The 143,661-nt window shown below is 39.1% G+C and overlaps 7 protein-coding genes across 9 annotated transcripts; all 7 read left to right on the top strand.

The window, feature by feature from the left end:
• The first annotated feature begins 4,477 nt into the window (after positions 1-4,477).
• On the top strand, positions 4,478-11,799 carry chia.1 (chitinase, acidic.1). The gene is made up of 11 exons (XM_040115451.1): positions 4,478-4,538; positions 5,460-5,489; positions 5,599-5,803; positions 8,267-8,323; positions 8,472-8,637; positions 8,960-9,084; positions 9,465-9,588; positions 10,092-10,274; positions 10,795-10,911; positions 11,135-11,261; positions 11,574-11,799. Exons 1-11 carry the CDS (start codon positions 4,520-4,522, stop codon positions 11,780-11,782), a joined length of 1,362 nt encoding a protein of 453 aa, XP_039971385.1. The 5' UTR covers positions 4,478-4,519; the 3' UTR covers positions 11,783-11,799.
• Positions 11,800-20,316: 8,517 nt separating this feature from the next.
• LOC120807097 (acidic mammalian chitinase-like) lies at positions 20,317-25,069 on the top strand. Its single transcript, XM_040158782.1, has 12 exons — positions 20,317-20,440; positions 20,567-20,627; positions 20,768-20,794; positions 20,960-21,164; positions 21,321-21,377; positions 22,194-22,359; positions 22,597-22,721; positions 22,831-22,954; positions 23,817-23,999; positions 24,094-24,210; positions 24,327-24,459; positions 24,619-25,069. Exons 2-12 carry the CDS (start codon positions 20,603-20,605, stop codon positions 24,948-24,950), a joined length of 1,494 nt encoding a protein of 497 aa, XP_040014716.1. The 5' UTR covers positions 20,317-20,440; positions 20,567-20,602; the 3' UTR covers positions 24,951-25,069.
• Positions 25,070-34,497: 9,428 nt separating this feature from the next.
• On the top strand, positions 34,498-39,757 carry LOC120807098 (chitinase-3-like protein 1). The gene is made up of 9 exons (XM_040158783.1): positions 34,498-34,754; positions 34,934-34,990; positions 35,448-35,613; positions 35,708-35,832; positions 35,925-36,048; positions 36,138-36,320; positions 36,437-36,553; positions 36,643-36,775; positions 39,335-39,757. Exons 1-9 carry the CDS (start codon positions 34,498-34,500, stop codon positions 39,583-39,585), a joined length of 1,413 nt encoding a protein of 470 aa, XP_040014717.1. The 3' UTR covers positions 39,586-39,757.
• A 2,498-nt stretch (positions 39,758-42,255) lies between these two features.
• Positions 42,256-48,649, top strand: arfrp1 (ADP-ribosylation factor related protein 1). Of its 3 annotated transcripts, none has more exons than XM_040158787.1 (8): positions 42,256-42,330; positions 42,928-42,975; positions 44,409-44,496; positions 44,867-44,949; positions 45,146-45,227; positions 45,610-45,680; positions 46,403-46,503; positions 47,260-48,649. In XM_040158787.1, the coding sequence occupies exons 3-8, from the start codon at positions 44,457-44,459 to the stop codon at positions 47,345-47,347; spliced, it is 465 nt and encodes a 154-aa protein (XP_040014721.1). In that variant the 5' UTR covers positions 42,256-42,330; positions 42,928-42,975; positions 44,409-44,456; the 3' UTR covers positions 47,348-48,649. The 3 variants fall into 3 exon arrangements, with proteins under 3 accessions (XP_040014721.1, XP_040014720.1, XP_040014718.1); XM_040158786.1 differs by lacking the exon at positions 42,256-42,330 and adding an exon at positions 42,605-42,673; XM_040158784.1 differs by lacking the exon at positions 42,256-42,330 and having other exon boundaries at positions 42,723-42,975.
• A 5,525-nt stretch (positions 48,650-54,174) lies between these two features.
• Positions 54,175-87,625, top strand: stmn3 (stathmin-like 3). The gene is made up of 5 exons (XM_040115659.1): positions 54,175-54,250; positions 80,379-80,474; positions 83,072-83,244; positions 85,596-85,787; positions 87,566-87,625. The coding sequence occupies exons 1-5, from the start codon at positions 54,232-54,234 to the stop codon at positions 87,623-87,625; spliced, it is 540 nt and encodes a 179-aa protein (XP_039971593.1). The 5' UTR covers positions 54,175-54,231.
• A 2,908-nt stretch (positions 87,626-90,533) lies between these two features.
• LOC120783167 (helicase with zinc finger domain 2-like) lies at positions 90,534-107,139 on the top strand (the record flags this gene model as incomplete). Its single annotated transcript, XM_040115939.1, has 19 exons — positions 90,534-91,702; positions 92,441-92,621; positions 93,457-93,564; positions 94,622-95,136; positions 95,233-95,871; positions 96,058-96,856; positions 97,023-97,098; positions 97,263-100,659; positions 102,010-102,095; positions 102,289-102,414; positions 102,496-102,651; positions 102,740-102,884; positions 102,985-103,116; positions 104,728-104,920; positions 105,399-105,545; positions 105,658-105,867; positions 106,035-106,191; positions 106,695-106,862; positions 106,963-107,139. Coding segments are annotated over 19 exons (8,517 nt in total), but the record flags the coding sequence as incomplete, so codon positions are not given.
• Positions 107,140-117,430: 10,291 nt separating this feature from the next.
• LOC120807433 (serine/threonine-protein kinase 35-like) lies at positions 117,431-128,646 on the top strand. Its single transcript, XM_040159475.1, has 3 exons — positions 117,431-118,119; positions 119,596-120,337; positions 128,423-128,646. Exons 1-2 carry the CDS (start codon positions 117,627-117,629, stop codon positions 120,312-120,314), a joined length of 1,212 nt encoding a protein of 403 aa, XP_040015409.1. The 5' UTR covers positions 117,431-117,626; the 3' UTR covers positions 120,315-120,337; positions 128,423-128,646.
• Positions 128,647-143,661: the final 15,015 nt, after the last annotated feature.

Genomic DNA, 143,661 nt, shown 5'->3' with positions numbered 1-143,661 from the left:
AACAAAATCCACCAGCACAAGTAAACTCACTAATTTACATCTTATATCTTCTTTTGTTTTTTAATCAATACAGAAAAAAGTTTGGAATTACAAGGGTTGTGTAACCTTCGTACAGAGCCAACAAAGCCAAAACCAATAAGTATATTTCCCAAAAAGTTATGTATGTCTTTTAACCCATTAGAAAAGCAGTATTCACACATCACATTCACTCCCTGGGTCGGCATCTCCCAGTTACTGCATCCTGACTACTGCTTCTACTCCTTACAAAGACATCTTTGGTAAAACCACTTCACTTTCTGTTCTGCATTACCAGTCTTGGTAATCCAAATATTACTGACAGAGCGATGTTTCTTGCTTTCTTTTCTGTGCGAACACACATCTTGAGCTCCTACCAAACTGAACTTCTGATGGCACTTGCCGGTCTTGCTGCTCGTAGTGTGAACAAAGAATTACAGACATTCACTGAAGCACTGAAGAGATTTTGTTTTTGATTTTAAACTCCTGATAATGTCTGTATGCTTGTTTGTGTTTTTGCCTCAGCTGTAATTATAGCAAACTATGGACTGTGTCACTGGTCCAAATGAATGTTTACTATTTCTATTCATATCTCATTTTGGGGGAAGTGAAATTGGAAGGATGAAAGAGTATTTCATCTCTTATTTGCCAGCATCGTTTTATGTAAAATGTAAAATGCTTATGTTCTGCGTTTATTGGGTTAATTGCAGCTGCTTTTATGCTGATAGCTTGATATGAAATGACCGGGGCAGGGGGATGCATCACTGGAAATGATGAAAGAGCGGGTCACCAAAGTTATCAGTGAGTACAGTTAATAGTGTCATATATTGTCCTCATTGTAAACTTGTCAGCATCTATTAGCCCTTGTGTGACATGTTAGATCATTACAGTTTACAGGAAAGATGTGACCTCTAGTAGACAGATTTAGTCCACAGTTATAGCTATCTTGTCCAGATACCACCACTTTGATAAAGTTGCGTAAGGCTGATTTTACCTTAGTCTGAGATAGGATTCCTTACTTACAGTCCCCAGTGTCTGCAAATGAGCAGCCAGCTGACAGCCACATTTTTTTTTTAATCTCGCCCAATCCAAAGGATCAAGAGGCGTTGAGTTACATAAGAGACTCACAAAAAAAATGAGAGCTGACTAAAACTAAAAACATGTTTTAAAAATGCCAAAATCAGAGCAGGTTTCCACATTAACAACATAAGTTAAATTGAAAGGTTCATCTGTAACCCATTAATCCTGGACATGAATCCAAAGTAGCTTTTCTTCTTTTATTATAATTATTATTATTATTATTATTTAAGTTTTCATTTTGTATGGTATTTAAATATTTGAATGGTCTAGACAACCAAAACTTTTTTGTGTAAAAGTGGTTGAATGATAGACCACTTGATTGTACAACGTTGTGCTTTATTTTGTCAGAAAAATGTAAAATTTCATCACATGCTTCAGAATTTACACCAAAATGTTGCTCTTAGTTAATGATTTAACTTACATTAGTCTGGGTGTAGCAAAAACAATGTATTAGGCAAACTTCAGGAAGTATCATTTTCTGTTTACACTGGAAAGCAAAATATTCAAAATGCCAAAACATGTACACTGTGAATTTCACTATGTAGGCTGAGAGCTGTAGAAAGTGATTATTATTATTGCCCACATGTTCTTTGATTAGTCACAACTTCTGTGCTCAAGTGTACTGATATTTGGATTTGATGAATCTCTGGTCTCGGTCACCATGGTCCACCTCTGGGCCTACAAGCACTTCAGTACTCTGGCTTTTGTCGTAATGTCCCATAGTGCTCGAAGTACTGATTCTTGGTTTGCTGTCAGCCTAAGTGCTGAATTACTGGTCTCAGTCTTCAAAGAACTAAATTGGTCTGAACCTGAATTTAATCACTGTCTGTCAGACATGTCGAGCATCATGCAGCTGCTCCATCTTTGCACTAGTCCATGAGTTGAAAATGCTTTCGGAACTGTTGAATCTGTTGTCCTGGTTTTGTGTGGTTGTGCTTTACTCTGTACAAAGTGTTTTCTCAATGCCTTTAGTATTCATTGAAGAGCCATAAAGTCATTTCACCATGACTGAGTGCTCAGTCACTGAATGTTCTGGCTGAATGTTCAGGTTTACTGTTGGGCTCACTGGTTTCATCACTGACTTATGATGGTAACAACAAGTGTGTTTCATATGGCTGGGCTGAAATGCACTGTCTACTGTTACTTTATGGGAGGGGTGCTACTTGTAAATATGATTTAAAATAAACACATTGGAATTGTATTTTAGTAACGTGTGCATTTACTACATTCAACGATCATGTCACAGCATATCTATCTATCTATCTACCTATCTATACATATCTATATCTATCTATCTATCTATCTATCTATCTCTCTCTCTCTCTCTCTCTCTCTCTATATATATATATATATATATATATATATATATATATATATATATATATATATATATATATATAAACGTGGAAAACGTTTATAGCTTATATGGATCGAAAAGCTTGGGACAGAATCATTCTGCTGATAGTAATGAAGAAGTCCACTTACAGGGTTCATTTTGGATCTTTACATACATGACAACATATTGAAAGAAAATGTAAACCTTTTGTAGCCTCCTATGCCGAGGCTCTCCTCTGACTTATTTGTAAGAAGGTTTTGGACTGCCAAAGTGTGTAACGCCCATTCCTGCCTCCTCTCCCAACATAAGTTCACTGTGTGTGTGTATGTGCTCTTGCTGTGCTCACTCATGTGCCATGTGATTTCTTCCTCTACCCACACTGCTCAGTGAGTTATTCTGCTATGTGCAGATGATGTGATTCTGTTGGCTTCATCAGACTCTGACCTTCATGCACTGGACAGGTTTGCAGCCGAGTGTGAAGTGGCTGGGATGAGAGTCAGCACCTCGAAGTCTAAGGCCATGGTTCTCTGCCGGAAAACGGTGGATTGCTCCCTTCGGTTGGGGACAGATTTTCTGCTCCAAGTGAAAGGGTTTAAGTATCTTGGGGACTAACCCTAACCACCCACTCTCTGTACCGACTTATTTACCTCAACAGTCCAGTTCTGATGAATCTAGATTGTCCATCTGATCACAAGTCAGTGAAACCAATTTATTTACCATTTATGATCTGCATTAGTGGAGTCAGACTTTTCTTTATTTGAGTGTGTAGATCATCATGAATAACTTATCATTGTATTTCTTGTTTTACTGACTTACATTAATTACTATGCAACTTCAGTTGATGACACACCTGCAAGTATGACAGATAAGTATCAGAAACCTGGATAAGCTGTTTACATGTGACAGTGTTCTGTGCTCCAGCAAGCATATCCAGGTTTCTCAAAACGTGAATAAGGGCTTATCCAGGTTTCTGAAACCCGGGTATGGATTTTACATGTAGAAAATAGTGATACTCCAAAAACCTTGCCTCTGTCGAAACAATGAACAAAACCCAGATAACTCTTGAATGGACTGGTGACTAGTTTGATAGCTAAAAAGATGCAACATGTACAGCTTAAGAAAGATTTGGAGTTGGCAGATGATGTGCTTTTTCACTTTTGTAAGAGCTAGGCTAACAGTTTCCCCCTGCTTCCAGGCTTTGTGCTAAGCTAGGCTAGACATGGACCTACTGGACGCACAAGATGAAACTGATATCAATCAACTCATTCGACCCTGTGTAAGATAGCAGCCAAGCACAAAATACTGGAGGGTTCCGCCAATTACCTAGGGCACATGCACATCCTCATCCAACCATGGGGTCTGCACCCCAAGGTGACAGGATACAAAACCAGATTCCTAGCAGGAAACTATCACCCCTTTACCAACTTAACTATTTCATTATTACTAATCATTATTCTTTATTATTAATTCATGCAGAAGTGCACTGATTACAGTTATCACTGCAGTTATCTGTGGTGTAGAAACTGAGTTCATTTCCCAGCAGGTATAATTCTTAGCTGGATGAGAGGTTATTAGCTCTTATCTGCTGCACCTTGCCACCAGCTATTCGTCATTAATGAGTAAAATATAAATCTGACCCAGCTCCACAGGGCTCTGGATTCTGCTTCTGTTCCTCTTGGTGAAAGGTAATGAGATCACCACCATGTCTGGATTTGTGTCATATTATGCATTTAGCTGCAAGTGCTTTATTTATTTTTTTAAAAGGGGAAGAAAGTGATTAGCCTCAATTGTAATTTGTTATAATCAGTGAATTGTCTGGTATACGACAGTGCCAAAATGTCCATCAGAATAGACCAGACCAAATCAGTGTCTTAAAATTGTTTATTTTGTCAGAGAAAAAGTATTAAATTTAATAAGACAAATCAGTTAATTTTCTGCTGAGTAATTCATAATCTAATTGTTTCAGCAGAGGGTGCATGATATCTGTTGTTCCTCCTCTTGCATTTTCTATCATCTCATGAATGTTTTTATGATACTTCAGACGTGCATTACTACAGCAGAACATTGGTTGGATCTCCAGAGAGCACAATGGCGAGACTCTTCACAGGTAAATACCATTCATTCACTCACTCATTCAGTTCAGTTCAAGCAAAGGCTTTATTGTTATATGCAGAAATGAACAAGTTATCAATTTAATGGAATTCTTTGTTTGCTGTCTCTCTATACTGATGCCATCAGCTATTGTATCTAACTAAAGTACACTAGAAACTAAGTAGTTCAATAGAATTTTTAGAAAATTAAATTAAATTACAAAAGAAGACAGATGTTATCTGAAGCAAATACAGACAGATTGAAACAAATATTTAGTGAGACAAATACATACAAAGACATATTCAGCCCTGGCTAAACCCAAATGCAGACACTGGACAGGCAGTGCCAAGGCAATGATGAAGAGATGGCGGCAATCTGGGGGCTTGGGGCTGAGATGAGGGGGGAGGTATCCAGGTGGAAGCTTGGCAGCCAGGATTCCGAGGCAGTGAGCTGGCTGTCATGCTGAAGACCAGGAGAACAGGTGTAAGACAAGGCTGGAAGACGGGCAAAGAAACGAACAGACCACTGATTCTCAAACCGTGGATGGACTGACTGTCGGAGCGCGGTTCTTCTAGTGGAGCGGAAGTAAACCCACTTTTCGTTGGCACAGCCGTAAAAACCACAGATGCCAAGTTTTTAACATATGTCATGACATGTACGACACGCTCCATTCTCCACCTCCTCTATCTTCATACCTAGATTTGAATAAGGAATAAAAAATCCATTTTGCATGGGAAGTAAACTGTACCTATATTGTCTAAAATGACCAGGTTACTTTATTGTCTTACTAGCCACAATTTTGTAGTTAGCTGTGCACACTAGGTGATTGTTGATTCCATATTGTCTTTTCTTGGACATGAAATGTATTTTATGTATACATCACCTGTATTACTGTACCAGTGTTTGTTCTTTCTTCATGTTTTCCCTCTATTTTCAGCACTGGGTGTTCTGTTCACTCTGCACGTGGGTAAGCATTTGCTTTGTATGACAAGTGTTTACTGCTCTTAGTCGAACTTTCAGACTCAAAGCAGGTAGAGTCAAAGTCTCACTGCTGCTATGCCTCCACCCTCCTTCAGCTTCATCCAATAAACTGGTGTGCCAAATGACCAACTGGGCCCAGTACAGGCCCGGCATTGCCAAATTCACCCCAGACAACATCGACCCCTTCCTGTGCACCCATGTCATCTACGCTCTGGCCACCATCAACAGCGCCAACCAGATCAGCCCTATCGAGTGGAATGATGAGCAGCAGTACGGGAAACTCAACAGCCTCAAGAATGTGTGAGTTTACAGTCTGCGCAGTCAGCTAGTCTAGACACCAACATTCGGCTGACATGGGTTCTTCGAGATTGAAGGCACCCTATATGTACACACAAATTAGAAAAGTGTCAAGTCGTCGAATTAAATTTGACCTATATTTATGTCCTATATTTGAAAGCATGGGGAAAGTTTCCAATTGATTATACATAAATGATTACACATTTTCAACGCCATTAATGCATTTTTATGCTTCAGCATAATTTTCAGTTCTGAAGCTGAGGTGGGAGGAACCATCACCTTGTCAGCTATGTCTTATAATGAATAGCAGGCTAGTAACAATTCCATAAAATATTCACATTCGCACCATCCACTTTCATTACCAAAGAGTTGTGTATTGTTGTTTTCCCACACTTAAGGCACTTGACATTGTGAGCATGAAACTTTCCCCTTGGCAGCCAAACAACTAAAAACACCATTTTAAAACTGTTCTGACTCTAACCTTACAGCAGCAACTGAGGATTTCTTCTGCTGCCAGCAAGCAGGGTTTGCAACACTTGCCCCAGATGACCCATCACCTCTATACGTTACTTCAATTCAAATTCAATTTTAAGTTAAAATTCATGGTCCAAATTATTTACTATCCACATTTCCAGCAGATGTTCATAACTATTCATTATTTAAATGTTCTGTAGGTACTGTGAAATAAATATAATACAAAGGCACTTCTCAGCTTAGGGGGCAGACTCTTCCCTGTCTGCAAGAACAAACACTTAAAGCTGATGGTGTTTCCAACAGGAGTGAGATTATTACTGAGCCCAGCACTTACTGACCTGGCTGGTGTAATAGGCTCACAGCTAGCAAGCATATCAGATATGAACCCTGGAGCAAGGTCATTTAAACCTTGTATACTGTGATGGAAGGACAGCAAAGACTCTTTAAGACTGCAGTTAAATAGTCATATCTCCTAATGGTTGTTTGGTAAATCCACAAAAGAGAATTAGAGTAATATGATCAGATGGTAATAAAGGTGAATACTTAAAAGAACTGGTTCTTCAGAATCTAAAATAACCTTTAGACATGTTTCCAGGAAAAGAACTTCTGTCCAGCATTTAACCAACAATGGTAACAGTAGCAAAGTTCATGTAGATATAATGTTCATGTACTGTATGTATGATAAAAGACTGTTCTCGCTTGTGGTTCCCCGATGGTGAAACAAGTTACCAAATGTTATCAGAGCAGCGGTGTCCTTCTCTAGCTTCAAGAAACTCTTGAAGACTGATCTCCTCTGAAAGCGCCTCCTCTCCTAACACCTCTAATTTGTCTTATTGAAGAGATTTAGTACTAAGTACTTCCTTCAAGGTCTCCTACTGTACTGAAGCTTTATTGTTGTCCCTCACTTGTAAGTGGCTTTGGATAAAACCTGACAAATGAGTCAATGTAAGTGTAAATGTAAGTATAAAGATGAATGAACTAAATAGTAATAGAGTAAGAATGGATGTAACTATGATATGTACAGAAAACCAATACTCAAAATATAGGCTGCTGGTGAATGCAGCTTTAACTTTTCAGTAATGTAACAATGATGTGCACAGTAGGGGCAGAATCAATAAATAGTAAGTACAGTAGCATGAGTCTAGCTATGTTATATACGGTACAAAAAACAAGCAAGTATGTAATATGTACAGTGTGAAAAGAAGTTAAATAATATGTGGAGGTAAGGTATGTCCGAATCAGAAACACACCCAAGTTTTCTTTATTTTGTTCACAGTTACCTCAAGGAATGTCTACATCAGAGAAGAGCCTTAACTATTGGCTTTGAGGTCATAGAACTATAGGAGGAGACTGTCTGTATTGTTAGGTGACCTCTGGCTGCCATAGTAATTATGATGGGAGCAAAGGAGGAAGTCAGGTGATGTAGTATAAAGAGGGACAAAGCCCATGTTAGGAGCAGGTTGGGGTGGATGGATATATTGACAAAACACAGGACTGTGACACGAGACCGCTGTTCATTTCCAGTGTTGTTTCTTTGATCCATGACTGTGCCACAACTTTAACCATGTGTTTACCATTGTAACCATGACCTTAAACCTAAACTCAAGGAAGTACTTATTCTCAACCCACACCTAACCATTTAGGTTTTGTGCCTAAGCCTAACCAAACTGTGACAGTTCCACAATATCAAGCCATGATGATTCTTACCATGATGACAAAGGTCCAGTACGTCTGCCACCGGTACACTCCTATGGGTCATATCTGAGGGTAGGGACAAGCAACCTATATGGTCGTTTAGGTTGGAGGACTTGTTGATAGGAAGACCTCATTACTATCACTATTTAACAGGGATAGATCAGCCAACAATAATTATATATTTCCTAGGCCAATAAGTTGACTACAACAGAAAGTGAGACATACCGTAATTATGTCATCAGCATTAGTTTGACCAGAAACTTTGTGATGTTAAATGATCTCACTCTCTGCTTCTAGCAATCCTGCACTGAAGACTCTGCTTTCAGTCGGTGGCGCAGTCAATGGAATGAGCCCGTAAGTTTAAATACTAAGCTAGTCTCCCACACATATCGTGAATGTACTTGAACACTTATTTAGCTCAGAGGTCTGAAACCTTCCTCCTTCCTTCCTTGCTGCGTTACCAGAATGGTTTCCACAGCTTTTGTTTTCTCCATCCCACCAGATTCATCACCATGGTCACCAGGCCTGAGAGTCGTGCAGCCTTCATCAGGTCGGCCATCAGCTTCCTGCGCACCCATAACTTTGATGGGCTAAACTTAGCCTGGGAATATCCAGGACACAATGGCAGCCCAAAGGAGGACAAGGAGAGGTTCACCCTGCTGGTCATGGTTAGAATGGCCCCCATTTTACAATAATAGTTTTTGAAAATTAGACCTTCATTTAAATTCAGGAGTGTTTCAATAGGTATCATGCATGTCAATTTGCCAAAAGCTAGTGATTATATGATTTTGAATTGCTATATGATATGAAATGCTGTAAAAATCGGTGCAGGTTACGTGTAGCCCATTTATCTCTGTGTTTCTATCTTCTATTATATTTCTATCCACAAAAGGGGGGGCCTGCAAAAAAGCTTTGGGTTCCACTGTAGTAGGAGAAAGACAAAAAATCAGTTGTGGAGTATCTGAGGTGTTTTGTTCATTGTGCCTACAGGAGCTGTCCAAGGCCTTTGAGGATGATGCCAGAGACAACAGGAGGACTCAGCTGATGCTGTCGGCCAACGTTGCTGCATTCCGTTCCAACATCGACACAGCCTACGAAGTCAGCAAGATTTCCCCGTAAGTTTGATTTCAATGGACTCATCCAAAAGTAAAGTATCAAAAAAGGTATAGTTTTGGTATCAGTAGTAAATCACAGGCATTGTTTTGCTACTGATAATTCAAAATAAACTAGCTCTACTTACTGTGTGTGACAGATATCTGTATCAGTATCTTGCTCAAAGACATCTGGATAGGAAATATGACCAGAATTGAACATGAGACCAGTATTCACTGAAAGGGTAGACTTTTGAGATATCGCTGGACTCAACCAATATGCCTATTATTGTTTAGCATTATAAGAATTGTACCTTTACTGTTAAACCAAATTGTTTGCTTGTACTATATACCATGTCCTTCAACACTGTTGACCTAAAAAGAAAACCTTTCAAAATTGACAGTCACTTTGACTTCATCAATGTCATGACCTATGACTTCCATGGATACTGGGAGGCAGCTACTGGACACAACAGCCCACTGTACCGCAGCTCTTTGGACTCCGGCTCACACATTCACCATAATATTGTAAGACGCACACAAACTACATACACTCTTTGGCATTAGTCTATGTGTTAGTTTGACGGTGTATTTATTGTCAAATTGTCCAAAATGCAGTCTAAAAACCTATATTTCACAACTTAGGGTTGATTAGTTTTCAGAAACCTTTTTACATCTAAGGCTGCTTACATTAACTGATTTTTGACCACTGAGGAGGAAGAGGTCTCACAAAACTAATGACAATGAGTGTTGATATAATATGGAAAGTCATGCTTCTATTCAGCATTTGAATGTATGTCAAATATTCACTCCCCTCTGAGCTCTGGTTTAGTCACCACCAACCTCTGGGAAAAACACCTGCTGCTATAAATAATGAGCTAAATGCTACAGAAGTGGCTGTTGATTCACACTTGAATGGATAGCACTAGCAAACCTTTTACATTACAGTGAATCATCCAATTCAAAGCTAATATAAAAATATTGAATCGTTTTATACTGTACTATTTATATCCTTTGTCTTTTTATGTTAGAACTCTTCAGTATCCCACTGGCTGGCTCTTGGAGCACCAGCTGAGAAGCTGCTGTTGGGTTTCCCCACCTACGGACGAACCTTCCGTCTTAGCAGCGTTGCTACTGGCCTGGGAGCACCAGCTAACGGCCCTGCAGATGCCGGGCCATACACTCGCACTGCTGGCTTCTGGGCCTTCTATGAGGTACTGTACATTCATATTTACTCAGCGGAGTTTTTGCCAAAAATTCAACAATTCCTGAGTAATTGCTTCTACATCTGTGTTCACTGATGTTAAAAATTAGGGTGTAAATCTCACCCATTACTGGGCCAGTAAAGCCACATTGGTGCATGCCTGCAATCAAGGAAACACCCTCAATTCAAAACCCTAAAAGTATTGTAGTTACTGCTTCTGGCATCTCTGCTTCTTCTCTGTCCCTAAAATACTGAAGTACTGTCACCCCTGCCTGTCCTTTATATTTAAACATTTCTGCAGTTAAATTACACTATCTCAGCATGACTTTCGGTCATCTGCATTTGATCAGTTATCCATGAGAATAAGAAAAATAAACCCCTGAACGACTAAATGATCCAAAATTATAAATTACAAATAAGGGTGAACTTTTCCTTTAAATGATTATGTCAGTAAAGTTGCTATACTTAGAGTAACTCCATCCCAAGTCCTGTGTAGTCTGATCTAACTCTTTATGTTTCTGTGCACCCAGATCTGTGTCTTCACCTCCAGTGCTACTGTTGAATGGATCGTTGAACAGGAGGTTCCATATGCCACCTATGGCAGTTCTTGGGTTGGTTATGATGACCTTCGTAGCTATGTTTCCAAGGTAACTAAGAACTCCATTACTACGTGCAGTTATAGTAATGTCATTAGGCAACAATTCTCACTCTTGTAACCTGTGATCAAATGTTCTTGCCTTTAAGATCTTAGGTGATTTCGGAGAATAAATAAAAACAGGCACTCTAACAAGAGTAGTTTTAGGTCTATTTCATCGGTCTGTAACTGCTGCTATTCTGCTCATCTTTGGTACTGATGTGGTCATCCTTCAGGTCCAGTGGATGACTGCCAACAACCTGGGAGGTGCTCATGTGTGGACTCTGGACATGGATGACTTTGGTGGATCCTTCTGCTCAGCTGGGGCATATCCTCTCATCAACCACCTCAGAATGTCCATGGGTAAATACTGTACCTCAGCTAACTCTGAAAGCTACTCTCTCACTGTGATGCCTTTTGCTTTTGGTTTCTTGATTTGCTTTCCGTATCAATTGATCAGAAGCAATCTCAGACACCTTAAAACGATCTTTCATAAATTGCTCATTTAAAAAAGGTGTTGTGTTTCATCATTTCAAGCTGCAAAAAAAAGGCTTAAAGATTCTCGTAATTTTTGGGGACCTTTTTCTGAATTTCGGTGCAATGTATAATCAAGTGCTGGTTTAGCCTCTGTTTCTTCTGTTGATGAAATTTATTTGCCCACACCTGACTCTGCAGGCTTCCCCCCAAAGCCCACCACCACCCAGGCCCCCACCACTACAAGGGACCCCATTGTCAACTTCTGCCATGGCCGCCCTGACGGCCTGTATGAGAACTCAGCTGATAAGACCACCTACTTCCAGTGCTTCCAGGAAATCACCTACCTGAACCATTGCCAGCCCGGCCTCATCTATTGGGATAACTGCAAGTGCTGCAATTGGCCGTGAGCCACAGCAACATGAACTACAACACAAGCACCAGAGTCTATGAATGTATAAGACCGTGAATTATGTTTCAATAAAATCTTTTCACTGTGTCAGCTTTCACTTATTAAGATCATGGTGCTGGATTACAACAGGAACAAAACATAAACCAATGATAGAATTGCTGTCTCTTTTCAACATTCTTCTTTGCTGTTGACTCATCTGCTTTGCAAAACAAAATAAACAGAACCTTATCATTACATGACCTGATGAAAAATGTGCCTAAATAATAATAAAGGGGATATTTTCTCTACATTTTATATATATTTTGAACTTTTAATTGCCTGATTAAATACAAGTTATACTTCCCTAAATTCATTCCTAATTCAAGTAAAGGTTACTGGTGCCTTTCCATTGTTTGTGTCAACTCCACAATAAAACCCTGACCTGTATTATCATCCTGAAGGGAGCATAGTGTTAGTCCAGGCAGAGCACTGAAGCTCTGCACTTCCATCAGCTGATTGGCACCAGTTCATGGGGGGCAGTCACTGGCTAATTCACCAGCTGTGTGGCTGACTGGTAATGTCCATTCATATTCATGCGGTTGTGTGGCACAGACATTATAATCTGAGACTTCTCATTATGGCTCCATTTAACTTTGTAATTTCAAGTGACTCCTACCTGCATAATATCCAGATGCAATTTAATTTATTTTCATCGACACTTCTTTTACTCTTACATATCTGTATCTCCATTAGCCAGATCAACTATAACCCATTTATGAACTGCGAGAAAGACCAAAGGTTATTGTCTTTTTATGGGCAGTCACTCACACTGCTCCTTCACCCATACATATCAATCATTGGTTGAATTGATTAGGGATCTAATAAATGCTACAACAGTGCACCTTCTGTATGATCTTTATTTACGTGTGGAAATTGCTGGAGTTGCTTTTGTCCCCCATTTTTAATTTCAGTGTCATTTTAGCTGACATTATTACAGAGAACAGACAGGACAGACTCTGAAGCTACTTCCACAGAGTTCATGTTCATGTTTTTGTTTATTAGGGAGGAAAGTAAAATAATGTTTTGACATGTGAAAGACACATATTCTTGTGAGATTATCGACTTATGTTTTACATATAACACCTTACCTTCAAGTGGAATTGCAATAAATTTCATATCATCTGATTAAGTAGTTTTGTTTTTGTTTGATTGCTGCCAATAGTTATCTTCGCTCTTTATTCTTTCTTTCTTAAAGGTGGAGTAACTGATTCTAATCCAATACACTTTTTGTCAGATTCAGTGAATATCTCCTTAAAGTGTGTTTGCAATCAATTCTTTGTGTGTGCTGAAAAAAAAATCTGTTCTTCCTACACTGCCCTGGCAGCCGTTGGGAGACAAAGTGGCTCAGGACAAGCCACTATTTGAGCCAATAAGCAACAGGGGGTGCTCATGATCATGCACAGGACAGGGGAAAGAATAAGGGGGGAGATGGGGGAAAGGAGGGTTTTGGGAGTGAGAGACGATAAATCTGGAACATGCTAACGGACACTGAGGGAAGGGATTACCAAGGGAAGGAGGAGCAGTCTACCCTTCTGTCACAGCCAGACCTTGTAGAGTTTTGAATGGGATTGATTGGGACTGCAGATGAGAGACCTGCGGCGACATAAAGTCGAAGGCATGAAAGGAACATCTACCGGCGGTGGTGGTATACATGATGATATACTCCACAACATAATTGCATTGTCAGGACTGAGATGACCAAGGAACAGACAAAGTGGAGAAGGTCAGAAGAAAACAGGGCCATGTAAAAACCTAGTCTATGGCTGGACCGCCCTTTATCTGTCTGCTTCTCTCCTACTCTCTGTGTTCACATATACAGTAATTTAATGCAGCTGAATTCCCAATAAAGCTGTTCTCATCTGCATGTTTTCTGTTTCTGTTGTCAGACAACAGATGAAGTCTGAATTAGTAACTGACACGCAGCCCTTTAAGACGACTAATTAACCCAGCACTCACTTCCAAGACATTTCCAGGCTGCTGCTCTGCTCTGCTGCTAAAATCCTGATTTTATAACCGCGTCATCGTCATAAGTTAAAGACAACAGATGTGGTGTGATTTCGGCCTATATTTACCTGTAAAATGGTCACTAAGAGAGAAAGTTAGAAGCTCATTCATACTGTGTCAGCTGCTGTGCACACCTCTTTATGCGTGTCATTCAATTGAATGAGAAGAAGTCGTGTCTGTGGAGCGACAGCCCAACCTCGTGTTCATGGGGCAAATATTGGCAACTCTTCTACGGAAAGTAGCTATTGTTTGTCCAGAAAGTCTCTAGATTTGTATCCTGGTGCTTTTGTAAAGAAAAGTCGCTAAAAGGGTATGAAAAGTTGGTAAATATAGTCACAAGGCGCTAATTCGGCAACATTGCCTGTAATCGTCTCCTGCTGATGCAATAGAAACCGCCTTTGCCAATTCCTTTTGACTCAACAACAGCCAATGGGGAAACAACACTTCGCCAGCCTACCAATGTTATAAAGCAGCACTCAGTCATGCGGCATTCGGCTGACCACTGGTCTAACTTTCTCGTGGACTCAGTCACTCTGTCAGTCAGTCATGGACATTGGCGTTTATAGGGCTGGCCCGAATGTTGTGGTCTGGCCAAAAATTGAAAAGAAGGGCTATGATCGGGCAAGGATGAAGAGCCGTATAAACACTGGTGAGGCTTTCCAACGCTGGCAGCTAATTTGTCAGGCAGCAATCACACACATTTTCTTCAAGAAACATGGATGTTCTAGTTTGACCTGTGGTCCCTACAACTGTGACAGCACATAGGCAGCAGAACATCTTTAAAGGCAAAGTTTGAAGAATCAAGACTTGTAACTCCAGAGCCTGGCTTGCCAAGAAAGTTAAACATAGAATTAATATCAAGGTGACCTCTTCTATGAGAAGCCTACTGGAATCATGCAATGATGTGGTACTCACAACTTTGTCAGTGGAAACTTGCAGAAATTGACACAATGCATAGACAAGAACGTTTTGAAAAAATCTTATGTGGTTTTTAGTCAGACACAGCACAGTCTTTATTCTCCACTCACTTCTTTCTAGTGGTATCCCTGGCTTTTATATGTTTAAGCAAGCACAAATGGCTGCATTCCACTACACAGTGTCAGAGCACCTATATAATTGAGCTTTGAATTGGGGTAACACATATCACTGAGGTATGTGGGTGATAGACTAAATTCTGTAACTAGATGGCATAACTGTCACTGTGTGACACTTTATGCAACTGTTTAGCTAAATGTCCACATTTTACACTGTGCCCTTCTCCCCTCTCTCCCCTCTCTTCATTCAGTTTGAATTTGAGCTGATATAAGATCATTCTAAGCATAAGGCCAGAAACTAGGAAATATTAGACAATGGATGAGATTTTTGTTTTAAAGCCTTTTGCTTAAATGTTTTAATAGATTCTTTTTTTTATTTTTTACTTTTGGCAGAGCCGTTTAATGTAAAGTACAAGTACTGATATTCTCTCCTGAGGTGAGGATCTTCTCGTTCTTCAGCTCTTTAGCTAAGTTTTTATAGTTTTTGATAAATATGTCTGGCTTTGTATGGCTGTATGGCTGGTTTTCTTTTCTTTTCTTTTGCAAGAATGTAATTTAACTAGCAGAGACATTTAGCAGGTGTGGGTATTTTTAACAGAAGTATTAATCAGGATATTTCAGCAACTGACATGAATAATTTTCCCTTGTTGGTGATAACATCAAACCAAATTACAGTGATAAAAATCTACATCTTTGTATGTAATTAATTTCTAGAAAACAGCTCTCTATTTGATACGTATGGATCCACAATTTCACAGTTGTTTAACAATTATTCTAATTTAAGATGCGACTTCAGTCTAGCTGTATGGACAACACAACTGAGAGGAATTCTATCTCTGTAACTCAATGACTGTTAGGCAAATTTAGCTTTATTTATATTTGTTGGAAAAACATCAGAATGAGGTTTGAAAACCACAGATTTAATTAATGAGAATAAATTAGATTACAAAACAAATGATAAGACATCAAAAGAAGGTCCTCTTGAGATCCACAAGCAAGCTGGATGATACGGGATAAAAACACTCAATCTTGAGTAATGACAAATTAAGATATTGAGGATACTACCAAAATAATAGACTATTTTGGTAGGTCTTACAATATAGAAAAAATTGACACATAGCAATTACTTATTTGGATGTGCTGGGTTACAGCTGTCTTATTGATGGTTATAGTTTCAACATGTATATTGACTTTTATTGGTCTTGTACTTTTCAGCAACAAGGAAGTGCTCTGCTGCTTATGATCAGCTAGTGCATACATTTTATCAAATTTCTGACCAGTTCTGTAATATAATGTATAGTGTGAAGGACTGATAGTGGTGGAAGAAAATTAGAGGGAGACTCCCGTACCGTGCCGGGATCAGCTGTTCATAGTACTGGTAAAATAGTCACGATCACTGGTCAGAATGTGCTGGTATTTGTGTTTTATTATTTGTCTAGGACAAATAAATTGTCTGATTGTGGGGGTTCAAAACACGTGCTAATACAATATTTCTTCATCTGACTCATCTGTGTAGTTACACTCTTACACCCATGGCATTGGGTTATTATTAAGATAATTATTCCAATTTATATTATCAACAAAATTAAATGACATATCAGATATTTTGGTGAAAAGTATTTCAAATCATATTTCAAATCAACGAAGCAAAAATCAGCAGGTTTACTGATCATTTATGGCAACTGCAAGTGAAGTTAATAACTAACGTTATTAACAATAATCTGGATTTTTGCACTGATGAGTTAAAGCTTCACTGCTCTTGCAGTTTTTCACTATAAAAACATCAAGACAATGTACTGATCCAAACTTTGTGCAGACGATCATCTTTTTAATCTGATATCTATGGTGCTGTCACATCACATGACCTTCTCATAAATGTATGTGTGCGCTGTATGAACCGATCAGGATGACTTTGTACCTGTATTCACTATAGCCAGCAATAGTAACTGGAAGTCAAGAAACAAATGGAATGGAACAAATCCAAAAATGGCCGGAAGGTCAATTTGACAAGCATGCCCAATTTTCTGCTTTTTGATTGTGTCACAGCTTTTAAGATTCTTACATCTGCAATAGTAATACTGTGTGTGCTGGGCAGCATTTTTTAAAATGTTTTTATTAATTAGCAGATGATACTATACTATTTTTGAAAGATGCCTCTCGAATATTATTGTAACATTTTTCTGATTCCTCTTTATTATTTTTAAACATTTTCATATGAAAACCCCAACAGGCCGGTTTTATGATAATGAAGAGTGCAGTGGATGATTATGTGGATTTTCATTAAGTTAACCTGACATAAACATGTTAATCACATTGTAGCTTAATCTTTGGTATATTCAAATCCCTTCTTATGTTACTTGAAGAAAACTTGAATCATTTATTGTGACTTATGAATTGATGGAAATGTCTTTTCCATGAACTGTGTATTTTAATTTTTCTTTTGTATTTAAATGTGTAGATTTTAACCTCTTTCAATTTATAATGGATTTAGATGATGATGGTACAAGCACTGTAAATAATGAATGAATAAAAGTAATCCATGTAATTTTTTACTTTGACCTTAAAAATCATTGCCAGTGGAGATAGATGAGATTATCATATCAACCAACCACCAACACTGTATATATATGTATGTATATAGATAGACAGATAGATAGATAGATAACAACACAACAACAACAACAACAATAATAATAATAATGAACATCATAATCATTTATATGGCACTCTACAAATCTGTGTTACACAATGCTTAGTCAGCAGTCTACGTTGGTCCCCAAGGACAATCACATACAAGAGAGAAAGCATAGACATTAAGGGAGCACAGTAGTAGTCAGTAGTGATGTGATCAAACCATCAACTTTCACACATCAAAAAGGAAAAGATGAGCAGGGAGCAGCTGTGCCGTTTTACACAGCTGCAGTTTAGATGAAGTGTTTATGAGGCAGGAACTGCTTCTGCAGGAGTCGGTGATCTTTCTTCTCTCTTGTTCTGTATGAAACAGTTCTGAAAACTACAAAACCATGTCAAATAGACCGCATGTCACACCCAACACACGCAAATTTGAGTTATATAACCGTATTATCAATAGAAAGATTAATCATTTATTTGTGTTCCAATGTGTTATCAGTCATGTAGCAGTTTTTAACTAATAAAGCTTCTTAATGGTAATGTTCATCAACTTTTGATTACAAAAGGAAGATAAAGTAATCTAGATGTTACCTCCAAACCTTCCACGTAAGCAATTTTATGGACAGTGTACTGATATACATAGAGCACTTAAGGAGAGCCAGTGATCATTACTCAAATTACACTCATGTTTTTGGACAGTTCAGTTTCCTTTAATTTCCTGGTGAGAAGGAGGAGAGTTGCCAGAGGAAAGCTGCATTAAAGGAATATGCCACATTTTAGGAAATGTGTGACCGTTCCACAGCCTTATTTTTGTTACCATGACAACAAAGGTCAAGTACACCTGCCGCTGGAACACTCGTATAGGTTGTATCCCAGGGTAGGGACAAACGACCTTTATGATCAGTTATGTTGGAGGACTCATTGCTGAAGCTGTTGCACAGAAGTAGTAGGCAGATTGAGACATTGATATTCGTCAACAGTTCCAACTTGTAAATCCCCCTATTATCAGATCTTTTTATCTTTTTTGTATGCAGCGATTAAACAAACAAGATACATACATATATCTTACAATACAGCTTTAGAGGTGTATTTGTGAACTTGTGGACAGAGCCAAGCTAGCTGTTTCCCCCTGTTTCCAGTCTTTACACTGAGCTAGGCTAACCATGTCTTGACTCCAGCTCTGTACTTGAGATTCATATTGATTTTCTCATTTCACAAAATCAAATAGTGTATATCCCCAAATGTTGAATTATCCCCATAAGAATCATTACAGAAATCTCACCCAGTGTTGCTACTCTCCTGCTATGCGTTTGCTTATTTCCCTCTCACTGTTAACTGGGCCCTCCAGATCTGTACTCATCTTCCCCAGTATGTTTGTAACATGGCATGATGTCTTCTAAGTAATATCTATTATACTGACTCCAATATGATATAAAAACGAATTTAGTAGCATGCACCAGCCCATGTCTCTCTCGTGATAAACAGACCCTTTAGTTTGTTTCTACTTAGCTCTAATTGATATACCGATGGCTGAATGGTGTATATGACAGATGAAGTACAGTTGTAGTCTCAAATGCAGTCTCCTAAACAACTGCATCAGCTCTTTGTGATCATCTCTGATGGATCAACTTATACTGGGTGACAAGTAATCCAGCAGCTTCACTGAAATAGCTTGCCATCAGGCCATTTCATTGCATGCTAACAACTCTTTGATCATTGCAAACAAGTCAGTGTGAGGCAACTATGTCCTTGGTAAGGTCAATGACATTGCTGAGCTGTGTTTCCGTGGTATAATCAACCGACGCCTGTTAGCAAGTGACTAAAACATGAAAACAAAGCTGGATTTGTCTTTTAACAATGTCATAACGTGGAAGTCAAAGTAATCATCAGAAATACATACCCAGCGAAATCTCCCTTTCAAATGTTTTTTGAAATTGCTGGCACGAACAGCACTGAGCAGCTTGAGTCTGAGCCATATCATGACCTAAACTGAGTCCCATATCTTGTACTGAAATAAGCTAGTTTGTTACACTGTCACTACACCATATACTACCTTATCACCATCTGCCAGGTGAGGTCTGCTGTTACTTATCTTATCCCTTTTTGTACCTACAATATACTTTGTGTCATTACAGCCCACCTCCTGTTGAAGACATTTGAAAACTTATATCCCCCCTCCTCCGCAGTTGGTGATGTATATAAGAAGCCGGAAAACCCATACACATTGGTTCCATCTGAGATCCCAAGGTAGGCTGCATTTGGAATTCAGCAGTAACAATTGCTTTCCTTGCTTGCGTTTCCAAGAGCTACTTGATTGTGGATTATAGAGATTTAGCATTAAAGTGAGTGATTTGGTTTCCTTTGAGTGTGTTTTGATAGGAAATGAAATGACATAACGGTATCCACAGAGCTTCCTGTAAGTTGGGGGAAAGTACTGCCATTGTATTTAGGGCTGGACTGGAAAAGTGAAAGTTAAACTAAAAATATCATCCAGAAATAGCCTGTAGTCAGGGGCTTATTGTCTGTGACAGGGAAAGTGAAGCCCCGAATGTCCATAAACTGAAGTGCAATCCAAGATATTAATCATTAAAACATTTCTTCTGTAATGTTATTATGAACATGGTACAGGTGTTATTTATGTCATTACCACTATTATGTTTCTGAAACAATGTGACACAGTTAGCTATAGATTTTTTTTTTGCAGCAGATATATTGCCTGGTCAAAGCACAAAAGCAGCAGGTGAAATCAATTTGGTTAACAATGGCTCAGTTCCATCAACTGTCCCAGTAAGCGGTGACAGTGAATCTGCATGCACAGCTCCAGGGCCCTGGAACTATAGCTCACCTGAATGGAATGTAGTCGATTTTAATGTTACCAATTACACCTGTGCTTTTCCTGCCATAACTAATCAAAATGTCTGCCGGGAAAGAGGTCACAAATCTTTAAGGTAACTAACCTAAGCCAAACTGTACATTGGAATAATTTTAATCATTTCAATGAATATGCGATTATATTATATTCATTTTTTTGTTTTTGTTTTTTCCTTGACAAGTGTGTAATTTGTGTGTCTTAGAAAAAATAATTTGAAGCTGTGAGCTGTGAAAACAAGATGACCAAGCTCACTATTCTAGCAGGTAAACTCTTGTCAGGCCTCACTGCCTTATGTGACCATGATGCCTCCATGACATGATACATGAAGCAGTTACATCAATAATATATATTCTATCGATTTCAAAAGGTAAATAATGAAGCTGTAATTGTTTCCTTTCCTTAGGTTTGTGCCTGATGATGGGCCAGCTGGGTAAGTTAAACTTGAATAAAACTTATGAAGTGGTCAGTCAACTACAATTTGAAGTTTGTATTGACCCTGAATAAATGTTTTTAAATGTCTGAAAATAATAGAAACTGCAGGCATTGCTAGATAGATAGAAAATCTGACAACAGATTTTCTATCACTGGTCTCCAGCAACTGCCTCACAGATGGTGTGCTACTTCACCAACTGGTCCCAGTACAGACCTGGAACTGGGAAATACATGCCCCAAAATGTAGATCCCTTCCTGTGCACCCATCTTATTTATGCTTTTTCTATCATCAACAACAACAATGAGTTGGTTACTTATGAATGGAATGATGAGACCCTGTACAAGACCTTCAATGGACTGAAGAGCAAGTAAGAAGTCACCTTTCCACAGTATGAAATATTCTCCCCAGCTTCTGAAACGTGTGCTTAAATGTGTGTGTAAATGAAGTTTAGCTAGATTCACTCACTGTATGATAAACAAGCTTTTGTTAATCATACCCATAAAACCACACCTATGCTTTAAAGAAACCCTGGTCTGAAGACATTACTGGCTGTTGGTGGATGGAACTTTGGCTCAACTCAGTGAGTATTTTTGCTTTGTTTATTGAATTTTCGCTTCTTTGAAACACCTCAAACATTGAATATGGAATGAATGCTTAGTTTACATCAGAAAAGGATGATATGACAACGTGAGTTACCTTAAATTCTCACATGAAAGCTGGTACTCAAATAATGGCCAACACTCAATAATATTCAGGGCGGGGGCAGCACGATAAAGGCTAGGTCGAAAAAAATTGAGGGGTGTGGAATTATCACATCCCAGTAGAGTGGCTGGGCTCACTCTTAAAGATAAAATAAAACACCCAGACGTCTGGGGGGAGTTCCGAATACAGCCGCTGCTCCCTTGCATTGAAAGGAGCCAGATGTGGGGATTGGGCATCTGATCATGGTGCCTCCTGGCGCCAACCATTGAAGGTCATACAGACACGTCCAACTACGAAGAGTGCGGACTATATCTTATCTGGCCTGAGAAAGCCCCAGGTTCACCTAGGAGGAGCTGTAAAATCTTGTTGGGTTTAACTTGCTGCCACCATGATCCAACTCCAAATAAGCGCCGGAAAATGGATGGATGGTTGGATAGAATGCCTGAGATGACTTGCTGTACTAATGGAATAAGTACTGTGGAGATACACGTTATCATGAATTTGTATAAAGAGAACAGGTAAACATGGAGGAAGTTTTTAGTTTACATTAACTGAGGAACAAGAAAAATTAGAAATTAAGGCCTATATCTCTCTGCCACAGAGGTAAATAAAGACCCCAGGCCGCTATTTGACAATTTATGGTGTGTCAAACTCTTAGTTCTTAGTTCTAGTTAACATTAAAAAATTTCCCCAGGTTCTCCATCATGGTATCTACTCCATCCAACCGTCAGAAGTTCATCCAGTCTTCTATCAAATTCCTGAGGACTCACGGATTTGATGGTCTGGATCTGGACTGGGAGTACCCTGGATCTCGTGGAAGTCCCCCAGAGGACAAGAAAAAATTCAGTCTGCTCTGCAAGGTGGGCCATAAACTCTTGAGTCATAGGGAAATTATATTATTATAATTATATTATGTACTGAAATTATGTACTGTATGTATTCATAACACACACAGTAACAGTATATATAGCAGGAAAGAGATCTTTTGGACCCCGCTGTGTATGTATGTGTATATATATATATATATATATATATATAGAATATGTATATTCTGTTATATATATAGAATATGTCTTATCAATTGTCTTAATTTGCAGGAACTTGATGAAGCCTATGCAGCTGAGGCCAAGGCCACCGGCAAGCCTCAGCTCATGCTGACTGCTGCAGTGTCTGCTGGAAAGGGAACCATCGATGCTGGATATGAGATTGCTGAGATTGCCAAGTACTGCAGCCTTTTTTGTAAAATTCTGATGCTTTAAATCAATATTTATTTTTGATGATAGGTTGGCTCAGTAACTAGTCTTAATCAGTAGTCCAATATGCATTTCCAGGCATCTGGACTTCATCAATGTGATGACCTATGATTTCCATGGAGCTTGGGAGCGATTTACTGGACACAACAGCCCTCTGTACCGTGGCTCACATGACAGTGGTGACCTCATCTACTTCAACACTGTAAGTGGTGCTATGGAGCCTTAGATTTTGATGAAAGAAATTATTATAGCATGAGTGACTGTTGGATACATAAATATCATCAGTATAATCTTTAAAGGGTAACTCAACTGATTTTACATGGGAAGGCCTGTTTACTAATTATAAGGAGTACTATTTAGCTACAATCACAACTATATTTACACGTTAGGTCTTCTGTGACTGCCCATTTATTAAGTTTGGAGACTAGAAATTCACAGGAAGCCTCTGTTCAAAGGCATTCAGACTGAAAATAGGGCTGCACATGGTTTTTTTGTTTCAGGCACCAGTGTGACAAGAGTTACAGTGTGAGATCTTCTTAGATGCCAAAACACTAAACAACAGTTTGTAATTTTACAACTCTGGAAAATTATGGCATTTTTCAAACGACAAGAGGTAAACTGTAGAAATATGTATTAACGTTACAAAATCGGCAAGTGCAGCGCCTTGCTAGAAGACGTCATGTTGTGTTGCATCAAAAGTTGAGCCAGGTACTACTTTAGCGACTGAAAACCCATTCCGAATGTGGCCTTACAAACTAGGGGTGTGCAGTTTGGAAAATGTGGGCATTAACCAGACAGGGAGTGTCTAACATGAAAATACAATTTGTTGCATTATGGGAAATGTAGGATCTAGCATGTTTGGCACTTGACACATACATGGGAGTAAGAGAACAGGATATCTCAGCCTCTGTTGTTTCATAACTCAAGAGTTCACCAATTTTAGGTAAATGTGATAACAAAACCCTAGGATACCCATTTGATTCCTGACAGGCACCGTCAGTTTCTATTAATAAAGAAGTCTAGGCCTCTTGTCTACATCCTTCATCCCTCCATTCCAATTTCAGGACTTTGCCATGAAGTACTGGAGAGACAATGGCACCCCAGTAGAGAAGCTGAGGATGGGATTCGCTGCTTATGGTCGCACCTTCCGTCTGACATCATCAAACACTGGCGTTGGAGCCCCAGCTAGCGGTGCTGCATCAGCTGGTCCATACACACGTGAGGCTGGATTCTGGTCCTACTATGAGGTGAAGTCTGAACAAAATTAAACACATAGTAACAAAAGTAGCAATGATGGACCATGGAACAATCCAATAGCATTTCCATAATCTTTTCCTTTAGATCTGCAACTTCCTGAAGGGCACTACCCTTCAGTGGATTGATGACCAGAAGGTTCCCTATGCCAGCAAGAACAATGAGTGGGTGGGATTTGACACTAGGGAGAGCTATGAAATCAAGGTACGTAGTACATTAATACATAGGGTTTACCAACCAAGATTGATCTGGTGGAATTAAGGACATAGAATTAATTTTCCTTACTTTGTGGCTGACTAATCTTCTTGTTCAATCCACAGGTTCAGTATATGAAGGACATGAAGATTGGTGGTGCCTTTGTGTGGGCATTGGATCTTGATGACTTTAAAGGAGAGTTCTGTGGACAGGGAAGCCATCCTCTGTTGTCTAATCTGCGCAAACTCATCGACCTTGGTAAACCTTGCCTCTCACCTTTTTTTGAGCCAAGGTGTTCCCAGATTGTCAACATGCACAACATTAAGTTCTTGGCAGGTTTTTGAACTAAAGTGGTACCCTTTTTTTATCTGACCTTTAGGTATAATGTTGTCTCTCTGTTTCTTTCACCTCTCACAGAGATGCCACCACTTCCATCAACCACAACCAAGAAACCTGGTGTGACTACCACAGGACCAGCCACTACTACAACATCCAAACCTGTTGTTACCACTGCTGCACCTGCCTCCACAACCACCCCCAAACCCAACGGCACCACCAATCCTCCGTCCACCAAGACCACCATCCCTATTCCAGGACGCGATTTCTGCAAAGACAAGCCTGATGGCATGTATGCTGACCCAGAAAACAAGACCCGCTTCTACATGTGTGCAGGTGGCCGAACCTATCTGAGGCATTGTGGAACCGGCACTATTTTTGAAGATAGCTGCAAGTGCTGTGTGTGGCCCTAAGTGTGGAGAACTGTCACTGACTGAAATCTCATGACTGACCGAACAAACTGAATTCCCCTTGAAAAACATCTGTTTTTGTGCTTTTTGACTATAAAAAGCTCTAACATTGTGATTTTAGAAAGCAGCTTGTAAATTAGAAGCGAAAAGTGAAATTCAAAATTTGTATGTTCCATCAGAATAAAAGTACTATTGACAAATCAAAAAAATTGTTAAACAAATAATTAAAAACACCTTTCACCTTACCCTACAGATTTATACATGTTCCATATAAAGAATTCTATCAATAGTCTAAATGTTGGCAGCAAACTAGATAAAAACTCAAAAACTCAATTTTTGAGGGTTCAAACTGGGGTTAGACAGCCTCTCCTGGTTTGGAGATGTAATCACTGCTGCAAAGCCGACCCCATTTTATTTTATGATGTCATTCTGAATATTTTGAGGAAGTTTCTAACAAGCCAATTGGCAGTGGGGGAAAGTTTAAGAAGTTAAATTGACTCGAATACTAAATATAATTTGGAGGTACTTGTACTTCACTTGAGTATTTTTTATTTTATTTTATTTTATGCTGCTTTATAATTCTACCCCACTCTATTTCAGAGGCAAATATTGTACTTTTTACTCCACCACATTGGACAGCTGTTGCCAGTTACTTTGCATAGTAACATTAGTAATACAAAACATAATCAACAAATAATTTATGCTAAATTTTTATAGATTAAGCTAATTAAAGTGTTAGCCCTACCTTTACCAGCTGCAACATTAAAGTGACATATTAATGAACCAAAAATAATGATCAATTAAAAAAATATATGTACTAAATGACTCTGAAATCGGCCATTTTTCATTGTGAATACTCTTACATTTGGTACTTTAAGTATATTCTGTTGCAAATATTGCTGTACTTTTACTCAAGAAAAAGTGAAAAATTGAATGCAGCAGTTTTACTTGTAAAAAAGTATTTCTACACTGCAATACTGCTACTTTTACTTAGGTATATAGTCTGCGTACTTCTTCCTCTACTACTAAGTGATGCAACTGAGCTATCATAGCAGAGAGTTACTTGTTTTGATGAATTTTGTCTATATGCATGTGCAAGTGACACGATACACACTCCTGCCAACAGTTTAAATATGGAACGCCATTTGCACAAATAACATCTTACAGAAGTTTCCTATTTGGATGACATTAAAATGTGTGTTAACAGGTAGAGTTTGGTCATGCTAAAATGTAATATTTATACAGCTAAACACAACAAAACCTGATTCGTTAACCTGCCTTTTCTGGTTGAGGCTAATGAGGGACCTTGAACCAAGGCACTCATACATATTCATGAGGAGGGTTGCATCAGTGATGTCGAACAACACCGCAAGGCAGCACGTTGTGCATAAATGAATGATGTGGGCATATATGCACTTGTTACAGAAAACTACATAAACTGCAAAGGAAATGAATGAAACATAAGCCGGGGTTGTGGTTAAGAAGTAGACACAGAACTGAAAATTATTGATACTGATATTGATATAGACATTTACATTGATATTGAAATTGAATGGGAAAAACAGTGCATCATCCTGATAAAGTTAACTGCAGGCGTTAAGGTTAGCCATAGCTCAGCCTAATATTTTGGACTGTGAGGTCCACAAACTATTTGTCTCGGAACAGCTACAGCCAAAATGTGCTCTGGCCTCCTTTTTAACATACCTATTAGACAAGAATGGAACAGCACATAGGCTGAGACAGGTATTTGCGTGCTAACATGCCAAAATGACACATTTTAAAGCATAAAAAAATCTACCTGTTACCATGCATTTAAATGCTGTATAAACACAAAATTTCTAAGACATTTTGGCGCAAATGTCGTTCCATAGTTTAAGGATATTCCACTTATCAACAGCAGTGGCAGTACAATAAAGCAGCAATAAACATAGCAATATGCCAGGAAAAGGCAGGAAAGAAGGAGCAAGCAAGATAGCAAGCACAGAGGTAAAAATTTCAGAATGGTACAAATTATTAAAAAAATCAACTTTTCAAATATTTTTTCAGAAAAAAATTATTTTAATACATTTTTAAGGCCTGAAGGATACATACAATGTGTTTTGGTGAGAAACACTGAATATGAACTTAACCATGTTTGTTTACGGGGTACATTAAAGCCCCCTTTTTCATGTTAGTTCAATAAAACCTGGAAAGCAAATTTCTTATTAAAAGATAGATCCTTCAGTGTCTAAGGTTTTACTGCTATTTCGTATGTCACATATTTTGTGATTTTTTTAAAATCACTTTCCTTTGTTGTTTCACTTCCTGCTCCTTGTGTGCTTCCCGCCTTTGTGATTACCGGCCATTTTCAATCCCCCCACCAGATGTCCCCAGAGTTTTTTCCTGTTCTGCTTACTCACCTGTTTTCACTTGTAATCACATAGCTGACCCCCCCACTACACACCTGTTCCCAGTTACCCCATTATCGCAGTAACTATTTGAGACTACTTCAGTCTCTTGATCTTTGTCAGTTCGTCTGTGTATGATCCCAAGTGCGCCTTTTGTAAAGAATACTGTTTTGTTCCTGTGTTTGTTCCCCAGTGGTTTCCTTTAGTGCCTGCAACCTGTGTGGAGTATTGTTTTCTGTTCCTGCGTTGCCTGTCAGCTAATCTGCCTATAAGCCTGTTTATTTTGATTATTAGAGTATCTTCATTGCATCTACCTGCATTTGTCTGTGTTTGGCTCCTTTCCCTTGAATTCCTGGCTGCACTGTGACAGCACGAACTGACCAAAACATGGACCCAGCAGACCATCTCCTTTGTAGCCTTCAATTTACCCTGGAGGATTTGACATTCATAAGGACATGTTTCTTGACGTGGAACTTGACTTCATTAAATTGCTGACTGTTCTTTCGAGGCATGATCCTAGACTTGCCAAGCAGACAGCCTTTTAAAAGTGGAAATTCCACTACAGCCCTGCTCCATGTCCCGTTTTTCATCAGCCTGTCAACTCAATCACCATGTCCTCCCAATTGGTTTCCAAACCAGCTAACCGACAGCATGCTGGCCCCTGGCCTGCTCACCTCCAGCCTGTCTCCCAATCAGCCAGCTTCCAATCTGATAGCTTTCAGCCTGCACTTTAGCTTGCTCTCCTGCTGATTCAGCTCCTGAGTTGGCTAGCCATCTACCTGTTCCTGCTCCCACGTCAACCAGCTTCCTGTTTGATTTTTGACCCTGAGCGGTTACCTTTCTTTGGGACTTATCTGGCCATTGCACCAAGATATCTAGAGGTCAGAGCCCCTAGAAGGAAGCATCAGTCCCGGAAACATCAAACCTCCAAGCGGCCCAGTGTCGCAGATCTTCAGCTGCCCAGTGCTACAATTGAAACCCAGCTGGACCCAGTTGGCCGCCCCAGTTGGCCGCCCCAGCTGATTGATCTGTTAGCCAGTCCTCCAGGCCGTCCGCCTGAGAGAACCCCTGCTCCACTGCCCAGTCCTCCTGCTGTTCCCCTGTGATCCCCAGCCCCATTCCTCTGCTCCATGCCCTCTGGCCCATGGATCATTATCCCAGGAACAATTTAAACCAACATCTGTCTCTTGCTCTTTCAGTTCATCTGCTTATGATCCCAAATGTTCCTTGTGTAAAGAATACTGTTTTTGTTCACCAGTGATTTCCTTTAGTGCCTGAAACCTGCATGGAGTATTGTTTTCTGCTCCTGCGTTGCCTGACTAATCTACCTGTAAGCCTATTTATTTAGATTATTAGAGTATCTTCATTGCATCTACCTGCATTCGTGTATATGCATTTTACCCTTGAGTCCCTAGCTGCACTGTGATAAATTTGAGCAATGTTTCACTTACATATAAATTTGAATTAGTAACTTTTGTAATTGCATGTAGGCTGGCCAATTTTAAAATACAGTACAATAAAAATTACTCACTGAGGTGTAAAGATTTTTCGTTCACCGTCCATAAACTGTAAGCACATACATTCAGCAGTAGTGGATTTCCTATTTCAGTTTCTTTGCTGCTTCATTGGGTGAAGCTGGAAAGGTTCAAATGAACCACGGGTTAATGGTCTGAAACACAGTTTGAAATACAACTGCACCATCACAGCAGAACTTTGCATTTTATCAACCATTACAAAGAGGAGATGACCTAGATTAGATTGGCCCTAAACCTGGAACATTTATCCACTATGGTATACTGTAATCTGTGCAGAAATGCAGTGTCACTGGATTTAGGAGAACGCCTAGCATTTTTGTAAAATATTGCAATATCACTACAGTTGGAAGTTATTGTGCCTGCTGCCAGCATTGCTTTTATTTCTGCCTGAAGACCTTTGCATTTGTATTCAGGCAAGTGATAGGGGTGTGTCATAACCAGCACCAAAGTGTCTGTGTGGCACCGCAATATGTTTGTGCCAAAGGAGATGGAGACAGTATAACTTGGATGATCGGCTGCCAAAATGTGTTAATTCATATTTGCCAGTCCCCATCACCATAGCATACATGCCTTTTGGCACTTTATAAAAAGCCTGGAACTGGAAAATTGAGAGCAATATCTCCAAGTTATTGCTATGAAAGGATTTTTTTGCTTCACTAATTGCTTTCAAATAGTACTCCACACACGTTTAAACTGATAATTTTAAGGACAATGCAAAGGTTTTTTTTTTTGGTCACCATAATAAATTCTGATTAATTTGCTCCCTAGAAGAATGTAGAGGAGGCTTGCTGTTGGAGGAAGCAAACTATTGACTTCCCCAGAAGGAAATCCCATTTTTTCATAAAAAAGACTTAATTTTGCCATCACCATCTCTAATACCAAATATTACAGAGACAAATAAAAGAAATTAAACTAACCACTTAGTGAGAATTTTGGGCCCGTTCCTGGGAGAACTCATTTGTCATTGTGTGATTTTGATTTGATGTATTTCTTTTAGATGTATTTTCTCAGAAATGCTGCAATGAATGTTGCTGCCTCTGGGGAAGCTCAGTTCTGTTTTGGGGGAGCTAAATCGGAGCCAAAAACAATCCACATGAAACTAAAAAAAACCCAGCGATGTTTAGGCCTACAAAACAGCTTCACTGCTCCTTGGCACTGATCCTAGAAGTCCGTGGACCTCTACTGGAGGGATGAACACCAGTCTTCCAAAAGATCTCCCGTATTTGCTGTTTTTATGTTGGTGGTGGAGAGCACTGTCTAAAACGTTGGTCCAAAATCTCACATTGATGTTCAGTTGGGTTGAGATCTGGTTCTGACTGTGAAGGCCATAGACTATGATTCACATCATTTTCATACTCATCAAACCATTCAGTGACCCTTTGTAATCTATAGGGAAACATACACATAGTTACTCAGGTTCTTCCTTCTTATTTGTAATCCATCTGTTCTATATTTTCTGACTCAAACACTTTCTTAATTGTTTAGTTTCTGTTGTCAGTTACCAGGCTGTAATTAGTAGTGCTGTTGCATTTTATTTTAAAGTGTGTGTTTTACCATATATTTTTCTTATGCTATCATGTATACTTGGGGACAAAGTAACAAGCACAATCTTAACTGTCTATTTGTTTGTCACAATATTTCAAAGTAAGGATTTGTACAGATGAGTTATTAATTTAAAATGTTACTAGTTTATCACTACTTGCTGCTTTTACTTCACATGAAACTGCATTCATTTGGCAGACACTTTAGTCCAAAGTGACAATGCAAAGTGCATTCAAACCGCATAGCAGCAAAAGCTTGATATCATTCAAAACTGAGAGCGTATCCCTTTTAAACAAATGACTAAAAGTATGTTCGGTGATACAGTACAAGTGTTTTAAGATTTTCTTTTTTTAAACTTGTCTCTCAGACCCCATCCCAACTAGGCTGCTTAAGGAAGTTTTAACCTTAGTTAGTACCTCTTTACTAGATATAATCAATCTATCTTTATTAACAGGCTATTTACCACAGTCTTTTAAAACAGCTGTAATTAAACCTCTTCTTAAAAAGCCCACTCTCGATCCAGATGTTTTAGGCAACTATAGACCCATATCTAACCTTCTCTTTCTCTCTAAAATCCTTGAGAAAGCTGTCACCGACCAGTTGTGTGACTTTTTACATGATAATAGTTTATTTGACGATTTTCAGTCAGGATTTAGAGTGCATCATAGCACAGAGACAGCACTGGTGAAAGTTACAAATGATCTTCTTACTGCATCGGACAAAGGACTTGTCTCTGTGCTTGTCTTGTTAGACCTTTGACCATCATATCCTATTACAGTGACTGGAACATTTAATTGGCGTTAAAGCTGGTTTAGGTCCTATCTATCAGATCGATTTCAGTTTCTGCACGTTAACAATAAATCCTCCATATACTCAAAAGTTAGTCACGGAGTCCCACAAGGTTCTGTGCTTAGACCAGTTCTATTCACCTTATAAATGCTTCCTTTAGGCAATGTTATTAGGAAACACTCCAAACACTTCCATTGTTATGCAGATGATACTCAATTGTATCTGTCAATAAAGCCTTGTGAAACCAATCAGTTAGTTAAACTTCAAGCATGTTTTAAGGACAAAAAGACCTGAATGACCCGCTGTTAAACTCAGACAAAACTGAAGTTATTCTGCTTGGCCCCCAACACCTCAGAAATCCCTTATCTAATGATAAAGTTAGTCAAAAAGCGCAAGTACTGACAGGACCTAGGAAAAGAGATCACATTTCTCCTGTGTTAGCTTCTCTGCACTGGCTCCCTGTAAAATCCAGAATAGAATTTAAAATCCTCCTCCTCACCCACAAAGCCCTTAATGGTCAGGCACCATCATATCTGAAAGACCTCATAGTACGGTATTACCCCAGTAGAACACTGCGCTCCCAGAACGCAGGCTTGCTTGTGGTTCCTAGAGTCTCCAAAGGTAGAATTGGAGGCAGAGACTTCAGGTATCAGGCATCTCTACTGTGGAACCATCTTCCAGTTTTGATCCGGGAGGCAGACACCCTGTCCACATTTTAGAGTATGCTTAAAACCTTCCTTTATGATAAAGCTTATAGTTAGGGCTGCTCAGGCTTGTCTTGAACCATCCCCTAGTTATGCTGCTATAGGCCTAGACTGCCGGGGGACTTCCCATGATGCACTGAGCTCCTCTCTCCTCCTCTTCCTCCCCATCTGCACGCATTCATATGGCATCAGTGCTCATTAACATACTTACTAACCTGCTTCAAATATTATGATTATCATCTATTATTATTAATTATAATAAAACTTATAATTATTATTCAGTTGTATCAGTAATATTATTCACCCTATTATTATAATTTTCAGTTTTATTATTAGTCTCATTATTGTTACACATCTTTACGTTATACATCTACTGTGCTATGCCCCCCTTTCTCTCTCTCTCTCTCTCTCTCTCTCAAATCAGCCGGTCGGGGCAGACGGCCGTCCACTATGAGCCAGGTTCTGTTCAAGGTTTCTACCTGTTAAAAGGGGGCTTTTCCTTGCTGCTGTTGCCAAGTGCTTGCTAATGTGGGGATGTTGGGTCTCTGTAAATATAACTATAAAGAGTTTGGTCTACACCTGCTCTACTTGAAAAGTGCCCTGAGATAACTCCTGCTATGATTTGGTGCTATATAATTAAAATTGAATTGAATTGAAATAAAACATAAGTACATGCTAGCAAGGGTTGAGATGTAGTCTGAAAAGGTGGGTTTTTGGATGAATTATTTGCAGTTATTTGCAGCCCTACTTTTATAAGATACTACATAATACTATAATAACTATTGGGTTGAATCAGCACATCACTACACAAAATTTCTGTCTTGATTATGATAGTGTAACCAGTCAAAGCATGTGAAACCACCACACACTGTGGTGAATATTTTATTGTTTTAATTATCTCTCCTGCGTCAATTTAATGTGAAATTTTACAAGTTTATCACTAGTGGCTCCTTTTACCAACGTCATAACACTGTAAACATATCTTTGGGGTTTATAGATGGTACAGGTGTTTACACTTTGGTATCCCTCCTCTTTTTTGTGACTTTGTGACATCACCCTGTGTGTCCCAGGGGGCACCAGCCAGCTCCAAATTTATCTAGTTCCAGCCACGGATTACTGTAGAGCATAAAAACATGTGGCCAGCTGTGGAACATCTTGATGGTCAACGGTCATGGCCACAAAGGAGAGAGATGGTGTAATCAAAGCTGTTAATTTACTAGGATCTACTATAGGAACTAGAACAGGAAGGCCTCAATCTGTCTCAAGTTACTTCATAATTCATAATGTTTACATACATTTGTTTTGATTATTATTGTATAGTCGGACAAAACAAGTTTATCAGTGGTTGCTTCAGTGGGAGAGTGTTTATTTAAAATTTTTTAAACAGAGTTGATTTCTTTGAAATACAGCACAAATTTATTTGGAAAACCATACATTTATTAAAAAAAAATAAAAAAGGAGTTACATTTATAATCTAAATTGTACTTGCTTATTAATTAGTTTAATAGTCAGTCTGTTCATTACTTTATTATTGTATATTGTACTTGTATAAAATGCACATTCCAGGGCATCATGGTGACCTAGTGGTCTAAGACACATACCATGTAAACATAACATCCCGGATTCAAACTGAGTGAAGAACCATTGTTGAATGCCATTTCCCTCCTTCTTGCTCAGTGCATCTTTGTCCCCAATTTAAACTATCCAATGATGTTAAAATACCAAAAATCCACTTTAAAAAGTCTTAGAGTTGTTAATGTAAGATGCCCTTTTCCTAGTTATTGCACACAGTTTCACTTTTTAATTGAATATTGATAACATTTAGAACACACGGATGTGAAACCATAATCTCTGAATCAGTTTCATGTTTTTTATAATTAATCAGTTATTCACTATTCCTAGTCTGAATAAACTATTAATTTATGTTTTTGAAAATGTTTTTTTTCAATTAATCCATTTAAAACTTACATTTTAATCTCTAGTCAAGTTATCATGACAACTGAAATAATAAGACGCTCATGTAAACTAAAGTAAAATATCAGGACTATGATCCACAGTGCTGTAAGGTCATTTCGGCTGAATAACGATATGATAATGAGTGATATGTCCACTGACCTAAATTATAACCAAGTCAGGTGATGAGTGCATGCTGTGAACAGAGCGCTGCACTGAGTACATTATTATAGTTCAGACCTTGCAGGATCTTATCTAGACATGTTCTTATAATCATTACAGTTATTGCCGTAATTCATTAAAAGCTGCTACACCTCCTGCCTTCTCTTTGCACAATCGACTGTATAAAAGGCCAAACTTTGCTGCTGTTTTGGTCTGAAGTTGTGAGAAGTGAATTCAAGATGTCCAGGCTCACAATCCTAGCAGGTATTCATCTTCATATCAGGCTGTACACCCAAACACACACGCACACACACACACACACACACACACACACACACACACACACACACACACACACACGAATATATTTATATATTATTACTTACCCTTACTTTCTATATTTCTTAGGTTTATGTCTGGTGATATGCCAGTTGGGTAAGTCCTAATATTTTTTGATAAACTAGCATCATTTGATTTGATGTTTTCACTTGTCTATCTCCTCCTCCTAAATATCCTTTACTCCAACACAGGATCTGCCACCCAGATGGTGTGCTACTTCACCAACTGGTCCCAGTACAGACCCGGTGAAGGCAAGTACACGCCACAAGATGTGGACCCCTTCCTTTGCACCACCCTGATCTATGCCTTCTCCATCATCAACCATAACAATGAGCTGGTTACTTATGAGTGGAATGATGACATCCTCTACAAGTCTTTCAATGCTGTGAAGACCAAGTAAGTGGCCAGAGTTGAGGCACCCTTGTGTTGCAAAGAGGTCAGAGGTAAAGCTAAGCTACAGAACCCATGGGCTTGCAGAAGTTCAGTGCCTTCAGAAGAAGCCCTTAGCAGGGTACTTTCTGCTGAAAGGGAGACTTTATGATGGAAATGTAATCCACCCTCTCTATTGTTTCCAGGAATCCTGATCTGAGGACGCTGCTGGCTGTTGGTGGGTGGAACTTTGGTTCAAGACAGTGAGTAACACTTTAAACCATAAATACATTGTATCACTTGCCTATATTCAAGTACAGAGTGCTAGGAATTATGTTACCAGTGCCCTATTAGCTAAATTGTTCAAACATTCTGAAAGACCGATGAAGTTTTAACTGTGACAAATGCAACTAAATATCACAGTTTTTTTTATAGCTAGCTAAGCTATCTAGCTAGCACCTAGCCACTTCTAATACTTCTACATGCTTAGAACAAGACAGCAATAGATAGCTGACCAGATAATATGCTTTGGTAGCCATCAAGCTGACACATAAAAGTGAAAAATAAAATACATTTCCAATCAATATTGATCATGCATGCCTTTAAAAGTGCGGTCAGTTATTGCCCAATTTAAGGGCAGCTAAAGGTTGTTAGCCTACTTGACTTAAAAGGTTTCCGGATCACACCAAGTATGATAACATAGCTCAACGTTCCCTGTAGGTTCTCCATCATGGTCTCCACTCCAGCGAACCGTCAGACATTCATCCAGTCTTCTATCAAATTCCTAAGGACACATGGATTTGATGGTCTGGATCTGGACTGGGAGTACCCTGGTGCTCGTGGAAGTCCCCCAGAGGACAAACAACGGTTCACTCTGCTCTGCAGAGTGGGTACTTCAGTTTCAAGTTGCAACGCTACTGTTATATGGTTTAAACCATGCTGTACATATTTCTTACTTCTTCTTTGATGTGTGTTTGCAGGAACTCGTTGCTGCCTATGCAGCTGAGGCCAAGGCCACTGGTAATCGTCAGCTCATGCTGACTGCTGCAGTGGCTGCTGGAAAGGGAACCATCGATGGTGCATATGAGATTGCTGAGATTGCCAAGTGGGCGTGCTTCCTTGAATGCCTCTTGAAAGAGATAACTGAGTTCTGCAAAGGTTTTTAAAATGGGTATTTCTGTTTCTCCCTATTTTCAGGGAACTGGACTTCATCAGTGTGATGACCTATGACTTCCATGGAACTTGGAATCAGTTCACTGGACACAACAGCCCTCTATTCCGTGGCTCCCAGGATTTTGATGATCTAATTTATTTCAACACAGTAAGTAGACATTGGGGACTGAAGAAAAATTAACTTGATGGGGAACTTTTAAAACAGTTTCACTTCACTTCCTCCATCAACTTTTGTAGGATTTTGCCATGAAGTACTGGAGAGACAATGGAACCCCAGTGGAGAAGCTGAGGATGGGTTTTGCTACTTATGGTCGCACCTTCCGCTTGACATCATCAAGCACTGATGTTGGAGCCTCAGCTAGTGGCCCTGCATCAGCCGGACCATTCACACGTGAAGCTGGATTCTGGTCCTACTACGAGGTAAATTTTGGATGAAGCTGGCAGAAATTTATTACGATATGATATAGAGTATACTGTATATCATCAACATTTGCATTTAATGGTTTTAATGGCTTATTATATTGTCTATGGTGTAGATTTGTGATTTCGTGAAGGGAATCAGCATTCAGTGGATTGAGGACCAGAAAGTCCCCTATGCCACCAAGAACAATGAGTGGGTGGGATTTGACAACAAGGAGAGCTATGAGCTCAAGGTAGGTGGGACATAATCTCTATATTTTTAACACATTCACACTATACCCAGGGTAGTTACACCAATTTCTGTTAATTTTTGCCCCCATAGGTGCGGTACCTGAAGGAGCAGAAGTTTGGTGGTGCCTTTGTGTGGGCCCTCGATTTGGATGACTTTGCGGGACGATTCTGCGGACAGGGCAAACACCCTCTAATTGCTCATCTCCGCAAACTTCTTGGTATTGGTAAGTTTGAAGCACGTTTTTCCAGATGCTTCCTTCAAAGTTATCAGTTATCAATTTTTTTTTATCCCATCAGGAGCAATTTACCTAAGTTTTTATATCCTGGTATGATTTAAGTTCCATTTGTACTGAAATCAGGTATTTAAGATACCAATTTGGACACCAGGTGAGGCTATCACAAGGGCTTATAAATTTTACATGAAACATGACAGGTTATATTCTGAACTACTTAAGTCATTTAAAAATACCAACACATATGTTATAAATTGTATTCTGCTGGTACCAATATCAAGAGAGGGATATAATTAACCTTACTGTAAGCCTTAAGCCACCCTCTCTTTAAATTACTGAAGTAATTAAGTAATGTACGATGCAGTGTTAATTTCTTTTTTTCATTACGAAGATGAGACAATGATGAGTTGGCACCGACGTCATTAAACGCATAATACATCATTTCTGCTTTTAGGAGTCCCTTAGTCAAAGTTTGGTGAAGAAGTGAAGCATGGGATCATGGGAGTCTTTGTATTCACGACCATTGCCGCCATTGCAGTCAGCTTCTCTGTTTAGGATTCCTTCAGTGTTAATCATTCAGGAGGTTTTTATCGGGAGCTGAATTATCCGCAGGTGTCTTTAACTCTCCCAAACAAACGGACCTGCTGATTAAAACTGGTAAAAACACTGAATAAAGCAGTTTCATGTTAAAAATCGTCCCGGAGGTGCTGCAAGCTGAGCTGCCGCTAACGTTTCCTCAGCTTGTTTCTTTGATAACTTAAGATCCAAACATCCGATGACTAAAATCCTTCATCCGGTTAAAATATATAGTTATAAACTAGAATGATCTAAAAAGTAATCGTAAAAGTGTGACTTAAAACTGGATAAAAAGTAAATTTCGACCACTTCTGGTAGACAACCACAATGCTGATGCATGCACAAAGGGGATTTGGCAATCAATACGCCATTGACAGGCAACTAAATGAAACAGACTGTTACCTTGATTATAATTAAGGATTTCTCTATGTTTGAAAATTGCTGGAAACATTTAGGACAATATAAGTACAGAACTCAACAAAATATATTATATAGGTCCTTTCATTTTTAGATATTTTAATAGGGAAGAGTAACATTCTTTACGTTTAAACACTAACTGTGACTATATCAACATGCAATATCTTTGACAAAAAAAGATGAGACTAAAATATCACTTGAAAAATAAAGACTTTACCAAACACACTCTATATTTTTTTTTCTTGAAAAAAGAGGAGAAAAATTACACAGAGCGTTTTTTCAAACAATGACATGTGCTAGACTGGACCTGGCTATGGAGACTGGATAACGTACAGCGAAGGGAAAAGAACATGATGGCAACAAAACGGGTTAACAATTGAACCCACTTCAAATATAACACCGCAAAAAGAAAAAGTGAGTGTGTAGTAACCTATTGTGAGGAGAAAAACCCTGCGGCTACAAAATCGCTGGGAGGAAAACCACAAACCTGAAGAGACACCTTAAGGTGCACGACTCAGGAACTCAGCTGACCTATCGTTGAGGTGTTCAATAACGTTACTTTACTTTTAAAGCCATATGAAGGCAGCGGTGTAACATTATCTATTAGCATTTCACAACAACGGCTGCATTTAGTCTCGTTGAAAGTCAGTAGCCCAGTCAGCTACGATGACCAACCTTTTGTTTGGTTTGGTGTATTAAACATTAAAACAATTTTGAATGGGTCCATGACGGCTAAATGTGGTCTATTTGAGACCTCTGCTGATTATTAAAATGCTCATCATATTATGTAGAAGACTGTTTTGGGCTTGAATGAACTCTGTTGGGCAGTAGTTAGCTATCTAGTACTTAGCTCGCTTTGTGTGCAAAGAGGTTCTAAATATTTTCTTTACAAATTTATTTGATGGTATCGTACAACCTATTATAAACACTTGTAACACAACGTAGTACAACACTACCACCAAGGCCCACAAAATTACAGAATAAAGTCAACACCTTTCTGACAAAACTGAACTGAACATTATAAGGGTAGGATTTATTGCAGGGCTGTTGTTCAAATTTCTTTTTGATTGTGTAGTGTTTTTATTTTTTCTGGATACTTTCTGATTGACTCATATTGCAAGAGTTAGACTGCATTAGATTTGCTAATGTTGTAGCATCTTTCCAGATTTAATTGTTAAAATCAGTTGGATGAAATCTTATCTGAAAGCAGTTTGTTGAAGTTTGACCTAAATGCTCATTTTTGGTCTTGACTAAAACTAGACTAAAATGTTGATGTTTTTCTTTGACTAAGACGAAACTAAAATGTCCAGAGTTTAAGTCGACTAAAAACTGGCTAATGATAAAAAGCGTGAGGTTGACTAAATATGACTAACACTAAAATGGACACTTTTTCTCTCAGGACTAAGGCTAAGACCAAATCTAAAAATAGATGACAAAATAAACACTGGTACAGTGCCCTCTGAGTTATTCCGTAAAGTCAGAGTAAAATTATAGACAAACATTGATAGACATTTATTTGAGTCCTTTAAACCCATTTATACATCCTCTCTTATCCAGAGCTGCCTCCACTGCCCCCTACCACCACTGCCAAACCTGGTGCTAGCACCACTTCCCCAACCACCACCACCACCACCACCACCACCCATGCCCCAGGATCCAGCATCTGCAGTGGCAAACTTGATGGCCTGTACGCCAACTCAGAGAACAAGAAGAGCTTCTACATGTGTAGTGGTGGCACCACCTATGTGATGTTTTGTGGGCTTGGAACTGTCTTTGATGACAGCTGCAAATGCTGCTCCTGGCCCTGAGCCATGAGTGGAGACAGTGTGTATCACCACTGATGCAAATGTCAACTATTAAAAAGACTGTAAAAGTGCCCTTATATCCACTGTGTTTACAATCATATACCTAAATGAGTCGTTATCATTTGTGTATCGATATAATGTATTTTCTTGTGAAATACTGTATGTAACATTTTGCAGATTGCAAACAAAAGCATTGAAGTGTTTTGGTACAAACTGTTGAGTGCTGGCACATTATTTCAGGTTTTTATTCCTGAGAAAAAAATGTTTGGAAGTGACCCATGCTCTTACAAAAAATAGTCATCAGTCACCTATTGGGCATTGAATAGTTGTTTTCTCAGTCAGTTTTGTCAGACCAGTGGTGAGATAACAAAGCATCAAAGATGCAGATGAGATTGCAAACAGCATAATTAGCATATTATATATATATATATATATATATATATAAACATGTGTGTATATATATATATAAACGTGTGTATATCACATAAATGCTTAATCCATTCACTTCCATATGACTGACTTTTCAAGTCACTCTGCACTTAAATTGCCTGACCTCTCAATGATAATGAGACATTTGACAAAAATCAGTGCAGAGCTAATGTATGGAAACGTATGGAAACCAATGGCTGTCTGAAACAATGGGAAAAATACGTCCAACAATATAAAATTTTAAAGCTCGCACTCCTAAAACTTTCAAACACCCTGGTATTTAAGCCTCAGTAAACTCAACACAAGGAAACACAAGGACCCATTGCCTCATTATATAGAGACCTGAATGCAAAATATGATACGATTTAAAAACATTTTCTTCCTCTTTCAAACATGTTTAAGTTTTATAGTGAAGAACGTCTTGTTAAATCATCATCAAGGTCCTTATTTCTCACTAAAGTGTAAAATGTGGACCATGTCAAAGCCCACAGAGGAACATGACGGGATTTACTGAAGCTCATGCCCAAACAGCAGAGACTGAAAATGATCCACCCTCAGTGAAAGCTGAACCTCAGACTTTAGACGCTGGGGTGTCACTCAAATGCTTCCAAATACTGGCTGAGAGGTAAGCATGATGACATCATTGTACAAGATTTGAAGTTTGCTTTGCCATTTTTTCATAAAGGCTTCAACCATACAAAATGAAAAAAAAAAAAATGCAAATGGCGAAAATCTAAATTGGAAGTCCTCTACCTCCAGTGTGTAAAAATTGATGGATTGACACTTTAAAATATATTCCTCAGTGTTGTACAGAGCATTTTTTTTCCTCGACTGGACAATACAGGAAACAACTCCCACTGTGCCTCCCCCTACAGCCTCTGCTTCTTCTTCTGAAAGCATACAACATTCACAGGAGCATTTCACTACAGCTAAATTGGACAACAACTGCTTCCAGAACATCTCTGTTGTGTATCCTGTCAGCAGCTTTTGCACACGCAGAGTTGATGAACTGTATGTAAGATCAGATGACATCCTACAGATGTTTGCAGGGGACGACATAAGTCACAAGGTGCCACACCCTGGGAATAGATCACAGCAGTGAAGTGCAAATTATGTAATCAAAGAATTTAGTTATAGTCAGCTTTTAATGCCACTCTATCCCATCTTTCACGTTTGTGGAGTAACAGGGGATTCTGTATTACATTTTCAGACAATGGAAGTTCTTGGCTTTTTTGCCTCTTTTAGCCCATATTGTTTGGGTCATATATTTACTGTATGCATGGTCTCACCATATTTATCATCCTCATTTCCAACAGCAGGCAGCAGTTTTCAGTGAAATTGCTCTGATAAACCCACTGTGAGCTACCAACCCAGAACCAAAAACCAGGCAGACAAAGTTACAAGAATGTGAAGAAAGAGGAACATTTAGCAGGCAACTAAAGAGCCAGATATTTTTCCAAAACAAAGCTAAAAGGAGTGTAAATATTGGACTAAAATTTGTCATGTGGACAGAACTGTCACTACAAAAGTTGATTTTTGTCTTCTCTTGTGAATGTAGGCTATTTTTCCACTAGCACATAAGCAACAACTGTGTAAGCTGGGGATATGGTGGTGGTTTTAAATCTCTCAGCTTGTGTCAAGGTTTTCTACAATTAAGAGAAAACCAAAAAAAAAAAAAAAATGGCCAAAAAACCCCCAACTGATTAATGCAGCTTTAAGGAAAATGTAATTGCTGTCTCAAACATCATTATGTATTATTTTCATGTTGTATTCGTATTTATTGGATTTATTGGAATGGTTATGTCTTGGTGGTTTTTTGCTGGTGGGACAATTTGTTAACTTGGATGATGTTTAAGTTCTCTCCTTAGAAAGAGATCAGTAAAATTTATTCATGATGAGTATGATGATTAGTGTTGTTGTTGTACAGTAAAGCCCAGTTTATACTTCTGCGTTGAATCGACGCCGTAGTTACGGCCTAGCCGTGTACCCTACTCCGTAGCCTGGCGTGCACTTCCCTAGAATTGTAACGACACATCGCAGTGACGAAGACCACAAAAACTTTGACTGGTCCACTCGTCCATGTCTCTCAGTGGCCGGTGTTGCAGTAGTTCCAATAAAGTAACTGTTCTTCGACATTTTTTAGCTTCAATTCCAATAACATCTACTCGGTTTCATTCCCCACCGCCAACTAGCGTTTCGGCAGTGTAATTGCAGAATGCCACTAGCGCACCTGCATAGGGTACGGCGTAGGCTCTTCGTCATTCTACACATAAGTATAAACCGGCTTTAAGCCTTCTGAAAATAAAGTTCACAGTTGAGGTAAGCAATCATATTTACTTTTATATCAGGACATAGAACAGCTTTATAGAAGTCTTGTTAGAAATAATGGAAGAACTCCAGCTGTAATAGCAGTCATGGGGATTCAATTAATCATTTCCTGAGATTTTTCACGGAGTTTAAGGCGGATTTTTTTCTTTAACTAGATTACGCTCCATAAAATAAATACTGAAATGGTATGTGGGAAATTGAGTTTTTTTATGTACAGCCGTTTCACATAAACGGTTTAAGAGACACTGTTTACTTCAGTTCCCATAATTCCTGTCGTTGTACTTCCTGGTTTGACTAAACGTAGCGTAAATGCTATGTTTAGAGCTTCGGAGAAGTAAGAGAGCTGCAAACGACGACTTTTACTTTTATGATTTTTATGTATTAAGCAATGTTAGTCACTGGAGTTTATAGACGCGTTTGTTTACTTGGATTATAATGAAGTCACAGTGGCGGCAGTCGCTTGCCTCATATGTAGGCTAGGCTAAATTTTCAAGCTAACACTGGCAAGACTAAGTACTTGTGTTGTTTACAATATTTTCCAAGATGTATACTTTATTATCTGGATTGTATAAGTACATGTTTCAAAAGGACGAATACTGCGTTTTGATCCTGGGACTGGACAACGCTGGGAAAACGGTGAGTCAAATTAGATTCTGAATTTAATACACCTGGGTTAACTCGACCGTGGTATAGACAGTTTGACGCTGGATATCCAGACATAACTCTTCATTAACTTTTGAGTGAAATAAATTCAGCGTTACTGATGCTTCTCATGTAGTGTTTTTTTTACCTCACGAACTGGTGATAAGATGATCTTGAGCCGCCAGTACACCGAGGGAAACGACGAGCTGAATTTAGGAACCGTCTCTAAAATGCACGCAGCTTGGCCAATAGGCCAGTAGGGCTTACCAGAATGTCCTCCATCCCTTTCTCGTGTTGTTTTCTAGCTATTTCAGACTAACTTTGTGCTTATCTCGGAGTCAACCCACGGCATGCACACGCCCTATTTTTAGAAATAAGATTATGAAACGGAGGCTAAGCGTTTTTTTGTTTTTTTGAATTGGCTGGGGGGGGTCTGCTTTACACTTCACCTAAATGATGTCATTGTACCCAAAAATTAGTGTACAAAATTTTCTGCTTGTATTTTCTTTAGTTTCTGAGATGTGGAGGCCTTAAAAAAGCGGTCGTGGCCCTAATAAACGAGTCTTGCTAAAACAAAACAAAACTGCAAAGTACCATAATTCATTACTTTTGAATTATTCATGCTAAATGCTTGAAATTTTCAGGGATTCAGTAGAATTTTAGAAATGTTTGCAAATTTCTTAAAAAGGATAAACTGAAATATGACATTGACAGAAGTACCCCATACTCAGCACTTAGTTGACGCACCTTTGGCAGCCAGTAAAGCCTCGACTCGTCTCGGGTAATACAGTGTGGTCCAGTGCTACTGTCATACCTGTGTGGCTTTGTTGCCTCTGTCAGTCTCTTTTTCTCTAAGTTAGAGTGAAATACAAACCGGACTCTGCTCAAAATGAAGTTAAATCAGTGTCCTCTAGTTTTGGCAAAGGAAATGTTATCACTGTACAATTTGGCACACATTTACTACGAATGCAGAACATGCAATTCAATAAGGAATAATAATTAAGTATAATAATGTTGAAAACGTCATCTTTAAGATTCACGTGTTAAAGTTTGATAGGAGCAACTACTCAAACTACTGCTCAATTATAAGTTGTATTCCTGCAGTTTATATTTTACACCAAGTAAAATGTACTTATATAGCCATAAAATGTGCTCATATTAAAGCAAAAGTTCTAAAGCCTGATAAGAATTTGTCCATTTTCAAAATCTCAAATTGTTACTAAAGTAACATATTAAAGCAGTGTTTTAATTTTGTAGATTTTCAATGTGGAGCTACACCAATTAACTAATTCATCTGAGTATTTGAAGCTACAGCAATACGTCATATGTATGACGTGATCTGCTAACATGTCTATGGGGAATATAGTAGCCTATGATGTTACCAGTCTGACTTATCCACCAGTCTTAACTGTTGTCTCTCTCTGCAGACCTTTCTGGAACAAACAAAAACAAAGTTCAGTAAGAACTACAAGGGTATGAATTTATCAAAGATCACAACTACAGTCGGCCTGAACAGTAAGTGAACGTTCCAGTATCTGTTCAGTTGTGCTTGTCATGAAGAGTGCCCTGGGAGCATCCCTGTTCCCTTCCACCAACAGAATGGAGAATATACCTTTCTCCTCCAAATTCAGAAGCAGTTGACTGCTTGCAGCCAAAGTCAATCAAATAGTGGTCCTTTGAGGGTGTTATTTTCGATGGCTAACTGCATTGATTAATTGTAATTTGCAGCACTAATCATTACTCGGGAAAATCATTAAATTGCATAGCTACTTTGTTACACCTCACATTTACACTGTGATCACCTAATGCTGCTTGTCTTATAGTTTACAGTTAGTGTGTGATCCCTCTATAATGTTTTTTATGGGTGTCTCACTTTCCTTCACAGTTGGAACAATCGATGTGGGCAAGGCTCGTCTGATGTTCTGGGATCTGGGAGGTCAGGAGGAGCTCCAATCTCTGTGGGACAAAGTGAGTTAAACACCAACACTATCCTGGGGGGAATTCTTCTTCTACAGCCAAGACACAATAATTTTACACCGATCAGCCACCACTTAAAAACCAATCAAGGTATCATTGTCAGCCAGTTCAGCTGTGATGCTGTTGGTTCTTTGAGCCCAGGAACTTGCTCTGATGCCTGGTTTGTACTCTTCGTGTTTATTTATAGTACTATGCTGAGTCCCATGGAGTCATCTATGTGATAGATTCAACTGATGAAGACCGTCTGTCAGAATCAAAGGAGGCGTTCGGTGAGTAACAGAATCTTTCATCCTGTGTACTTTAATGCGTATGTACCTGTCTTTTAAAACAACTTTAGTCAATTTATAGTCACTTGTTTTCTGAGTACAATGGCATGGCACTAAAATAATGATTTTGTGGTTGACAGGTTTATGTCTGCTTTAACATTTAAATTTTCAACAATGTGTTTTAGAGCAGTTTTTTTTTTTTTTTTTTTTTTTTCAGTGTAGCTTATAACGTGAAATGCTTTGTTGTATGTTATGAGAAAACTATCAGTAACACAACAGGGATCTGAGAAAAACCTTTAACAGACAGTATCTGTGTCAATATTCTGTGACAATAGAAATATATTGCTAATTGTTGGAATAATAATTTGACTTTCATCTCCTCCAGAGAAAATGATCAGCAGTGAGGTATTAGAAGGTGTTCCACTCCTCGTGCTGGCCAACAAGCAGGATGTTCCGGTACTGTATGAACTTTTTAATTTACTAAGACCATATTCAGGGTAGTGATGATGATGATTTTAAAAACACAAATTATTCAGTATGTTCATCCACATTGTATCGATAACTTGTTCAAGTGATAATTGTCTCTGGTTCTACCTTTTCAATTGTGTAGATTTGCTGCTTCTCTGTTTAATGTCACTGCAAACTGCAAATCGTTGGGTTTTTCGGTCAAACAAGCAGCGTGAGCACTTGACATTGCGGCTTCTGATCGGAGTTGTTCACTTTTTCCATACATTTTATAGACTAATAATTCATTGATCAATCGAAGAAATGATCAGCAGTTTTCCTAAGTAAAATAAATATTTTTAGGGGCTGCAATTAAGGATTCAGTCAATCTACTGGTTATTTTCTCAATTAATCACTTTGTCTATAAAATGTCAGAAAAAAAGTGAAAAATGCCTGTTTCAATTTCTCAAAGCCCAAGTAAACATATTCAGATGTGTTTTTTTTTTATCCAACCAACAGTTCAAAACACAAAAATAGTCAGTTTATTTTATTGAATATTAACATTTGAGAAGCTGAAACCAGTGAAGTTTTTGCATATTGACTACTTATTTAGTTGTTTCTGCTCCAGATACTGTATATTACAGAGATTTTGACTGACATTCCCTTGTGGTATTGGCAGATGTGTCTTTGCTGTTGTAGCCTTTAGTTAAGTTTTTTGTCTCCTCTGTTCTCAGGACTGCTTGTCAGTGGCAGACATTAAAACAGCGTTCAGTGACTGTGCCCCGAAGATCGGCAAGAGAGACTGTTTAGTCCAGCCTTGTACTGCCCTCACAGGGTAAGACTGCTACTCTATGACATGGTACAGAGTGTAATGCAGTACCCTAGTCCTGTAGGACACGCTACCTTTGTGACCCTTGTAATGTTCAATTTCTGAAGTAGAAGCTAAACAAAGAGAGTTTTCGTTGTGTTGCTACTGCATTAGATGACATTATATTTTATAGATGTTCATATTGTTGTGGTTTGAGTTTATTGTCTCATCTATTAACAGGCATTCATTTGAGATTGATAGCTAATTCACTCTTAGGCCTCTAGTTTTACATTGTGGCTGGCTATTGTATGCATGTTACTAGCATTGGTTAAATAAGCCACTCATGAAATGAGGTAATAAGACGGGGTAGTGGACACATTTCCTTATTGGAAGCTGATGGAGCGAGTTATTGTCCTCAGATTTCTGTCAGCAGCTGAAATAAATATGAGCTTTTCTGGAGATTGATGGATCTCAGTGGGGAACTGAAATTTTACAAACAAACTTCAGTTAAACTGTGATGAGGTTCACAAGATCAGCTCAGATAGTAGACAGACAACCCCCACAGCTCATTATCCTTCATCAGCTGCGCCTTTTCAGTCTTGTTACCACTGGATTTGGACATACCATTACTGGTCTTTCTGCCACCACATAGTGATGCAGCACACCACTGGAAAACTAGAGGCCTTACTGTTAAACATGCTCTGACATCTTGATTATATGTAACTGCTCAGAAGAATTTAGAAATCTTGTTAAAAAACTTACTTAACACTTGTTCTCATGCAGGGACGGAGTGAATGAAGGTATTGAGTGGATGGTGAAATGTGTGGTCAGGAACATTCACAGGCCTCCCAGACAGAAGGACATCACATAAGAAGTCATCAGTCACTCTTTACTCTCATTGTGGACTGAGAGTTTCTCCTCGAGGACATTCCATGTAAACCCTGGAGCTGATTAACTCTCTTCTCTCCTTGTGTTTGCTGTGACTTTGAACAGTTTGGATTTCTGCTATTAAGAGTTCATTACAGACAGAGTGTGGCAGTATTTTTATCACCAAGCATAATTTCAGATGGGCTCTGAACAGAAGTCTGTCTGTTCCACTTGTTCCACTTTTTGAAGTGGTGTTGTGATTTCTTCTGCTTCGCGTGTGAGCAGAAGCCCCAGTCTCTGGTGATGGCTGCGACTGTGTCTGCATGGAGCTTCACTTACTGGCACCCTGCACTGTGATCACAACAGCACAGAAACGTCAGTTTGACTCATCAGTTCTCATGTAAAATATACAAAACTTTAATAGGGTGGTTCTCTGTTCTCACAGTATCAAATTAACTTTAGCCCACATTTGTAAAATCAAACTGAAATTTGAATTTTCATCACTTTTTGTGTAAGGAAATATCAACTTATTATAATACTGCAGCTCGTGCATAGAACCTTTTTGAACATATTTATGGAAACTTTACGCTTCAGGCCTCTAGTTGGGCAGTTTCCTTGGCAGCGGTTGAGTGACAGCATTGCTAGGACATGCACTGTCAACTTCCACGGTGCTCTACTGAATGCAGAACGTCATAGTGCCTATATATATATATATATATATATGTGTATGTGTATATGTTTGTGTGTGTGTGTGTGTTCAGAGAGACAGAGACAGAAATATATATGTATCTCTTAGAGGAAAGGGACAGTGACTACCCTGTTAACAGTTTGGCATATTTTTGGGAATTTTTTTGATTTGTCTTTTTTTTTCATCATTTTGCTCATTGCGTAGAGACTCTGGTGTAACCACCCAAACAGCAAAGCAACAGAGTCTTTTAAACTTGTGCGAGAGGTCCCCCTGTATCCTTTGATCTCTGAAGAACATTTCATAGTTTGATCACCCATTGATCTGCATTGAGATTTTTTAATTGACTTTGGAAATGTTAATATGTTAATTTGCAGAAACACTATCGATGATTTGGTAACTGGACATGATAAATGTAACAACTAAATGCACAAAGTGGGCTAAACACACAAAAACCTTGGTGACCTCTGCTGAATTACTGTCTACCAGCAGTTTAACCTGAGATTTATAAAGTGGTTAAAAAAACTGAAGGTGACATCCTCTGTCAGTCACACATATGGTGGATGTTTATAATAAATTAATGATTTCAAAGAAACAAAATATGTCATGTTTGACACTGAATGTGTAGATGTGTTATATTTTCATGTAAATGTTAGTTCACCCATATCACAAAGACATTATCTCACTTACATCTAGTGGGGATATAACCTGCAGCTAGTTTTGGTCTATTTGTCCAGGCCTTTTTGATTTTTGCCTGAATCTTAATACAATGGAGGTAAATTGATTTTTGTGGTGCTCAAAGAATCAAAAATGACATTTACAAAGTTTAATAGCTTCACATCTCATATCCTCATATCGTGTCTCTGGATAATCCCCAGAACAGTCTCCAGGGGACAGTTTCTTTAGTTGCAAATTGGTCCAGTTCCTCTAAACTCCATTCACCTCCATTATGTTTAAGATGGTATATCAAAACCGAAAAAATGAAACTAAATTACCTGATACCACTAGAGGGAAGAAAGGAAAAACTCTCTTTTTGTAATATGGATGAAGTGCCCCTATTATGATGTATTGCTGTCAGTGTATCAGCACTAACATTCTCCCTCACATGTCCAATCAGTACACAATCTCTGGGTGAGGGCTATTAACTAAAATTATTATTATGATGAGTTGAATTAAGGTTCAGGAGTTCAGTACTGCAACTGTTTGAGTAAAATGTAAAATTTAATATGTACTAACCACACTACAGAAATATAAACTAGTCTTATATGCAACAATCCTGTCATTTGTTTAGCATTTCAATCATTGATGACAATTGATTATTTAAAGGAACAACAGCAATTCACCTGGTTTTGTGTAGTCGATAATTGTCAAGTCAGATCAGGTGTACTGTATAACATAAGCTGTTAGCGATGGTGACATCTGGACAACATCTGCAAGATAACTGAGGGAAATTTGTATGTGCAATGGAGAGATAGGAACGAAGCCCTTCAGGTTTTACAATAGGTGAAGTATCTAGAACGTGACATGGATGTATAAGTTGTGTAAAAAATAACTGTGACAGACATTATCATAAGGGTGGTTGAGAGGATCATTCTTTGACATGGAAACTGATTAAAGAATACGCAGTAAGCAAATAGTGGAACTGGACTGAGGGTACAAATGTACAATAGCTGATTCTCTGGCATGGAGCCTCCAAGGTTTTGCAGAAAATTCAAGTGCATTATCCTAGCTCTCTTAGAGAATCTCAGAGTGTCTAGTTTTACCTATTGTTCTGGCTGTATTCTCTTTCACGTCTACATTGTTACACCAGGGTTAGCAGGCTTTTCTGTGGACTCATGAGAGATTATTTCTAGTATAGTAAGGCTTGAGCATGTTAATGTGGCGCAGGTGAATTTGACGCTTTCAGTCAGGGATCTTTACCACATAAAATCGTATACTTTTCTTTCAATCACACAAGATCTGTGAAAAACAGGCAGAAGTTGGCAAAAGAACTAGAATCTTGTCATTTGATTTGAAAGATCAATGAACAGCCTTCTTGTTATAGTGGAATTTCATTCTCCCCGGGACCATGAAAGAGCTACATTTGCGAACCAGTGGACCTGGTGCAGATGCTTGCAAAACTGTGAAACATAGTCCAAGACATTAGTTTTGATAAACTGGTTAGATGACATGAACTGTTCCTTCGGGAGTTTTAAAGGACCTCGAATGACCAAAGACAAGGCCAGGTGGACTGAAAACAAGGGATTCCTGCTTAGCTTCACGTTGGCAAACACCATCAGTGGCACTCCCTCTTCCGAATAAGTGCAGAAGGTCCAGAGTTCAAATCTCGGATAAGCCCCCAATTACGTTACAACCCAAGTTGGTTTGGATGAAAGGGGAGTAACATAAAACTACATGAAGGATTTGAGGAGTCATTTTGTTCGAGTGTTCAACCTTTTATTGCCAGTATTTGAAGCACAATTTATCTTGTTTACTCCTTATCACACACACAAAAAAATTAAACAAAAAATAGAGCTCCCTCCTACAGCTTCCTGACAAGGTTTTCATGGTAAGAGATAAATCATATAAACATTAAACTTTAAGGTAATTAGGAAAAGCAACTGGAATTTCCCTCTGCCTTCACATGATGAGAAATGGGCCCTTGTAAGGACACTAGCAGAGAAAACCAGATAAGGTTTAGACAGTTCATGCACTTTGGTCTGGTTCTGGAACCTCTGTTACTTCATGAACAGTCCTCCCTTTTCCCCCAGCAATGCCATTTCCCATAATGAAATCAACACCCTAAATTTTAAGTACAGAATTTAGAATGTCTTCAGAAATGCATGTAAATTAACATATTTTGTATAATTGGAATATTTATAAAATGTTCAGTTACTGGACAACAACAACAAAAAATGCATTGATATAGTGAAATAAAAATACAGACAAATTATTGGTACCCTTTTGATGAATTTAAATTACTTCTTCAAACAAAATAACAAACAACTAAGACTCACCTGTGGTTAATTTTCAGTGCTCACATGACCTAAATTAACCAGTGAATGATGGTTATACATCTTAAAAAGGGGCTGATTGTTTCCAGATTCTTTTTCACGAAGGTTAAGTTCATAGATATGCCCCAGAGTTTCTGGGATAATGTTCTATGGACAAATGAAATCAAAGGAGATCTCCTTGGGAATGCAGTGCATCAGTTGGTTTATGGGCGACGAAATGAAGCCCATTAGGAAAAGAACACCCTACCTACAGTAAAACATGGTGGACGTTCTATCAACCTGTGGAGCTGCTTTGCTGCCTCTGGTACTGGAGGCATTGAATGTATCAAAGGAAGGATGAAGTCAGAAGATAACCAAGGCATTCTATAGCAAAATGTGTTACCCAGCTCCAGAAAACTAGGTTTGAGGCGAAGGTCTTGGGTCTTTCAGCAGGACAACAACCCAAAGAAGACATCCAGCAGCACAAAAGAATGGTTGAAAAGGAAAAGATGGAATGTTTTAAACTGGCCAGCAGTGAGTCCTGATTTAAATCCCACTGAAAACCTTTGGACAAGGCTGAAGTCTGCCATTGCAAAAAATGACTCCGACAAACTTAAAAGAGCTTGAACACGTAGCAGTGGCAGAGTGGCAGAAACTACCAGTAGACAGGTGCAAGAAGCTTCTAGATGGCTACAAGAAACGTTTAGAGGCTGTCATTGTTTCCAGTGGTCCTGCAACCAAATATTGGTGATTTGTGCCAATAATTGTATCGGATACATTTTGTGTTTGTATTATTCCACTAATATGCAAGATTTGATATTATTTTCTTTTGTTTAGTAACCTTGGACATTTTATTAAAATATTCTGATCATACAAAATTGTTTAATTTGCATTTATTTCTGAAGATATTCTAAATTCTGTACTTAACATTCAATGTTGCCAATAATTTCAACCAAGACTGTACATGATACAAAGGCACTGGAGCAAAGCCCATTTCAACACCTTGGCCTTAAGACAAACCGTACAATCCACATATCGAAATATTAAAAATTAGAGTTTATAACTCCTATTTCATGCTCCCAAAATTGTTCTTATGGCAAACCACAACATTTTGGACCATGCAGGGATATACAGCAGATGTCAAGTTTTAATCTTTCTAAATACTTAATAACCTGATTATTTAAGACAAACTAAGAATTTCTAAATTTGTAGCCTGAAATATTCAAATGAAGTAAAAATGTGTGTCTCCTGTCATCGATGTTTTCTTTGTAAAATATATCTAAATGTAGGTAAGCAGACAATTTATTAGCTAATTAATGTGAATCTGTGTGAATGATAAGAGTTCATGAATGGGCACTACAGCTGATGCATGTTTGTCAGTAATACCAAAATAATACATGTGTTCAATAGCTAAAGGCTTCTGCCATAGAAAGGTCTTTTCAGACATTTTTTGCATGTTTTTATCCAGAAAACAGTAACCCAAACAGACAGGGAAACTCTAGTTTTCAGTATATATGATCATTTCATGGATCTTCATTTATCAAATTCTTAATCTTAGTGGGAAGGTCTTGTCAGATTGAAATCTCTGTGTAAGTGACTCTTGTCATTCATTATATCTTTGTGATTTTATACTGCTTTGTCTGTAAATCCGGATATCAAAATATTTGTCTCGAAAGACAAAGACTCTTGATGAAAAGTGGCATCAGGAAACAAGGCTAGATCCAAACCTAGTCTGTGGCTGAATCCTTTATCTGTCTGCTTCTCTCCTACTGTCTGTGCTCACATATACAGTAACTTAATCCAGCTGAATTCCTAATAAAGCTGTTTTCATTAACATGTTTTTCTGTTTCTGTTGTAAGACAATGGAACAAGTATGAAATAGTCACTGAAACATGGCCCATTAAGGCTACATGTTAACCAGCAGTCACTGCCAAGCCATTTCCAAGCTGCAGCTCTGCAATGCTAAAATCCTGGTTTTATAACCACGATGTCGTCTCACAAAATCACCAGACACATAAGTTAAAGACAACGGCTGTGCTATGATTTCAGGTATATTATATCAGGTATACCTGTAAAATGATCAGTCAGAGAGAAAGTTAGAATCTCATTTGCGTCTGTGTCAGCTGCCGTGCAGTCAACCAAATGGGACGCTTAAAGAGGTGTTGCCTGCAGAGGGAAAGCCTGGCCTTGTGCTCACAGGGTAATACTGCTGACTCTTCTACAGAAAGTAGCCAAGGTTTTTTTTTTGTTTTTGTGAATAGAAATTGGTAAATCTAGCAACAAAGGTGACGAGTTGCCAACACTGCCTGTAAATGCCCCCTGATGACATAATAGAAACCATTGCGTTTGCGCCAGTTCATTTTGGAAGAGCAGCGGCCAGTGGGGAAACTCCAACACTCGGCCAGCTGACCAATGTGGTAACTTCAGCACTCACTCACTCAGTGACATTCGTGCTTATAGGGCTGACCCCGCTGTTGCATATATATTGCATCATAGGAGAATTTCATAATGTCTTATTTATTATCCTAATATTGAAGACATTCTAGCAAATGTAAACTAAAATAAGTCTCTTCAGCAGACTGTCAGCATCAAGTTTAAATGACAAATTGTCCTCCAGCTGGAAGCCAAGACTGTGATATAATTTTTGTGTGGTAATCATTGGATTTGGTGAAATATTGTACTCTGGCTTTACTGAGATTTTAAAAATAATATTAGACTAATTCAGCTATCATGGAATTCAAAATGAGACATGAAAAATAAATAGTTATTCTTTATGCTAAGTTACATAACAGCCTCTTACCTACAACTACATTAAAATGTGTTTTTTCCTTTCAACCTCGCAGTCTGCAGTGTTTTCTCTGCATGTCTTACACAATTCATTTTCCTACTGCAGCTCTCAATCACCGTGGTGCATTAAATCCCAAAAATACTGCACAGAGGTATCTACAGATCTAACCAGAAATAACCTTCCTCTTTGTTTTGTTTTTTAAAACCCAGCCTGTGTTAGTACTCCAGCCAGTAGGAGTCAATGGCTGCCCATTGTTCACGTAGACTTGTGCACTGCACCATTTAGGGCACCAACACACACCCAGCCCATCTTCTCTCTCTCTCTCGCTCTCTCCCTCCTTTTCCTCCTTCATCCTCTCTCTCTGACTCCATCACATTCTCTCCTTTCCTCCAACCAGCAGCATCCTCCGACTCTCTCCTCCTCCTCGTCCACTCTGAACAACAATGACCAGCACAGTATCAGGTAAGACGACACGTATCATCACCAGCCTGTCATTTGGTTGAAACTGTGGATAGGTGTGTGGCAGGGGAGCGAGGGGTTGTATTGTTTTAATCAGAATGCCTAATAATGCAGAGGATGGAGAGGGTCAGTGTCTGTCTGTGTAATTATCATGGCAACTTGGGTGTTCTTCTCTCTGATGTAGATAAGAGTCCCATAAAGACAGGCAAATCAGTCCGATTCATCCAGAACAGTTATTAGTTATTACCATCTCTTTGCAGTAATGTGACACTGCTGATTAAACACCACTTTGCTGATGTAGATCTAAAACACACAACAAAATAAACACAGAAGAGACTTGCAGAGCACCAAGCATTTTTTTACTACCATTTTTTTCTGAACTATTCTGGTGACTTTTTATTGCAGATATGGGAGGACAAAAAGAACAAAATTCATACTGGCACATTAAACATCTGAGCAGCATCTCAATATTCAGACGCTAAGATATTTTGTAAAGTACTCAAAGTCATATTGTAAACAGTTAATTTCACATATACGTCATAAAGTGGGATGTTTTTAATGTTTTACTAGAATTTACATATAATCAGTGGCGTGCCATCAGGACAAGCAAGGCAAGCAGTGCTTGACAAGTTAAAGTTAAAAATAGAAATCAATTAGAACGACGCCAAAGTGGAAGCAATGTCTCTCCTCTTTTCTCCCACCGGAGGCGGGTAAAGACTCGCCCCACTATGCCACTGATTGGCTCGGTTGGTCAGGTTTAGGTATAAGGAGTGGTGAGATGGTTAGGGTTAGAAGACAATGCAAGGGTCAGAGCCAATCAGAGGTGGGGTAGGGGTGGATCTTCACCCAACTTGGGTGCAAAAAAAAAAAATAATGCCTCTCCTTACATCTCAGAACAGGTTCTGTCCCCTAAAGGATCTGATGTTGTCTGTTTGCATTCATCTTATAATTTACTGCTCTCTTGTGGCTGCAGTAGGTTACTGTCTCTGGAAGCAGGGTTGAATACCAACTGCTCCATCTATCATTTCTGTCATTTTCTGTCATGTCCCGTTGACAAAGGCTGGGGCTTGCATGATTATAATCATCATTTATGTAAAGTAAAACATATAATATTTAATACACCTCTGTATGGTAATCCCTCATTATACAATCTTATATGCAAATACATTAAGCCCTTTGTGATGTTTGCTAATGTAGCTCTCAAATGTATTTAAATAAATAGCAAACAAAAGTGAAGATAAATGTTTAATAAAATGCTTTGATACCTTATTATCAAATGTAATAATATTTTGTGTATAAATTGTTTACTATATCAAAATCTGAATTTCATATATCACAATAACTATTCAGGAATTACAGCCATTTTTATACATAGTCCCTCATTTTAAGAGGCTCAAAAGTAATTGGACAGACCAACATAATTATAAATATAAGGATTATTTTTAATACTTGGATGAAAATCCTTTGCAGTCAATGACTGCCTGAACTCCTGAACCAATGGACATCACCGAATGATTCCTCCCTTAAGATGCTTTGCCAGGCCTTTGATGCACTGTGAGTCTTTCTGCCTTCAGTTTCATCTTCAGTAAGTGAAAAGCATGCTCAGTTGGGTAGAAGTCAGGTGACTGACTTGGCCATTGAAGAATATTCCATTTCTTTGCCTTTAGAAGCTCTTGTGTTGCTTTCGCAGTATGTTTTGGTTCATTATCCATCTGTACTATTAAGCACTGTCCTGTCAGTTTTGCAGCATTTGGCTGAATCTGAGCAGATAGTATAGAACTATATACTTCAGAATTCATCCTGCTACTTCTATCAGCAGTCACACCATCAATAAACACCAGTGGCCCAGTTCCATTTGCAGCCATACATGTGCATGCCATAACACTGCCTCCACCATGTTTTTTAACAGATCATTTAACTGATCATGACTTGGATCATGATCAGTTCCTTTCCTTCTCAATACTCTTCTCTTCCCACCATTCTGGTAGCTGTTGAATCTCCTGTTCTAACACATTCCAAAGGTGTTGTACTGGATTCAGGTCTGGTGACTGGGGCGGTCATTGTCATGTTCATAAAACCAGTTTGTGACGACTTTTGCTTTGTGACGTGGAGCATTATCCTGCTGGAAGTAGCTATTAGAAGGTGGTTAAATTGTGCCAATAAAGGGAAGAACATGTTCCGTAACAATCCTCAGACAGGCTGTGGAATTCACACCATGATTGATTGATATTAAGGGGCCCAAAGTGTGCCACGAAAACATTCCCCACACCATTACACCACCACCTCCAGTCTGGACTCTTGACACAAGGCAGGTTGGATCCATGGATTCATGCTGTTGATACCAAATCCTGACCCTACCATCTTGCCTCAGCACAAATCCAGATTCATCAAACCAGGCTACATTTTTCCAGTCTTCAACTGTCCAGTGTTGGTGAGCCTGTGCCTGCTGCAGCCTCAGATTTCTGTTCTTGGCTGAGAGGACTGGAACCTGACGTGGTCTCCTGCTGTTGTAAACCATCCACCTCAAGGTTGGACATGTTGTTCATTCTGCTCACCACAGTTGTAAAGAGTGATTATCTGAGTTACCGTAGCCTTTCTGTCAGCTCCAACCAGTCTGGCCATTCCCCTCTGACCTCTCCTATCAACAAGGCTTTTTCATCCACAGAACTTCTGCTCACTGGATAATGTTTGTTTTTGACACCATTCTAAGAACTCTAGAGAATGTTGTTTGTGAAAATCCCAGGAGATCAGCAGTTTCAGAAAGACTCAAACCAGCCCTTCTGGCACCAACAATCATGTCATGGTCAAACTCACTGAGATCACATTTCTTCCCTATTCTGATGTTTGATGTGAACATTAACTGAAGCTCCTGACCTGGATCTTCAGGATTCCATGCACTGCACTGCTGCCACATGATTGGCTGATTGGATAATTGCATGAATAAACAGGTATACAGGTGTTCCTAATAAAGTGCTTGGTGAGTGCATGGACACCAGTCCGTGTGGATTACACTGTGACAGAAGTCACTATCAAAGTATAAAATGAGACTTTGTGAGGCTGTACTGGGGCACAGTGTTGTTTTAAGCTAAATGCTAACAGCAACATGGCAACAAGCTCACAATGGCAACGCTAACATGCTGATGTTAAGCAATGTTTACCACATTCACCCTCTTAGGCCTTGATCATACTCCTGGACAGACGCAGACAAGGACTCCTGCAGACTTGCACAAGCACAGCAGGCCTGCCCGTGCTTCTATTCATACTGCAATCAGGGCTATGTGCACTCAGACACATTTTCACTCATGCATACTAGAAAACACGATGGCAGCCTCCTGACAGGTAAAAGAAGAGCTCAAACTAGCAAAGCTGAACGTACTACTGAACTGAAGACTGAAGTCTGAATCAGTTGTACTAAAGTGCCTTTGAACTGTTATGTGTTCATATACGTCTGAACGTACTGAAGTGCATTTGAACAGTAATTCAGTCACTTAGCAAAGAAGAAATGAACAAAGTACATAGTCAGTGACTATGATCTAGGATATGAGCAGAATTAAGTGATTCATATTAGCAAAGTGTTTGTTCATAGACCAACATATTGGACAAAGGAAATTTTTACATCACGGTGTCGCTAGTTGAAACATACCAAATTTTATTCAATAGTTGTCGAGATATTTCAGTCTGGACACAAGTGGTGGAGCAACTGACCGACATGGCCACCCCTAGAGCCATGCTACTAACATGCATTTGTATAGGACAGTATATACCCATGTATTATATTTTCTACATGTGCTATAGTGTTTCTTCAAGAGTGTTCATTTATACACGCCAACATTTGGAACCTTCCCTCCTCTGAAATGAAATTTTATTACATATATAATTCTACCTTATGGTACACAGCCATTTGGAGGACTCAAAAAACTGTGCTGGCACAGTGAATCTCCAGTGGAGCTTGGCTAACAGTTACCCTGCCCTACTTTAAGCGTACGCTGATGAAATTGTGTGTAGTGCCTCATAGATCCAAACAGTGTTCCGAGCTGCCTACTTATACACTTCTATGAGAGTGGTTAATATTCTGTGGATCAAGTTGCTTACCATTTGGCTTGCTATTATCTGGAAGCTTTTTCAAATGTTCAGCAACGGTTTTCACAGCGGTCTTGTCTAACTGCCGAAACTTTTTCTTTTTGGCCAATTTTCTTTACTATTCGTTTTTTTGAGTGTTTTTCCAGGAGAGGTTTATAAGATGCTTACGATTTTTGGAAAACTGTTAATTTTGAGATTTGCCGAACCAGTTAGGACTTATTGTCATTAATGTTATTTTGTAAAAATGTACATACTTTCACATCTACAGCAGGATCAACCGTGAAGCTACTTATACCTCTAATGAAATGATCAAAATAAGGTTTATAATTTTCACAAATTTGTAGGTGTAGTTATTCAGTAATAGTTTGAGCTCCTTGTGCCTTATAGATGAGGGCAATGAGGGGTCATCCCTGGCCAGAGGAGCTAGTATGAATACTAATATCCATCACTTTCTCCATACACCATCCTTCGTCAGTAGCTTAGTTACCGGTCTCTCGCATCTTTTATTTTAGCTTTCTCATGATCTTACCACTGAGTGGGCTGAGAATCTCATCACTGTAGTCTTTTCTGGCCCAAAGCATTTTTAATTAGTTTTCATTCCTCATATTCACCATATTGAAGTAGTTTCATAGATGTCTGTGGTGAACCAGACACAACATTGCTTTTGTCAGAATTTGGAGTCTTTTTTTTTTTTTTTGCACCAAACTCGTGAATAATATATCAAAAGCTGCATTATCTGTGGCTCTGTGAGTGAGTCTCCACCCTGTTCCTTGTCACAGTGATGTCTCCCTTCGTGTACACATTTCATGTGCCTCTCTGATGTACTCACATAGCTCATCACCTGCTGCTGTTTAGCCTCCACAGAAATAGCACAGCAGGAAGCTAGTTGTTTGGAAGAAGAAAAGAGAAGACAGACAAATCCAGAGCTGATGTTTTCTTGATGTCGACAGCTCACAGCATGGAGTCTGAACACGAATAATAAACACATTTGGAACCTTTCCTCCTTTGAAATGAAATTTGATTACATCCATAATACTACCTTATGGTGCACGGGTCAGCCATTTGGAGGACTCAAAAGACTGTACTGGCACAGTGAATCTCCAGTGGAGCTTGGCTCCAATGTTCAACAACGGTTTTCACAGCGGTCTTGTCTAACTGTCAAGATTGTCTATATGTCTTTTCTAACTGTCAGTGAGTCACACTCAGATAATGAGTCATTGTACAGAAGACACGGGGAGAGTGTGAACACTTACCATTAGCCATATATTGTATCCTATAGCTCTTTTTAATATATTCCCTAGGACAGTTTCTCCTGTAAAACATTAATTCTGTTACACTCGGCTGTAGAATTCAAAACTGACTGAAATAACTGTGTAAGGACTCTAAAAAGAGAGCCAGAGAGAGAAGGTCATACCCTACCATCTTTCTCACCTCCACACGGCGGGCCAGTCACTGCAAGATGGTGCAGTGAGTGCACCATCTTGCGAATGTCACAATCCACATTTTGAATTGTGACAAAATGTCCCAATTCTGAAAATGTGAATGTCACAATTCACTTTTTGAATTGTGACGAAGTGTGAGACAATAGCTGAAAATGGTATACACAAGTAATTCTTTGAATGTGCTTATTTTCACCAATTATGTAGTTTACACGGTCATATTGTTACAGATAACACTTTGGACAATGATAAGAAGGTTAGTATAACAATGATAAAAGGGTTGAAACTAGTGTTTCTGTTTCACCTGTTAAACTAGTTCACATGTTCATTTCAATCAGGAAAGACACAAATTAACATGAATGAAGAAACTTAATTTAATTAACACTTTGGTGTTGACCCCGTCGATTAAGGAGATGTATAGGCATAAAGCCCTACGAAAAGCAGCCTATCTGAGATCCCCAGGGGGGCCTTAGAAGGGGCGAAGGTGCGAGCAGCATAGACTGCAATGACAGCAGAGATACACAACACAGGTAAGGTGGTTTATATATTTTTCAGTTAAGATGATCATTGGATGATAGGAAAGCCCATGCACGGAACCTGGTGAAATCATTGGATAATAGTAGAGAGGTGGAGCTTCAGTGTGATGATGAGATAAGGCGGGCTGACAGTTGTCTTCCTGCGTAAACTTGCACTAAAAGCATTTGTTTGAACTCTTAGACATTTAAGACTTTTAATCTAGGTAAAACTTTTTTTCTCAAAAGTGCAGTAATGGTGTTTTAACAGGTGCAATTAAAACTGGTAATATCTCCTAACCTCAAGCTTGTAACATGTGTGTATAATAATGTGCAATATGTTGCTGTATAGTATATGTTTTTTCTTTTCTTATCAGTCAGTTCATATAAAACATGTAAACTAACTTTGTAACACAACAGCACAGCACACAGTCACACATCAGTTCTTTAAGTGTGTTTTCTGTAATATCTCCTAACCTCAAGCTTGTAACATGTGTGTATAATAATGTGCAATATGTTGCTGTATAGTATGGATTTTTCTTATTGCTCAGTTCAGGGTCATATAAACCTACTTGTAACTGTCTTAACAACAGCACAGACACACACACATTCTTTTTGAAAAAGTGTTTTTTGCTTTTGTGCGTCTTGTTCTTTTCTGTATCCATGCATGCGGCCACTGCACACTGTGATGTTATGTTTTGAAGGAACAAAGTATGAAAATACATCAACAAATTATACAGTATATAGCATGAAAACAAATGGTAATATAAAATGATGCATAGTGTGAACATGAAACAAAGGCATTCTACAAGTAGAACAACCTACCTCGTTGGCCACTTTGATGTTGACTGTGACTATTATGCAATATAGCAGAGAGCTTTGTGAGAGATTTCCGATAAAAAATCCCAGTTTTGTCAAAAAAAAAGTTTTGTTGTCATGATTCACACAATGTGCTAATTTCAAGACATGTTATTTTGTGCCTTATTGTATTTTAACTCTAACAAATGAATTTACTGTACAACAAAGCACATCAGATTTCAATTTTAACCTTACATCAAATTAATGATTTATTTATTGATTGCATAAAATTATGGAATCATTTATGATTCAAATATCAATTATGCATCATGAACATATAGCATTATGCAACACTACCACCAAAATCACTCATTAACTCGAAATGTGGGATTTTCTTTTAAAAAAAGATTGTGAAAGGAAACGATAAAATGTTTTAAGTCATGTGAGTTAGCCTCAAGTAATGAAACTACCTTGTGAATAGGCATTTCGGGGTAAACTGATCTAGTGAGTGGTTCTCCTTTATCAAGTCTAGTGTCACTGATTAGTAGCTGCAGCTTTTGCACCATGCTTTTTGCACTAGGGTGAGCTTCTACTACCCTGGCGAGCTTCCATTCATTTCTTGGTATGCTGTCATCTTGCAGAATCACAACCTCATCTGCTTGTGAATTTCGTGATGTTCTTTGCCATTTCCGTCTTCTTTGCAGAACTGTCCAGCAGGGGCTGAAATGACTGATGTTTTCATGGTTAGTATATAGTTAAGAGTGAGAGGTACTGACTGAGATGTTTAACACTAAGTGGCCAGCTGTGATTATGGTCATTGTTTTGTAAAGAAATGCATGTGGAGTTATGGAGCATGGCTGTCAGGATGCTGATCGTTTGAATTTTGCACTCCTAGACTCCATCCATATAGCTTGTTGATGGGACATTCATTACGAATTCACAACTGACTTGCTCGTTGACGTTCTTGATCCACTCCCTTGACCAATTCAGGAAACTCGCTCCTGGAAGTAGTCCGTGGTGCTTTTGCTGTATTGCATTATACAAAGGGGTGTTTCTGTAACTTAGCCTACCCTCATTCCCTCAGCCTACCCTTTTCATTTTCTACTGCAAATGCATATTGGGTCCAAATGTTGGTTATCAGTCTCATTGATTGCTAATAATCAGTATCGGTATCAACCCTGAAAAAAACATACCAGTCGACCCCTATTATGTATGGCTCAGGAGCATAAGTGGGTAAACAACAATCCATGTCATTTTGATTCCTTTTTTCCTTCCTTTAAGATGAAGGGGCCAATACAATTAATACCGCAGTAAGCAGAGCTGCTGTTTGTTGAACCTCTGTAGTTCTTCTGTATCTCATACCTATTACGCGCTTGTAAATGTCTGAGACCACATTTCTGCATCCTAAGATCCATATTCAGTTTTCAAGCAACTCATTGATAGTCATGTCTCTTCCTTGGTTGTGTACATGCTCATGATGATGTTTGATAAGCAGGGCTGACACATGAGATTTCTTCAGAAGTGTTCGGGACTGATTGGGATAGCCATCCTCCCACCCCGAGGACCTTGTAACTTGACTTGGTGTAACTTGTTGTGCTTGTTCAGAGTGTCTTCTTCCTCAAGTTTGATTTTCTGTAAGATTTCTGCTTCTTTTCTTTCTTCAAGGCTAGTTGCTTTGTTCGTTCTTGGCTGAAGTCCCTTGAATTCTCTGACAAATCTGAAGCCTGACTGCTCTGGACCTGAAAGAAAATTTTGTGTGGTGGCTCACCATTGAATTCACTTCTTTCATCTTGACTGCATGAATATGGGCCTTGCAAAGCTCAGGGTGGGTTGTTTCTAAGACTAGTATGAAGGGGGCCACAAACCTTGACAGATCATATATGAGGCAACAGTTGAGAGAACCCCTCTCCTTGTCAGTGGCTTTTCCTTGACTATGACCCTGAATTGGAAGTCATCCGCTTCAACGCACCACTGAACTCTAAGTGCTCATTTGATATGAAATTCTCCTATGGCCAAATGTAAATCTTTGGTCTGAGCATGTTATTCCAGTGGAATTGCAGCAATCGCTTCTGTGTCACTGGATACAAACTTATGCAGCCAAAGGCTTCCTGTTCTTCACAAGGCTTTTGACTCTTCTATCAGATGTATGACTTCAGCAGGTGACTTTAAACTTGTTAAACCATCATCAGCTTAAAAGCTTCTCTGGATGAACTTGATGGACTCTTCACTGAACTTTCTAAGACCCTGCAATGCCAGATACTTGAGTCTAAAGTTGAAGCTGGGATGAAGCTGCCCCAAACAAGTGCACCGTCATTCTGTACAGTGAGGGTTTGGAGTCCTGATCACCTTTATCCCACCACAGGAGCCTTAGGTAGTCTTGGTGTTCCTTTGCAACGCGAAACTGATGGAATAGCCTTTTGATGTCACCCATTACGGCTATGGGACCCTTTCTAAATTGACATAGCACTCCAACTAATTGTTAGTCAGGTTTCGCCCTGTCAAGAGATGATAATTTAGAACGGTTTTTTGGAAGCGTGGCGAACAGTTGGACAGTAGAGAGGAATATACCATGCTGTTTGGTTATCGAGTTCAGACTGTGGACCCTTGTCAGCATCTCCTCGGGTTGTTATGTCATTCATGAAATGGACATAATCCTTGTAGTACTGCTCATTTCTCTGCAGTTGTCGGTCTAATGAGATGAGCCTATGAAGAGCATTGTTTAATATCTGGGAGATTAGGTTTGTCTGTCTTGAAAGAAAAGCAGTTTATAGTGGCCTTCTTTCTGCCTAATACCTTCTTTCACTTTAGTCAAGAAGAGAAGGTCTTCCTGAGAAATTGGGTTATCATCTGCAGAGGGATCCATGAAACTGGATTTGAGAGCTTTGATTATATCTGTTGGATTGATCTTTTTTGCATGATTTGATTTATGATTCTGTGACTGGTTCCTATTGCATCACCATAGTCACTTGCTGGATTCGAGCTGACAATGCTGGAGCTTTGGTTTGGTTTCTTGCTTTTCCAAATTCTTGAGATCTGTTCGCTGTGCATACAGACGGATAGGATCTCCCTTGGGCTTGTTGACAGTTATAGCAAATCAGAAAGCCTACTTCACAGTCAGATGGTGGTGAAATCTTGTCTGCCAGTTGTTCCAGATGTGGCCATTTTAGAGAGAATGGCCACATGGCAAACAGGTTGGAATGTGCAACCTGTTGCTGGAATGAAATCTAAAATTGGGGTGTCTCCCCTGACACTTTTCACATGTTGTCTTGTTATCATATAACTTCTTGAGGGATGACCAGTCTTCAAACATCCAAAGCAAAGCTTCTCTGCATGAACAGACTTGATACAATCTTGAACTGTCCTTTCACTAAAAATTCTGCACTTGGTGAGGACATGTCTTGTTCTTTTGCAGAAGATGCATGATGGGATGCTGCTCTTGTTGTGTTTGTGGATAGTGTCTTTGCTTGAATGGTTTGGCTTCATGGATGCTTTCATGTTTCTTACTTTCCACACTGTTGAGTGCTTGTATTGAAGATATGGGATCACAAGTGAGATCTGCGTCCTGCAATGCGAAGTCCACAAACTCTTTGAATAGTGGATACCCAACATTTGCTTTTCTGACTTCCATCGCTTTGTTGTTCACCTGGACACCAACCAATCCGGCAATTTCAGCAAAATGTTTCTCCCTCACTGCAGTCATTAGGAATTTCCAATGTCTTAATGCCGGGCATTGTAGCCTTGCAGCTCTTAAGGAAGTCTGCAAAGTGTCTTAGTTCACAGCCATTTTTTGAGCTTATGTTTGGCTATGGATTTCCCAATTATGAATGGGTCTCTGAAACATTTTTCCAACAGCTGCCAGACTGACTCATATGTTGCTTCGGTACCTAGTAGGAAATATCATTCAACGACTTTCTTTGCAGTGCTACATAAGTACTTTCTTAGGTAATACAGGTTCCCTTCTTTGGAATGTTTCTCCTGTCTCTTAATGTTTTTGAAAAATAGTCTTCAGTCTTTGAAATTTAAAGGATCTCCAGTGAATAATGCAGGCTGCAGTGTTGGAAGGCAATTTGCACTTATAGCTTCAGCTAGTACGTTGACCAAATCAGAGCTGTTCTGCACTTGAGGCATTGACGTTGAAGTTTGTGGAGCACGAGATATCAATTACAAACTTTGGGTACTAGGTGCTTGATTGTAACTGCTTTAAAATTTTCTTCAACTTGATCATAGACTTTTACTTGAGCTCTTGTAGTGTTCAACTTCTTCACTTCTTCTAGGCTTTCAAGCTTTCTACGCTTTTCATGCATTGCTTGTTGTACAGCTAGGTTATTAGATTCAAATTGCACCAGCTGTTTATATTTCAGTCTCTAGCCTTTGAAGTTCTGTTGCTTCCCTTTGTTGTTCAAAACTTCCTGGGATGCAACAGGTTCAGCTGCAGCCTCCTTTCTTTTGATTGAGTGACCACTATACTGGGTAGAACCACAGTTTGATCAATGAGACAGTGGCCTTCAGAACCAAAGAACCTGCTGAATCTAGGATCGATCCAACATCAGGCCAAGGTCCCTCCTCTTTCATCTGTTGTATGACCTTCAAGTTGCCTTTCTGCCTTTCTAATAATGAATCCTGAAGGCGATTTGTATGTGTCTATCGTGTTCCACAGGTCTTATTCAGGAGTTTGCACTGGACGTCACTCTTCATAAATGACCTTTACATAATAACAGGTGCTTTCTCATTCAGTTTGTCCTTGGAGGCAACATCAGTCAATATTTCCTTGCCTATTCTTGCTTCTTGATACTTCCACTTCTCATAGATGGTTCTGTAGCAACGTTGAGCACTTTTGAGCCTTTTTTCTGTTAGGGTTCTGGTTCATTCACTTCTTTGTAACCTTTCTATTTCTTTTGCAGATTCTGTGCTTCAGGTTGAGCAGGTGATTTACCATTTTTGTGTCAGTCATCTTGAGATAACATGAATGGCAATGGCACGTATATATGGTTTCCATAACTGTGTGAATTCCTTGACAACTGTATGAAGACTATGTTGGAAGCCTAATTTTCTAAATATCAACTTCAATATTGCATCAAGATAACTGTATCAGCATTTAAACTTATCTAAACTTCAAGTTTGCACAAGTATGCAAGTATGAACCTTGACTGCAGAGGGAACATGCTTAGAAATGTAATAAATCACTTGTCCTTTACATAAGAAAAAGTTTTCACATCGGTGGAGTTACTCTTTAAACTTCACTTACGTTGCCCTTTACACTTGGTTACTTCTCATAGAAAACAACATTTTTACAAAAATCCTAATTTAAATTTATAATAATGTCTTTTATAATAATATCTAATATTTACTGAAAACTTGTTCACTTGCTTATGGGGTTAAGTCACCCTTTAAACCTTATGATATGTATCAACCGAGAACACTTGGACATTAGATTTATTTGCAAACATCTAGGCTAAGCAAAGTATGCAAGGTTAATAGATCTGAGTCCTTAGTAGCGATTTTCAAAGGTGAACGACTTCTCACACCAACTTAGCTTGATGGTCATGGTAGAGCACGTCCTAGTTTTGGCCTGAAAAGTCGAGCTTTCAACCACAGTCTAATTACCATTGCTTGCAGTTGCTAGGCTGACAGTACGTTATGGGCTTTGCTTTTCTGATACGCTAGATCTTCATCGCATCATTACCCACTGCAGTCTTGTGGTCTCTCCTACCTCTGTTGAGCAGACGGAAATTCTCACTGTAGCTCGCTTCATGACGACACAGACACAGCTCGGTTATTTGAGACAAGTGTGTATTGCTTGGGAACGTCCTGTTTCTCTGAAGTATCCATGCCTTAGTCATGGTGTGAGAACTATGTTTGTGAAAAAACAGTACAAAAATACGTCAACTCAGTACATAGCATGAAAACAAATGAAAATACAAAATGGCGCATAGGGCGAACATGAAACAAGGGCACTTTACAAGTAGAACAAAATACATTGTTGGCTGCTAGTCATTAAAAGAGTTTCTTGAATCTTTGAGAGTCTTTAGAAAGTCTCTATTACTGTCTGCTTTGGCTTCAGACGTCAATAATTCTGACTTTGAATGCACTATAGCAGAATCTCGTGAGAGACGTCCACTCACGTGAAGTCCTAGAGAGACAGACCTTAGCTCAGTCAGTTCCACTATATTTGTATTTTAACTGTACCAAATGAATTTACTGTGCATCTAATCACATCAAATTTAAATTTTAATCTTATATGAAATAAATAATTTATTTATATATTGCATGAAATTATGGAATCAAATATGGATCAGTTATGAATTATGCATCGATAACATAAGCATTATGCTACAGCACTTACACTTCTTATTATTGCTTCCTCTGTTTGCTCATTTTCTTTTAATTGGTAATAAAAACTGAGAAGCCACTAAATGGCTGTGGATTTTAATGTAGCAGACTGGCAATTACTAATTATGGCTTTCATAAATGAGAATATAACAGAGTATTTAGTGGTGTGCCGTGGCTGCTTCACCCAGGTACAATAAATCTGTGGGCAGAAACATATAGGCCACTGGCGGCAGCAGATTTGTAGACCTTATTTGATCTGGAAGTTTTTCTATGAAGAAGAAAGTCTTCTTCTCTGTCCTGATACAGTCTGTCTGGGACAGAGATTACATAAGAAAGCACATGTTTGGGACGTGAGTGAGACTAATGTTTCCACGCTGATGAGCATCTCAATAATAAATGACCTTGTGGTGAATGCACAAATCCCACTCTTCCGGTCATGTCAGTAAGGTGTCAAATCATAACCCAAGGGCGTGTTTTGACAAAATATATGGTGCAAATAAACCTGGAGCCTGGATCAATACATATGTGTAATGTATAATGTGTAATATTGATTCATCTGTGCCTGAATCCAAACTGAACCATTGTGATATTGTTTGTGGCAAGGGTAATAACATTTCATTTCATTCATTTTTTCGTGGAGCTTATTTCAGTTTAAGTAAGTTAAACAGAAATGAGTCACATAATTTATTTGGGACCCTCTGGAATCCTTGCCATGGTCTACAGGTTTGGACCAGAACCAGTCATTAAGAAATACTGACCCACATTATTATACTTTACTGCCAGTGTTTTTTGTTTGGTCAGCAGGTATCCTATTCACTTATACAGCTTCCATGTCACTTTAGCGACACCCACTGGCTGGCTTTTATTTCAGAAAAATCCCCAGACCCCCAAATTTTACCTTGCAAACTTAGTGGACAGGTTGCTTAAATATAAATAAGTGTTTAAATGTCTGAATCACTCGTATAGGAGAGAGCTGATGAACATTTGGAGCTCGGATTTAGGCAATTAAAGGACCGAAAAACACATATTTCTCAATCAGCTTCTTACTAAGAATAATGGGATCATACCATCAGGATTCGACAACATTTGCATTACAATCTGCTTAATCTGCTGACAGTTGGCGGGTTGCTTTGTCAGTGTCAATCACATTTCATCAAACCACACCAAAAAACATTTTGACTGTTAAAACTTTTACCTAGAATGGCACTCAGTAGAGCGCATACCTCCACCAAGGCCAAATATTGACAAAAATGACCAAAAATGCTCCATCTCACAATGTTAAGGAAAGTGATAAAAATATTCCTGGATCCCTCCATTTGACCGGATCCGCATCAGAATATAATGGGCTCTACCCTGGCCAATGCCCCATCCCTCCACCAAATTTGGTGCAAATCAGTAAAGTACTTGAAGTTTTTCAGCATCTATGGTCTTCTAGCCTAAACCATTCCTTCGAGTTGTTTCAGGTCCTCTAATACCACTATACTTTATATTTCTACAACTCTGCATGACATTTTTAGGGGCATTAATTAGGCCACTGATGAAATCTCACAAATGCACACCTTCTTATGAACCAAGTGGTATTCATCAGGCTGGGACAAGCTGTTCATGAAAGTTTGTGCAGTTAAGAGAGTTCGGTTAATCCAATTTGGAATACTTGTACTGCTAAGGTCTTACAGGAAAACATAAGAGAGATTAAGGATGACAATACGACACTAAAGGAGGCCCATTGTGTGTATCCCTGACGTCTATCAAACATGTTCAATTCATTTTTATACTCAAAGAACCTTTGCAGACAAAATTTTCTGACTATTTTAAATCCTGCATTGATTAAATAGCTAGCTAGCAGTCTTCTTTTTCCTGCCTTTTGCTGGCATAGTGCAAAGCTTCTTTGCATGTTATAGCAAACCAACTTTTGATCACTGGAATAATGTGAAAGTGGTGGCAAGATTGTGTATTGCATTGCCCACATGTTCACACACGTGCATGTGAGTCCTTGTCTGCATGCAGGACACAAACAAAATGGGGACCCTCTTGTAACTTTAGTGCTACTAGTGGTGAAAAAGCCCACAAGGTACCTTTAATCTTTTTGAGTTGAAAGGTTTTTTAGGTCTACAATTAAGGGGTTCTCTTCTCCCCTTTAGACATGCCCTGCTTTTACACCCATGCTGCAACTGCAGGCAATGGCTAAGTCCTGGTATTACATATCCTGATTTACAGTATAAACTGTATAACAGATTCAGAGGGTAAACCTTGAGACACAATTGATATTAAAATACATAACCTCTCTAAAAATACACTCTTAATCCCAAAATGTAATCTAGTCACCACATTGTCTCCTTCAGTATGGTATACACTCTCCGGCTTGTTTCTTAGCCGACCATTCATTCATTTCAGTTTGTTTATTAGTTCAGATATTTTCAACAGTTGCTTTACTTTACATTCAGTTATGGTTCAGTTGTTTTTCAGTCTTGCACTCTGATACCAAACCTAAAAATAATTCCCCAGTGAACTGTCTCCTTGAACATGAATGTGAACACACAACAGCAGATGGTTGGTGCTGTATCCAGAAACCTTTTAAAGCCTTTCTTCTTTTTCGGTAACTAAGAGTAAACAAGTTGGACCTGATGCCATAATTGTGGGCTTTGCCTCGGATGAAGTCATCATCCTGTCAAATGATGGTGAGATTTATTAAATGTGCCACAGCCTTGAAACCTGAAAGGACATGTGGTACTTTTAATGAATTAAGCACTACATTCTTTAGAGAGCAAGATAATGGCTTGGCATGTTTCACATTATCAACTGGCTATTCATACAGCATCTGAATAATTTTATTAAAGCTTTTTTTTTTTGAACATTTTACATGTCATATTATTCACAACAAACTCGGGTGATCTGTCCTTCTATATATCCCTGGGTATCTCGACACTGTTTGAATACACGTTACTATGTGTATACTGCATGTTATTATGTGGTTATGAGCTTTGTTATGACAGGTAACTGCCTGGTTTCACACTTCTGTTATCAAGCTTCATTGCAGTAAATACAAACACTAGTGAAAAGGGAAATTTTCAGTTAATCTAAAAACCGCAAACTATTTACCACACAGTGAACATGGAGCCTACAGGGTCCTCCCTGTGGATTTGGGGACGTGGTTTATGACATGTTTGTACATGAGAAAGAGCAATATATTGTTGGGATATAAAAGTGTATATATATATATTATACATTATTTAGATATGAGCATAAAATGAGCTCTGAACAGATGCAACAGTATCTGAATAGCACGAGGTCGGGCTTTCGCACTGCTGGCACGACTCTCTATGCATCTTATTCAACTGACTGCACAGCAGCTTACACGGATGTGAATGAGCCTCTAACTTTCTCTCTGAGTGATAATTCTACAGGTAAATATAAGCGAAATGCTAAATGGATGGCACTTATATAGGACTTTTCTAGTCTTATCAACGACTCAAAGAACTTTACACTACTGCCACATTCACAGGACTCTTTTATATACAAACGGCACTTTCTCCACACACTCACACGCCAATGATACATCTGGGTCTACCCGAAGGACACTTCGACATGCGGACTGGAGGAGCCGGGGATCGAACAACCGCTCTTCCGATTAGTGGATGTCCCGTTCTACCTCCTGAGCCACAGCTGTTGTCTTTAACGTATGTGTCTGGTGACTCTGTCAGGCGACGTCATGGTTATAAAACCAGGATTTTAGCAGCAGAACAGCAGCTTGGAAATGCTTTGGAAGTAACTGCTGGTTAACATGTAGCCTTAATGGGCTGTGTTTCAGTCACTGTTTCATACTTGTTCCATTGTCTGACAACAGAAACAGAAAAACATGTCAATGAGAACAGGTATATTTGGAATTCAGCTGCATTAAATTACCGTATATGTGAGCACAGAGAGTAGGAGAGAAGCAAACAGATCCAGCCATAGACTATGTTTTGACCTGGTCTTGTTTGTATAGTGTCCTGTAGTAATTTGTCTGTATTGTTCTGTTGTGTCAGAAGGGTTTGGACTGAATTCAGACTGCTTCTCCTAAATGGACAAACTTCACATCCAACTTTCAACCAACAGCAGTACTCAAATAGAGTGGTTTGGTCGGGAGTGCTGACTCTGTTTTGTTCTTGTACTTATCTTGATTTCTTCTTAACTCAACTGTTGAGATGTGATTTACTATGTTTCAAGGGCATTCAGGAAGTCTTTTGCACAAAGTTTTAACAAAGTGTTACTGTAATGCTGTTTTTTCATTGGCTAAATTGCAAAAACATTGTATAAATTGGTTTTGCAAGAAAATCACATTGAAATGAGTCACATTGTGACTCTTATAAGGATTACAGCATTACTGCATCAATCATTTGCAGTCGCTGTGACATCAGATGAATGTAACTCAGAAGTTCTGGGTTTATAAAACTTTCCCCAAGTCACCTGCTTTGTGCCGTATTTCTTCTTGCTCTCTTCACATACACTGACATCTCTGGAATGCAGGTTCAATGTCTTTTAAGATGAAGGTGGGGAACAGCTTCAGGTTCATTTTTATCCTGGATCATTATGATGACAATTTTGCTTTTATTAGATAGTTGATGGCGAAGATTAACAAGAAGTACAATTAAACATTGGAGACTGATTCACGATTCAAATGCAGGACAATGAAGTTGCTACTTTATGTGCCTTTTATGTGCCTCGTCCAGAATTTCTCTCTGAAGTTTGGATTTTCACTTTCTGTGAGGGGTGAAATATCTAACACCAATTTTAACGTGGTGAAAAACCACTGTATGGACAGCACCATCTCCATTAATGAGAACCCACTCCTGTCTTACTTTTTTGATTCACACTTTAAAAAAGAAAATTTCAACGCAGAAAATGTCAGTAAAATTTTGATTTCAGCTATTTAACTTAATTTCTTAGGCATTGAATTTATCCAATTTAGAAATTCTGCTTCTGTTAACTTATTACAAGTTAGAATAACTTAATAATATTATAACTTTTTAACTATAATAATATTATTTTACATGAGCACAACTCCGAATTTTTCATTTTGTTAATTTGCTCTTGTCAAAGTAACTCAAATGTGTATGCTGTGTCGATTTGGAATTTTCAGTTTATAATGTGCATGGATTCCATTTTTAAATTTTTTTTAAATATTTGAATCACTTATTGTGTTAAGCCCTATCTTTTTCCCTCATTACAACTTTTGCTGTACCGCTAGTCATCACAGTGAGCCCAAGGACATTCAGTATCACCCATATGGCTCAAGTGCCCAACACAAGAAGTACAGATCTGTCTTCATCGATGTTTGAATTGTTTTACTTTAGACCAAAGAGAAGACCATCTGACACCTCGGAGACACAGTTATAAAAAGAAAAATATCTTTTCATGTAACTTTTTTTCATATTAGAAAAAAGAAAATTTTTTTGCAGTGTAGTCTTATAATGGTTTAACATCTGAAATAATTTGTTTTATTGCGTGAGATATATTCTTAGACTATTGCAGAGGTCTAAATTGTGGTTAAAATAAAGCTTATTCCACAAATGGCATTTTTTAACATGCTATTTCAGACCAATTCTTTAAAATGCATTGCAAGAAGTTTCATATCACCCATTTAAGGGTCACCAACTACGTAGATTCAAGGCAAGGCAAATTTATATGTACATTTTATACACAGAGTAATTCAAAGGGCCGTAAGACATACAAGGGTCACAATGGTATAAAGAATGTACTAAAGTGTACCATGGCAACATAAGTCATTTAAATTTTTTATTTACCTGTGCAGTTTTTTATGATCCTCTCCAGACTTTGTAACAGGCAACTCAGACTGCACCTCATGTTCTGATCGTGGCCAGTCATGTGACATGTGGTGTCATTATATTACTTGTATTTGGCAGATGCTCCTGTCAAAAGCAACTTAAGATAAAGACAGAGAATCCAGTTGAGACGTGAGGGAGGACGTGATAAATGATTAACGCAAGCCTAAGAGTTCACAGCCAAGCTAGCAGCTCTGTTAGGCTGTGCTCAGGCACAGCTGAGCTTTGAGCTAAATGCTAATACTGGCATGGCAACCTGCTCAAAATTAAATATTAACATGGTAATGTGAAGCGGTTTACAATGCCCACCATCTTAGTTTAGCATGTTAGCATGTTAACAATTGCTAATTAGCACTAAATAAGTACTGCTTAGGCTGATGGGATTGAAGCATAGCATTAGTTCAGGCAGAGCACTGACGTTGTGACTTCACTGACATCAGCTGCATTGTCCTTTACAGTGATTGGCCCATTCACAACTGTTTGGCTAGCAACATCCAGTCATATTCATGCAGGTGCAGAGCACAGACATCATAACCTGTTTACTCTGCTCTACACTAATGCCAATTCCATTATCCTTATGTGGCATTTCATATTGTTGTTAGAGCTGAGTTTTAATGCTTCGTGTAGGCTTTGTGTGTTTATTAAGGGGAATTAGCTCTTTCATTGAGCACTCTTACTGTAAAACCATCTTCCTCAAAAGTCAATTCTAGTGTCTCTGGCTGAAATGTTATTAGTTTTGCAGGTATTGGGTCATAAACCAAACTATTTGACAGAGTGAAATTTTGACTTATGATAGCAATCTATTCAATAGTTATTAGGATGTTTGACTCAAAGCCATAAATATGATCCACATGTTGGCGCTAGAAGAAGAGCCAGAGGATCACCAGAGTTAGGAAGATTCATCCTCTGGAGACAATGAATGTTTGTACCAAATTTCGTGGCAATCCATTCTTTGGTCCAGTCTCTTTACAAATTATGATTTTACAATCCAAAGCAACTTGAAAGAAATGACCCCTTGCAAATTGACCCAACACTACACAGAGTACAGGGACAGAAAATCTCTTTGCATCCACTAATTTGATATTCAAAACTAGGAGCCTCCGCAGACAAGAAACTCAGTCACAGGAGGGATGAGGTCTGGAGAACACAGTTATGAATAAACCTTTTAATAAGGTGTCTTTGTGTAATTTTTTAAATACGGGACTAATTGCTGGAGTACTTTACCGACATCTTATTATTACTTTTATTTTACTGAAGGATGTGGAAACACTTTCTTAGCTTTGTAGTATACAAGGAAACTGAAATATAAGGAAACAATAGCAAGCACATGACCTAAACTAGCATGTTGACGAGACAAACCTGTCACTCTGGTTCCACTACAACCCTGAGGTCATGCTGACATGTGAAGGGAGTCTCATCATTTACTTGTCTGATTGGGAGATGGTTGTGTTAGCCTGTAGTTCATTAACATGTATTATTTGTCGCTGTCAGTTCAAGGCTGTGTACCTTCAAGTTTAGTGGATGTTGTAGTAAGGTGAAGGATTCCTGCTCTTCTGTGGACTGAGAATGTTCTCCAGCTTTTGAGGATTATAAAACCCTTTCAAATTCTAAAACAATGTCAACACAATAAAAGATTTAAGCCGAAGTCCCATAGGACTTCCAAAAATAGTCCGTGTTTAGTGTTTAGAAGCTAAATTTTGACTAGGAGTAAACAGTGGAGAGTCTCTTTGCACATGACACTGAATGTTATTTCAAAAAAGGGAAAAAATCCTTCTCAAAAGTATTTTGTGTTTTAAAAGTTGCTCAAGTGCTGATGTTTGAACCCTTAATTCCGAGGCCTTTACCATAAAGTGAGATTAATGAGTCAACCAGCGATCTTTGGTCTTAACTCAGGTTTTCCGGGATCACGATGCTGACTCACTTTTAACCACGGTAGATCACTATGTTAACCGTAAGACCTGTCAACAGCCTGACTACTGACCCATCGGATCACTGGAAACTGAGTCATTTTTCCTACAAGATCCTGACATGGACACACAAGTCCGGCCTTCGGTAAGGTGATAAGTGATAAAGAGCAGATTTTAGGTCAGTCAAATCATTTTGCTTTTCCAGACTTTCCATAAGTCACTCTTGTTTTAAAACAGAGCTTTGTAATAGTGGGAGAGTTTATGACACAAGGAACATTATGACAATTATAGCTGCATTTAAATTGTGCCCTTTCTTTAATTCCCGACAGGTTTCCCGACAGTGTCGATGCTTTTACACTCTTACTCCATCACTTTGGCTCAGAATAGCATCAGGTGACTGTTTGATTAGAAATAAAAATTAAACTCTCCCCATGTTTACACTGAAACCGTTTTTGCTTACAGAACGAGGACCATTGATTTTGTCACACTGAAAGGGAGACTCTTAACTGCCAGTATGAACAGGTGGAATAATAACAGCCTGTATCAATGTACATATGGGCATGTCACTATTGTTTTAAGACAGACTTGAAAATTTGTGAACCCAGCCTTTGGCTACTTTCCTTCTCCTCTCCCCTGTCCTCTCTGCTTTGTCAGTTAGAACAGTCTTGCATTACGTTTCATTTTTTTATGTGCATCCCATACATATTCCTAATAGCTTGTTCATCATCAAACAGAAAAGCAAAAAATACTCACTCTGTCCTAAAGATAAAGAAGACTAAAGAAGCACAACTGATACCATAGGTATCACCCTTTCATCTAATTTTATATGAATTATTTCATTGATGGCTCTGATGTTTTCATTAAAAACTCCTCCTTTTTCACGTGAACATGCTCAGAGCTGGATTAGAAAACCCAGAGTTAGCAGCAGCAGTTATCCTGGATTACCCATGTTAGGCTCAGTGAAGCCAAGTAACCCAGTGAGAACCAGAGTTAGTTCAACTTGTTTTGGAATATAGAGCTGGCCCTAGGTCCCCTGAACCTTTACTTTAATCTCATTTTTCAAAAATTTTACTTTCTTTTACTTGATTTTCTGTGATGTCTTCCTCTTTTATTGTAATTATTATTTTTGTTCCCTCTTCTGTCTTTTCAGTGTGTGTGAGTTAGCAGCGAGCTTTAGCAGTAAAATGATAGGCCACATCCAGTCCTGCCTAAGTAGAATGCTCACCGTGTTTTATTCTTTGTATTTGTTGTGGTTTTTGTTTGTTTTATTTTTTTCAATATTTTCAACACCACGCTGTCTACAAATTTCATCCATTCTAATTTATATATAGGATTTGCCCCAAAATTAGTCTTTTGATATTCCATCTTTCCCAATTCAGAGTCCTGGATTATTAACAGTGGCAGATAAACAAAGAATAACTTTGGAATAATTTCAGGATGGGCCAGTCCAACAGAACAGACAGAACAGTTCTAAATAAGAATAACAAGAATACATAAGAAATATAGAAATAACTTATTTCCCAAACACTAAAGGATACAACCAAACCAGATTATTAAACCAATCAACTCCTCCAACCTCCAAACACATACTGTCGTCACGATGGCAAAGTGGAGCTCTGACAGAGGACAGTGCAAACAGTGGAGATGCAGGTCGGGAACCATCTTGGCTCCTTATATGCTCTGCCACCGTCAGCTGTCACCAGGAGGGAGCCAATCACCTATGGGTGCCGTGAGCCACCAGACTGATGACAGACTGAGACAGACTGACTGCTGTCTCGGTCTGATTGCCACCCACTGTATTTGCATACAGTTTATTGAGCATAACTGCCAAAAGTCTTCAGTTCATAGCGCAGTTGCAACTTCATTAAATGATGGCTGCACATATCAGCTCTGAGGGATCCTATAAAATCTGCTTACATTTCACTATAGATGGTGAATGGTAAATGACTATATAGCGCTACCCAAAGTGCTTTCCAATTTTTGCCTCTCTTTCACTCATGCACATAAGCACTCACACACTGATGACAGCAACCTTTCATGTAAGGTGCGGGGCCGATCATCAGGAGCAATATGAGGTTCAACATGAGGGCATTTTGTATCTTTCTGGTTTTTTTAATGCACATCCATGCAAATCAAAACATTCTAAAATGTTCTATTATTAGGTTTAATGAACTTGTAGGATTGTGTGGCCTTGTTTGAGTGATACCCTCCTTGGCTACTGTCTATTTAGTCCAGGAATTTCCCCTATTAAAACAGCACTGAGTGGATTTATTGTGACATGACGCCCTGCTCTGTTGCCCGTTTAGCACTGAGAGCAGCATGAGGGCTTACATTATGAAGTCTGTGCTTCATACAACTCTGCACTTCTGAATTGAATAAACAGTAAATATTTCTTAAAGACTTTTTGTGTGGGGCTTTTTAAACCATTCAATATCCCTCTCAATGTTAACAAAACAAGGTTGTTAATCTTAGCTCTTAAAAAGCTGACATTTTAGGAGATACAAGCTGTTTGCATCGGACAACAGCGAATGAGGAAAGAGTAAAAGTCTGACCTGGTAATACCTCAGGACAACATTAGCCAATAAGAACTGAACACATGCACAGCTGTCATGAGTTTCACCACAAATATCACTTTTACATGTCCATCCCCTGGTTTAATCTGGTTTTTGCATTTTTCAGTAGTCATCATTATGCTGAGTGTATTCATGAACACATTTCTTTTTTTAAAAGCGAGTGATGGATGGATTTAATCTCATCTTATTTTCTCATCTTTTTTTTTTGTTTTGTTTTGTGAAGTGTTGTCAAACCATGTGGTAGATGGTTAACCAGAAAGAGCTTATAGTGTTGTTTGGGTTAGGAGGTATCATTGTGACACCAAGCATAAGAAACCGAGCTGACCTGTAAGATTTCACAATTAAAAAAGGGAACAAATTAACGAATAGGAGGGAGGCAATTCATTTGCCTGTATGCACAGGAGCATGTGTCACCAATAAGAAAGGAATTGTAGTTTTTTCAATATTTAGATTCTCTACACACCCACAGAGGTGTTTTCAGTTATTCTGGCTGGTTAGAGCTCTGCTCAGGTTGAAGAGAGATATGATAAGATGGGAATTACTATATATGCAGTCACCAGACGTCATGACCAAATAGACCCTTTTCACAGTAGACATTCTGAAAAGTCAAAGCGCAGGTGTAATTAATAACATTCATGATGGCTTTATTCCATCTAGGGAAGCTGGTTCCAGGGTTTTGTGTTACACATGCTGGCTCACTGGAAAGGCTTCCTGGGACACTTAGCAGAACAGAGTCATCATTAGTGTTGCTTTTCCTCAGTGTGCAAAATACTTTATGACAGTCAGGTCTGTGCCTGTGTTGTGAACCCACCATGCAACCCATTGCCTGCAGTAATCTCTAAATCAATTCTGGACCAAACCCAGTTTGACACAAAAATATATGACTTGTGACCTGACCAGTAGGCTAAACACATCTGAGCTGCCGTCGGGCAGTACAGGCAGAAACTATGGGGGTGCACAACAAGGAGCTAAATCACTGTTAAAAAATAAATAAAATAAAGAGACAGTGACAGAAGCACCCTCCACATTTTTAGTAAATTATTTTCCCTTGTGTGTACTTCTCCTCAGACCAACTCAATGGCACAGACACACACACACACATACTTCTCCACAATGGTGTGTAATACTACACGCAGGGGGCACAGCATGGATACATATATATGAATTATTTAAATCTTCTGATATAGCTAACACTGGGATTGAACTGGTGAGCTGAGAGTATCACTGAGATCATCTGTACAATAGCTACAGATCTCCAAACCCCATGTTTATTTACTTTGTTTCCAGATGTGAGGACTTTTAAAGAACTTTTTTCCGCTGGATAAATAAGAACATAAGGCAGAAATGAGGCTTAAATATGGGGAGGATGATCAGAACTGCAGAGATCAAAATGTATTAAGTGTATAATTTGCAGAATATCAGCCGCCACCGGTATCCATGCCAGCAGCTGCCTGTTCACTGTCAGTCACATTTCTACATTAAAGCATGAAAATCAATTTTACAGTATAGATTAACAGATAATGATTATATTAATTTTGAATCCCTGCTTTCAAAATTTGATTTTGACATCTTAGGAGGGTTATGCTAATTTTGAGTTTTGTAAAGTGATGTTCACAAATTATTCCAAAGTTGCAGTTGTAAGTCAACAGCTTCCAGCCTGTAAAATAAATCTGCGTGAGGAATTTGAGAGAGTGCATGTGTAGAAAAGATTTCATCAGTCTCAAAAATGATTTCCTATAACATCATCAGATGTAATGAAACCCACCTGGATTGTGGAAGAGCCCACGCCATCATCCATTGTGAAAACCTAAGACACCTTTCAGGTAACAAAACCACCTGTCTTCTTATTGGACTCTGCTTTGTGATTGGACAGTCATTTGCCAATCAGATTCAGGTGTAAAGACAGGGTCACACACATTGTGGGAACTTTGAGCACTGACACACAATTTTCTGCTTTGTATCTGTACACAGATAGCTAGATAATCCATAGCAATTATGTCTTCATTAGTAATTTACTATAACAAATAGTAATAGAAATTCTGAGAAAAACTACATTATAATACTTCATCCAATACTTCTGCTGGTTAATGAACTTTATACTAGCTTCTGAGTGGCTGACGGGTGTCTGTTAAAATGATACAGTGGGACACATCTGACACGCTTCTGCTCAACGGTTGAAACCACATGCTAAATCAGTGTCAGCAGTTAGCGTGTTCTGGTGAAATGGGCCTTTTCAAGAGTTTAACGGAGTACAAACAAACTTGAGAAGTCGTTGCCATTCGAATGTGTCAGGATATAGAAATGAATAGGCTTCCCCAAGGAAATGCCACTCTGGTTGCTTTCTTTGCCTCGGACTTGTCCGTCATTTTGGTATATCAGGAGACTTCATTGCCTGTCATTGCTTTCATTAAAGGTGTTGGAAGGATAAGAGGGGTGCTGGTCGGTACCATAGATTTTCCAGGATATAAAAATAGACACAGACATATGACGAAACCTGCAATTGAAATGTGCACAAACCAGACCAGACCAGGACCTTTTCCAGTGTTGCATTATATTGTTAGAACAACCACATTCCCCACAGAGGTAACTCAGTTTTATTCAGTCCCATAAACCGACAGGGTTTGGATGGTTTCGGATTTAACATTTTTTTCTTTTGTCTCTCTGTAACAGCCTACACTGACAAGATCAAGGAGATGTCCATGCTGTCTCTGCTCTGTTCCTGCTTCTACACACAGCCACATCCCAACAGCCTCTATCAGTATGGAGGTCAGTGTGTCCGCCTGTCAGCCAAACCTGTCTGTCTGTCTATGTTACCCTGTTTAATAGTCTATTACTGCTGCTTAAGTTTCAGGTAGTATAAAGCCCTGAGGCTTTTTCAGACCCTAAATAGACATCAACCCCGATCCCACACAAACAACTGAGTACACTTAAAACTGCTAAATGAGAGATAAAAAATTAACTTTGTCAAACATAAACAATATCTGAGGTAATTTCAAGGTATTTCAGAAATAAAAAGCAGACATCACATTTGAGGGCCCACATACAGTATCTGCTTAGTTTACTCATGTATGGAACAGATTTTTATGTACGGACACTTCTCTAAAACTAAACCTAAAGTAACTAAATTACAAGTCACTAAATGCTGTTTTACAGGGACAGTTCTTAAGAAGGTCAGATCACTGGGATAGCAACAGCAGATAAGATGTCTACTATAAATAAATTTCTTGCTGAGGTCAGTCACAAATGTCCGTGTTTTTTTACACCAGAGGACCGTCTGTGGTCACTGCAAGTTGTGAATTCTCACACACAGTATAAAAAAGCCAAAGACTATTCACTCTGTGTAATTGACATACAACATTCTGTCAGATTTCCTGTGTTCTCATCATGTGTTTTACAAGACTATGCTATGAATTATCATATGCAATACCCAATTGGGTTTACACTGTTTCATTCAAAGAATTTTTTTCAACCTGCAAACAGCTGCTTCATCAGCTAAATCTAATAAGATTGTCAATAAAAGAAAATATTTGAGATGTGTGTATGTAACATGTGATCTTTCATGGGGGATCAGGGAAGCAAAACTGGCCTATTCTGGGAAAATACATGGACACCGCCATGACACAAGGGACACCAGACGTATGTGGCAGGGAATCCAGGCAATAACGGATTACAAGACCAGGCATCAGGTGGATGCCAGAGATGCTTCTCTCCCCGATAAGCTCAACAACTTCTTTGCACATTTTGAAACATCAAACATTACACCAGAGGGGAGACCGACATGTTCTAATCCCTGAGACAGCATACAGGCAGAATACCCTAACCAGTGTCAACCTAGACAATAAAGACACCTACACCGGAATGCTGTACATAGCTTTCAGTTCAGCATTCAATAGTATTATCCCACAGACGCCAGTGGAGAAACTTTCTCTGCTAAGTCAAAATACTTCTACCTGTTGCTGGATTCTGGATTTTCTGACTGACAGACCCCAGTCAGTTCGTGTTGGCAAAAGAACCTCAGGTTCCATCACACTGAGCCCTGGAACCCCCCAAGGCTGCGTGCTCAGCCCACGGCTGTTTACATTGCTATCACATGACTGCATCACCCGTTACAAGGGAAACCAGATCATCAAATCTCTGGGTGATACCACAGTGGCAGGCCTCATCAGCAGAAATGATGAAACGGTGTACAGGGAGGAGGTCAAACACCTAGGGGGTATTGTGTATGGACCATAATCTGGTGCTCAATGTCAGAGGGACTTAGACTGTGACCTTCATAAGATCACAGCCCTCAGCATCAGTGGCTCCACAGTGTTGAGAGTGGAAAGTATCAAGTTCCTTTGAGTGCAGATCTTGGACCGACTCGCCCTGTCCGAGAACATCGCTAGGATTGTCAAACAGGGCTAGCGGGGAATGCATTTTCTTCGGAAACTGAAGCAAGCAACACTACTCCTCCTAACATTCTCACAAGCTTTTACAGAGGTACAGTTCAGAGTGTGCTGACATATTGCATCACCGCATGGTATTCCAGCTCTGACACTGAAGCCCTGCAGAGCTTAGTCAGGGGAGCTGAGAAGATCATCTGAGTCTCCCTACCCACTATTCAGGACCTTCACCAGAGCCGATGCCATCCCAAGGCACTGAACATTGTCAGGGACCTCTCACACCAACTTCAAAAATTCTTAGATCCTCTGCCATCAGGCAGGAGGTTCTGCAGTATTACAAGTAGAAATACAAGATGGTTAAACAGCTTCCTCCCAAAGGCTATCACGCTGCTTTACAGCCGACCCATATCACTGTGACTGGTTGTAACATAACTTCATATAAATACTTGAGTCACATATTTTATTTTATGATACCTGTACTGGACACTTCATTTCATTTTTATACAGTTTTTAATACATCTACAGTACTAGTAATTATTCCTTATTTATTTAAATGTTCTCTCATTCTGGCTTGTGCAGTGAGATGTATGGTAAAATTACAATAAACCTTGAGGTTCCTTTTACTCACACAGGTTTCAGTGTGAGTAAAAGCGCCAAATTTTTTTATTTTTTTAATTAGTTTTGGGGCATCTTGATGCTTGCATTTAATAGTTGAAAGTAGAGAAACAACAGGAAATGAGGGGAGAGAGAGATGGGAATTGATGTGTAGCAAAGTCCTCAGCTGGACGCAAATCAGGAAAGTTCATGGTTGGCGTCGTAAACACCGCACCCCCAAGTGCTGTATTTTTTAAAACAATGCTGAGGAACAGGCATGAAATCCCCATCCCTCTGACATATACAGTATGAAAGTAAGAAAGAAAGAAGAACTTGCACTTGACAGCTCACTAACTTTGTTTTACTGTTTAATTCTGGCTGTGTCAGACCTGGATGTGAAAGGCTTGAACAAGCGAGCGTCAGGTCAGTCGTTTGAAGTGATCCTGAAGGATCCCGATCAGGACAAAGCCCAGCCTCAGCTGTTGCCCCTACACCCGAGAAGGGAGGTGTCCCTTGAAGAGTTCCAGAAGAGGCTGGAGGCCGCTGAGGAAAGGAGGAAGGTAAGCAGATACTATACGTCATTACAGCATGGTCTCATCTTGGAGCACTTCTGGTAATCTTTTCTTTTTATTCGATTTAGTTAAAGGTGGTTAATCTATATTAATCTTATTTACCTCCTTTAATTTTCAGCTGAGGATTTTCTGTGCATTGTTTTCCACTCTACTGATTCTATAATAACTCATATAATGTGGTATTTACACATTTTTTCAAAAGCTTATTAGACCGAAACGAAGTCTGATCATTCTCAAGATCTTGTACAAAGTTCCACTTAATGTTCATGTTGCAATAGCTTTATCATCTTCACTGAATATACATGTTCTTTGCTTTTAAATCTGTTTGTTTTCTTACTGATTGTTTTAAATTCTCCCAAGTCTGCAGCCATAACAAGGTATGGGTTTGGTCTGTGCAGATTCTCAGTCATCCAGGTCATGGTATTTCTAAGCGCTTTATGAAGGGAAGTGGACTTGCTTCAGTTCTAACTGACTGGTGGGGAGACCCAGGCATTTAACCTCTTGGGAGGTCGTTAACACCTTGAGAGTCGTTGAGGTCAAATGTGAGTCGTTGACCCACCCGGCCATCGTGTGAGCTACTTAAATTGGAATTTTGAAATCCCTCCCCAGGCAGCTGAACACCCATTCACACCATGACCGATGTGACCCTAATGACACACAAGTTCTGCTGTCTATTTGGCTACGTTTGTATTTAAAATGAACTGTCACAGCAAAGGTTAGAGGCAACAGAATGTTCCTCTGCGGTTAACTGGAACACAGCCCCTTACTCTCACTGGACAGACTAAATCATTGTTTTTGCAAAGCTCTGTTTATCTGTATATGCTGAAATGGAGAGAAAGTATGCCTCTACAAATCATTACGAGAAACAGATGAGGAAATTACTTACTTGCCACTATCTAAAGATAAAACTAATGTCTACCAATATCTCTAAAGCTAATTAATTAAAACGTTTTATCTCATTTGTTTATTCTGTACATAGAAGAACAATGTAAAAATGACAATCTGTTGGGAGTAACACGTCGGAACAATTTCTTTACAGTTGCCAGATACAATCAATGATCACATTTGTTGATTTTGGTCTCTATACGCACACAGTGTAAGCGAACCTGGCAACAAGACTTCAGGAAGTCACTGTGTCTGGCTGTTGTTTACCAAGAAATAGTATGTATGAACATACCAACTGTTTTTTTTTAGTGAACATAAGATTGATGTTTGTAGGTGTCTTTTTTTCCGTTTGGACGAGCCAGGATAGCTGGTCCTCTTTATGCCAAGCTAGGTTAACTATGTCCTGACTCAAGCTCTGTTTATGCTGCGTTCACGTTATATCATTTTTGTAATTATGAGCAACCAAGTTGAAATACTGTAACTGTTCACATCAGCCTCCTAGTTGTAACTCCAAGTTGGAGGTTGTAAAGCCACAATCGCTGGCAATTTCATCAACATAAAATCCAATATAACACAGGTAGAATCAGTTCATCTACATTCTACGTGGAGTTTGTTTCCTTTGTTTGTTTCTGGTTTCATTAGTTCACAACTCGATCCAAATATATAAAAATAGCTTATTCAGACTATTCATATGATATGACTACAAGGCTAGTAGTGGGGGTAACCATGAGTGAACAGTCCTAAGTAAGGACAGGAGATTGATATCCGTCTTTTCATCTCACAGTGGGAATGAAGGAAAATAAATATATATTTCCTAAAATAAATTTGAGTGCAGTGGAAAGCACACCGTACAGTTGGATACTCTAAGCATATTCAACAGAGCTCACATAAACTCTGAGGACTGTCTAGTATGTTTGAATATTTTAAACCTAAGGAGTTGTGCTTGCAGTAGCCTTCAGAACCTATCATGCAGCTGAAACATTTTCATTCTGAATACCAAAACTTCACAGCTTGTTCTCCAAATACATACCAAACACTTGTATTACTAATTAAAACTTGATCACCAAGTTAGAAACAAATGGCACGGAACAGATTGTGTTGTAAAAAAGCTGCACAACTAAAACTTGTTTGTTTTTCCAGTCCAGAGATCCAAAGGAAAGTGATTCATCTGAGCAGATAACAGTTGAGGCAGTGTGTTGAAACTCCAGTGGGTTAGCACATTTTTATTTAAAAAAAGCAAGAGTCATAAAGTGACTTTTGAAATGTAAAAGTCATTAAGTCAACCCCTGCAAATATATTAGAGTTATTTTGTGCTACAGGGCAGTATATATCATTCTTTTGTTTCTGTTCACTGAACTTGGTTTTTTGTGTTCATGAATCCCTGTCAACCCCAACTGCCACTGCCATTATCCTCACCAACTCCCAACTCCCCCATCCCCAAAACCCTGCTGAAGTCCCAGGAGGCCCTGGTGCTGAAGCAGCTGGCTGGGAAGAGGGAGCACGTGCAAGAGGTTCTCCACAAGGCACATGAGGAGAACAACAACTTCAGCAAGAAGACAGAGGAGAAACTCATCCAAAAGATGGAGGTCAACAAGGAGAACCGGGAGGCCCACCTCAGTGCCCTCAAGCAGAGGCTGCGTGAGAAAGCAAGTCCTCCCATTCTGTGATAATTTGTGAATGAATATTATTATCATTTCATTAATTCAAGGAAAGCCCAGCAAGGTCCAAAACAAGCCAACATAATCTGAAAAAAACATAAAAAGAATAATCAAAATTTTACTCAAAAGCCTTGAATGTGGGTATGAAAAATATGAAGATTGGAGACAATCTCCTTTTATACCCATGTTTACACATATAATAATACATAGTAATATATTGTTTCACTTTTGGTGGTAGAGCTGACCTTTTTGGCCACATTTAGATCAAGGTTTGTGCCTTATTGTCTAAGACTGGGCAACTAAAACTACTTGGTTAAAGTTCTAGTCCATAAAGGAAAAGTTCAACATTTTAGCATGAGACTGGAAACAGCTAGCCTGGTTCTCTTCAGAAGAAACAAAATCATCAGTAGCCTAAGATACATTTGTCGGGGAAGGGATTCACACTGACAATCTCAAAGACCGGTTTTTCTTTTTCCAGTTTCCAATGACATACCAGTGAATAAAGTTTCCTTTTCCCAACTTTTCTACAGCCTTATCAGAAAAGTGGGGAAAAGTCACATTTGAATATAAATATTTGCAATCCTCCTGTAATTTCAATCTCTTTTTTTTCTTTATTCCAAAGTCCTGTTTATTCATTTAATTTTCAGAAGAACAGAGTGAGGGTGTGTCACTTTGGCTCTCTGTGAGAATGAGTGGATGATCTTCTTAGCTAAAACCAACAGACAGTAAATTCCCCTCTTTTGGCAGCACATAAACGAAGGCTGAAATGGACTTTGAATAAATTTAAAATGAATAAAAAAATTTAAAATTAATTAAAATGATTTTAAAACATTTTTAATGATTGCATTTCAAAGCTCTATTTCAAAACCTTTTTTCACTCTCACAACAAATAAATCGTGAATTAGGTGGTGGTTTCCTGCCCCTTAAAATTACCATGGAATTCATTTACCATAGTTGTCGTCACCACCATAAATGAGTCTCAGTAACAGCAGCAAACAGAGAAACACGACCCAGCAGATGACAAACTGTCAACCAAAGCAACCAAAAATACAGAACTTAGTGAGAAAAAAAAAGAAACAATGGAACTTTTTCCCAGCAGACATTTTGACTCTACATGCAGTGGAAATGACCCAAGAGTGGTAGAAAATGCAGGGAAGGATGGACAATAGGATCAACAAGGATTTTACTACCAATAATATGCAATATATCCTAAAACTGAACACATACAGTGGTAAAAACTGTCCTGAATAATTCAGTGACTGCACGTAAGACAGGAGTGGCTACATTTCCATAAAATTTTACATACACTATATGATGTATATGTTCCTGTTGGTTGTAGACTAGAGTGATTGCTAGTTTGATGACTGTATGCCAACAGAAAGAAGGCTGACAGCTGAGAGCTTGTACTGTATGTTGTTGGGGTTATAAAGTGCAGACCTTAAATGAGACTTCATTAAACCACCAACACCTGAGAAAGACTCAACATTATAAAGCTGATGTCCTGATCCGTGAATGCAAAACAGGATCTGATAAGTGGAGTGTAATGGCTGAAAAACAGGTTGAACAGAGATTCAAAGCTTCCTGAAGCACGTTTCTGCACCTTTTGTAATATTTCTGGAATGTTTCAACACCTCAGCGGTCGACCTTGCTTCTCTCCGTGTGCCTCTTAAGTTTTGTTTTCCACAAAAGCCCCACCTTCTGTCATTCTTTTAGTTATTAAGTTTCATTTTGTTTCATGTGTAGCTGACAATTACGGTGTTTTACAGGAAGTCCATGCTGCAGAGGTACGCAGGAACAAGGAGCGTCAGGCTCACCTCTCTGGCTGAGGATTCTACTTGTGAAAATCTGCTGTGTCTCAAAGTTTTCCTATTGTTCAGTATTCACCAATATCACCCTACTGCACCTTTCAGGAAAGTTAATCAGCACCAAATAATGTTATCCATCTTTTTCATTTTTGTTAAACCACACACATTTGGAAGTGCAAACACATATTCTGAGAGCAGAGTCAAGTACAGCTGAAATAAAGTCCAATCCTGGGCCAAACAAGGTCTGTGTTGGGTTTATTTTGTGATATACACAATACAAATATAAAACAACCGGTTGAGTAAAGAGGTCAGTTTGCCATGACTCCTGAAATGGCTGCATTAAGTTTTTTAGGGCCCAAGGTGGGATTCTGTTTCAAGAATCCTCCTCTACACCTGAATTGACAGGTCTAGAATGTGGGCCCAGTGTGTGCTGTGAAGGATCCCTCAGCCCAAAGACTTGAAGCCATGGAGCAGCATAAAGCTCTACAACAACATTTAAAGTTGTCAAGGTGGCAACAACTGGGGAAACAAGGCTCAGGGTTAAAATGTGCTGAATGTTTCAAGAAGAGAAAGTGCATTAGATACCTAACACAATTCAATTTACTACCATTGCTACATTTTTACTAGTCTTAAATGAGCACTCCATCAATTTAACACATGAAGCTCAGTTGTAAGCTTGTGAAAGCAGCTGTATGAAACCTTCTGTGGCTCTGGAGGGAGTGCTCCAAAGTCTGAGAAAACAACCCTGATGATGCCATCAGCTTGGGTTTGGAGACTACAGATTTTTACAGCTAAAATGCTGTTGGATGGTAAATAATTCGAGGGCTGGTGTGGGATAATTTGGGGTGATTAAAAAATTTACAGCTACAGTACACTGCACTATATCATGTAAATTTGGGCTTTGACTAATTTCCTAATTATTGCTCATGAATTAAAGGGCAGGAAACTGTCACTAATTTGCCAAGATTGTAAATTCGTGTGATAGTGTTATTCATTCAACTATTGCAGGGCTTCATGCTAGCTAACAGGAAGTGCACTTAGAACAAAAATGGATCGATTTTTTAAAAATTAAAGTCGCAAACCAGATGGAGACAAACAAGGTTGTGTGTCAGTGGGGAAAATGAAGAGTCACTGAAAATCAAAACAAAGACACTGCTGACGTGGACCAGCAGGCAGACTGCAGGATGTCCGAGTGAAAAAAGAAAGATGAGCACAGGAAATCCCAAGAAAAATGGACAGATTTTTCATTTGTCCAACACAGATCCAACCCTTTGTTAAATATGTTCAATGATGTAGCGCTATAACTTGCATATATTGCTGCAGAAATGGTTAAGTAAATATGCAGTGAGGACAGTGCAACTATAAGCTGAAAATACAAATTGAAAACCAAACTGAATAATCACACATAATCATAGTCAAAAAAAACATAGAAAATAATGTTTGAATTTACATGTCAGGAACTTCAGTTAATGTTCACAAATATGACTGCTGTAGAGAGGCACCATGAAGGTTTTCCATGGAACTTTAACAACAGCTGCACAAGGAAGTTATTGTTAAAATAAGGAAGACGGATCTTTTTCTATATGTGTCAGTGGGAGGGCTGGAGGTGAGGTGGTTGACACACAGAGCGCATGCTTATCATTTCAACCTGATGCAGACGCAAAACATTGGAGAGGAAAACTAAGTCAGATCGGCCGCCCCAGGTGATCGTGCACGAGTGCGGCTCCAGCCCGGTCTGTGAGAGCTGAGAGGCTCCGGCTGCGCTCCGGTTCTGTTTGCCTTCACTCCCGAACCTCGGAATCCAAACGTTTTTGTGGACCAGGCAAGTTTCGCGGACCTCTGTGAGTCCGCGATACTACAGCGTATCTGACGGTATTTATTGGTATTATTATTTTCATTATTATATTCTAGTTGTCTTGATTTCGCTATCCTTCTCCTTCGTAGAAGAAGTAACACCAGTCGTAGCAATAGTAGCTGTCAAAAGACCTTGAGTCACAGGGTTTTCTCTTGAACCAGGACAGACTAAGTAGCTGAATTTGGAACGTCTCGATGGGTGATGACTTGTAGGAGCCCATCGCACCCTGGTGATGAGGCTGATCGGAGCCACTGACTCCGTTGATCTGGTGTTAAAAACGCGCAGCTACGCCTCCTGCTGGACTGAAGCCGCTGCTTCAGAACAATCTCTAGTTCTTTGGGACGTTTAGGATCAACTCAGCTGTCATCTTTAATGACTTGTCATATCAACAGACTTCACTTGGCAGGTGACATCGACTCTGATGTCCTTTGAAGCTTTTCTGTGAATACCGAGTTAGTCACACAGTCGTCCATGTTTTTGATTAGGGCCAATTGTTTGTCAGAGTGCTGTTTAGATAGATAGATCGATAGTTGGACCCACCTGACTCCACCTCATCCTGCTTGCTCAAACAAGCCTGGCAGAAGCTAACAAGTCTTCCCTTCACCTTCACCTCCCAATCTAGCTGCCTAACTAACTTGTATGCTGAGATCCGATCACGGTGAGCGCTTATTAATATCAGGTGCAAATGAGAAGACCCTTGGGGTGGATGTCATTATCCAGATACAGACCACATGTTGATAAGAGGTGTGTAAATAGGGCCATGATGTCTTAAACAACAAGGTGACCATAGGAACAAGCCCACTCTACGTCATACCGGGCTGTCGAGACCTTAAATTTTACCGCCATACCCTTCATACTATTCTGCAGTTAAGAAAAAAATACACGAATGACTCTTAATGGTTCTCTCAACTGCAAACACTGAGCACACTTCTCATCATGCTGTTTTCTGTAATGTTTTCTCTTTCAGACATACTCACACAGAGACGGACCTGACTTCCAACTTGCATGCACTCAGTGCTCAGTCAAGTAGAAAGAAATTACATATACATTATGTAATAATGTACGGCTGTTTCTAGGCGGCCCACCTTTCCAAACCCGAGTCAGTATTTGCTCTGTCGCTATTTTGTGGAGGCTTTTGGTTGCACATACCACAAGAACCAATGCACCTTTGCCAGAAGTGATGAGGAAGCTGCAGTGTGGAACTTTGTAAACTGTCACAGATTAGACCACATGTTTCTCTGTAGTGTTACAACTCCGTCGGGGAGAGGATCTGATCAGCCTGACAACTCTGAACCTCTGGGTGACCTCTTGACAGCACTAGATTTGAAGGCTGTCTGTGATCTGTGCTCTATCAAGGACAAAGAAATAACATACACAGTGCAGTCAGTTAGTCACAAGTGCAGTAGAAATCTGCTTTTAGCCAAAGCCAAAGCCTCAGACCTGTGGAGGCCTGTCTCTGAGCGGCCTACATTTGGATACTTTGGTCGAAATGTCCTTTACCAAATGTGTAACTTCTTTGTTGAGGGTTCTGGATGTACACTACATGGACAGGGATGCACTTATGCCAGAAGCTCTGAGGAAGCCTCTGTATGGAACTATATAAGAGACAACAAAATGGATAAAGATGAATTAATCAGACTTTTAACTGAGTCCGAGCCTATTTTGTCAACACCGGAAAGTGCAGCGGAAAGCATACTTCAACAGTTTTCAGGTGAATTCGTCGAATTCTGTAAAGTCTGCTTTCATGATCGTCCACCAAAACTAACAGCCAAAAGGTGGAATGCAACTTGCTCAGCAGATGAAGCACACAACTGGGACCCAGTCTTAGTTTATCACCCGTCAGAGAACAGTAGAAAGCACATCTACAGCCAGGTGCGTCCTCTTCCACAAAACTGTCAGTTTAAGTACTGCAGTCGTGTTACACAAGACAAGCCCCGTTGGCATGAGGCCGGCCACTGCCAGTCTGCCCATAGTGAGGTGGAGATGGCAGTGTGGAAGGCAGAGTACAACGGGTTCTCTGTTCGGCCACATCTCCTTCAGTTGAGCCAGCCAGAGCAGACGGAAGCCAGACACGTCACCATGTACTGCAAGGTTTGCCTCCTGGTCCTGTCCTCCCCAGAGAGCTTCTACAAGCACTGCTCTTCTGTGGATCATGCCCAGTTGCTCTCTGAGGACACCAGCACTGAGTGGAGAGGACGACAGCCTCCACACAACCGCCGAGCTGAGTTTTGGCTGTGTGAGAGGTAAACAACACCACTTCCCTTGACATGTTTTACAACCATACTGTAGATTCATGCAGGTTCTTTATCATGGCTTTGTCCCACTACGGGGGGCAATCCTCAAACACCCAAAGCTTAAACCAACTGTTTTATCAAAAATGCATTACATTAATAGAACTGTGTTATGGGACTGTCCAACTTTTTTTTTTATCCCTTAAGGCTGGTGATATTCTATAGTTTTGTTAGTGTTGACAAAAGGATTACAGCTTTAAATCTCCCTCTCACCTCCTCATGAAGACTAATGACCATGCTTTGCATTTAGTATTGGCAGGTCTATGCTGCCCTCTGCTGGACAATACTGAAATGTCATAAACCTCTTCACTATGTTTTCTGTCTCGTAATTTGATTTTAATTTGGCATGGAAAATTCGCGTCACCTTGAAAAACAATTTAGTCGTTTTTTAAGTAAAAAAGCTAAATCATTGTTCGTTTATATGTGTTTGTCATTTAATTATAACAGTAAATGTGTACACAAAAAGGAAATACAAATAACAGCATGCATTTGACGTAGTTTAACTTATTTAAATTTAAGCCTTTTAGACCTTCCACAGTAAGGGAGCTCACGGAACACACTCCAAAACAAACAACAAAACACTCAAGTAAAACTAAAGGACAATTTGTACACTGTTTTTACTATTCCGAAGTGGCAGTTTGATTTACACATACTTTCTGTTGTACTGTTTATAATGCCATTTCATTCTAGAACACAAACTTGTGAGTATGGCATCAAGTGCCCAAAAGCTCATTCTGTGGAAGAACTACAGGAGTGGATGATGCGTGCTGCAGAAGAGAAGATCAGACATAACACTGAAGCCCAGGGTCCTATGTCCTATAATGAAAGGCTCTTGGAGGAATACAAAAACAGCAGTAATGAAGTGCACATCGTAAGTACAAGGCTCTAATCTATTAAACAAACCAAAAGTTTTTTTATTTGGTAAGAAGTTGCAGTGGCTCAGTCGACTGAGAGGCCCACCGTGTTCTCAAAAAAGTCTCTGAATCCTGCCTTTATCACAAACATACCCTCCCAGTTTTTCTCCAGGTAACAGCAAACTTTATCATTCTCCTAAAGAAAAAACAGTAGAGTTGTCGGACCTGCAAATACACACACAAAGAAGACAATACATGCAGTACATCCTGTAGTACGTTTGCATGTCCAACAAAACACAAATACCATGGAAAAATAACAAGAATACGTGTTTCCATCAAGTGTTAAGTGAAAAAGTACACTGGTCATCCACGGTCTGTTGCTTATGTTTTTCTGCTTTTGCTTAATTTCGTACACCACAACAAAGATAAGGATGTCTGGCCGGATTCAGACCCACTGCATTGTGGGTACATATTAGCCTTCCAGAGAGACTAATCTCAGGGTATCATATAATATATAGTATAGTGATTTCTACTTTTCAGTGTATTGCAAAACTGTAGAATGCCCCCTTTAAATATTTTTTTAGCTTCATTACATTTAGAAAAGTACTACATTTTGAGCCCAAATTAGCTCTTGATCAGGTACAGAGGTATCAAAAACTAGATATCATTTCAGTATAACAAATAATTACATGAGTTCATAACCTCTAACGTCAAACAAAGGAAGTTGGTCAGTTGACTAATACAACAACTAATACAACATGTTCTTTAAAATAGTAAATCATAGTTGAATCGATTCATTCTTCAGTTCCTCACCATTCTGAATTATAATTGACTTTTTCAAATGTTGAACAGATATCTGAACAAGTTGATGATGTCAGCATCTCCTGTGATGAAGATTTAACTGTGGAAAGTGAGCAGATCAAAGCAACACTGAAATGGATTTTCCGAGTTGAAACAGAGGTAATAACAATTTGCAAGTGCAAGTGCCTGAATGATAAGTTACCAGTTAACCTAACCTGCATGTCTTTGGACTGTGGGAGGAAGGGTGAGTACCAGGAGGAAACCCAGGCAGACATGGAGAACATGCAAGGTCCACACAGAAAGGCCTGGCTGAACCGGGGTTCGATCCCAGAGCCTTTTTGCTGTGAGGTGACAGTGACAACCGCTGCACCACCGTGCCCCTCTCCCTTTTTCAAAATTTTAATTCTGTTTTTAAATTTTAATTTAGGAAAGTTTTTTTTTGTGTGTGCGCAGTATATTTGCTCTATAATAGGAGCTAATTTATTGTATGTATGTATTATGTACAGTATGTATATATGTGTGTGTGTATTAATATACATTATAGAAGAAGAAAAAAAATAATCCATCCTATTGCCTGTATTTATAATAGAAATCATGGAATAAAATAAAGAAAAAGTACTCTTTTAAGATAAAGGTTTCACACATATGACTAGATGTAAGCATTTACAAGTCCTTTATCAAGCAGCTATGACACAATGGTTGGAATATGAAAAAATTTTATCTTAACGGTGAATAAATTACAAGAATTATAGCAAGTCAGGGTTTGGAAAATAGTAGCCTCATTTATTCTGAATGTATTAATAGCAAAAAGAAACGGGACCCTAATGCAAACACTCAATCGGAGCTGATGTAGTTGAGTAGTGGATGACAGGTTTACAGTAATGACTAGGCCGGCAGTAAGAATAAGCAAAAGGATCCAAATGAGCTGAGACAGGAAGCTGAGCAAAATACATCTTTCACCTAGGTAACAGACGTCTGTTTCATAGACAGAGAATACAGTCCGGCGTGGGCATGCAATGGGCCAGCATGAGAAAGACTGAATGACCCTAAGTTAAATGCTGTGTTTAACCATAAGCAAGCTACTCTGTGCTCTGTTACTCGTCTTGGTGTCAGTGTAGTGTTCACACAATCTTCATTTCAAATTTTTTTTTTTCTTTCATGTCAAAGAAATGTTAGAACCTTTGTCATAGTAATTGCAAATTTTGTGTCTATACAGAGACAGCTTGTGCACGTGGCACTGCTGAAAGAAGAACCAGGAGCTGCATTCACACTTGGTGACATCAGTTCTGTAAGCTGCATCTACTCCTCCGGTGACTACTTTCTTAACGAAGACACGACCTATGTCATCACTGTGTCTTTCACATCCGTCAACCCGGGCCTGTATGAACAGTGGTTAGTGCTAGATTTTGACATGAGACCAGTACTAGTGAAGAAACTCAGAGTAAGAGTTGGCCAGCTGTCACTGGATGACACTGAAAAACCAACTGTGAGCAATGGAGCCACCTTTCAAAGAGCTGAGCGTTGGAATCGATGGAACAGAGTTATCATCCCATGTTTGTCCAGGACAGAAGAACAGGAAGAGCTGTTAAAACAGTACAAGCCTCCTCAGATTAGCTTTCAATATAAATCCTCCAACAACAGCCCAACACCTCTGAATACTGAGAACTACAAAGAGAGAATGCACCTCTTCCTGTATAGTGAGGAACATGCAGAGGACCAGGTTGTTTCAAGGTAACATGCTTATCTGTGTCATTTTCCTATTACAATGTTAGGAATGCACACAAATGTATAAAACAATGCCTATGTGTTTTTTCTTGTTTACTTTAGACTAAATTTTTGTGGAGAAGTTACAACACTGGATACATTGAACAGTACACAGTTTGGCATGAGGATGGCTCCTTGGGGAGAACTATTCTGTGCTGTCTCCATTCCTTGTAATCTCACACCTGACACCCCTGAGGGACTGGTACTAAGACGAAGCATCCACTCTGGCCTAATAGCCCCTTTATCTTCAAGTGGTCGGCACTCCAAGGTCTATGAGGCCATAATTTTGCAAGACAAAACAAGTGAGAAAAAAATGTATTTGCAACTTTCTAAAAAATGTTGCTCTGATCTTACACTCAAAAGCAATGAATCACATCAAATGGAGGTGCAGTTTCAGCTGAACCGTCACAGCTTCTGCACCATGCATAAGGCTGTAGACCTCCTTCCTGATACAAACAGAGTGTTACCAGACCTTAAAAACTGTGTAGTTCCTGTGAATAACATCCACTATGAGAACCTGAATGCAAAGCAGCAGAACGCAATTAACTTCATAATGGGGAATTCCAATGTCCAAGAATTTGTGGCACCACTTCTTGTTTATGGACCATTTGGAACTGGGAAAACATTCACCCTTGCTACAGCAGCCAGAGAGCTTTCTAAGCAGCCTCACAACAAAGTGCTAATTTGCACCCACACCAACAGGTGATGCATACTTTTTAAAATTAAAAAAAAAAAGAAATTAATTGATTGATTGATTTACGTATATTGACATGTACCCCCCAAGAAATTTTACTTGTTACTTTACTTAGCCTTTTTCTCTTAACTGTACTCTTGTAAAGACGTTTTAATACATCAATGTTTGTCCGTGACATTTTTGTTTCCTTTCAGTTCTGCAGATCTGTATGTCAGAGATCACTTCCATCCATTCATCAACAAGAAAAATTATGGAATAAGGCCAATTCGAATAAAAGCAAACAATCAAGGGATTGCTTTGTTGGCCACAGACGAGATTACTTTGAAATACTGTTTTCTTTCAGAAAATGGACAGTATTTTCTACCACCCACAAGAGCTGCCCTAGATTCCCACAAAATAGTCATAACCACCACAACAATGGCAAGACATTTTCATGACCTAAAGCTCCCAGAGGGATACTTCACCCACATTCTAATCGATGAAGCCTCTCAGATGCTAGAATGTGAAGCCTTGATGGCCCTTGGTCTTGCTGGGCCAAACACCAGAGTTGTTTTAGCTGGAGATCACATGCAAATGGGACCCAAGCTCTTCTCAGTGGATGATCATCACCATTCAAATCACACACTGCTTAATCGCTTGTTCCACTACTATCAGGGCCAGAAGTGTGATGCTGCCCATAACAGTAGAATCATTTTCAGTGAAAACTACCGCTCAACCAAAGAAATTGTGGATTTTGTATCCACCCATTTCTACATCGGTAAGATTGATGTTATCAAATCTACTGGAAATATTCCAGCCCCTGCAAATGGCCATGCCCTAAAGTTTCATCATGTTAGGGGAGAGTGTCTCTTGGACACTTTATCTATGTCTTGGTATAATAAAGAAGAGGTTGCCAAAGTGGCTGAAGCAGTGAAAGAAATTCTCGAACTCTGGCCATTGACCTGGGGGTCCAAGGACCAAAGCTCAATCTGCGTTCTATCAGTGGGGGTTCAGGTAAATTAAAACTTCTTAGTTTTGACTCCAAAAGACTGAAACAAAAACATAAATTACATCAACTATACAGTGAATATTTCTGCATGAATGTATTAGTAGTGAAATTATTAGATATGATCAAGGTTGTAATTGTTTAATTATCTTAACTGTTTCTTATGGTTCATAGGTTCGGAAAATTAGGACAGCACTTTCGAGAAGAAGCCTCACTAAAGTCCATGTTGAGAATCTAGCAAATGTGCAAGGTAATTTCAGTTTAGCCTTAAGGACTCCTGCATGATTATCCCATTATGTTAAACATAAAGGATGGCTAAACTCAATCTGTAAGACTATTCAAACATTACATTCATATCACCTCTCATAAATATCTTCATTTTGAATCATAAAAGTTGTCTTCATGTGTCAACAGGAAAACAGTTCAGGGCAGTCATAATGACAGCTGTACAAACACGTGACAGTCTAAAAACATCTCACCAGTCTGGTCATGAGCTGTTCAATGATGCCCGTGTGTTAAACACTGTGATGACTAGGGCTCAGTCCCAGGTGGTTGTGGTTGGAGATGCTGCTGCCCTTTGTTGCTTTGGGAAAAGCTCAGGAATCTGGAAGTGCTACATAGACCACTGCATCAGCAACAACAGTATTACACCACAGCATTTCACCAAGGATTTCTTTGAAAAAGATGTTAAGGAAACTGTAAGGTTTCAAATATCTGAGCATGTGGATGAGGGCAACGCTCTCAATGATGCAATTCTTCAAGAGTTGAAAGATGACTATGAACAGCTGCGAGCAGAATATACTTTCAATGGCAACAGTTTGGAATTTGAAGGGTTCGATCACCACAACTCAAGATCATCAAACAATATCACTGATGTTGACACAGACCTTTCAGAGTTATGTGACAAACAACCAGAGATGTTCAAGCGAGGAAAGTTGGTCAGGGAGTCATATAATAGAGGTTATGTCATACCATTTGATAACCCCACCAGACCTATAAGCATCGACGGCAGGGCAAACCTGGGTAGGGCCTTCACTGGAGATGAAGTTGTCTTACAAACGGCAAGGGTGGTCAGCATCACCAAGAAAGCTGAATCAGCCCGTGTACTTGTGTGTCTGCTTGAGGATGAGGATCACAACAAACCAAGAAAGATTTCTACAGACAAATTTATCAAAAGGATTATGATGCCCATTACAAAATCCGAGCCCAAAGTATGCATACTGATCAGCAAGAAAAAACGTAACTTAATTCCAATATGGGAGCAAATTAATGGACAGTGGAGGATTGCAGCATATGAACGTCTTGATGAAAAGCTGAAACAGAACAGTGTGTTTAAGGTGCAAGTGATTGGATGGAAAGAAAATTGTTCTTTTCCACTGGGGAACGTCATAGATGTTCTTCCAGTCGGAAAATCATTGGTTGATGGACTAATGATCCTGAATGAAGAATTCAAAGTTACACCCAATAGATGTAAATCAGATGAGGGTATCTCACAGGCAGAGGAAGATGGGACACAGAGACAGGACATACGCAAGGTAATCACTTTCACTGTTGATCCAGCAGGAGCAAAAGACTTGGATGATGCCATCAGTGTCAGGGACATTGGAGACCAATTTGAATTGGGAGTCCATATTGCAGATGTGGCAAGCTTTGTGAGACCAGGTGGTAAATTAGATGAGTCCGCAAAACTACAAGGGGTTACATATTACCGCGGTGGGGAAAAACCCATTCATATGTTCCACCAAGGCTTGAGCACTGGATGCTTCAGTCTTCTGTTGGGTGAAGATCGCAGGGCAGTTTCATTAATTCTCAAAGTAAACAAGCAAACAAATGAGATCATTGGAAAGCCCACATTCCAGATGTCACTAATCAACTCTAATAAGCAGTTGTCTTATGAAGAGGCAGAGGACATGATCTCCAAAAAATGTGGAAAGAGACCTAAGTTTGATACAGTAGAAGACTGTGTTGCAGTGGCTTACTGTTTTGCAAAAGCTCAAAGGAAGATCAGACTTGTGGATTGGGCTTATTCTCAACCTGATGCTAAGAGACTGCCTGGAAAGCGCAAAGCCCATCTGATGATTGAAGAGCTGAGTGTGTTATTCAACACACTTGCATGTGAGACTTTGATTGGTTCAGAAAAAACCAGGTATTACACACCACTTCGCTGTCAGGCAAAACCAAGTCCTGAAATGGTAGAAGAATTCAAGAAGAAATGCAGAGAATTCATACCTCTGTCTTTTCATGTGCGGCATAAAGTTGACCATGATAAACAAGTCCCAAACTGTGAAAACTTCCGCATACTCACAGAAGTGTGGAAAGATATCCAGTCAGCTGCCAGAACCAATGATATAGACAAAATGGTGGACCTGGTTGCTGCAGATGACATCCACCCTCTACTCCAGCCAGTTGTTCATCAGTTCAGAAGGTGCTCTAGTAAAGCTTATGTCATATGTTCCAACTCATCTCCTGAAGCAGAGGTTGGGCATTTTTCTCTGAATGTAAAATCTTACACACAAGCATCCTCACCGATTCGGCGGTACATGGACATCATCTTGCAGAGACTTTTGCACGCTGTCATATGTGACAGGGATGTACAATACACTCAAACAGAGATTATGGCTTTGTGTAATCAATTTGAGCACGACCTCAAGAATGCCAAGGAATATGAACAAAAGGCTGAGCAGATCTCCTATGCAGTGAGCATGACAAAACAAAGTAATTCAAAGCTAGCCTTTGTTGTTAGTGCAGATCCTGATAGAAATAGTTTTGCAGTGTCATTTCCTTTTAACAAGAACATATTTTCAGAGAGTTTATCAATTATGTACAAAGATTTACAATTAGAGGACCAACCATTTTATGATGGAACAAATCACTGCATCACTCTTAAATGGAAAAAGCTGATCTATACTGCTGACACCATGCAAATTCATCAAGAGTTGAAAATGCCAGACTGTGGCCCCTGCATTGAGCTTCCACTTACAATATGGAAAGCCACTGTTGAAGCAATTGACAAAGAAAACTGGGATCATGCAAAGTTTCTCATAACGGACACTAATACAAAGCAGCTGGAAAAGAAAAATATTCTGCCACAATCAACAGAGGTGCCTCATCCCAAGACTAACACATGTTCCTCTGAAGAGGTCCCAAAAGTACGAAGGAAGCATGAAGTTGACATCAATCTCCAGTTGCAGCCAGGCGATATCCTTCAGATCCAAATGACATCAGAGGTAAAAAGAGGTTATAACATGCCTGCTGTTCAGTTGGTGCACATTAAACCAAAGTTTGACATTTGTGTGGACCATGTCCGGAGCCCTATCACATGCTTCTCCAGATCTACAGATGATCCATCAAAGATTTATTATAGTGACACCAAGGAGTATGTACGGATCTGGAAACCACTGTGTGAGATGGAATCTGCTGCCTCTGCAGTGGATGAAAGTGACAGCATAATCATTGAGAACCTGGTGGTAAACTTCAGTCAAGAACAGGAAGGCACACTAACAGGAAGCTTCTTCTTACCTCAGGAGTGGATCAATGAATGGGCCATTGAATGCAACCTCTCAAAGTGCTTACTGTGCATACGGAAAAGAGGTCTGAAGTTGACTTCAACTCTGGAACATTACACTCTGGTGGATCCCAGAGAGTTTACATGGGTGGCCCATGGCAAAGTAGAACAAAAAAACTCTACAAATAGAGGAAGTAAAGTGGAGTTCCGTGTCAATCATCTGCCGATGGAAACCACTCCTGAGTGTGTCTTTCAGAAAAACACATGTTTCACAGTTGAAATAATCCCAAAGCTCCTGCATGACATGTAAGTTCAAGTGAGGCCCCCGTTGACCTTATCAATGTGTGTATATATTTATATATATATGTATGTATATGTATATATACACACACATCCACATAGGTATACACACACACACACACACACACACACACACACACACACACACACAAACACACAGTACAGAAATTAAAGGAAAAAACAACATAAAGTGTCTCAGTAAGGTGTTGGGCCACCGGCCGCCAGTACAGCTTCAGTGCGCCTTGGCAAAGATTTTCCAATTCTCTGGACCTCTGCTGGAGGGATGAACACCATTCTACTAAAAAATATTCCCTCATTTGCTGTTTTGATGATGGTAGTGGAGAGCACTGTCTAACACATCGGTGAAAAATCTCTCATAGGTGTTCAGTTGGGTTGAGATCGGGTGACTGTAAAAGCCACAGCACATGATTCACATCATTTTCATACTCATCGAACCATTCAGCGACCCCTCCTGCCCTGTGGATGGGCGCATTGTCATCTTGGAAGAGACCACTCCCATCAGGACTTAAGTATTTCATCATAGGATAAAGATAAAGATGATCAACTTTGTAGTGATTTGCAGAGACCCTTCCCTCTAAAGGGACATGTGGACCCAAACCATGTCAGAAAAATGCCCCCCCACAGCATAACACTGTAGGGGTCAAGTGTTCAGCCCTGTACCGTTCTCTTGGTGTTCACCACACATGCATTCACCCCCTTGTAGAGAATACGGTGAAGGACGACTCATCTGACCATATCACTTTTTCCACATCTCTGTAGACCAGTGCCTATGGTTTGTGAACCACTGAACTCTCAAATGTTCATTCATCTTTGTAATGAGGGCTGTATGCACTGCAGCGCTACTATAATATCCCTCTCTATGTAACTGACAGACTGTTCTCGCTGACACAATCTGATCACGTCCTGCATTGACCTTCTCAGTCACCTGAGGAAGATTTGCTCTTCTGTTTTTCCTTATATGTCGCACTAATGCACCAGCGTCATGGTCATTAAATGTGTGCTGTCGACCACAGTTTCCATCCGTATTTACTGATATCATATATATACATATTTGTATATGTAATGCGTATATATGTTACATACATTATGTTTCTCCACTCATTTATCAGGTTTTTCCTTTAATTTGTCACCCGGCTGCATCTATATATATATATGCTGTGTATAAATATACATGCACATATATAAGAATTTTTATCCAAGTATTAAAAATAATCCTCATATTTATAATTACGTTGGTTTTTCCAATTACTTTTGAGCCTCTAAAAATGAGGGACTATGTATAAAAATGGCTGTAATTCATACACGATTAATGCAATATTTTTGTTGTTATTGTAGCCGGAAAGAAAATGCTGTAGACAACATTACATCTGCATGTGATCTTGTGAAGACAATAGCACTTGGACAAAACATTCCAAAAGAGGGTAAGTTCATTAGTTGGCACCGATTTTGACTATTTGTATGTATGTGAGTCACACAAAAAATTGAAAACAAAGAACACACATTATACATTCCTGTACTGGCGTTAAATTTGATTGAATCGTTTTTTCTTTTACTAGCAAAAAATAATTAGAATTTATCAAGTCCTTTAAAACCTCTCTCATTTTGTATTTGCAGTAAAAACAAGATGGCCCATCATGAGGAAAGAGCTACCAAATGGACTGCCAGACCTTAACCTGAGTCAACATCTTGCTGTGGAGAAAGCTCTAAATAATACCTTCACACTGATACAGGGACCACCTGGTAAGAGCTAGAACATGCATTCACTCCGATGCTTCATATTTTCTGCAAAGGCTTAAGCCCCGCTTCCCATTTGTCTCTTAGGAACTGGAAAGACAGTAGTAGGCGTGTACATAGTGTACTGTTTCTTTGAGCTGAACTCAAAGAAACCAAGGAAATTTGATGATCCAAATGATGGGAACAAGAAACAAGTTATTCTCTACTGTGGTCCATCCAACAAGTCTGTTGACGTTGTTGCAGGCAAGTTACTTTGTCTCTGCTGGAATTTCAACTTAATTTTTTCAATTACTATAGCCCATGTTGTGTTACTTTTACTGTTGTAACACAGAGTATCTGTTGAGGTTTGGGGACAGCCTAAGGCCCCTCAGGGTCTACAGCCAAAAAGTGGAGATGCTTGATTACCCTTGTCCAGACTGCACTCTTCAGTTTTCCCCGAGGTCGCTCTGCCAAGATCGTTCCAAACCAGAACTCAGGTACTGTAATCACACCAGTTAAAGGCACTCAGTTTTGAGTTTTGAAATGTTTCCTGTTTTTAATTGTTAACCAACAATGGCATATTTTACATGGTTCTAGGTGCATCGCTCTGCATCACCGCATGCGACAGGACCAAAATCCTCATTCAGGTCAAATAAAAGAGTTTGACCAACGCATTCAACTTGCCCTTGAGAAAAAAGGAGAGGAGCTGACTGCTCAGGAGGTGAAAAAGTAAGTTCAGATGCATTATTGGTTTAACAAAGCATGCATACAAATGCTTAAAAGTCAATTTTTAGAAAAAAAGCAGGGGATTCCAAAAAGCTAATTTTTACTAGCCACAAGGTTCTGCGAAATAGCATTCAACACTGGATATTGATTTTCTTTTTAAAAATCTAACAAAAACAATACTATCTAACAATATTATACAACAGCCTTCATGTCTGACTTATCTGACATTTGTGACAGCCACATTACTGTAAATCTGGTGATTATGGCTAAAATCGTAGGCCCACAAGTCATTCTCTACGGCCCACAGCACCGTGGTTTTAGTGCTCAGCTACTCACAAGTGGGGTAGTTGGTGAACCCGCTAGTAAAAATAAAATTCATGTTTTAATTGTGATTAATCATTGTCTTAATCTACATTTTGAAACGATTAGTGTGTTTTTACCCATGCAAATCTTTTTATCATTATTGCTTAGCTAAGGTTTTACTATGTTGACTATTACGCAGAATCACTAACCAGTCTTTCTCTTGACAAACTGAATAAGATTGACATTGACTAAAGAAAGAAATCAAATCCACTTTGCTTACAGAAAAAAACCTGGGACCATATTTACCTAACTTGTAAGACTGACACTACAAAAGTCTCTAAAGCACTGGCTTTAGCATAAAAGAGTTCTTGATTGTGACTGTGAGCAATAGACACATTTATCAAGTGACTTTCGATCAGACAGAGAAGATGTTCAGAGACTGTGAATCACATCAGGGTCAAATTTATTCTGCTTGTTTGTTTGTAGCTTGATAAATGCCAAAAATGAGCAAGAGTATATATATAGTATATGACTGTATGAGTTTCCCCCAATTTCCATTTCATTATTACTCATTGACACAATAAGGAACAAGGTTATGATGGGGCCCTAGGGATGAGCTTGTCACAGCATTTTCAGTTTCTATCCAACTTAGCCCCATTCTATACTGTCTCATCACTGCATGGACGACAGTCCCCGAATTTTCCAAAGAAAAGCTCAATGAAGCGGCTGTGCGCTGCTCCTTAACTGAGGTGGGGAAGTTAACCAGACATACACTTACACAGACACCTTTCTAAGAATCCTCTCTCGGGATATGAAAAAAAAACAGGCCTTTTTTAATTTTCGGTTTTCTGGTGATTTTACTTTTTGTTATATGAAATAGAAAATGAGAATCAAACCAGTTTTTAAATTTTTCTCTTCCCTTTTTGACCATGAAAAAGACAAACACCTCGTATTTCAATTTTAATTTTTGTATTTTAAAATGAAAATCAAATAACCACTTGTATTTTGTTTTGTTATAACCGTTTCTGAATGCCTGAAAGATTCACAGACCCACAAATCTAACCTTTGTGTCACTTGTTGAAGTTTGTTTTCGACCCATTCCATTCCATTAAGAGACCATGGGCTATGTCCAGCTCTGATATCTTGTCTTTGTTGGTGTCATGTTAGTTTTCTGTGCATGTCTGTAATATGTTTGCATACCAAAATCCTGTGAAAAAAGAATAAGTAAGAGCAGAAAAGAAAAAGCAAGCAATTTTAAGATATAAGAAGTTTATTCTGAGCCCTAACTGCATGGATTGTTTTTCCTCCTAGATACAAAAAACTTCTCAGAGATGCTCGGACACATGAGCTTGAACGGCATGACATCATATTGTGCACATGCACACAGTCGTCCACCCTGAGCTTGACTCAGACTGTTGCTGCACGTCAGATCCTCATTGATGAATGCGGAATGGCCACTGAACCTCAGGCCCTGATTCCATTAGTCTGCAACAAGCCAGAACAGGTGTGCTTTTCATTTCGTAGTCAATATCTTGCTGGTGCTTTCCATTAACATTGTCCTTGAAGTGTTTGTATGCTATGATGAATGTTGCTTCTTTGTGCCTTGATTCAGAAAAATACTTCCCTTCGTCTGTTGGTTTTTATTTTGGCCTAATTCTTATCATGTAATGATATTATTCCATACAATGTATTGTAACACTGGAGTCTAAGAAAGGCATACGTGACAAGAACTAGTGAGGTTTGTCCTGTGTGACCAGGAATGTCACGATTGTGGCGGTTGCCACATTCATTCCCACTGGGAAGACTCTTTGAGTGCTGGTTGCCGGCTAAATAACCACGCACGTGCCTCACTCTGACTGACTCTCTTTAAATTCCAGGAGTCTGCGGAACTGGTTTCATCATTACTTAGAAATGCTCACCTGATGTTGATGGCTGTACTTCTTAGAGTTATTCACTCTAATGTCTAACAATATCCCTTTCAGATTGTTTTGATCGGTGACCACAAACAGTTACGACCCATTGTGAAGAATGAGCGTGTGAGGAGGCTGGGGATGGCCAAGTCTCTGTTTGAACGCTACCATACAATCGATGGGAACAAGGCAGTGATGCTGGACACCCAGTACAGAATGGTCAGAATATGTTATGTATATATGTACTTACTGTAGCAATATTGTATTACCACACGTCCGTGTTTAGTATTTTAAATTGTTATTAACAACTATCAATTATGTATGTTCATAGCATAAGGACATATGCAAGTTCCCATCAAAAGAATATTATGAGGGAAAGCTGGAAACTGGGGTGGAGCAGCCGAGCAGCGTCCTGCGTGTTGATGAGAGGACAATGCCAATCGTTTTTGGGGATGTCAAAGGAAAGACCGTCAGTCTGGTTGTCAACACAGCTGAGGGCAACAAGAACTCTAAAGCAAACCAGGAAGAGAGAAACAAAGTGGTACTGCATTGGGCACCCTTATAGTTCCTTTTTTGATTTTAAACAGTAATAGTAAAATAAAAAAAAATACGATTAAAGGTTACTATAGAGTCATTAACCTGATGAGTATTCAGTGACATTATTCATTATTGCTTTCAATGACAGATTTTCTTTTGCTTCTCTTGCAGATTGGCATTGCTGAAAAGCTGGTGAAGAGTGCCAAAATCGAACAGCAAAATATTGTGATTCTGTCGCCCTATAATGCCCAAGTATCAGAAATAAGAGATGAGCTGAAGAAGAAGAAAATGGATAAAATCACTGTCACCACAATCACGAAAAGCCAAGGTGACAGTGTACCTCTGGGCTACCTAGCAACAAAGCCTTTATTGAAATTAAAGTAGCAATACCACAATGGAAAAATATTCCAGAGTAAAAGTGCTCATTCTGAAGAACTGTTCTTCTCAAAGAATTAAATGTATAAACACGTCAACAGTATTTTTAGTGTTGTAGCTTGCCCCAGTGGTGCTGGGTCTAACTGCGTCCTGTCCTGCTGGGTAGTTTAAATCTCCATGGTGTCATGCTTTTAACCATATCTCACATTTCGAATGTAAAATCATGATCTGTAGAGTAGGGAAATATTTCACTTCCAAATGTCGAATTTCTTGAGTAACTTGTCAAGTATACTTGTCTACTTGATTTTTTCCCCCACGTAGACGATCTGTCTGGACATGTTAACGGACATGACTCAGTCGGGTATTTTAGTGCAGGTCAGAAGATATTAAAGGAAAACCTCTACTCTGTTGCCGAGCAATGCCTCATCAAGTGACATAGAGCATTTTGTTTTCTAGGAAGTGAATGGCGTTATGTCATCATATCTACAGTGTGCTCTCTGCCAAGTGAAGAGATTGAGAGGGAACCAGACAGAGCTTGGCTGTCCAAACATCTGGGCTTTGTGGGTGATCCCAACCAGATAAATGTGGGTATCACCAGGGCCAAGGAGGGACTGTGCATAATTGGTGAGATTCTGTAGCTCACTGCTTTCTTCTGCTTGTACTTAAGGCTCAAAGCTCCTACTGTCTGTAGCCTCATAACTCAAATGTGTCTGTCCTCTCAAAGGGAACCAAGAGTTGTTGAGCTGCAGTAGCGCTTGGAAAAAGCTCCTGGACCACTACAAGCTTCACAAAGCAGTGACAGATGCAGACAAGATTTCCGTTCATTGTGCCAGATAGCTGATCTCATCTATTCTTTGTTTGGAGACTTGATTTCAATAAGCAGCAGATAAGAGCTCCCCAAATTACGCAACAGCACGGCTTAATGAAAGATGTGTACATTTTGAGTGTTCTATGTGATGTCACCGTAACTTTTTGTGTTTCTTAATTTAAAGAGCGTTTCTTTTTGCAGTTTAGATTTTGGAGATTTGCAGATTTTGGTTTATTGATATTTTATTTGACACATGCTGTTATTGTTGTGCTGTGATTTATACACACATTTCTCTTTAACATGTTTACATCTGTAAACTGGAAATCCTACAGCTTCTCCATCAGCTATATGTAGAGTTTTATTGTTAAATGTGCTTATTTAAATTATCAACTGTATGATTCAAAAATAGTATTTTTTGTTTGTTTCGCATGTTTCATTTTTATTACTACAATTTCAAATATTGTACTTAAGAGAGGTTGTAGACTACAATAAATGCCACACCACACAGTGCTAATCTTAACTGTGGACAGTTGATGGCAGACTGAGGTCAGCTTTGGTTTGGATCTTTAAATTGCTATTTAGGTTTAGTTGACATGTACAGAATGACCATTGTATGAAATTGCCTCCACATTGTTCCTGTTTACTTACGAATAAGTCGACAGTTGTTTAATTTCAGGACAGCTGGCCTGAGCGCTTCAACTGCCTCACCATTCAGTGAGCCCAGTGTCCTTTCTTTTATGTTTAACCTCTCATAATATGTTTCTTGATACCTTTTAATCCGGGATCGATTTATACTATGGTTTTCAGGGAGCGGGGGGCGGAGGGCAGCAGGGCTGAGCATATACATTCAAATTGCTGATGACAATACAAGCTCGCCACCACCACCACGGCCACTACACACACACACCTTTTGTATTGTATGAAGTTTTCATTGTAACACTTTTCTACATTCAGTGATTTTAGTAATTGTGTGTACAAATGTAAAAAAAAAAAAAACAATTCAAATCGAATTTATTTCTGGTTTTAATCTTGTGTTAGCCCAGTTAATGTGAATTTATGGGATTTTAATAGAATTTTGTTTCAGAAAAAGTGTAGGTGTAGGTATGGTAAAATTGAAAGTATGTTTCTACACAACTAAACTGCAACAGCATATACGTTTTGAAGGAAGCGTAATTGCGACCGGATTACTTTTTGTGTTAACAAAAAGAGGATAAGTTGTTCATTTACGTATTTGTCAAATCACAAAAAGGACAATATACACTTGTAGTGAATCCAGCATTATTAAACTGGTTTATGGTTCTATTTAGACTCTCAGAGCACTTGGTTCAGGTTCAGGAAAGATCCTGGTCTGGTATAATACAGAGAATGTTACCAATTACTTCAGACAGGATGTGTTAGAAAGGCTTCAGCACAGCATTTATTTACCTTTCGTCATTGCGTAATTGTATTACAGTAGGTTTATAGGAGTTCTTACTTTAGGTTTACAGTAGCATTACCTGATTTCCACCTCTACATGGATATTCAGTCTCACAAATGCGCCACCTACTGGCATGCTAAATTAATACTCATAATACTCATACTCACACTTAATGTCCTCACGGGCAACAGGAATCATTTTGACTGCTTTACAGAACAAATCCAATGATGTGCGATTTTGACCTACTGGAAGTACTGAGGATTCCTGTTTGTTCTTCCTTGGAGTCTTTATTTATGTGTCATGTATGAAGAATAATGTCTGTTTTATGTAAATATGCTCATTATCATGCCACATTAGTTTCCCTCTTCTTGTATTTGTTTGTTTACACTGGTATTTACTATTACATGGTAGATGCTCAAAGTATATTACTGTTTTATTGTTTTAGGATAGCTAGTGTCCAATTTCATTTTCTAGTTAATGTTCAGTCCGATATATTTGGTTACTTGAGTGTTACTAATTAAATGCTGCATTATTGGTGACTGGCTGCCATGTCTGGCAAAAGCCACTGGATGTTACTGATGATTTCTCAGTTTATTTCACCCTGTAATCAACTATTTGGTGAGTGGTTTGTTCTGAAAGGAAGGTTTTTTAATGCAAATATTTATTGTACATTACTTTACTTGTAATGTACAATAAATACTATATAAGGTGGAATGTTTATTCCACCTTATATAGTATAGTACTGTTATAGCATAGCAGTGAGCTGTTGTTTTCCCTTTTCATTTATTCTCTGTAGAACCACACACACAGAAGTCCACCTATTCTCTTAACCAGCCAAGCTATCAATAAAGAGTACAGAATGATTATCACTGTCCTCAGCCTTGTGTCCTGACCCTCACTCACCTACACTGGTGTGACAGCCACATCCTGGCATTTCCTCTGCTGTTAATAAATGTAGCACTTTATTGATTCAAAAAATATGTTGCCTCTGCACATAATCCAGCCAGCGATTATGCTTCCTACAAAAAATATTTGTTTTTGCAGTTTAGTTGTATAGAAACATAATTTCTAGGAGACAGGGTCGGCAGGATAGACTGTCATCCCAAGTATAAGCTGTAATTATACTAACTGACTTCTGTTGATATAAAGAAAATGGGGCAACATCAATTTTGACCTTTAGACAAGTGGCAGATAACAGTGGTATACTGGTGATCAGGACTTAGACAGGATATGGGAAATTGATTTCATGTGACACTGAAGGGCAAGTGACACAACATTGTAATAAGGGATGTTTTGATATTAAATAAATAAAATGCATTAACAAAAAGTTTTTGGCTAAGGGCCTCATGACCATACCATGTGTGCCTTCTCTTCTGCTGCAGTCATGTTCAGACTGAACACAAAGCCAATTTTTGACTTACTTCTTTAGCCCCAATTTTTAGCCACTTTATTCCTTCCAAAAGTATGAGAATGTACTAGGCCACTGTTGGTGGAAAAAAAAAATCAAGATGTTATAAGACTGAAGTTGTAATTTTGGGATAGTGATTTTTTATGAATAGATATTCTGAATAAAGGTGTAATGTTTCTGGAAAGGTCTTAATATTTCTACAATAACGCACTTTCCCATAGAATTATGGGTATATATGTAAACAGGTGGGACCAGCTCACAAGTCAAAATGAAGGATTTGGAGGATCTGAAGATATACCTCAGTAAAAGTTTCAGCATTTAACACCTTATAATTTTAGGATATTAACTGGGCTTTGAATACTACTATTGTTTTTGCCCCCACCCTTGACAAATATAAATAATAGAAATTATAAAGATCGGACCTGGTATAAAATTTCTCTTACTACCAGTCATACTTTAAATGGATCTGTTAACCTGATTTCTGTGGCATAACCATGACTGTAAAAAACTGAGCTTGGTGGGAAAAAAATTAGGTTTCCCTGATCTACATATGGATTACCAATTTTTGGATGGCAAAAATATCAATAGCTTTAAATTGTTGAAATGTGTCTCAATTAGTACATAAATGTGAGCAAAATATGTCTTATAAATAAATATATTTATACAATAATACTATATTACAGTATAATTATGCTAGGTTTGTGTTGTCTAATTGAACCTGTAGGTTACACTGTAATTTACACTGAACATATATCTCTGTGGTGGTAGGCCACAGTGTTTTGATTGAATCAGAGTTTTTTTTTTTTTGACACAACACAGCACAGGGGTAAATCCTCTCCTCTGGGCACAGTAGTTAGCACTGCTCTCTCTCTTCTCTCTCTCCAACACCTTCTCTTTTTTTTTTTTCTCTCTCTCTCTCCTCTTCTTGTCTTATAAAAATTATAAATTATATAGGGGTTTATCATTTTTTGCATTTTTTTTCAACACAAAAAAAAAAAAAAAAAAAAGAAAAAAACTTTTCTTGAAAGTTTATCAATCATCAATCTGACATTGGTCATTTATGGAAAAGCCTAAGCTAGGTAGCTAGCAACAACCTGTGGCCAGGCCAATGTGATGTGTTGATGTATTTTTGTTTGCTTTTATATACACCCCCCACACCACACCACCACCACACACACACCACACATGCAACCCCAAAGTTGTTATTTAAGTATATATATGTATGCATTTGCAATGCTACAGCTACATAGGCAATAGGTACCACTACTGTTACCACTTACTCCAAAAGAAAGCAAGTTCAACATCATCACATCAAGAGTGGCATCCGCTCACGGTCATGGCTGGCCCATCTCATCCCATCCATCATATTAATTTTACTTTATAGATCAGAGTCACTCAGTTCAGCATGAGAGGCTGAAGCAGTAGCGCTGCTCAGAGGGTGTATTATACACTTCAAAAAAACAAATGCAACAATGGCTGAAACTCTTTGCAAGCAACCATCCCCACCACCACCCACCCCGAAAAGAAAAACCATGTTTGGAAAAACATAAAAAAAATAAGAAAAAAAAAAAAAAAAAAATAAAAATATCTCTGTTTAGAGGATGTAGTTGTTGTTGTGAATGAGTAGCTTTAACAGTAAAAGAGTAGAAGTTTCTTTGCAGTTCTTTATATAAATGGCTTAATAATAAAATACTCTAAATTTCTAAATGAAATATTGAAATAAAGTTTTCATCAGGGTAATCCTCCATGTACATCAGTCTTCACACTCAGGACAAAAACATGCCAAACAAGTGCCCTCATACCACCATACTTTCTGCCCTCCACGTGCAGAAATTTGGGGCACATTTACAAATAAGCCCTGCCCAAAATAACACATCAGTATTTTAACTTCACTCAATTATCAACAAACGTGCTGGGAAACAACAGATTAAGAAGGAACTTCAAAAAAGACGTATTTTCTTTAGTGCCGTACAAAACACTTAAAGCTGTTGGTGCTTCAAAGGAGATGAGAGTCATCTGGGAATGGACAAATAAACAAAACAACACAGACATTCTCTCACCAGGGACACAGCAGACATATGAGGTCATCTGTGGCGATCATAAATTTAGCTTCGTGAGGGATGATGTCAGCACAGGATAAAGAGAGGACTGTATTCTGTTACTCAAAAAGTCACAAACAAACACTGGACAATTGAAGTCCAGCTCATCATACCCACTACAGCTCTGAGAAACATGTGGCTTTGGGCTTGACTTGGTTTTATGTAGACAGTAACTGACAAACAAAATACAAAGATTTTTATAGCCTCATAGCACAAAAATACTCTGATTATTTATCCACATCGTGGCTCTTCTAGCTTCAGACCACTTTAAGCTGTGCCAAAGACAGCTTTAAGTCTGTTGGAAGACTGGGGCAAATTACAGTTTGGAGCACTACAATTTGTGTACACACCGTAATCAAAGAGGGAGGCCATAAGACAAGCATAAGGAAGTTTCAGGTTAGTTCCAGTATGATAAAATAAAACATTAAACACCATATATAAAACCTTTGTGTCCTATACACTGAGCTATGGAGTTACTATCACCCAAAATGTATTGATTCACTCCATTGCAGTATACGTTATGTATCAACTCATTAGGTGACTTATTTGTATTTACCACACACAATTTCAATGAGTAAATGAAAGAACAGGATAGGTGGTGAATGGATGGATGGTTTTCTTTTCTGAAACTGATTTTTTTTCTCTGTCTATTCAAAGAGAGAGAGAATGATCCTACGTATGGCATATTAAGAAAACAACTAACTCTGTTCAGATGAATGTGACAAATATCCATCTGAGAACAAAACTATATTATTATACTATATCATTACTATATTACCTTGCATGAAATTACTACGTCCATTTTCAATATTCACTCATACAAACTAAAGTAGTCTCGTGTTGCTCGCAAATGATTCATTTAAAAGAAAAAAAAGAATAAATCCAGACAAGTCAGTTTCAAAGGTCAAATTCTGCTGACTTACAGTGATGGAAGCACCGGAGCAGCCATTCTCGGTTGCGCCTCTGGCACACTTTCCTACAGTATTGACTTCATTATTCTTGTTGGCGAGAAAATTTAAAGAAATGTGGAGTATTTACTCCAAGTGATGTCCTTGGATCAATTTTGGAGCAAACCTGCAGGAAAAACATCTCCCAAATAACTAAATCAAACGAGAGACGCACCTGCTGCCTCCCCTCAAGACAGTGATGCTGCGCTAGCAGTTAATAATAATGCTAGCTCGGAAGTGTACCCGATTTTGACCAAAGTTCTAGAAGTAATAATGGCAAATACCAGTGCTATGATTGACAAAAAGATAGAAAAGATGGTACGTGACATCACACCAATATTTCACAGAGTTTAGAAAAATTCAATGAGCGGGCTAGGGAGGCAGAGCAGAGGATCCTAGCAGTGGAAGATGCATCGACTGACACTGAATAGCGACTGCTAGTTCTGAAAAAAAAAAAGGTAAAAAAATTAACGGAACAGTTTTAAAATTTATGGATTATTGGCCTGCAGGAGAAGCTGGAGTCCTGGATTCCCCAGGTCCTACACCTACACACCAAAGCGTGCTGCATCAAACTGGAAAGGGCACACAGGCTACATGCCTGTGCCATGATAGTTAGGTTTCACAACCTCAGTGACCACCAGAGGGTGATGGATGCAGCTAGACGGCTCAAAGACATCTGACTCGATGGAATGAGGATTCACTTCTTCCCAGACTTTGCTGCTGTAACACAGACAAGACGACGCAAGTATGACCAAGTAAGGAGGAAGCTTCAGAACACCGCTGGGGCCCACTATGCTATGATTTACCCCGCTTCACTTAGGATCATGGTAAACAATACTGTTAAAACATTCCACGCTCCAAAACAAGCCTCAGCATTTGTTGACTCTCTCTAGAGGATATACAATGTAGACTGAGACATTTAAAACTTTCCTTTTTTAAAGAGATGTGCTATAGGAAGAGTGCTCCAGATTAAAGCACACTTCTCTACTGGAAGACTCTTGAGTTGGCCGAGGATTTGTCTTTGAAACCCTATATGGATATCCTGGCATTTTCTTATTTGGTATGTTACCATTTAGGGGAATGTATGCAGTGTCTTCTGATGCACTGCGGGCTAATTACCATCCAGGTAAATTATGGGGCTAACTATGCTCACTCTTACAGAGATGAGACCTTCACAAAATAGTTAGGAGATATGGCGTATCTGGTAAGATATAGGGAGGAGGTTTGTGAATAGGGACAAGACTGACTTGCTATCATTTTCTCCTGTTTCTTGTTTTTAATTTTATTACTATATGATCATCTTTACTGCGTAAGTAATTATAATAATTGGTAGATTGTTAGATTAAAATAATTGTAATCTACCAATTATGTTTTTCTTTTCTTAGGTTCAAAGGTCTTAGTATGGCCTGTTTAGGCCCTGGCAATAATGTTTGCAAATGGTTTTGTTCAAGAAATGGCCTCTGGTTGTTACGTGTTTGCGATGCGGTCAGTCGTTTTTGCTGTTTCAGATACAGGGTGGAGAATGGCTTTGGATAGGGATAATAATAAATGTAGGACAGTGATGAGTATCAACAACATAAAATATGATGAAGTCTATTTAACGTGATTATGAAGATTCCTAGGTTTAAGCTCTGTACTTGGAATGTACAGGGCATTCATCACCCAGTGAAGAGAAAGAAGATCCTCACCTCCCTTAGAAAGCAAGGAGTGGAAATCGAACCCCTGCAGGAAACCCACCTGAATTTTTAAACAGAAAATTTAAACAGAATTTGGTCACTAAGACTTTCTTTTCATCATACAGCTCAAACAGTGAAGGAGTGTGTATCCTGATTAATAAGAAATTCCCCTTTAAACTTTTATTGTGTGTCAAAGATAGTAATGGACGATATATTATAATTAAGGGTGTACTATATGGAATATGTATCTCAATTCTTCATATATATGCCCCACCAAACCACCCTGCCGACTTTATTTACAAAGGCATTTTTGGATTTTGCTGAACTTGAAACTGAATGCTCTATTGTAGGTGGGGATTTTATTGTCACCTGAACCCACTTATTGACAGACTGCCTGCACAATCTGGGGCTCCTACAAAAAGAGCCAATTTTGAACCTCTTCTAAAATGTATTAGTGATGACTTAGACATGTAGATATCTCTACCACCGTCTATCTTGGATATGACTGCCTTACTTAAAATGAATATTCTACTGAGGCTTCTTCATATTTCCAAATGGTCCCTATCCTACCTACTACCTACGATTTTTTGAACGTTAGTAGTGGAATGGTTCAGGTGAACAGCTGGTTCAGTACATTTAATTGCAACAAAAGGAAACCACGATTTAAAATGGCTATGGAGTAGGGAGGTTTAGCTGTCCCAAATAGTAGGCTCTATCAGTTAGCCACACAGCCTCGTTACATATCTGAGTGGATTAATAAGAATCCCAGAATCAGCAGGACTAGATCTGGAATCATTTTACACAGGTAATGCATTATCAAGTTTTTTATTTTATCTAAACTCAAGGAAAATCAAGACTGATCTAGATAATAATGTAATAATTAGAACTACTTTGCAATCCTGGCAAGCAACAAGAAAGCTAGAGGGCCGCTCAAAAACATTATCCTCCCTGGCACCCATACAGGGTAACATTGATTTTGCTCTGGTCTGTTCAGATGGAGTATTTAACATCTGGGGAGATAGGTGCCCCGGTGTCAAAATCCCCCTATTTGACGAAGGAGTGATGGTTACATTCGACAATTCCAATAGAAATCAATCCTTCAGATATTCACAGATTTGTAGCTTTATTCAGATTCAAAGTAGTTACCTCTTTGACTCTCAGGAGGAAAGACCATGTATTGTACCGGACATTCTAAGGTTAGGAATTTTGCATTGATTACAGATTATTCTCCAGCTCAGACACAGGATGAAACCAAGTCTTACAGAAATGTGCTCAAAAGTCAAGTGTAGGTGGGAAGTTATATGCACTGTGTTTCGAGATGTTTAGATGTTTAGTTGTTGCATCACTGTCGATTGTAATGGACTTAATGCCTCCCTATACATATTGTGCACACATGCATAGATGTTCTGAAATTTTCCACAGCATGTTTGAGATTGGGTGCAAGCACTTCCTGGAGGATAGTACCCACTGTGTGCTTCATGTATCAGAGACCTAAGTCAAGATGTGTCTTGAGGGTATTGTGTGTTGTTTGATTTGTTTATGTTTGTATTTAAAAGCATATAAAAAATCTTGTTAAAAAATTAATTAAAATTTGAAAAAAATTAAAAAGGGCAAATTCTTCAGAAAAAGTGATATGTAGCCTAATTAGTGCAAGTATGAAAATAAAAAATGTGTGAATAATCACGAATATTTTTATCAATAGTCTAAATAAAATTATTTTTAAAGCTTGAAATGTTTTCAATCAACTTGGCTGTCATTAAAATAATGATTAATGTGCCCTAAACGATCTAACGTCATCTGTCCTTGCCTCTGCAGGCAGCATGCTGCTACACGTGCCCTTGCGAGGTAAGGACACGCGCACGTGAAGTACCATGCTGGACAGAAATGGAGGGAAGAAACTATCATAGGAAAACTGGCGGGGGGGATATAAACGCAAACAACCAATACATTTTTTATGTAACGGAAAATAGAATATTCAAAATATTCAAAATATTAACCCGGCCGCTGACTTGTATTTCACGTCTAAATTCACAGGCAGTTTTGTACAACAATGTTTATTATTGTAATTATTCACTTCGGAATAAGTTGAAATAAGATACATTTCTGTAATTTTCAAATGATGTAGAAATTTTCATTTGCTTGTTGAAGATAACGTTTAGAAATTACCGCAGGTTCACCGACTCAGAAAGACGCTAGCTTTTCTGCAAATATATTTTGGTACCCCGTGTTCTTTGGCAATGGTACATCCCAACACTTCAACCCGTCCATTAAGGGGCGTCAAGCGGCCATATGGAGCCCGAAATATGCCGGAACTAAAGATATTTCTGCGTTCAGAAACAAAACTGCTATGGTATTTAAAATATGGCACAGTAGAAATGAGATGGGGGCAGTTAAACAAAGGGGGCTTGCTTGATCCATGATACTAATCGGGAGTTTTTTGACATACGCCCTGTAAATCACAGGTATAATTATATATACGTGAGAAGTCTGTCTTAAAGAGTCTCACTTTTTGTGTTTGTCAGTGGAGCACAATTAAATAAATCATGGCCCTATTATACTTATGTCCACCAAACTTGAACGTCATCAGAAAAACTGAATAACATTGAATTTTTGTAGATGGCTGCAACCCTTGTGTTTACAGTTAGGTCACAGAGTGTGACTTTAAAGTAATAAGGCGCCAGCTGGTGAAATATAGGCATAATCATTTCCCTAAAAAAGCAAAAACTATGAATTGTGTGGTTTCTTTTTTTAACAATAGATCCCGCGTCAATGAATTCAACTCGTGAACTTAGCACACCTGACAAGAAACGTAGTCTAAAACGCATTTTATTTTGAAGGTCTCGACCGGAAATGTCCCAGTACATTGAAGCGATCTACCCTCCCTCTCTCTTTAACCTACATTGCTGAGCAAGTTTCAGTCCTGTTTTCACCAGTCAGTGAGAGTGACGAGCCGCGTGGACGTAGCCGTGGTTGCCAACATGTGGACACTTTTTTTAATCTAATATTTGAATCGTGAAAGATTCACGGGGACGTATGGATACATTTGGTGGGGACAACTGGCGGAGACGCACGAGGAGCGCGCGAGCCTGCTGCAGACAACAAACCGGAGCACGAGCTGACGAATCCAGTGTGCTTCGGTGTCTGAGCGTGGGAAACACGGAAGAAGACCATGACATGGAGGAGGAAACCGGCCTCTTCAAGCAGGACAGCCTGGAGCGGAGGGTCATAGCGCCCCGCTACAGCCTGCTGAGGGAGGTGGGAAGGGGTACATACGGCGTTGTGTATGAAGCGGTGGCCCGGAGGTCGGGTGCTAAAGTTGCTGTGAAGAAACTGCGATGCGACGCGCCGGAAAACGTGGAGCTCGCCCTGCAGGAGTTCTGGGCGCTGGCAAGTCTTGAGAAACGGCATCAAAATGTGGTGCAGCTGGAAGAGTGTGTCCTCCAGAGGAACGGTATGGCCCAGAAAATGAGTCATGGGAACAAACGGTCCAAACAGTACCTGCGCCTGGTGGAGACCTCACTAAAAGGTGAGTCTCTGTAGTTCTCCAACGTTATGTGTTTGAGCTGAGTCACTTCCCCCGACTTAAGAGTGCTAAGTGCTACTTTTTGGTTTCCCAAATGCCGCATTAAAGCAGCAGTCTTTGAAACTTCAGAAACTGTTTTGTTCTAGCAAAGAGTTTTGGTGATCGTCCGATAAAGCCGACGTATCCTTAAATTTCAAGATATTTTAATGTAGTTTTGGTTTGCTATCCGAAGCAGGAGGTAGTTCCTCAGATTTCGACACTGCTTTACTGTAAGTATGGTCATACGGTATATATGGTAATGCTGGGGTCTTTTTTCAAATGATTGATCATTGAGACCTAATGATTAACAGTTTCGGTGAGTGTCTTATCAGTCACATCACAATGGTAATGCGATTTAGCTAACCCAGAGGAGGATGTTTAATCTTGGTGGTTTTGCTTTTTGCCTTGGCATTTGTGGCGCTACCCTGTAGCTAAATTTCAGCGGCCCAAAAGAAAAATGTATGCCTGTAAGGTTCAGTTTGTATGTCTAGCTTTGTCTTATGAAATTTCCTTTCAAGTAGAATTGTTGTTGTCGCCATGACACTGACTCGTTGGGGGGATGGGCAGATTTTGTGAGGGAGCTCCCGAGGCTCGGACTCACTAAAATGGAGTCTACTGGGTTGGCTGTATTCACAGAGGTATTTGTCACATTCCATTGACAACCACTACACTTCTGCCAAATCAATCACGTCAACAAAGTTTTAGCTTCATTGTAAAGGCTGTCTTCATGTGCTATGCAGGTTTAGTGTTCTTCAATTACATCATGGTACTATTGTGAAAGACTGATTTATATCAACTATCACACCGAACAACAGATGATTTCTTGTTGCTCATAAGTGTCCACTTGTGTGCAGTTATATCGCCCTGATATTTGAAATATACCTCTCAGTCAATGGCCTGTATGGAGTGGTTCTAGCAATGCAAATAGTCAGTCTGTGAATAATGAATACCATTTATTTTTTTGGCTTACAGTGAGTCATTAATGATTTTGTTTAACTCTTCCGCTGCTCAGGTTGACATATTTTTTCGCTGAAAATTGACAATATATGCCAAAGCATGTTAGAGATACTGTGAACTGGTTCCACGAAGTCTCATTGTGTTGTAATTCAGATACTCCTCCACACAAAACATTTTCAGACACACCCTGATAAAGAAAGGCAGGACATGTCCAGTGGGATTGGAGTGGCACCTATACCTACGGTCAGGTAGTAAGAGTGCACATTCACTTAGTTGTTTGGAAACGGTAATCATTTCACAACAAAATCTCTAATAAACCATGTCTGTATCTGATGGCCTTGTATATTTTCTCAGTGACGTGTCCAAATCATCAATATTCTATGTTTTGGTTATAGCAAAATAGGTCTTTGTTTTCATATGTAACTACATGGAGTGTTGTAACATTACATCGCTGTGCGAATGACTGGTGTGTGTCCTTTTCAGGTGAAAGAGTGCTCAGTCCTCCAGAGGAGCCTTGTTACCTCTGGTTCGTCATGGAATTCTGTGAAGGCGGTGATCTCAACCAGTTCATCCTGTCTCGTCGGCCCAACCCACGAACCAACAACAGCTTTATGCTCCAGTTGACCAGTGCCGTTGCTTTCCTGCATGAAAACAACATTGTCCACAGAGACCTCAAACCTGACAACATCCTCATCTCAGAGAAGTCAGGGACTCCGGTGCTCAAGGTGGCCGACTTTGGCCTGAGTAAAGTTTGTGCTGGTTTGGGTAACGCCAGCGAGGGCAAAGAAGGCGAAGATAAGAACAAAAACGTCAATGTCAACAAGTTTTGGTTGTCATCAGCGTGCGGCTCAGACTTCTATATGGCTCCCGAAGTGTGGGAGGGCCATTACACAGCCAAGGCGGACATATTTGCCCTAGGCATCATCATCTGGGCAATGTTGGAGAGAATTACTTTCATTGATGCAGAGTCTAAGCGGGAGCTGCTGGGAACATATGTGAGACAAGGAGCAGACATTGTGCCAGTGGGTGAGGCACTGCTAGAGAATCCAAAGATGGTACTCAGCATCCCACAGAAACGCAGGTCATGCATGTCTGATGGGGTGAGGAAGCTGCTTCAAGACATGCTTGCGGTCAACCCTCAGGATCGGCCCGATGCTTTTGAGCTGCAGGCCAGAATGGATCAGGTTATGTGTGCTGCATGACTCCCAACCCGATTGTTTTACAGGTACCCATGTCTTTCTCTTCACATAATTGCCCCATGATTTCTCTGACCTTAGTGAACCGTCTGTTAAGCAATCTGCCTTTTTTATGAATTACTGGATCTCCAATTTAATGTTGTACTACTATAGTATTTATATGTGGTTCACAGTGACTATAGCGCAGTATACGCATTGCAGCTGAAAGACTTTGCCCCTTACATAAAATGTAATTTGTTGTTCTCTCATCAGATAGCAAGTGTACTTGGAGATGTTTGTTTTAACAATCTGAAACATGCATTTTTGTACAACATTGGAATGTGAATCATGCAGTCTGTACTGGTCAGCCATTACCTTTTTAAATAAGTTCCTCTAAAAAATCTATACCAGCCCTGGAAAGCTGTAGATAAGGCAGAGATGAGTTCAACAATTCATAACCTTTACCCAAGTGATTTGTTGACTGCGCTATTGGAGAAGAAACTTAATCAGTTTTATATATTTAGTAATGTTTGACATTCATTTAGACTAAAATCATTCCTCTGAGACGGTTTAACAATCATATTTTTGTTGCCACAACCACTTTGGTTTAGCCAACATTGTGGAAATGCCAAAACTTAAAGTTGGTGTTTCCACAAAGGTAAAAATGGGGAATTTGCAGTGTTGATTGCATTAATCTGGGCAACAAAGGATTAAGCCACTGGTCATGTCAATTTTGCTGTGTCATCTCCTTTGATGACGACCTGGTGTTCTGATCACCTGTGGGGCTGTTGAGTTCCAGGTGAAATACAGGACACAAATGTGATTACAATCAGTAATTTATTGTGCTTTATTTCGTAAGTTCACAGCGTCTTCCAGAAGGAGGCCCTCAGCATGCTTAGTAAATGCAATGCAAAATATCCCCAACCGTGCCACTGTGGCCACAGCTGTGTTTTACCACTTCCTGACCAACACAATGTAATGAGTTACACCTGCACCTGTGCTTGACCTGAATGGGACAGCACACATCCAACCCTGCTCTGTGACCTTCCTCCTGACTAGGGCTGAGTCCGACCATTTCTGTAACTCTCCAAAACAGAATCAGAGCTGACCAGCGTGCACCTGCCCATATTCATATGAGTTCCAAAAACAGAGCTATATCACGTGGTGATCCCAGCACAAGAACTGTTGAGGAATATACACTCACAGCCTCAATTGTTAACACAAAAGTTTACTGATCATCCTAACGCAGACAAGTTAGACTACCTTGTTTTAGATGATCTGCCATGTTGGTTGTTGAGCTGTGATATGCAAAGTGATGTCTGCAAAGTTTACACTCCAATTTTTGGTCATCCGTTTTAACAAATACAGCCACACCAGCGACTTCTTTGACATGGTGTCATTTAGTTTGGAGCTAACTCAGAGTAATCGTCCAGTAAATGTTAAGTTAGGTGTTTCATTTAAGTTTCATTTAAGTTAGACATATTCAAAAAAAAAATTTCAAAACATCCCTCTGTTTTAGCAGGTAGTGTGTCCCTCCTGTCACCAAAAAGATTAGATTCATCCTCGAAGGATATTGATGTAGTGCCTTTCTCCTTATGAAAGTAACATCAGCAATTATCCAACCAATGAGAATTTGGTCGGACGAGAGCATATCAACTGACCAGTTCACCATGAGACTCGCTATTGTCACTTTTAATGTTAAAAAATGAGTGTAACACTATTAATGTCTTCCAGTAGAGACTTGCAGTTATTTCGGAATGACTATAAACACTTGATTTCCAATGTGGTCAGAAATCAAAACAGGTTGTACAACCCAGTTTTTTTTTTTAACCCAGCCCATTGAAACTGAATGATGCAACCTTTATACCACTTCTCTTAAGAGACATTAGTCAATCAAATTGGAACTCACGGGAACCCTAATGATGGCGGTTTCCACTCAGACGTTCATAAATTTGCTGTTTTTCTCAAAACATTTTTGACATTACTAAGTCACAAAATGTCCCATCAACATGGTTCTTATATCTCTGTTGTAGTGTGTTGAAAACCTTTGGACATACACGCAAAAAATCCAAACTATTTTGAATTTAACAGAAGAAATTTAATGTTCTGGAACATTTATAGTACCACTACATTTAATAATGGCTTATGTAACAGAGTTTCAATGTTCCGTGTTTGTGTCAGAACCTTTGTCCTAACATCTATTCTGATCTGGTCTCTGATGGCTGTCAGTTACAGTAAAAGACATTTGCAGTGTGAGGTGTTGTGAAACACTCCAGTTCCATGCAGTTTATTTATTTGTGCAAGTGAATGGTAATGAGCGAGGGTGAGGTTGCAGTTAGCGCGTCGCCCAGGGCACATATTTAGTAACTGCAGTGACTAACCTTTGTGTATGTGCTGTCAGTCATCTTGCCTGGATAAGCGTGTGAGTGTTGTGTTGGACTTAACCAGGACACATCTTATGCAACCAAACTCCAGCCACCCCCTGGCCCCAGGGCCACAGATCCCTCAGTATACGGATGCCTGTGTTTTGAAGAGGCTTGCTCCCCCTGTTGCTTTGTAAATGGATAGTACATATGATAATTAGCTGCTCATTCCATAACTGAGCTGGAACCACAGAATCGCAGTCTTTTATGTTTGAAAAACATTGTGTCACGCCTCTTGCCTTTGTTTGTTCTTACGACTTGTGCCTTGCTCTTGCAGGGGGATGGTGACAAGAGCAAGTTATGTGAGCAGGGCGGGGGTTGGGGTTGCAGACATCCCAGCTGACCATCTCCTGCTCAGCTTTCTGCATGTCAGTCCACTGATAGTCCACTGACAGACCCAATGATGAATAATTGGCAGTTTGTCAGCTTATCATAATTACTAGTATAAGCTGTGCTGTGTTTACAAACCATACTGCTGTAAACAAGTCTTGAACATCTGAAAACATTAACAACTCTAACCCACAACCTTAGCGAATTTTTTATTGAACCTTCTACCTCTCCTCACTCTTTTTACATTACAAATAACGATGTATAAAACATTAATTTTTAGCCAGTTTGACTGTCACTTGCACCAGATGAAATGAGAGCATAAATGAATGAGATTATATCAGACACATTCATATGCTCAAATAGGAAAAGATCCTTTCCTACCATGCTTCCATGGAGGTGATGGGGGACAACAGTTCTCTCAAGTATGTATTTTGTACTGTTTTGTACACTCTTTGTGTTTCTCGGACAGTATTGAGCTACAGTGGAGGGATATTAACACAAAGAGGAAATTTGGTAAAAAAAGACTAACTTTGGAAGATACCCATTTGGTTTGTCTAACACAGTCTACTCAGCGTGCCAGTGTGAACCGCAGGAATGATTGCAGCAAGCACAAACTTTTTCAGTGTATGTATGGACAACTGACTAACCATTATGTTGGGGATATTGCTTTCTCATCGGCTTAGCTGCAGTTTAGAGTTGTAGGATGACTTAAAAGCACCGCAGATTCCTCAAAAGCAAGGTCTCTCTCACGTAACACTGTCCCAATTACTCAGCGAAAGCTGTCAACAGCTTTCAACAGGGACTATATCCTACCAAAAGTTGTCAGTTCAAAACCGGGATATTGTTTTTGAAAGGAGACATAGTATTGATTTTTTGTGTAGCACTCACCTCCATTGTATTTAGGCAGTAATAGACGTCTCAACAATGGACATGCTCTTGAATTATGTGCATGTGTAGATACCACCAGGGATAAGTGAGAAAGTGTGTTTGTGATTTGGGTGAACTAACTATTAGGGTTTATCTTCGTCAATTTGTAGAAATTTTCAGTAGTATGTTGAATGTCAAAGACTGGATATAATCAGACTCCAGGAAAAATGACTCCTCCTTTTGAGAGCATGAATGACTGCTAAAGCTGTGTATCATAGTCCAGCACCAGCAGTTTAGAGCATATTGGCATGTTACGTTAAATAGCCTTGCTATCGGCAACATAGCTTGTTCTGTTGCATTCATGTGGCAAAGGATGAATCCAGACCATGAATCTTTCTGCCAAATTCCCATGCTACATAAAAGTGACAAGTCAGCATTGACCATTAAAACATGTTGTCTCTACAAGCCGCAGGATAAAGCTCTAAATCCCTGCCTGAACCCCTTTTAAGTCAGTTATGCAACAGAGTACGTTAGGAAAATCTGTGACAGCATTGCTGGGCACAGACTGTATCTGTGACTGGCAAGCCAAGCGGCTGCACATCTCTAAACGCATCAGTCCCCTCACATGGTACAGGCCAGATTTAACAAAGGACTATTTGTGCTGCTGGATTAACCACAGGCTCCAGCTCTTCACTACTGATGATGATCCCCAACACAGTGGTTTACAGACCAACGTGCTGTCAGACATGTAAACTGTGTTGATGTGAGGTAGGGTGCAGGAACTCCTGCGCTATTTGGCAGTGTTTGTGGCCCCAGAGTCAGCTGCCCTGTCAGTGTGATTGACAGCAGGCCTGTGACCTCAGTAAAACCCTCCCGACGGTCTGTCCCACCACACCTCATGCTTCATTTACAGCTTGCTGGATAAATGCCTTTAGTGCTTTTAACATGTCAGCTTTACTCTGTCGTTACAGTTACGCTATCCATATACATTTTCTGTCCAGCCTGACAGAATTCAGACTTTCTATTTTGGTACTTTTGTTAAATTGAGAGAGATTTTATCTGTGCTGTTGCGATGAATCTGTGTCCTTTCTACAAGCAGTAGATATGATTGTCAGTTAGCGTGTGCTCGTGTGTGTGTGTGTGCAGCAGACAGGGCACTCTGCAGTGGGCACTGCTGTAAACGAGTCCTAAGACTATTTGCTGCAGCAATGTGGCATTACTGCACTGACTCAGCACATCTCTGTGTTTATAGGCTGCTGCAAATTTCATGTCCTCACAGCTGTACTGTAAGACTCAGTGGTTCAAATCAGCCTGGTAAAATGTTAGAAACGTCTCACAAGCTGTGTCTATGTTGTGTAAACCAGCTGGCTTTGAAATCCTCCGGGGAGTTTCAGTGTCTCCTCACAGAAAACATTGTTTGCTTATAACGGAGCTGCTGCCAGATGTTTTGCAAGCAAACAAAGAGCTGTCAGGAGAGATATCATTCTGTTTGAGCTTGAAATACCAGATAAAATAAGCAAGTAAGCCCAGTGCGCAAAGCACCACTGTTCTTGTCTTTTGCTCCCCTTTTCTTAGAGCCTGAGAAGTAGTGAGGCTAAAAGTGCTAAATTTGTCCTAAAGATGCTACAGAAATGTGCTCGGAAAATTTCTTTGCAATTTTTTTGGGCCGTCACTTTTTCAAGAAGTCAAGTTCGAGTGAATGCAACCTAACATGTAATGGTGTGGTGTGCAACGTAGAACATGAACAATTGGCTGATACTACTCCTTTATCACTGCAAACATCAGTGAGTTTGTTATGTCATGCATGACATAACAAACTGTTTCACGGTTGTCAGTCTGAATCGAATCATTACATCACTGCAGGAGAACATTCTGAAGTGTGACTTGGGTGGATAACATCTTTGGAATATGTTGAATTTACAAGGGGCATTGCACTGTTCTGCACTGGCCAGGATTACTTCTGTTGCGTGTCCTGTTACATTGTTAAATGCCACTCTTACCAACCATTAATGTTCATGCATACTCCCAGGGTAGTAACAGTAACAGTTCCTCCCTGTCTGCCTGTAGTGTATTGTGGACAAAGAGCTCATAGTGTTGCATTATGTATTCGAGAGACAGCTTTTTCTGGTAGGAATAAACTGAAAATGGGACAGATATGATACGAATGCCTGTCACCCTTGCTGTAAAATCAACTTTCATTTAAAAATAAATTATCTCAGGTGCACAATGACATTACTTTGACTTCGTGGATGGAGCCTCCATGCAAAACAGTGAGGCACAGTTAGCTACTTAAGTATTTGGACAGTGACAAGATTGATATAAATTTAGACTTTCAGCTGTGATTCAAAAATATCGCATTAACTGTTAAGAAATTACAGCCATATTTATAAATGGTCCCTAATTTTCTGAGGCTCAAAAATAATTGGACCAAGATAATTATAAATATTAGATTATTTTTAATACTTGGATGAAAATCCTTTGCAGTCAATGACTGCCTGAAGTCAGGAACCCATGGACATCACCAAATGCTGCCTTCAGTTCCTGCTTTTTTGCGCTCAGTTTTGACTGCTGTAAGTGAAAAGCATGCTCAGTTGGGTAGAGGTCAGGTGACTGACTTGGCCATTGAAGAATATTCCATTTCTTTACCTTGAGGAGCTCTTGGGTTGCTTTCACAGTATGTTTCGGTTCATTCATCAATCTGGTACAAGTTCATCTTGGTTTCATCTGTGCAAAGAATCTGGTTTCCAAACTGATGTTTTCTGGCAAAGTCTAATCTGGCCAGAGTTACCAGTGGTTTGCACCTTGTGGTAAACCCTCTGTATTTACATTCATGAAGGCCTCTCTTGATTGTAAACTTTGACAATGATACGCCTACATCCTCCAGAGTGTTCTTGACCTGGCTAGATGTTGCAAAGGGTTTTTCTTGATCCACCTCAGTTTTCTTTCCATGGTCTTCCAGGCCTTTTGGTGTTGCTGAGCTCGCAAATACATTCCTTCTTTTTAAGAATGTACCAAATTGTTGATTTTGCCACTCCTCTAAAATTTCTGCTATCTGTTGGATAGCGTTGTTTTGTTCTTTCAGCCTATTGATGGCCGCCTCCATTTGCATCAACACCTCTTTAGACCACATATTGAGAGTACCCATGCACAGCTACCAAATGCAAATTCAACACTTGACATCAGCTCCAGACCTTTTATCTACTTGTCATAAAATAAGGAGGGAACAGGCCACACCTGGACATGAAACTGTCAGTCAACTGTCCAGTAACTTTTGGGACTATGTATAAAAATGGCTGTAATTTCTAAATGGTCAATATGATATTTTTGTGAAACTCCTTGAATTAAAGCTGAAAGTCTACACTTCAATCACAACTTGATGGCTTTGTTTCAAATCCATTATGGTGGTGTACAGAGAATTATGAAAATTGTGTCACTGTCCAGATGCCTCCGTACATAACTGAACGTCCCCATGTTACTGGTGGAGACAGGGCAGCCATCAGCCAAAGTTCTGCCAATTCCAGTCCAATCATGTCATATAGACACGCTGTAAGAGCTTATTTTTGTTGTTGTCCTCTAACAAATGATACAAACAATAACAAATACTGTTCACTAACACTACACACTATTCACTATACATTCAAAGGCAGAGTGGCCAGAGTACAAAGTTTTCATCATAATGTGGAAAAAGGCTACATATTGCACAGAAACCGTCTTATCACTAGTTGAAGTTACTTATGTGATCACCATTAGACTTGTAGGATTTGTTCCTTTCTACTGCAGCAGAATAATGATGGGTTTTATCTATTCAACTCTTAAACTGTGTAAGGTCTTCTAGGTTTCGTCTTTTGAAATCTCTTGAGAAATTGTTTTTAGAAGGGGCAACTAACAATTGTTTCTTATATTGATGAATTTTCCTGATTAATCAGTTTCTTAAATTTCATGGTGGTATTCACATTAGAATTTGATATTTCTTGTGCACATGTGGAAATTTTGGTCTAATGTTGGTTCTAGAAAAAAGGTTGAGTCACTAGAAACATTAACCTGGGGGCCATTAATGTCCATCTGGCCAATAGATGTCATGTGTCACCAACACTGAACCAAACACTGGTCCATCTTGTGTCTTACTGCCACAAACTGGTTACAGACGACACAGTCAGGCTGTTATGTGCTCACAAGAAACCAGGTTGCTCTGAGAAATCAAGTTACGCAGATCATCGGAGAGCGTGTTTACATGTACGGTCATAACCAGGTTATACATGCAGTAGGCCTGCAATCAGATTTCTCCCCTACCTAACCATATGACTTGTATAAGAGGGTGCTTCCAGATTTTTTTTTTTTTTTTTATAAATCAGCCATTCCAGAGATTAATAAGCAGCACTCCAGCCATAAGCTTGTTTCTGCCTGCTTGAGGCTACCATGTCCCACATATGCAGACAAAACTGTTACATCTAGGCTTTGTGCCTGTTGCTGTTGGTTCACTTTCTAATGGAAGTTATTTTTATTTTGTCTCCACAGACACGTGTTGCTACCTGGAGCTGCTACATCAGTGAGGGTCTCCCTGTGTTATTCTTAAGACTGTGAAGATAAAGGAGAAGCAAAGGAAAGCAGTTACTCCTGCAGTTGGGATACTGAAATGGGATTTTTGTTTTCTTTGAAGTTGTTTACAGTGAGGTCATCTGCCAGTTCTTAAAGACACTGTTTGCCCTGCCCTGAATATTGTAATAAAGCGAGAAACATTACGTCTGCTGCTTGGTTGGAAGCATGATTAAATTGATGTAGCCATACCTCCATCAAAGAATAAAGGTCTGGAGAAATTGCCCTCAAAAAACATGAGACAGTGGCACTGTACTGAACAAAGGGCAGTGCATTGATTGACTCTAAACTGAAGCTAAGCTACAGCATTAACTTTTGCGGTGATGGTCTCCATGTGTCTGACACTTTGACAATATTTAATAAAAACACTGCAACATCAAATACACACTACTATTAGAAACCGTCAGGTGACGGAGATTTTTGTTATTTTGTGTAAAACTTCATTGAAGGTGTTCAGGTCAGGTGTTACGTTAGATGTTTTACTGTACTGACAGTACCTGCCCTGTGTTGGTGTATTTCCCGTTGAATGCCTGTAGTTACAACAGTGCTCTAGTAAACATCATTGCCCTGTGTTGCCGAAGTGAGATTTGACAGCATGATGTAATGACAGAAAACAGTGTCACTGCCCTTTTTTTTTGTTGTTGTCAGGTTTAAATTTCTCCAGACATCTGTTGGTTTACATAGAGGTACACTACATATGAGTCATGGTGAGTGTTGGGAGTAGGTGATCTGTATAAAATCCTCTGTCATGGTATATGTAATTTTATATTGCCATATTAGTATATATCAGTTTTCGAGAAATTCAATTGAGATAGTTTTGGCAAACCCAGTGAATTTTAAAAAAGAAAAAAAAAAAAAAACATGCAAAAAAAAAGTTGAAAATTACGTGTTTTCATAAAAAAAGTCCTGCTCATTGATTCACAGCACTGCCTGCAATATCCTGATGCATACAGCGCTTTTAAAGAAATAGTTACCTTATTGTAAACAGTATGACAGAACTCCTGACAAATTTCTGTCTTCTCACTGTAGAAATTGTCATATCCTCCAACCCTATTAGCCACTGGATAATTCTAGATATTTTTAGCCTGGGTTTTGTTTTCCTAATTTTACTGTCATATAGTGATCACATGCTAAGCAGTTTGTCCAAAGGGTTAAATGGAAACTCAGTCCTTTTCCACGCAGTACCACCCTTTATTTCTACATTGCTTTAATAGATACAAATCATTTTTATGGTACTTTTTGGCATTAACACACTTAGCTCTTTGCTATGCCACCTTTTGTAATGTGCAAACAGTCACTTCACTTATTGCTCATATATGCTAGCAGACTTGGTACCAGTATCAGTACCAGAGATTATTTGTTAGGTTTATAGTGGACCTGTTGGATGTAATTTTGTGTTGGCATGAATGTGAAAGCTAGGGAAGTAAAGCCCAGGTCAAATTAAAATTTTTTTTTTTTTTGGGGGGGGGGGTAAGCATAAATGTGGCATAAATCTGTTATTAATACATTGTGCAAAGCGTAAACATGTCCTATTTCACATGTCCCATTTTATTTTTCCCTGCTTCTTTGCCTTTGAGTAGAAACCACAACGGTGTTATTTGGCAATCAGTCATTTAAATTAGACCTAATGGACACTTTTCACCTTAATTTTCCACTCCTGCGTTCTTTATACCTATGGTGCCTTGAAACTGACTGGTAGTCAGGTAAAATTTGGCTAGCTCCTGTATTTTTCTTTGATTTGGCACTCCAGATACATTATCAAGGTTATATGGTCTTCATGATTTATTGCCGCCCCCTCTCCCAAACCCCAAAAAGAAAAAAAATTCCCATGTGGTAATTGGGAATAAGATATGAATCGACGTCATTTTTCATTTTACTGTTTTTCTGTGGCCCATTTATTTGCTGAGTGCAATCAGCTTTTTAAAGGGAACCGAAGACTTTTATGTTTGAACAGGTTCCCTTCATGGTAAAGGAGCAGAGCCGCAGATTCATCTCACAATATTTAGGGTGCATAATGGGCTCTAAACTGTTAAGAACAAGATTTGTCTCTCATTCTTAATATAAGTGTTGCTAAAAACTAGTCACAGGCCTTTGAGGGTGCCTATGATCAAAAATGGAATGTAAAAAATAAGTTTAAAAGCATTGTGGGATATTTGTACAATAAACCACAGCTGAATGTTGTAACTCAGTCGACATTGTTTGCCCTGGAACCAAAGGTCGCAAGACTGCAGAATCTGAATGAACATTTTTATTCAAGTCTGTCATATGTTCAACTAAACTGGGACCCTGAATAATTTTAAAGAATCCTTGTCTGTTTAATTGTACTACCTCATGTTTCTACACATTTTCACCTTTTCTTTACTGAGCCATTGTTTATTTTTCCAACAAAGACATTCCTCGGTTAGAAACAAAACCTCGCAGATTTCAAAGCAATAGCTTTTTATTTAATGTCATTACAGTATTTGACGGGTGTGTCCAGTTTTACTTTTGGTGATAATGTGTTTAAAAAATATTACATAAGCAACACAGCTTTTTGGCTTCTGTCAGTTGCTTGACTGTTTCTTTCTGTTTTGCTGCTGCATTGTGAGAAATAGGTTTACACTGATACAGATGTTTACACACCTTTAGCTCAACAAAGGCCATGATGTACTATGGTTAATTTGCTGGAATATCTGTGAAAAACGCACCTCAGTTCCCCACTTTTTATTTCATTAATGTATGAATATTTTCTGCTGGGTAGAAATGATCGTCTTAAACTTGAGATGAGCAAATGGTATTGTATTCTAAAGATGTTATTCAGATTTCTGAGGAATTGCTTTTCTTTACTTTCATTTAGAGGGATATACTTAAAATATGAACATATTTAAGCAAACCCTTAAAATATCCCCCTCCATGTCCATGTAACTGCCTCCTGGATGTTTTCCTTTGGTGTTTGGATAATGTACCTGTCAATCTTTGCAGCAACATCATGTTTGACTAAACTCTAATGACTAATAGGTCACGTGTTTTACATGCAACACTTTTCTATGCAACTCTTCCTCCCTGGATACACTGTGGAACAATCCAGGTCTGGCTGATTTTGTTTTTGACCTCTGCTTATCATCCTGACAGGAAGTATACTAGACAATTGGTTCTTTTGTTCAGGTGTATGACTTGACCCTTTATTTCAACAGAATTTACAATCCTTGGTTGTACATGTAACTAAAGCCATTTGCTTGAATGAGAACATGTTTTTTTATTGCTGACTTTGTATATATCAGAGCTCAGTTTCAATAAAGGTTGGAAATACCTCTAATTGGTGTGAATTCTTAACATTTGTAGAACAATGACTCAAGTGTGGAGGAGGGGTGGGAAGGGATTCGTTAAAACTAAAGCTATGAGGAATTGATAGGCATGTTGTTTTGATGACTGTTGCCTGGGTTTGCCTGTTTCACCCTTCCCTGTGCACATATATGGGCATACCGATAGGAAGCAAGCTGATGATACTTTGCGCTTGGCATTATAATTGGTAGTGACGGTGAGATGAAACTTCATGAAGCACTGAACCATTCCAGCAAAGTGGTTTGAGAAAAGGTTAATTTCTTGATGCTTCATGTTAACAGTTAGACATCCTATTCCAGAATGTAAAATAAGCAAATGCAAATGTTTGTATTTTGTAAATTAAATATAAGTGTAAAGGAAACCATGATTGTAGTTTTTATTCTAAGCATAGGGAGGGAAGGGGGATTTTTATCTCAGAACTGAAGTCTTAACTCCTCACATTTTGTTGTTTACTGTATTTTTTAAGTTATCTCTGGCCCAACTATAATCAAATCTGGCAATAATGCATCTGTAATTTCTTAATAAACAGTAATTATATTAATTACTGTTAAGGCAATCAACATTTTCTATGCATCACATGTATTAATATCAGTTAAGTTTGGGTCAAGTGTAAAAACTCAAGTGTAACTTAACTCAGGTGTAAAAACTAAGCAGTTAATATATTTCCATTACATGTATAATGGAAAATGATTCTGGAAAAACACTTCCAATTTCCACTTTCCACCTTCCAACCCAATGGCCAGCTTGTAAAGGCCTGGAAGATTCATTTCTGTCTCTTAAAGTATCTCAGCAGCTGTTAGCCCATCAACATTTTGTCGTTCTGACCCGTGAGTACTCAGTAGTCATTACCACAATACTACATGAGTACTCAGTAGTCATTACTACATCATTACATTAGTACTCAGTACTCATCACTACATTATTACATGACTACTCAGTAGCCATCACTACATTATTACATGAGTACTCAGTAGTCGTTATTACATGAGTACTCAGTAGTCAATACTACATTATTACATGAGTACTCAGTATTCACTACTACATTATTACATGAGTACTCAGTAGTCAGTACTACATTATTACATGAGTACTCATTAATCACTACTACATTATTACATGAGTACTCAGTAGCCATCACTGCATTATTACATGAGTACTCAGTAGCCATCACTGCATTATTACATGAGTACTTCATTGTTACATGAGTACTCAGTAGTCAATACTACATTATTACATGAGTACTCATTAATCACTACTACATTATTACATGAGTACTCAGTAGTCATCACTACATTATTACATGAGTACTCGGTAGTCATTACTACAACATTACATGAATACTCAGTAGCCATCACTGCATTATTACATGAGTACTTCATTGTTACATGAGTACTCAGTAGTCAGTACTACATTATTACATGAGTACTCATTAATCACTACTACATTATTACATGAGTACTCAGTAGTCACTACTACATTATTACACGAGTACTCGGTAGTCATTACTACATCATTACATGAGTACTCAGTAGCCATCACTGCATTATTACATGAGTACTTCATTGTTACATGAGTACTCAGTAGTCAGTACTACATTATTACATGATATATGCATAATTTCTCCCAGAGGACTTACTGTACACAGTCAAATGTCCTTCCATAATTCAAACCACCACCAAAAGTAGTCATGTGGTACAGACAGGGAGCAAGGCTTCACACATCATCAGTCACGACATACGTCCAAAATGGTACACGTGTCCATATGCACTTCACTGGAAAAGCTCAGCTAGACTCAACACACAGTTTGAAGCCTCGACCTCTCGCGTAACATCACTATTATTGGCACTTCATATTTGCAGCTTACTGTTGTCTTATTGCTAAAAGAGGCAGGTAGAGTGAATGTAAAGTGTAAAATCTAAGTGTCAAAAGACCCTCATATGTAGTTCAAATTGTATTAAAATACATATAAATTACAAGGATTTTTAAGTATAAGGCTGTCACTCTATTATTTTGTTATTGTCAACAAATGTCATGAAATCCAAAACCAACATTCCATCTCTCAATATTTTCTGACTTCCCTATCCTGTCTGTGGCACATGTGTCACTGGCCCAGCATATGGTTGTTGGGGCAGGAATTGTGTTTGCTGCTTCGCAGGGAAATAAAGTTCCATGTTTTGAACGCGCCGTCCAGTCTTATCATCCTTCTTCAGCAGAGTGGTATGGACTGCTAGGGCTCAGGGCCAAAACAGCTGGTAACACTGAGGAATCGTCCAAGATTTACTCTGCACAAGAAAGGGAAAAAAAACATTCCCGCTGATGGAGGAAGAAAATGATGGCGCTCAGAAGTAAAGGCTAATATTGAAACTTAGACATATCAAGTTAGCAAGTCCAAATGTCAGCACCATCCATTTTTGGTGGATATAAGAGAGACTGTTCGAGCTAATATGGACTACTTTATCCAATGGCTGATACACCGTCAAAACAGACAGCAGCAACCCTTCCTGGCTATCATGGACCTAACGTTAGTCACAGATGGAGCAGCAGCCCATGCACAGACATTGCAACTCGAGATAGTATGGCCACTCAACCCATTGTCCTCAGTACCGACTGACCCTTTCCTAACACCGCCAAAATGGGAAAATGCAGCAAGGGAAATAACCTAACTCGAACCTCTGCTCTTAATGACGGTGGCCTATGAGGAAATTTGCCGATGCATCATTCCCTTGGCACGCTGTGTCACCTTTCATGCCATGTATGCCCCATTCTATGAAACAGAGCTATGGAGTACAAACTCAAGGTTTTAACACTGTCTTACACCATGACGCACCATTGCTTGTGTGACCTGTGTGAATACAACTAGTCTGCCTAGTCTGAGGAGGGCCAAGTCTGCACCACACAGCAGTTCATCTTACACAGTGCATGGTGATGACTTTATGGAAAGTAATGATGATGACCTTTATGAACAGAGAGAGAATTCCTATACAGCCAGGCGATTTTGATGGATCAGGCTCATGGAAAGACTTTCTTTACCAGTTTGAAATCTGTGCAAGGGCTAACCACTGGTCCACGAAAATCATGGCTGTTCAGCTTAGATTTAGCCTGACTGTTGCAGCTGGTTCCATCCACCTTAAAAACCCCAGATCTTCTCAATGAAGCTACCAGTGGATTTTAGTTGAGATAGAGGCCGCCTATCGGCAATGCTCAGAGCATGCAGCAATCAATGGCATCAAACTGAGACAAAGGATTAGGGGGCTGGGAGAAGCTTTGCACAGACAGAGAGACGATATCTGAGTAAATTTCTATTGTGTATTCAGAGTGTTTGGAGCGGGAGCAGGATGCCATCAGTGTGGATATCTTTATCAATGCCCTGGGAGATGCTGAGGTGGTGCCAAAGCTACTGGAGGAGCAACCAAGCACCTGGGTCAGAACCTACAAAATAGAACACAGGTATAAGACAACCAGGAGGGCTGCCAGAGCAGTCACACAGTTGATGCAGCCAGACCTGCAGCTGTTGAGCCCACTGATCTGCCAGAGAGGGTGCCAAGATTTCACCAGAAGTGGCGACCCAAGAAAAACAAATGTGTAAAGAAAAGCTACCCTTTGCACTGTCGAACCACACAGCATGCCCTGGGTGTCAGCATGGACCCAGCACCTGATCCAGACGTGCTGGTCATCTGTACCAAAAGCCAGGAAGATGAAATGAGTGTCCAAATACTGATACATTGACTTGAAATGGAATTAATTAGGTTGTCAAAAAATCATTCTTTCTTATCTTTTGATTACTGTTAATCAAAATAGAAAATAGGAGACATTTATTTATTGAAAAGAAACTGACAGAAACACCATTTTACATTCTACAAGTTTCCATCCTAACCATATAATTAGCAACAACCCATACGGTCAGTTTGTCAGATTGAGAAGAATATGTAGTAAAGAAGAGGATTATCAAATTAAGGTTGAAGAAATGTCCCAACATTTTAGACAAAGGGGATATGAGCAGTCACTTGTTTATTAAACTATTAAAAAAGCCAACAGAAGAGATAGAGGGAATTATTGAATCCTACCCCTGAACAAACTGAAAACAGAATAACTTTTGTATCTGAATATCGTATGGCATCTATAAGAGTTAAACAGATTAAGAATAAACATTGGAAAATCCTAGAATGTGACCCGAGTTTGAATCATTTGCCATCCTCTAGACCTTGTTTTTGCACCATAAATTTGTTCTGCTGGGGCTCTGCCTGCCAGATATCAATCCAGGATATTTTCCTCTCCAGCACACCTTCCCACCTTGCTAGTGCTCCCTGCTGCCGCATGGCCACATTCCGGCTGGTCCTTCTGAACAGGTCTGTTCCTTCTCCAGGACTAGATGGCATCTGTCCTTGCCACGGGCCTTATCATAGCAAGGTTTTGGGATGGCTGCCAACCCTGCTGATCCAGTTGCCACCATGCCCACCAAAGCCCTGTGTCTAAGCTGAGACTCTGCTAACCCAAGGCCTTCCCAGGCTCTCCATTGCCTATCCACACCATTATGCCTGCTGACGCCACCCTGGAGTCTTATGCGGAAAACATTGATGCTGCATATAGGGAGCTGGAGTTTTTTGCTATTCCCATTCAGTGCTGCACTGCTTAAGCTGCGCAGCAGACCCAGCCATCTGCAGAGGTAGCTACCGTTCTTCCTCTCCAGGGTCTACACTGTTGACAGGGTTACCTCGTACAACATAATATGCCAGAGGACTCAAGATAAAATGCCATGTTGTTACATCCAAACCTTAAGCTCCTGGATGGTTGCTTGGATTGCCCCTGCATCCCTGAAGCTACAGTCAAAGACCTCACTTAGGCTCTTGACTAGTTTACCAGTGATGGATGGGATTGCAATACCATCCAAAAAGAAGCAAAACTTGTCCACCGGTTTTCCCCTATGGCTCTGGATTTAGCACGTTGGAAACTCTTCCTTGCCGAGGAGATGGTTTTTTCCAGGCCCTGGAGGATCCATCTACTACCAGGCACCGAAGGTTCGGTAAAAGTGAGGTCGTCCATAAAGACTCTGATGGGCGAGGCAAGTGTGAAGAGAATAACTGAGAAGGTGCACCCAATGATAATCCCCTTTTCAAGCCAGTGCCAGTTTGATGCTGTATTCCCAGAGGTGGTTCTGAGCTTGAGGTTCCCGTAGTAGTTCAGGATGAGGTCCTTGATCTTGCTGGGTATATGGTATCGATCCAGGGTAGTCTCGACCATCGCAGCAACAACTTCTTTATTTTTCCTTGCACACGGGTGTCAGGAGCTGTTGAGACTCTGCCAACAACTCCTGCCTTATAGCAGCTCTAAGGGGACACACTACCTCAAAGATTGAAACACATAGTAAACACAGCATGGTCAACAGTAATTACATATGTCGGGCAGGAAATCCAAAGTATGGGATAATTTTGAGAGGGTAAAGGACGACCCCTAGAAGGTGACATGCAAACTCTGCAGGCAAACATTCGCCTATCATTCGTTGACCTCAAACATGGTTTAACGTTTAAAACATGCAAGTTGTTTAATGTTAGCCACTTAGCATTGCCCCTCGCTCCAACATTCTCCTTGCATGTTATTCTAACACATTCAGAATCTTTACCATTTTTGTCGGTGTCGTTAACAGGCAGCTCACTTTGTGCGTGCTCTTGTAAAATTTATATTTTAAAGGCAAATTATTACGGTTTTATTTTTCTCTGTAATGTAGCACGGTGTTAACAATGTTGTTCATAACATTCTGCCTCAGCCCTGGCACTCAAACCATTTTCTGATGCCCCCCAAATATATATATTATATATATTTAAATAATGAAATCAATACAAACATGCAATGACTAGTTGACTAATGGCTTGAACTAACAACTATTAGTCTACTAGGAAAATCTTTGGTTGGGTGCAGCTTTAGTAAACGGTATGTTACATTTAGTACGTAATAATTAGTACACTCTTGTTATCATGGAGTGAATTATTAGTGTGTTGTATGCGGTTTTCTACTCAAGTTACTCAAGCATAATGTTTTCTGTAGCTTGAGCATGAGCTCTGACTGGGCTTAGTTTTAAAGTAGGCAGAATCCAGAGCTGACACCCCGTGATTTGTGTAATTAACCCCCAACAACGACGCAATCATTTCCCCTCAGAGTTTTCCAGCACTGAAAGGATGTACATTTGGAATGTGACAAGTCAAACTTTGTCAGACAGACAGCATGCAAAAGCAGGATTTCTACACTACACTACACACATACATATTGCTGTAATATATCTATATATATATATTTCAGCATCCCTTTGAGCTGGAGTGAATTATCTTAATTTTACCAGGTAAATAAGTGACCAATGAGCCACTAATCCCATTGATTGAAGCAGCCAATCAATCTTCACTGATATGCAAGGATGTCTCAGTCTGTTAATGTGACTGGAAGCATTAGTGAATTCCATACATATAGAAGCAAGAAAATTGAGTGAATCCTTTGGAATAGCCTGCATTTATGTATAAATTTGTCTTAAAGTATGGTCAGATCACCATCTAAGTTACAATTATGACCAAACACAATCTATTTTGACTTATAAAAATCAATAAAACATTTTGAGTTTGCTGTTGAACCATGAACCACTGTGAACCATGGCTCAGAAAAAAGATCTCCGAAGACTTAGGGCCAAGAATTGAATTATTTGCATCAAGCTGGAAAGAGTTCCAGAGTCATCTCAAAGAGTTAAGATACTAATCAGTCCAAAGTCAGACAAACTGTCTATAAATGGAAACGATTGAGTTCTGTGGCTGCTCTGCCCGGAAGTGGGCTCCCACTAAGGTGGCTTCAGAGGCACAACACAGAATGCTCACTGTGGTAAAGAAGAAGACCAGAGCAGCAGCTAAAGGCATAAAGGATTCAATGGAGCTGAAAAAAAAACATCATGCCTGAAATCTGCCGGAAGAGCAGCTCGACGCTTTACAACTCTCCTGGGAAAATGTTTCGGTACTGATGAAACCAAGGTTGAATTATTTGGGAAGAACATGCAGCACTACTTATGGCTTAAAAAGGGCACTGTATTCTATAGTGAAAATGTCATCCCAGCAGCCAAGTATTGTTGATTTATTGCCTATGTAGCCCCATAACAGTACATATCATGAATAATCGCACAAGAGTTATAGCCCAATTTTTATGAGTAGTCATTTAGCCTAATTTTTATGAGTAGTCATTTACATATATATATATATAAAGCAGAGATATATAATAACAGAGATTGGAATTTATTGCATGACATCACATTAGAAACAGGGGTGTACCACGTCTCTGTCTCCCAATACATACATACATTTGCATTAGGCCCATCTTCAATCACTTTCTCAATTTCCTTTGTGTTGGTGTTTACACATTTTCCATTCATTTAAAAGCTGTACTCATTTGTGTGTCCCTTAACAACACGTTCTGGCTAGCCTACTATGCTCTCTATTTATCATACTAAAAGGAATACATGCATCTCTCCAGAGCGCTTACATCCTCATATTCAGGAACATTTTCACCTGTCCCTGAAGAATGCTACAACCATCCCCTAGAACCTGTTTCTGCCTAATGCAACAAGCAGCTATTTGGGCAAACAAACAAAGCCCAGAAAAAAGCCCAGGATCAGTTATCAGTTAATGTATTCTTTTACCTTATAAAATATACAGTAGACACAGTTTCCAATACTGCTACAAAAAGAGTTTAAAAAATACTGCACCCAGGAATAACATATTCATTTACTAAATTCTGGTCTAAACTCAAAATTCTAACAAAGAAAACACATTTAGAATTTAGTTATACAGAATCATTAAAGACATTATATTTCTTTTTGTATTTTTTTTACCCATATGTGAACATATGCGATGTGCAATGTCCCCATGTAATGTGTAAGGTGCACATGCTATTTTGACTACCAATCTCACCCAGATATGTAGAATTGCAACACAGACGTAACAAGCTAAAAAAAATAATCTATTTTGATGAATGTATTCCACAGTAACTAAATATCTATGTTCTAGGCATTGTAATAATCACAAATATATTTAAGGAATTTAATTTACTTGAATCATGACATATCCAGTCCAATAAAACAAAGACATTTAACATTTATTATCCAATAGCATTGTGAGGCTAAACAATAGTACCAATTGACTATGTAAATGTGGTCTTTAAAATAAACCATTTACAAACATTTTTTAGAATAGTTAAAAGTGATGTAAACAATGATCTAGTATGGTGTTCTGGCACCTTCGATTAATCAGTAAATAAATCTGATTGGTAATTTCATACAAAATATCAAACAAATTAATTTTTCATGTACTGCAGACTGGCGTTCCTTCCAGCTGATGCCGTTGAAATACATATTCAACAAATAAGAAAGTAAGTCACCCCACAGGCCCTTCCCCAATTCAACACATATTCTTTTTCCATTCTCATCCAAAGGGCACACAATTTGTAGTAGCTCTGTATTTTTGGTCTGGGGATCCACTAGAATAGCTTTACATGATTCAAAATTCAAAAAAAGACTTTATTTATCTCAAATTGTCTGTTATGCAGCCCCTCAGTTGAGCCTGTGACTGAAACAGGCAATTTTAGCTCAGGCCTCCTTAAGAGGCCTCTTTAAAAGCCTGCTTACTTCCTATTGGCTAAACATATGGAAGCCTGCTGACGGTCAGCACACCCAGCGCTTGTGAGCACCACCTCCTCCTCTTGCTGGTGTGGAGGTTCTGAAAGCAACCTGTAAAACTAAGACACAAGTAACTGAAACTAAGAAACAGAATATAATTGACTGGAAATGGCAACTTCATAAATCCATCTGTACATGTTTGAGCTCAAATCCGATCCACAATATTAGAGTGGACAGCACGAACATCCGAAGCAACAAAGATTACAGCAGAAAGTCTCTGTTTGGTAAATATTATGCCCATTATCTGCTTATTGTGTGACGTAACAGAGGATTTAGTCTTTCAATCACAATCCATGTATACATTTTTTTCTATATATGCCCGTGTTATTGATTGTAAATGTGGGAAAGGTGCTAAAATGCTAACTGAAGTGGAAAAAGTCTACTGTCAGGAAATACTAGAGTTAATGTTTCTAGTAAAATGTTATTCTGCTGTCGCCAAGCGACTGAATAGTAAACCTGCACCGTTGGTTATTTGTATGCAGGAGTACATTAAATGCTTATAATACTGCTCGAGTAGACTGTTTTGGGAGAATGCACTGTGCTTAGAGCGTATGACCGTATAAAGAAATCTATGATGAGTTGATGTCAGCTAGTCGTGGAAGTAGAAAGAACTGCTGAGAACATAGCATTTGGGGCAGTCTGACACCTGAGCTTTTGTCTCACAGGGATTACTTTTACATACATTACCACATTATTCGAAACTTTGGCCACATTTAATATGGACATCTAACATTGTAACATTATATATACATATATATATGGCAGAAAATTAGGGAAAACATAATAGGTCCCCTATAATCATTTAAAAAAACTAACTAACTTTTAACTTTATGGAAAATGCTAGGTCAACTTATAGACACAAATTGGCAGACCAGAATTTTCATATTGTTTGTACTGATAGATAGCTAATGTTAGCTCAGCAATACTCCTCAATTTTTTTTAATGAATCAGTGCCATTATCTTGCTGTCTCTTACAGTTTGCCTAATGTTATAAACAACATGGTCTCATTTTCATTGGTGCCAGCAAAACAGAAATTTCTAAATTTATTAAAAAACTGAGATATCACATTGAGATAAGTATTCAGACCCTTTGTTACGACAATTTAGCTCAGGTGCTTCTCATTTCTCTTGTTCATTTTTGGGATGTTTCTACACCTTGACTGGAGTCCACTGCTCATAGGATTGCTAGAAAGGCAAATCAATACCCCTGTTTAACTACAAAAGACCTTCGGGAAGATTTAGCAGACTCTGGAGTGGTGGTGCACTGTTCTACTGTGCAGCAACACCTGCACAAAGATAACCTTCATGGAAGAGTCATCAGGAGAAAAACCTTTCCTGTGCCCTCACCACAAAATTCAGCATCAGAAGTTTGCAAAGGAACATCTAAACAAGCCTGATGCATTTTGAAAACAAATCCTATAAACTACTGAAGTTAGAATTTAATGAAAAAAACACCTTTCTAGCTGTTAAGCAGAGGGGTGGATCAATCATGCTTTTGGCTTTTGTTGCAGCCAGTTGCAAAGGTACATTTCACTTGTAGAGGGAAGATGGGATTCAATTAAATACCAGCAAATTCTGGAAGCAAATATCATACAGTCTGTAAATTGCTATCAAGGAAGACAGCTTAATTAACATGAAGAGCAATATCTGTCCAGTTGGTGGCTATGGGTCATCCTTCTGACCTTGATTCTTTCAGACAGAGTTTTCAGTTTTCTGTTTCTGGGAATTTGGTGGATTCAATGACCCGAGAAGGAGCTTGTATGCTACGATTACACACAAATTACATTGGGTTGGCTTTGAGGGCTTATTTTGATATTTTCTTAGACTCCATATCCTTATATTTGACTACTTTAGGCATTGAATTACACCTGTATGTCAGAGAGATTACATGTGTGGATCGAAATTCTATCCTTTGGGTAAGGTTTGGAAATAGTATTTTGACCATCGTGTAAAGAGATACATTTACGGAATATTTTCCGTAAATGTATGCAGAGCAAGTGTGTCGTTATTTAACTATTTAATTGTATTAAATTAAATGGTTAAATAATGACACACTTGCTCTGCACACTCACTTATATTGTCTCTTTGGTCTTATTATTGGTAGATTCTAGTACAAACAGTTGTGGAAAAAGGGTTCAGTTCTTTTACTTATGATGAATAAATACTTCTGTACTTTAGTAACAGCAAGTAAGTATTATCAGCATATTTTACCAAAAGAATGAAAGTGCTCATTAGGCAGTAGAATATGCAATAAAATTCTATCAGCTATATATTATACCACTGGAAAATTGTTACTGTGGCATTAAAGCTGTATTTTTGCAGCATTTTAATGATGTAGTTGGTTAAGGTGGAGCTGATTGTAGCTATTTTATATACTCGCAGGTGATTTAATTAACTGAATAACAATGTATCATATTTTTTATGTTCATTAAAGGTTTTTTAAATATTTATCCGCCAAGTAACTCAAGCTGTTAGATAAATGACGTGGAGTCAAAAAGTATATCACTACCTTCTTAGAGGAGTAGAAGAAAAAAAACAGGATAAAATGGAAATTCTCCAGTAAAGTATGAGCACCTCAAAATGTATTTGTATAAATGTACTTTCCACCACTGGGCATCAATTATTACTCAAGTCTTATGATGTGTACGTAAACGTATTGCAGAAAGTTCAAATCAAATAAGAACACTGAGTATGACTTTACTCAGTCAGGGAAAGAGTCCCGAAGTTGCTTGCTAGGTGGAGACAAATACCCATCATTGTATCTGGCATCGTTCACGTTCATCATGATATGCAGTTGGCCCACACACACATACAGGCATTTGCAAACATCTATGAACTGCATTAGCATTCCAGCCGCTGCTTTAATGGACCTGGATGACATCTGTAATAATAGTGGTGATATTAACACTGAATGAAATGACTGTGTGTGAGGTGAAAGGAGTTACTCAGCTACTCTGAGCCTTTGGAGATTTTTATGGTAACATTTACATGTATATTTTAAGACACTTGGGGGCAGCAGAACGCTTTAACACAACATTAGCTGTGTCTGAAACCACTTATTTATTGTTCCCTATATAACAAGCACTCAACTTGATAGTGAGTCTCATACCTGAGATTTGAGAGACTATGAAATTTGAATAAT

The sequence above is a fragment of the Xiphias gladius genome, chromosome 21 (genome assembly GCF_016859285.1).
Source record: "Xiphias gladius isolate SHS-SW01 ecotype Sanya breed wild chromosome 21, ASM1685928v1, whole genome shotgun sequence".
NCBI classification, from domain to species: Eukaryota; Metazoa; Chordata; class Actinopteri; order Istiophoriformes; family Xiphiidae; genus Xiphias; species Xiphias gladius.
Note: the sequence above shows the minus strand (reverse complement) of the source record. Positions and strands in the feature narration are given on the sequence as shown.

Coding starts and splice junctions, on each gene's coding strand:
- LOC120807433 (XM_040159475.1), top strand. CDS start 117,627: ATGGATACATTTGGTGGGGACAACTGGCGGAGACGCACGAGGAGCGCG. Junction 118,120..119,595: donor GGTGGAGACCTCACTAAAAG/GTGAGTCTCTGT, acceptor TGTCCTTTTCAG/GTGAAAGAGTGCTCAGTCCT.
- chia.1 (XM_040115451.1), top strand. Junction 9,589..10,091: donor CACACATTCACCATAATATT/GTAAGACGCACA, acceptor TTTTTATGTTAG/AACTCTTCAGTATCCCACTG. Junction 10,275..10,794: donor GCTTCTGGGCCTTCTATGAG/GTACTGTACATT, acceptor CTGTGCACCCAG/ATCTGTGTCTTCACCTCCAG.
- arfrp1 (XM_040158784.1), top strand. CDS start 42,883: ATGTATACTTTATTATCTGGATTGTATAAGTACATGTTTCAAAAGGAC. Junction 44,497..44,866: donor AACTACAGTCGGCCTGAACA/GTAAGTGAACGT, acceptor TTTCCTTCACAG/TTGGAACAATCGATGTGGGC. Junction 45,228..45,609: donor AGAATCAAAGGAGGCGTTCG/GTGAGTAACAGA, acceptor CATCTCCTCCAG/AGAAAATGATCAGCAGTGAG.
- LOC120807098 (XM_040158783.1), top strand. CDS start 34,498: ATGTTTTCACTTGTCTATCTCCTCCTCCTAAATATCCTTTACTCCAAC. Junction 34,755..34,933: donor TTCAATGCTGTGAAGACCAA/GTAAGTGGCCAG, acceptor TATTGTTTCCAG/GAATCCTGATCTGAGGACGC. Junction 36,321..36,436: donor GATTCTGGTCCTACTACGAG/GTAAATTTTGGA, acceptor TCTATGGTGTAG/ATTTGTGATTTCGTGAAGGG.
- stmn3 (XM_040115659.1), top strand. Junction 80,475..83,071: donor CAGCCTCTATCAGTATGGAG/GTCAGTGTGTCC, acceptor TGGCTGTGTCAG/ACCTGGATGTGAAAGGCTTG. Junction 85,788..87,565: donor AGCAGAGGCTGCGTGAGAAA/GCAAGTCCTCCC, acceptor GGTGTTTTACAG/GAAGTCCATGCTGCAGAGGT.
- LOC120807097 (XM_040158782.1), top strand. CDS start 20,603: ATGACCAAGCTCACTATTCTAGCAG. Junction 21,378..22,193: donor TGGAACTTTGGCTCAACTCA/GTGAGTATTTTT, acceptor AAATTTCCCCAG/GTTCTCCATCATGGTATCTA. Junction 24,000..24,093: donor GATTCTGGTCCTACTATGAG/GTGAAGTCTGAA, acceptor CTTTTCCTTTAG/ATCTGCAACTTCCTGAAGGG.